This window comes from Cupressus sempervirens, chromosome 6, assembly GCF_028749045.1.
Source record: "Cupressus sempervirens isolate cs-2001-9-10 chromosome 6, ASM2874904v1, whole genome shotgun sequence".
NCBI classification, from domain to species: Eukaryota; Viridiplantae; Streptophyta; class Pinopsida; order Cupressales; family Cupressaceae; genus Cupressus; species Cupressus sempervirens.
Window position 1 is genome coordinate 708,371,568 of NC_143123.1, and position 144,179 is coordinate 708,515,746.

Consider the following 144,179-nt stretch of genomic DNA (forward strand, 5'->3'; position numbering starts at 1 on the left):
AGTGAGCTCGGCTCCAACTAAAGTTTATAACTTAGAAAATTCCAACGTGAATGCTTTGACCATTAAAACCAGAGAGCCAAAGCTTTAATCTTTCAAACAATTTTTTCAAATGCAACATACAAGGGAAGATCAATAGATTCAAGTATGCTTGCTTGCTTTCTATTCAATCTTTAATTAAACTATTACAAAATTTGGGAGCATTTGGCTTCAACTAGAAAAATCCTAAAATAACCCTAAACTAATAATACTTCAAACTTCAATAAACTTATAAACCTACAACTCTAATGGCTGCATACAATGGTGCCTAGAGCAATCACTGCTTCAATAGGACAAAACCAAATAACAACAAACTCATAGAATGAACAGAGGAGACACGTGCAATTGTAGGCACAAACTTCCTTCCTCTTCATTCTCAGCTCAGCTCTACAACTTCTCTCTGATCTGCTTGATCTGCAAACTCTTTGAATGAATGAATAAAGAAACATTCCATTTTCCCTCTCAACATTCAAATTTCAAAACTTACCTACCAAAATTAAATGCCTGCTGACCATGGATGCCTGCGGTGCTGGGAGGTTAGATGGGTGTGGGGCTCGAGGAAAACTTGCAGGCTCTTGACGTTTAAATTTCCAACATCTCTTCCATAAACATATGCATTGATAAAATACGGTTTACATTTTTAACATTGAAAAAACTTTATAAAAAAATTGTAAAAGCAATGGCAAGTGAGATGACACTAGAAATCTCTCACTATAAATAGCACAGAAACCATGAGGGCAACACTGAGTTTCCTCACCCAACTTAGTTTCATTGCAAATTAGCGAGGGACCTTGCTAGAAAGTTCATTAAGAAAAATCAAAAGAATAAAATCTATCTGCAAAAGAAGATTACACAAAATACGAAGATGTTAAAAAGAACCGTGAACATATGCAATGGGCATAGTCCCAAGAACTAGATTGATTGTCAGTCTGTCTCTCTCACATTTCATGTCTCTCTCACATTTTATATCAGCTCTAATGATAAATGTAACTCTCACATTTCATATGCGCTCCGATGATATCCAATTTCTTCAAGCATTTCCCACCTTTTGACAATTCCCATTCTTGTGCTCAATCTAGAAATTATTCCAGAGCTGTAGAGGCTTCTTAAGAATAATTTAATGTCATGACTTCTACCCAAAAAATGGTCCATATTGTTAAGAATATAAGAAATCTAATCAACTCACAACCCTAACCCTAAAAAACTATACTCAGCACTCACAATTGCTGAGTGCTAGTTTTGCTTGGCACATGAATGTGTTGAGTGGCAGGTTGCTCGGCACTTGAAGAAAAGTGCTCGGCACAGGAAGGTGCCGAGTGTCAGAAATTACTCGGAACTTGCTCAACACTTGAAGGTTCCGAGTGATAGGCAATAGGTGCTGAGTGAACTCGGCACAAAGAGGAGCTCGGTAGTAAATGTCGAGTATGCCTAGCTCACAAAGGAAATGCTCGACAACAATAGATGCTGAGTGAGCTTAGCTCCAACAAAGGAATTACAACTTAAGATTTCAACATGAATGCTTTCACCATTAAAACTAGAGAGTCAAAGCTTTAAGCTTTCAACCAAACTTCTCAAATGCAACATACAAGGAAATATCAATAGATTCAAGTATGCTTACTTGCTTTCTATTCAACTGAGATTTAAATTATTACAAAATCTGGGAGCATTTGGCTTCAACCAAAAAAAATCCTAAAATAACCCTAAACTAATTAAGCTTCAAAAACTTTAAACCTGTAACTCTAATGCCTGCATACAAAGGTGCCTGGAGCAATCACTGCTTCAATAGGACAAATCAAACAATAAAAAAATTACAAGGTAACCAAAAATCAATCATGTGCAACTGCAAGCATGAAACAAACAAACTTTCTTCTTCTTCTTCCAACGACTGATCTACTGATCTTCTCTACTCTATTTGCAACTTCTATCTGATCTGCTTGATTTGCAAAATCTATAGAATGAATGAATAATCATTCCTTTTGTTTCATACCATTTTCCCCCTCGTTTTTTATTTCAAAAATTTCACCCACCGTATTTATGTTTATGTCTGTTCTGGATGTAAGAGGTGGTAGGTGAGCATTTGGCTCAAGGGGCAAACGTATACTGCCATAATAAATATTCCAACACTCCCCCTTTGTCCCGAGCCAAACAAAAAAAATAGATCACAACTGATCCACATCAACCACACCAAGACTCTCTCTTAGGTGTATAAAAGATCCAATGCCTAAAGGCTTGGTGAAAATGTCTGCTAGCTGTTGCTCTGACTTACAAAAATTCATTTTGATATCCCCATTCTCCACCAACTCTTTGATGAAGTGATATTTGATTTTTATGTGTTTTCTTCTCCCATGGAAGATTGGATTCTTGGACAATGCAATTGATGAGATGTTGTCACAATAAATTGTGGTTCCATCCTCTTGCCTTTTATTCAAATCTGTCAAGATCCTCCTTAGCCAAATTGCTTGACATGCTGCTGCATTTTCTGCAATGTATTCAGCCTCTACTCTAGATTGAGCAACAATAGGTTGCTTCTTGGATGGTCATGAAATTGCACCTGATCCCATATGAAACATGTATCTAGAAGTGCTCTTCCTATCATCTAAACTTCTAGCCCAATCACTATCAGTATAACCTACCAACTTGAATTCATTTGATGTAGTATACAAAATTTCAAATCCCTTGGTACCTTTCACATACCTTAGGATCATTTTTTCTACTTGCCAATGGAAATCCTTTGGTGTTTCCATAAATTTGGAAATCAAACTTACTGCATGCATTAGGTCTGGCTGAGTTGCAGTCAAATACATTAGACTTCCAACCATACTCTTGTATAATGTTAGATCCACTCTCTTGCTAGAGTTTTCCTTGCTCAACTTCAGACCTACTACTGTTGGTGTGGGGGCTGCCTTAGTATTCTGCATTTTGAATCTCTCCAAGATCTGCCCTTCATACTTTTCTTGAGAGATGAAGATGCCATCATGCATTTGTTTTACTTCTATGCCTAGAAAGTATTTCAAGAGACCTAGGTCCGTCATTTAAAATTCACTTTTCATGGCCTCTTTAAACTCACCAATTAGAGCCTTGTCATTACTAGTAAAAAGTAAATCATCTACATACAAGACAACAATCAATACATTACCATCTGCTGCCTTGATGTAAAGAGTGGGCTCACCATTGCTTTTGCTAAAGCCATTGCTCATCAAATATGAGTCAATCCTACTGTACCATGCCTGTGGAGCTTGCTTGAGCCCATAAAGAGCTCTCTTCAATCTATATACTTTATTCTCTTCACCTGAAACTTCATAACCAGGTGGCTGCTCCACATACACTTCTTCTTTAAATACACCATAATTTAAGAAGGCGGACTTCACATCCATTTGAAATACCTTCCACTTGTGCTGAGCTACAATTGCTATGATAGCACACACAGTTTCCATTCTTGCAACTGGAGCATAGGTCCCATCATAGTCTCTTCCATACTACTGTTTGTAGCCCTTGACTACTAGCCTTGCCTTATGCCTATCAATCTTGCCTTCAGCATTGCGTTGGTCTTGTAGACCCATTTCAATCCAATCACTTGCTTCTTTGGAGGCAATTCAATGAGCTCCCATGTCTCATTCCTTTCTATGGCATCTATTTTCTCATCCATGGCATTACACCATTTCTTCTCCTTAATAGCTTCCTCAAAATATACTGGATCACTATGAGAAAATAATGCAAAATTAACACTCTCATCATAATCTTCATACCTTTCATCTTGGTATAACTCCCTAAGACTCTTGGTCTTTCTTGGTAACAGGGAGGAGAGTGTGGGATTAGAATCTTCATTCCTACTGCATTGCCGACTAACTCGGTCTTCACTAGTATTCGACATTGACACTCGGTCATGCCTAGAGGAGCTCGGCAATGTCTGAACTTGCTTGCCTTTTCTTCTATCTACTCTTTCTTCTTACTGCTCATCAACATATTCTTCACTCATAATTGGCAATTTACTTGAAGTGCTTAGTGACTCATCAATTGAACCATACCAAGATTGATTTTCAGGAAATTCCACATCTCTTGAAAGCATCATCTTGTTGTTCAGTGGATCATACAATCTGTATGCCTTTAATTTTAGGCTGTACCCTGTGAAAATGCATTTCACACCTTTATCATCAAATTTTTGCCTTTTTTCTTTAGGCACATGTGCATATGCAACACATCCAAACACCCTTAGGTGTTCAACTGTCCATCTTATTTGTGACCAAGCTTCCATTGAAATTCTGTCACGAACTACCTTTGTAGGACGCCTATTAATTAGATAAATTGCTATTGCCACAGTCTCTCCCCAAAATTCAGTTGGGAGACCTTTCTCTTTCATCATGCTCCTTGCCATTTCAACAATGGTCCTGTTCTTTCTTTTAGCCACTCCATTCTGCTGTGGTGTATAGCTGGTTGTGAGCTCTTTCTTTCTGCCATGTTTCCTACAAAAATTTACAAAAGAATTGGAGGTATACTCCCCTCCTCTATCTAATCTTAGGAATTTTATATAATGTCCACATTCTCTTTTAGCCTCGGCTTTAAATTCTATAAATTTATCAAATTCTTCAGATTTATTCTTTAAGAAATACACCCATGTCCTACGATTGAAATCATCAATGAATGTCATAAAATAAGTACTCCCCCTAATGGAAGTAACTTGCATAGGACCAACTAGGTTGGTATGCAATAACTCTAATGGATATCTAGCCCTCCTAGAATTTTTAGAATTAAAGGGAAGCCTATGTTGCTTACCCAAAATACAAGCGTCACACTTGACACATGAATTTCTTATTCGTGGCAAACTTTCTACCATTCTTTTATTTGACAATAAATTTAAACCAGCATAGCCATGATGACCATACCTGAGGTGCCACAGCTGTGAGGGGTCTTCAATCACACTCCTTAGAGCTGATTGTGTGGGAGGTGCAGCACTAACTTGAGATGAGAAACATGTCTCAATCCTCAAGGGAAACATTCTGTTGTTTTTCATTTGAACTGCTGCAAGTAAGTTCTTGCTCCCATCTTTTTCATGGATGACACACATGTCATTCTCCATCAGCACTTTGTATCCATTTTGAATGAGCTGACCAATGCTCATCAAATTGTGCTTCATACCAGGGGTGAAATACACATTTTGTATTTCCCTTTTCTCACCTTTCTTGGCGCGGACCATAATAGATCCTTTGCCCACAACTGGTAGGGTTCCATTGTTACCCATCTTAATTTCTAATTTGAAACTCTTGTCAATGAATGAAAAAAAAGTTTCATTACCACTCATGTGGTTGCTACATCCACTATTGAGGTATCAAACCTCAGGGCTTCCTTCTTCACCAACATTACACATGATGAAAGCAGTGTTTTCACTTCCCATATTCACATCAGCCACATTTTCTTGTCCTGACTGATCTTTCTGCTTCTTCCAGCATTCATTTGAATAATGCTCATATTTATGACAGTAGTAGCATTCTACATTACTCTTATTTGAGTTGTAGTTTTTCTTACCTCCTTTTGAAGTATTTTGTGAGCTACTTGCTCCATCTGCTCTTCCTGAGCTTTCTGCTGCAGCATTTCTTTGTCCTCCATTACCTCGGCCTCTGCCTCTGGAGTTTTTGCCTGAGCCATTTCTTCCTCTCCCCCTTCCTCTTGGATTTGACTAAGCCTTGAATGCTTGGTCTTGGGTAGAAGAAGATGTGGATCTATTGATCCTATAATCATGGGTTTGAAGAGAACCCATCAACTCATCCATTGTCAAAGTAGTGAGGTCTTTTGCCTCTTCTATGGTCATGACCAAATGGTCATATTTATGAGGTAAACTCCTCAATATCTTCTCCACTATCCTCTGCTCTTGATAGTCTTCTCCATTTGACTTCAGTTGGTTAATCACATTGGAGGTCCTTGAACTGAAGTCTGCAACTGATTCATTCTCTTTCATTTGAAGGTTCTCAAACTCCCTCCTTATATTCTGTAGCTTTACTGTACGGACTTTATCTGTCCCCTTGAAGTTTGTCTCAAGGATATCCCACGCTTCTTTTGCATAATTTGCTGCTGCAGTCTTTGGGAATACTATCTCTGTCATTGCTGCTTCAATCAAACTTAATGCCTTAGCATCCTTCCTCCTTGACTCTTTTGAATGAGTCTTTTGTGCATTTGTGAGAGCAGCATATTGAGTTGGATCAGTCACATCATTGAATCCATTTACCACAAACTCCCACAAATCATTTGCAACCATTATGATCTTCATCTTCTTTGCAAATATATCATAATTTTGTCCATTAAATGATGATGGCTACTGCCATATCTTTCCTGCATCTCCTGCCATGTCAAAATATCCCAAGAAAAACAAATGCCCTAACTCACTTTAGATGTGGGGCTTCAAAGCTCTGATACAATGTTAAGAATATAAAAAATTTAATCAACTCACAACCCTAACCCTAAAAAACTATACTCGACACTAACAATTGTCGAGTGCCAATTTTGCTCGGCACGTGAATGTGCCAAGTGGCAGGTTGCTCGGCACTTGAAGAAAAGTGCTCGGCACAGGAAGGTGTTGAGTGCTAGAAATTATTCGACACTTGAAGGTGCCGAGTGACAGGCAACATGTGCCGAGTGAACTCAGCACAAAGAGGAGCTCGGCAGTAAATGTCGAGTATGCCCAGCTCACAAAGGAAATGCTCGGCAACTATAGATGCTGAGTGAGCTCGGCTCCAACAAAGAAATTACAACTTAAGATATTTCAATGTGAATGCTTTCACCATTAAAACCAGAGAGTCAAAGCTTTAAGCTTTCAACCAAACTTCTCAAATGCAACATACAACCTGAAAAATCAATAGATTCAAGTATGCTTGCTTGCTTTCTATTCAACTGAGATTTAAACTATTACAAAATCTGGGAGCATTCGGCTTCAACCAGAAAAAACTCAAAAATAACCCTAAACTGATTATGCTTCAAAAACTTTAAACCTGCAACTCTAATGGCTGCATACAAAGGTGCCTAGAGCAATCACTGCTTCAATAGGACGAATCAAACAATAACAAACTTACAAGGTAACCAGCAATCAATCACGTGCAACTGCAAGCACGAAACAAACAAACTTTCTTCTTCTTCTTCCAACGACTGATCTGCTGATCTTCTCTACTCTGTCTGCAACTTCTCTCTGATTTGCTTGATTTGAAAAATCTATAGAATGAATGAATAATCATTCCTTTTGTTTCATTCCATTTTCCCCCTCTTTTATGATTTCAAAAATTTCACCCACCATAATTATGTTTATGTCTGTTCTGGACGTCAGAGGTGGTAGGTGAGCATTTGGCTCAAGGGGCAAACGTATACTGCCCTAATAAATATTCTAACACACACACACACACACACACACACACACAGAGAGGCAATGATGCATCTAAACATTTGATTTCATAAACTTGCTTCAGTCAGCATCACCAGTACAAGAACATTCTCTGTGAATCAAACGATGAAATTGGTTTGCATCTCTTACACCAATTTCTCTTACAACAAGCTTGGAGATAAACTTGGTTGCATTGTCACAGTCAATACACACTCGAAGGTTCTTTAAAACTCTAATGACAGTACTTGGGAAGGTGTTTAACAACCCAATTGCAATTGTCAATTTCTCGCCATGTTGCCACATATGTAATTCCATCTCTTCCTCCACCACATCATTTGGTACATGTCTTGAATCAGGAAGATATCGTCCTGCCTTCTTTTGGGTATGTTAAGCCTAATGGCCACATGACCATTTACCTTTTGTCTTCTCCCAATTTGATGGTTGTATATGTTTCTACAGATGACTATCTACATGCCATGGATTGTGTTGTATTAGTTAAGCATTAATAAAGATGATCTCTACCTTGAGAGTGGACATCAACAAATTTTTCGAATCACTATAACTTACTATTGTATTCTGTCTATTTTTTATCACTGTCTTAGATAAGTTTATTTGTTTTATTTGCCCGATTAAAACTTACAATTGATACTAGACCTTGGTTGAAATCGAGCAGGTATAGATTACAGCGATGCTCTTAGTTTGACTACAACAAAATTTGCAGAAAATGTTTGGGTGTTCGATACAGGGGCCTCATTTCATACTATCCCACAAAGAGTTCTTCAAAACCTTTTGTAGTTGCAATTTTGGTAGGGTATTTGTAAATTTCTGCATATTGTTGGTAAATTAGATATTTTGTTAAAACTAGCCAATGAAAATAGTTGGCTGCTACAGGATGTTAATTATGTCTCTCAACTTAAAAATAATTCAATTTCAGTTGGGAATTGTTCTCTCAAGGTTGGAGTCTAGTAATGGAAGGCGACAAAAGGGTCATTAGTAATTGCAAAGGAAGTAAAATAGATACTTTATATTTGGTAGAGACTCTCAATAAAGTGAAAGCTATTCACAACAGTAGTTGGATGACTCTCAATAAGAATGGGAAAGAGAGTTACCTCCCTCTTATTCAAGTTGAGATAGATCACAGGGAATAGGAAAAACTCACTCTAATTTAAAAAATGGCTTCTTTTGGAGGACCTTCCAAGGCAACTAAGGTCGAGGATGTAGCTTGAATTAGGTAATATACTATTGGCGACTGAGTAAACGAGCTTGAGGATTTTCCCGAGATCGTAGTTTTGTTCATAAGCAACCAAATAAACTTTTCCTGTAGTCATAAAAAAGGTCTTTTGCCTAGAGCTTTGCAAAAATATTCCAAAAGTTCTATGGGTATCGGTGCGGCATTAGATTTCAAAGCGAGGAAAGATGTAGGAAATTCTGAGATGGAGACCATGCATGAGGTTTTAAGGCCACACTTTAAAACAGAGGTCCAAATTGTGGGATGGATTGCAAAGGAGGTCCAAAAAGACAGAGGTTAGAAGGTTGGATTAAAGAATTGAAGGGATCATGTTTTCAGCATGATAATACCAGCGATGGAATCTCAAAGGTCCTTGCTGTCAAGGATGATATATTTTTTATTGAAGTGTTTCTTAAAAAGCCACAAAGACAAGTTGTATAACTGAATGAACGAATGCATTTTGAATCTACACAAAGAGGTATTCTTGGTTGTGGACTTATGGGTTAGTTTGAGGTCATAAAAGTTGTAAGAGAAGATGTTCGGATGATATATTTTATTCAGTCTGATACAATTTAGGGAAGGCTAATTCACAGTGTGCTTGAACAGAGCTTAGTGAAGCTTAAGAATCTTCTATGGGCCTGATTGTAACATAATATTAAAAGTGGAAATGCAGGGAATGCCACTTTCCATTGCTGTGTCAGTTGAACTTCGACTGGGAGATTGTTTAGATTGTTGAATATGTGAAGTTCAATGGTCACATGACCCTTCACCTTCTCTTTTCTCCCGATTTGATGGTTGAGTATATTTCTATAAATGATTATTTACATGTCATGGATTGTGTTGTACAAGTTGAGAGTTAATAAAGATGTTCTCTGTCTTAGAGAGTGGATGTAGGGAAATTTGTCGAACCACTATAACTTGTGTTGTGTTTTGTATATTTTGTATTGATGTCGTAGATAAGTTTATTTATTTTATCTGCCCCTTCATCCCCACGGTCAGTCTTCCAATAATTTACAGATCTCATCTGTTTGTGGGTGTGATCTATCTCCAACACAAAAAAAACCATGTACTGTTTTATGAACTTCGACCCAACTGCAACTGGGATCTTTTTAATTCCCAACTTATAAGCAGGAGCTGGAAAAGGAAAAGATTTTAATTTATCCTTTTCAGCTAAATCTTTAAATGGGAACAACAGGCTCCTTGTGCAGAATTACATTTGGTTGAGCCATTTCTTTGAAAAATTCTGCACAAGGAGCCTGTTGTTCCCATTTAAAGATTTAGCTGAAAAGGATAAATTAAAATCTTTTCCTTTTCCAGCTCCTGCTTATAAGCTGGGAATGAAAAGGGCCCTGAATCAGACTTGACACTACAAATTGACTTCCCTATTTTTTTTTTCCTTCTGTTTAAATTTTATTTTGAATTTTATTATAAATAATTTTATTGAACAGTGGACAATTAGCTTCAAAATTTGTTTCTAAATTTTTTGAACAACTGCTACTTAAAATAAGCTTACCAGACCTGCTCTTAGAGCCTAGTCATGAATACCGTTTTGAGCATAACCCGCAATCATCGAATTCCATGAGATTGCATCTGGTTTAGATATTTTGTCAAACAGTTCGTATGCTTTCTGCATGCTTCCACATTATGCATACACGTCTATTAGGGTACTTGCAATTACAACATTAGACAGCAATCCCCTTCAATTATTCTATAATGGATGCTAATGCCCTGTTCGTAAGTAGCTCTTTTTGTGCATGCTGGCAGAATCCTAACGAAGGTGAATTGATCGGCTTCCACACCACTTCGTTTATTTTGGTGAAAAATAATGTAATGCCTCTTCGGAAACCCATATTTTCTGTATGCTAAAACAATCAAATTTCATGAAAAGATGTCTCGTTCAGTCATACGGTTGAAAAGTTTTTGAGCATCCATCAGATTTCCATACTTCGCATAACATAATTTTGAAAAAATGGGTTCCATACTCATCTCAAGGATAAAACAATGGATACGCCATGAAATTTCAGATTAGCTTTCACTCTGATTCAATCAAACCCGTTTATTTGTTTGTGATATTCCATCGCTGAAACACCTCCTGTACCGATGAGGCTTTGAACTTAAAACAATTAAAGAGTATGCTCTGTAATTCGATTCAATGTAGTCAATATACCACTGTTGAAACATTTCGTGAATAATCATCTCTCGTATGGCATTTCATTGACACTCAGCTCAACCCAGATCTGAAATTTTGCATCATAAATTAAAGAAAAGCATTTTAGAATGTTAGCGTCAATTAAAAGCCCAGGATTAAAAAACACGTGTAATAATAGATAGAAGCAATGCCTTTCCTTATTTAGGTTAGGATATTCATAGTGACATAAGACATTTTCGCTATGTTCGCTATGGAACAGTGTATGGGACACCCATCAAAATATAAATAAGGGGGATTATTGTTGGATTTACCTTCAGAAATACTTTGGTTGACAGTTGAGCGTATTTTGGAACCATATTCTGGGCAGATGAACTGTTTGAGAACCGATTTAGAACCGAGTGCGGATATACTACAATTATAAAAGTAATGATCTTTAAGGCATGCATCCAATAATAATCTATGATATTGCACAGTGGAAGAATATTGCCAACAAAAAAAAAAAAAAAAGCAAAGTCTTCAGATCAATAAAATTAAAAAATTAGCCTTCATTTATATTTGTATTTGTATTCAGATCAATAAAATTTGTGTTGTATATTCTTCTGTTATTTTATTGAATTTTGGGTTGAATTCATGAAATCTAACTAATAAATTTTGGATAAATTTTGAGGTTATTAGTTTGTGTCTATGAGCCGACCTTACTGTTTGAAAAAATCTTGTTTCTGAGGAATGACAGAAGTGGTGAAAGTTTTCCTAACATGTTCCATCCGAAGGCAGATCATTTTTTCAGCCCATGTTTATCTAGCAAATCTCAAAATTGATTTTTTAATTAGTTACTACAAAAGACAATAGTTTCCAACATTTATACATGAATATCTAATAGTAATGTCTAGCAGCTTGGTGGATATATTATGGGTGTATGTAAAGATATAAATTTTCAATACATTTATTCTATGTCTAGTTTTTTTTAGTGGAATTATCTAATTTCTTATATGTAATCTATGTAATTCATAAGAGAGGTGATTCAAAAAATGTATGTTAATTAGTATTATAGGGATAAGTATAATATTATTTTGTGGAAATAGCATACGAGAGAAGGATCAAATGTTGTTTAGTACCATAACATTGGGATAGGGTTCCTAACAAAAACACTAAAAAGTAAAGAAATCATTATTGATTGGCATTAAAAGTATTTTTTTATAGAAGAGATCTACCAACTTCAACATCAATTTGCAATATGTAGAGTTCGTAAGTTATGCTAGTGAGAAAGGTGAGTTGAAAGAAATACCATACCTGAATGAATTTTTAGTGGCATGTACTAGTAAATGTCTCTCAAAAGGTAATTATAACTAAGAAGTAACTTGGGATGCCTTTTAGGCAAGATGTTGGCTAGAGCATTAACATGGTTAGAGGCATTGTTATACACTCCATGTTTCATTAGTGCATGGATTCACCATTGAATGTGACTCAAGTGTTGAGGAAAAACTTTTGTTAGTGCATGTGGATATAGATTTGGTGTTCTAAGGTTTGGAGAAATATAGAGAGGTCATATGCATACACAAAAAAAGAGGGAATAACCATTTATATTGAGAATTAAGAAGAAAAATTGATGAAATAATATTGGAATTAGTATTCAAAATAAATATCACACTACATGGTGCCAAATTATGCAACACAAGTATCTAGATAATAGTGAGCCATCTAGGATATTTTTCATGCTTGATCCTCCAAAGGGGTTTGTTGTTTGGGATTTTATGGTCTCTTCTAGAGACATTGTACTAAAATATGTGACATGGGAAATTAATAAAGGAAAAAAGATTAGTTTTTGGAGAGACTCATGGAATTTCTAGCCTCCATTAACAATATTGTCTACTATTCATAATATTATATTAGTTACAGAGCCAATGTTGGCAAAGGAGGTCATGCATTACATATATATGATTTTCTTATTTTCAAGAAGAATTATATGGAAGGATTCGAACCCCTTACCATTAATCGATCAAGCCAAATTTCTCTTTCAGGCCATTCTTCATGACAGACAAGCCTTCTTTTCTGATTATGAAGACAAGTTGAGGTGGGCACTAGCAAAGAATGACAATTACTCAATTAAAGAGGGGTATAAGCTCATTCAGAGAATTGCATCAGATAAGGCTCCTACACGAGCATATCTGTTCGATTGGAAAAATGTTGTACTACCAAAAGCTGGTTGTTTTGCATGGCTTGGAATTAAGAAAAGGATTCTAACTAGTGATAGGTTAGAGTGGCTAAACATTGCCCCAGTCTTCAATTGTGTGCTTTACAAAGAGGAAGTGGAGATAGGAGATTATCTCTTTGCAAGATGTCTAATGACATTCCAATATTGGATGTTTGTGCTAAAACAAATTAAGTTTTTACACTACATTTCCAAATAACGTAAGGGACATTTTTCAAGCTTGGCCACTTTTGCATCATAGGGCCTTGTTCTCAGGACTATGGAAATGTACCTTGATAATAGTCTTATGGGCTATTTGGTGGAAAATAAATAAGAGGATTTTAATAAAAGAATTAGTCTCTTTACAAAAGATGTTGGAAGTCATTAAAAGATCAATCGCAGATGTTACAAATGCAAGCCTTAACCAATGTAAGGTAAATCCTATTATCACTCCTTGGGATAGTAAGATGCTTAGGGAATGGAAAACATTAGTCATCCCAATAGGTTGGGGATCAACAAATACAATATAACCCAAACTAGATCGAGCTTCTGTTCATTGGCATACACCTATCTCAAGGCATGTGAAGCTCAATTTTGACAGTGCTTCCAGAGGCAACCTCGAAAAAATTATGGATAGGTTCTTGTATTAGAGATTGCAATGGATATGTCTTAACAATCATGGTGAGCAATCATAATGGCCCCAATTCCAGATGGAACAAACAACATTGTAGAAGCTCAAGCTCTACTTAGAGGTCTAGCCCTTGTCAAAAAGGGAAATTTTATAGAGTTCATATTGAAGGTGATTCATAGGTAATCATAAACGTGTGTATTCAGAGAGAAATTTTCAATTGGTAGCTCAACTATGTTATGCCAAAAATTTGGAATCTCATGGATCAATGTCAAGAGGAATTAAAATTTCAACATTATAGTTGAGTTCTTTCATTGCAAAATCTCAGGAGCTACAAATATTAATCAAGACTGAAATTGACAAATGTAAGTGCTAAAATAAATTGCACTTTAGCACATATCACATTAAAGCGGTTGATTCATCAACATTATGAGTTTATGAGTATGATTTATTAGTTTCTACTGTCTCGAGGTCGTCATCTCTATACTTCGCGCATTTGAAGTATGTGAACATCATGTCAATAAATGAGATTTGGGTATGGTGACAATTCCCTCAAATATCATTCACATGATAGTTGGAACTGCATCTCTTCCGAGCACATTATGGGAGATTGGTTTTTTATTCCTATTAGAATTGTCATTCATGACAAGGATCCTTATTTATGGTCTAGCATTCCCCTTTTTTTTGTGTTCACCATAACATTTTCTTTTAGGATGTCACTCCTATCTGATGTTTGTGTCAAATGTGACTCTTGTTATTAGTATCACAAATCAATCCCCCACAAAAATTAAAGAATCTGGATCCAACCAATGTTGGACAAAGACAATCTTCCTCATCCTTTCGATGATATTTCTTTAGATACTATGTTTTTTGTTCACTCTACTTCCACTTGTTGAGTGATACGAAATGTAATTGGGGAGGAGATTATCTCTTCTTCCTCAAGGAAACTTCTATTCCTATCAAACTTGGTATCAATATTCTTTTCCAATGCAATGGACTTACTTCAATCAACTTCATTACTAGAAATAACTGCAACAAAAGTGGTTTATCCAAAATTCTAGTCAAAAAATAAACTGAAAGTGGCAATGCAGTGATATGATTTGTGGGCTAGAAATGCTTTAGTGAGTGGATTTTAAAAAATATAAAAAATAATATTAACAACAAGAAGTTAAAAATGTTGAAAACTTGATTGTTTTTCCAAAGAATAAGATAATCTCCATTATTTTCATCCTTTTTTAAAAATAGTGCCCCCAAGAAAGGTAGGATTTCATTTTTTTATTGTTTAAAAAAAAAAAATTAAAGTAAGGATTTTAATTAATTTTTATATATTTTAATTTGTTTGTATCAAATGATATAAACAATTCAAAAAAAATGAAAAAAGAGATGAAAGACCAACTCCTCCAAAAACAACATAATCAAACCATGAAAATACTTCACATGAACAAGCACAAAACCCTCAAATCATTAAGAGAGTGTCAAAAAATCCTTGGTGCACAATTACAAAATCCCCAAAATGTTTCCCCTTAATAACTACTTCCAAGAGTAAACCCTTTGCATCTTCGATTAGATCATGTTAACACTACACAATAGGACATCATCAACCACCTTACACAAAATAGCTCACAAAGTTCACAATTGGTCAATAGATTGAGGTCGTCTAGGCTTGTTTATCACTCAACCCTTGCCAAAATACTAGAAAAAATGGCCAATCGTATAAATGATGTGGTTAGGGAGGTTACAAATTGGAGTTCATAGAGGGATTAAGTGTCATGGATTTTATGTGGATTAGTTTCCATATGAAAAACTAAAAGCTAAGGGCATACTTAAGAATGGAATATGACATATTTTTAGTGAACCAGCTCCTAGCAACTCCTTAGAGGAAACTACAAAAACCTTTACTATATATTGGCATATTCACAACAGGATGAAATGAATTTTTAGGATAGGTGGTATATAGTATTTTACCCACCACCATGTAATAATTATGGGGTATCTTTATACTTTTTGAGAAATCCATAATATGTCAGTTCATCCTTGACGAGAAGCTAAATTACTTTGAAATGTGCTAGTTCAAGAGTAGAGGGAAAGGCTCTGGGCAAGATAGATGTCAGGCTCATAGGGTGGTAAAACTATAAGATAAGAGGCATACAATAAGAAAAAAGATGGCTCATGTTGTGTCCCTAACAATCATTAATGAGTCCATTGATTTACATATGCTTCATATAGCTAAATCATTGAGTGGTATCCTAATTGAACATGGCACATAATTAGTTGGATGAGAAGACAGATCACCATCATATGTTTAGGCCCCTTCAATATTATTTGGAAGGATTGGTAATTAATACCATTCTAGCTATCTTGTTTGATTAGTCTCTTAGCCATGGCCTTAATTTTATGACATGTTCTTTATAGTGAAATAAGATAATCAAACTTCAATAAAAATATGTAAGTATCATTGCAAAATTAAAAAATAATTTAATGTTTCAAAAGATATCAAATATTTTGAAACTTATTAAATGATACAAATTCTAATTAGATATTATGAAAATAACTTGTTTTCTTTATTTCAACTAATCATACAAACTTAAATTACTAATTCTTAAACTCCAACATCCTCTCTATCACTATATTTTAATCTTATTTTTATTTCACATTCAGATTAATAATGATTTAATAGATGCAACATTTAATCTTTTTCCCTTCCATCCACATGAACTCTTACTTTTTTTATATCTATCAGTGCCATCTAAATTTGTAAACTTAATTGAAGTAAATAGAACAAAATCAACCTATGTTAATTCAAAGTTAATTTAGAAGATCAACTCAGTTAAACTAAATAGAACAAAATCAAACTTTGTTAGTTCAAAATTAATTCAAAAGATCAACTCACTTTATTGAAGCTTCTCTATTTTAAGCTTCCCATTTTCAAGACTATGAAAGAAAAGCCAGTAAGAGAAATTAGAGCATAGTAGAAATAAAGAACCAAGAATGAGGTTATTACTTCTATTATATTGAAATCAAACTTCTTGTGTATATTTGTACTAAGAATTGTAGGTTGTTTCTCTAAACAAGAAAAGAAGAAGCCTATTTTACTTTCTAGAGGAAAACTTCTTCCATTTATTTATGTGCAAACTCTTTGGTCTTTATGTAAACACGTAAATAACATTTGTAATGGGTTGTACAAGACTATTAAATGGTAGAGTGTAATAAATACATTGAATGTTGAAGTGCTACCATACGAAGTCACTAATTGTGGGATTATTAATTGTAGTAGTAAATGAACAAATTAATAAGTCATTTGTAAATTTCAAATCATTATCATGTATATACAATTAAAATATCCCTTTTTATTATTTATCTTGGTATATATATTTTAGATTACTTATTTTATTGAAAGTGGGAGATATTTTACTGCAAATTAAATTGTAATATAATTAATATAGTTTAGTTCAGAAAATTTTAAGTCAAATTTATTAACAAATGTTTTATGAATGGTGGTTCACAAGATTTCATTTCTCATTAGAATAAATAGAACATGACATCTAGATGAAGTTCATAGAGCTGAAGCAAGACTTCCCAAGATGTTGCCCATTGCATCTAAGGGCCCTCCATTAAAAAATATATAAAATAATAGTAATAATTGGGACTAGTAGCCTCCTGCTAAGTCAAAATGCTTCATCTCTCTCAGCATCAACTAGCAGAAATGAATGTTTAAGTGTTCCATACATTAGCAGAAATGAATGTTTAAGTATTCCATACATTTTCATGATAAATGAGTTCTCTTGAACCACTACTTGTGAAATATGGATCAATGAGTTTGTCTCAAAAACTACACACTTGAATCTTGATAACAATATCAAAATCATTTCTATTGAATTTTAGATTAGAATTTTTCGTTGTTTATTTAACATGTAGTTTTCATGTGAAAGGGCGAGCATGTCCTACTTGATAAAGATATCACTTATAGATTTAAGAAATTTATCTTTATAGATCATTAAAGTTCTTTGCAAGAACACCATGTTGTTGGTGGTACAATGGAAGAGACAGCAAATAGAGTGCGAGCCTCGACCAAGGCAGAAGCCCTGACGACGGCCTTGATCCCCTGCGCATTAGTAGGGTTTGAAACTTGTGAACCCCCTAGAAGAGGGACTATCAAAGCCACCTGTGTCTCAATCCTCGCACCATGATGCTAGCAGAGGTGGTGTAGTTACTCTCCTGTCACCTCACCTTCATTCTACTATTATTTCGCACGGTTCTGACCCTGTGCATAGAATTGTTTGGCTTTTACTTTCCATTAACAATCACTCTTTTGGCATCATTAATGTTTATGCTTCCAATGATGCTGTTGAAAGAGCCTAGTTGTGGGCCTAGCTGGTTGACAATTTGCCTCCACCTACTTGGGTTGTGTGGGGACTTCAATATGGTTGAAGTGGCATCTAACAAAGAAGGCATTCTGCCTTTTCATTGGATAGCTGGGGAAAGAGAAGCCTGGTAGCACATGCGTAGTAAATTGGGCTTGTTTGATCCCAATACTAACTGCTGCCAGAGTAGTGGGGTCTGGCACACTTGGTCCAACTTTTGAGCTGGCCCAGATCATATTTTAAAACATCTTGATCATGCCATGATCTTTGCGCAATCTTTTTTCTCCTTTTTTGGGGATCGAGATCTGCTTGTCATTCCTCTGTTAGATGTCACTTTATTTGACCAATATCCTATTTATTTTGGCATTACTTGGCAAACAACTATCCCCAAGGTGGCTACATCTCAATTTTACCTCAACACGTCAGTTTTGATGCATGCTTCCACCATCTCACATATCCTACGTGTCTGGAATTTAGAGCCATGTCCGCACTCTCATAGGGGATGGATTTAATGGTGGAATGATGTCATTGCCAAAACTGTGTGATTGCTATGCATCTATGGGCGTCAAGTCGCCATTTCAGAAAAAGGACTTATGCAGCTAACAACCTTGCCCTCAAGAAAGCTTATGAGGCTTTCACTCTTAACCCCTTTGATAAGGATCTGCAAGTTCATCTTGTCAAGATTCGTCATAAAAAGCATGTTGCTGACAACTATGCTACCCATGGAGCTCAACTTAAGGCTCGTCTCCACTAGTTGAAGGTTGGAGACAAAGCCTCAAAGGAATTTTTTCAAGCTCTCCGAGCCTGTCATACCAAATTTGGGATTCAGATGCTCAAATAGGGTGTGACTATTCTATCTAGTCTCCTCGACATCCTACAAGTGTTCGTTCATCATTATGAGAAAGTCTTTGATTCACAGGGAAATTTAGTTTCCTGGGAAGATGCTCTCCGAAAATGCATCTCTGTTACTCCCAACTGCCTTGTGGGGGAACATCATACTTTCTATGAGCAACTTCTTTCCCTCAACGATCTTAAAGAGGCTACCTTTTCTATGGTAGATGACAAGTCCCTTGGGTGTGATGGATTTCCCTATGAGTTTTACAAGCACCTTTGGGAGAAAATTGGCCCTAATCTGCACAGAGTCTATCTTGAAGCATATCATTCTAAAAGCTTAGGAGCCATTATAAATAAAAGAAAAATTAAATTCATACCTAAGGCTAGTGATCTGAAGGACATGAAATTGGAGGCCCATCACCCTTCTAAATGTGGCTTATAAGATAATTGCCAAGGGGCTCTCTCTCAAAATTAGGCATATGCTGCCTCTAATTGTGCGGCCTGAGAAAAATGGCTTCATCGAGTCTAGATACATTCTTGATAACATTATTGGTGTCTAGGAAGGGATAGAATGGGCTCGCAAGTCCAAACAGAAGGCTATGTTTCTGAAGATAGATTTTGCCAAAGCTTATGACTGCATTGAATGGCCCTTCATCCTAACTATGCTCTAGGCCCTGGGATTTGGTCCTAACTTTTTTCAATCCATGGAGATGCTTTTTGGTGATGCTAATGCTTGCATTACCATTCATAATTCATAGTCTGAGGCCTTTGGGATCTTTGGCTCCATCATGCAATGTTGCCCCTTAGCTCTAGTGCTTTACGTTCTTGCTGCTGAAGGGTTTGGGTACCTACTTGCTCATTCTATTTCCTCAGGATTGGTTCATGGCATTACCTTGCCTAATTCTACTTTCTAGGTTTTCAATGGGCATTTTCTTGATGATTCCTTCCTTACTCTCCTTGAGGAGGAGGAAAGCATCAACAATGCGCTTTCTTGTTTGCAGACTTTTTGTCAAGCCTCTGGCTCTGCCATTTAATGGCATAAAATGCCTTGCTACTGCTAGTCTTTCTCGCCAACACCACACTGGCTCAGCCAATTTGAGTGGAAATGGGTCACTCACGGTGAATTTTTTCATTTTCTTGGCATCCCTTTTGCCTTTTAGGCTTCCCCTCTGGAGCTTTGGAATGTTGTCCTTGCTAAGATTGCAAAAAAGCTTTATTACTAGATTACCAAGCCACTCTCTCTTGCTGGTAAATTCTAGATTTGTTCTAAGATTCTAGCGATCAGCCATGTTTATTATTCATCCTGTTGGGCTCCTTCCAAAGCTTCCTATGTTAAGTTGGAATGCCTGCTCAGAGATTTCCTCTGGGCTTCTGGTTTTGATCAGCATGGATTTCATAGAATTGCCTAGGAATTTTGTTGCCTCCCTAAAGAATCTGGTGGCCTTGGTCTGCTTTCCACTGAAAAACAAGGCCTTGCACTTTGTGCCAAGTGGATCATTCAAGCTATTACTAGAGATGAAGCTTGGAAGATTGTGGTTTGCCATTGCATTTCTTCTGGCTTCCCTGTTAACAGACTTTCTTGGAAGGGGATTGGTTTTCAAACCCTTCTCATCATGCGTGATCCTGTTGTCATATAAGGCTCATTTGTTATCAAGAGCATCTGGAAAGCCTGGTAGGCTATCAAGCCATGGCTTCATTGGGTTGGGGATGACTTTCATAATGGTCTCTCCTTGAATCAATAGAATATTTGGTGGTCTCCCCTATTTGCCATTCAGGGTAACCCTCTTGCTAAGACCCAAGGGGCAAGTGCTCTTTGTTTTTTCAAACATGGCATCAGAACTGTCAAAGATCTCTTTTTTAGGGTCACTATGAGTTTTAGGACCTAGGAAGACATGCAGGTTCAGTACCTTCTTGTCCGTGCTGATTGGCAGACTTTTGACCTAGTGCTTTCCTCCATCCCTGTACATCTGATGCACAAGGTTGGAATTCAGTCTGGTCATCCTTGGTGGCATGACTAGAAGTGGTATCTTGACACTCTTTTTGCCAACTACAAGCCCAATAAGGGATACCGATGGGTTTCACCATCTTCCGATGGTAGACACACTCAACAAGAGATGGCATTTACAATCTTCTCTTTCTCAATGGCGAAAATGCTTCGATACCATCTGGTGCACTATTACTGAGCCCAAGATCGCACACTTTTCTTGGCGCCTTGCTTTCCAAGGTCTTCCCCTAGGGCCTCGGCTCAAGCACATAGGGGTTCGTGATCCCAAATGCCCCTTTTATGGCTAGCCTGAGTCCTTTCTGCATATTTTCTAATTTTGTAAACGTGCACAGAATTATTGGCACTGGATTCATGAATTTTTCAAGCCCTTTAGGCCTAAACCATTTTTATGGCACATGATCCTACTGAGTGATTGCCCCAAAATTCCTAGAAAGTAATCCTAGATCTGGCATACATTTAGGATGGAAATGTTTTTTTACTCTGTGGAAAGATAGAAATGTTGTTTTATTCACAAAAAACTTTTTGGATGTTAACATTGCAATGTACACTAAAGGTTGTATTTGTAACAATGTTATTATGTAGATAGAACTGCAAGCTAACAAAGTTGCCCTGGAAGTTGCTCACCTACAAGAGCTACTCAACCACTAGGGCAATGCCCCTTGCACTATGGCTCGAGTACCTCCAGATGCCTTGGTAGACACCTCGATGCCTCGTGGCCTTCGGTAGCAGCGCCACTCCTCAGGATGCCGCTCACACACTCTGCACTCGTAGGCCTCCCGCCACCGCTCTCCCAGTGGTGGGGCTAGTAGCTAGTGGCGTTGCTCTGCCTCTCCACCTCGTGGTGGCTTTGGCTGGTCCCCGCCTCCTCCTCCTGGCACTCGGCGAGATACTGCTGGCAAATGGCCCCGCCTAGCGCTTGCGATTTCCCCTCCGCAGCCTGAGGTCAAAGATGTGGAGGCTACCACCGATCCCCCTACTATTGTAGCTCCTGATGACGGTTGGTCTGTGCCCAGCCCACCCCCCAATCCCAAAAATGATTGAGGTTTCAATGACAAAGATGATCCTCCCCCCTCGGTTGCCACTACTTTGGTAGCCTGAGGTTGCTTTATATGTTTTTTTTTTAATGAATAGTTGCTTCTTCCGACTGATGCCATGTATTTAGTTTTGGCTTTGGCCGCTTGAACTCTCTCGCAGGGTGATCGTGTATCCCCCGATCCCTTTTTTGTGAATTGTATTCTAAATATATTTTTTAATAAAACAAGACTATTCATCAAAAAAAGTTCTTTGCAAAAAGATGATAGTCATTGTAGGTTATACTTTTCTATTGCCCTATGCTCAACATACTAGATTGTTATTTATTTTTCTAGTTTCACCCATACTAATTCTTCTATGAGTTCAAATCTTTGCTAAATAAAAACTTTCTACTTAGTAGATTATACAAATTGTAATCTATCGATTCCTCACTATATCAATCAAAAATCCCAATTCAAAGGGTACAATTGTTAGAAACGATAGTCTGGTTTCATATGAGAGAAGACCCGAAAGAGAGGGTGTCTGCACCAGCAACAAACGAATTGCAACCGCACTGGAGAAACGAACTGCTACGTGATTCGACAGGGACGGCTCCATCTTTCTTCGGGCTATTATTTTTTCTTTCGAGAAATGTATCTGGTACAGAAAGCTGGGATTGTTGAGAGCTTTGAATAAGATATTAAGGCGACAACGAAACATGTTATTGACTGGAGAAGAGGACCCGTTTGAATCAGTCGATAGAATTTTGCTTCCCCCGACCCCACTGCTAATTGACGAGCTTAGCAGTTCAAGGTCATAAATCCACGTTTATGACTAGGCAGTGATGCGAGTCATGACCTTGAAAATCTAGAACAAAAGGGGGATTTCAATACATATGCCATGATGTCATCTTGATACACGTTCCATGACTCGAAGCTTAATTTGTGGAGTTCATTTTATGTTTTGAAAAAATTATAGAAGCTAAATATGAACCTATAATTCTAATCAATATTGAACAAAGAAAAAAGATATGTCAATTGGTTCTTGGTCTATTGGTGAAGTTGAATGGTTCTCAATGAGCTCACGGTGGATCAAGTCTTGTGAGCGCAAGACTTTGATATCATCAAGTATGAAGGCAGACTTTGTGATTATTTCAAAGTCATAAGCAACTCTTGTGAGTGCAAGACTTTGACATTATTAATATGAGTGCAGACTTTGTGATTAATTTATAATTTACTTAAATGTAAACGAGTTTCATAATATCACTTAAGAATGTAATATATATTTTAGTGTAAAATTTGTATTTTAAACTTATTTCTGATATTACAAATATTTTAAAAGAAATTTATAAATTTATAATATATCTATAATTAAAGGTAGAAAAGTATGTCCTAATTAATTCGTCCAAACTATTAAGATGATCTAATCAAAATGATTTTGATATTTCATGTGAGATCTCAAATATTTTATTAAAAAAATTTAAAAATCATTTTAATATTTGCCAGTTATTATGGTTCAATTATGTAATCTTTGAATCAATTTCATTGACCCATGTTTCTATCAAATTAAATTATGGTATATCCATAGTTGAATGTATAAAAGTGTATCCCAAATTTATGAAGGAAAGAGTTCATAAAAAAATTGAAGATGATTTAAGTAGTTAGTCCTTCCATACGAATTTGAGCTCCACTTGAAAAGAGTGAACTCTTTGATAGATTGCATTTTCTTTTCCATTGCCATGATTCGATGACATGAAGAAAATATTTGGATTTCAAAATTGAAAATGACTCAAATTAGTGTAAAAGATCATAGAATGAGGGAAAAAACCTCATGGGACTCTCAGGTTTCTGCATTAGAGTTTTTTCCTATTAAATCAATATCCTAATTGATCAAAAGAGTGATTAATAAAATATTTTTCTTAGGCACCGAAAAGGAACAACTCCTCAAGTGAACATAAAATTCATTTCCAATGGACAAATAAAACATATAGGCAAATGTGAGTCAACATATAAGACAAACAATTCATGCACTTACTCAACAATTGATAAACTATATATTCTCTTGGGTGTCTAGAATTAAGGAAGGAAGATAGACAACCTAAGAAGGACAAGAATCATCAAGATTTAGTGTTATTACAAGAAAGGCTTCCAATGGATACACATATATGATTACTATGAGAAGATTATCTTAGTAATAAAGGAGGGGAATTAAATCAAAATTAAGGCAAACTCCATCCATGTCAAAACATTATTCCAAATTTATCTACTAGTAGTGATTTAGGTAGAGAGTCACTCTTTGAATAAGGAAGCAATCCTTCTTTAGGTTGGTAGTAGGTTTATCACTCCCTGCAACACTTGCAAGACCAAAATAAGGCAAGAAAACTATTTTCAAAAATGATAGTTCTAGACAAGATACAATCTTTGAGATAGATCATGTATTTGCATACCAATGTTCAAGATTCAACAATTGAGTTACATATAACTCATCTCTTCTTCTCAATACAAAGACTTTCTTTTTATTTTATTTATATCTAGTTAATAAATAAATTTAAATATTATTTGTATATACTTCAAGTGGTCAATTTATAGTTACATATCAAAAAATTGGTAATCAAATACACCTAGGGTAAAAATTAATTTAAAATTAGTGAACTTCTATAGCCTCTAGATTCAAAATCTATAGAAAATAAATTAAAGCAAGTTCCTAGTAGTATTGTCTTAAAATGGAAGCACTTCCATGTTGGGAGTGTTTAGCCCTCTAAGTAAGTGGTCTAGGGTCATGTCAAGCACCTTGAGTGGATCTTTACATAGTCCTGGCTTTTTTCCCTCTATTCTGCTTCTCTCTCTCTCTCTCTCTCTCTCTCTCTCTCTCTCTCTCTCTCTCTCTCTCTCTCTCTATTTCCAACCTATTTCTGACAAACTACTCTACAAAACTGAGGACTTTGACCTCTAGGTTAAGGATGACCTAGTGGGTCAAGGTCAACCTTGACCTTGACCTAGGGCAGTGTTGGCCTTGTCCATGATCTCAGGTTCATTTTTTAGTTTTTGGAAGTTTTGGGATCTTGGGCTTCAAAAATTTTCTTTTCCCACTTTTGGGTCAGCAATTTGGGGTTTCAGAATGGTAGACTCTTAAATTACATTTATCTAGGTCTATTCTTGGGGGTTAAGGTTAAATTAGATTGAATGCTCCTATGTCGACCTTATCTAGGAGTTAGTGCCCTAGATCTTTATATAAGGAAGCCTTCTTTCCTCATTTTGACATATACTTTCCATCCATAATTTAATGAGAGCACCCACCTACATGAAGTGAAGATCTATTATCTATCAAGAATTCAAGTGTTCAAGTGTTTAAGCATTCAAGATTCATCAAGGAGATCCATTATTAGCCATTGTAGGATTCAATCTCTATGGAACCCTCTTGTTAAAGATTTCTCCATCCATATTCATCCAAGCCTTTTCCTATGCAAAGATACATTCAAGATTGGTGTTCAAGATCTATTGCCATTGATTTGAGACATCATCCATAGATTTCTACATACATTTGGAGCATCTATACTAGTGGATTCAAGGATTTGAATCCTCCACAAGGATTTCAATATATGCAAGGTGAATTGTTTTATTTACTTTGTTTACATATATTGCAATTTTAATTACATTTCAAGGTTGACTTCTAACTAGGATTTGACCAAGGCAAACCCCCAATCAAAAAAACAAACCATTTTTCTTGTACATACAGGTGTAGAACAAAGAGTTGAAGAGAAAATTCAAATACCCTTTCGTTGAACTTGCAAGATCTTCGGACATAAATTTCGTCAGAGCAATACATGTCAAGGTCAACTTTTTAGGATACAATTGTGCCCTAGGGTAAGATTTAGCCCACTTTAAGGATCAAGGTCAACCTCTTTTCAAAAAGATTTTTTTTTTTTTTTGATTTCTCCTTCTCAACATTTACAGTCATAAACAGGTTGCAAAATTCCTCAAAACTATACAAACATAAGAAAAGATCATTTTCTAGATTTAAGGTTATTTGTCTTTTATCTATTTCATGATTTAACCACATAATCCTCATAATAGAAATACCATTAAACCTCTTTTCTCTATATACTCCATCACATGATCCATTTCTGCATTGATCACTTTCTTGTGCTTAATTAATTTGGATCATTCCTTTTGGAAATTAGGGTTAAGAGAGGAAACCTTATTTTCTTTCTATTCCCTAGTTGACCCTAACAAGGCCAATCATAATTTCATCCAATTAAATCAAAGGTGATTGTATTAATATTAGGTAGTGATCTTCTATAGAAAATTCTATAGTGATCCAGTGTTGATAACAAATACAATATACTATAAGGAAAAATATAAAAATGAATCATGTGAACTTTGTGTTTTGTTCTATCTATGTAAACTAGAAGGCTAGGAAAAAATTTGACAAATAATGTTTTATCTTTTAGGGAACAAAATATGCCCTTGCCCTTTATAGAAAATTAATCTAGACTTGGTTCCTTAGAATCTTTCTGCACTAGCAAAGAATGAATCTAATGATGAAAGTTGGATTATTGTAAAAATCTAAATGATCCAAAGGATAAGAAGCTACATTTAATCCCCCTAAAACTTTATTTCCTTCCCACATTTATCCTAAGAACTCACATAGGTCAAAAATACCCTCTACAAGAAGATCAAGATTGATTCAATCCATACATTTTATGGATTCTAATCCTTGCATTCCCCTAAGAGATCTAGTTTTAAGATCACCCTTTTCAAAATTAAATATTGATCTCATGACCAAGCCAACTAGGAATGATGCCCCAACAAGCGAATAGAAATATTTGCCCCTAATCCATTAGCAATTGACAATAAGGAAATCCTCACTTGATATCTTCAAGGTTATGAAGTGGAATATATCCAATGATGATGTCAAAAGTATAGACCCTATGCCAGATGGACATGAACATGTGTAGAGGCAGAATATATTGTGAGATGATTGAAAAAAAATTATAGGAATAAATTAGAAGTAACCATCTTGGAAAATGATTTTATCTATATTGATTTTTGCAAGTCCAATTTGAAAACAAATTTATTTAAAAACACCCTAGTGTTCAAAGGAAAATCTTTTAGAGTCATTGATTGGAAAACCTTTCTTAAAACCAAACAACTTAGGTTCCTTCATAGTATATTGTGTTGTTAATCTACCTAATCTCTAAATCGAACTACTAACAAAAGAGACTCTTCAATTGATAGGTAATAAGTTAGGGAAATATGTAGGTTTTGTAGAATTTAAATTGAGGTTCTCTAATGAAATTATCATATTCAATATAGATGCCAACATTATTCAACCCAATCTTCTAAAGATATGTATTAACGGAAGGTGACTCATAATAGAACTGATATTCATGGAAGGATCTTTCATAGATGACCATGCATCATTTTCATTGATCCGGAATTAGAGCCCTTCTTTTCTATGTCCTCCTTCAGACACACACATTATCCTTAATAAGAAAAAGGGAGACTTTGAGTTTATGGAATCCTATGTAGGATATGATTTGGAAGAGGGGAAATAAGAGAAGTAGTTCCCCCACTCCTCTTTATTATAGGTAGAACTATTATCATTGTAGATCATGAAGGTGAGACTTTAGGATTCATCATAAATGTTCTCTTGTTCTCTTAGTTAGTGATAGAGATAGTTTTCCAAAAAAAAGAGGGACGAGGGAAGTTCCAAAGAAGATCTCAGCTAAAATACAAGGGTAGAAACCATAGAGGTAGGAGGGAGGGACTCCAAATGACATAACTTGTAGAAAGATATACCAATTACTCTTATTGAGAAATAAGGTCTAAGAAGTGAAATAGATCAATAGAGAGAGGAAAATATTTATGGAGGGGATCACCTAGATAATGACATAGATATCGTAGAGGAAAAATTATGTCCATCAAGCCCTCCAAATGAGGAACCTGATAGACAAGATAGAGTGGAGAAAGAGGATAGCATCATGTGTTTGAGAATTTATGTGAATTTGTATTTAATGACTAGATGAACAAATTAATGGATGAAATTTGTGACGAGGAGGAACTTTTGAGACATAAGAAATTGTTGATTAGAAATTTGAAAGATGAGGATTTTTTGGCAAAGGAAGAAGTAGTAGTAGAATATTTGATAGCAATTGGAGATCACCATGATTGAACCACATTAAAATGCTCGTGGTTGTGCAAAAATAAATAAGAAGAGAGAAATAAAATCCTTACAAGAACTAAGAACGAGGGATCGATATTCTCATGGTGAATTAAAATTAACTAACATCCTTAATAAAAGGAAGGGTAAGATCCTTCCAAAGTCCCCATGAATGTCCCCACTTGGAATATTTGTGGTTTAAATGCCCCTAGTAGGCAGTAGATCCTAAAATGTTGCATATAGAAAACAAAGGGAGAAGTCATTTTATTACAGGCAATGGAACAAGATAGGAATGATCTAGATGTTTAAAAATGAAGTTAGGATTTAGGGAGATATGGGGATCTCCCTCTAGGGGAGCCTCAAGAGGTTTATATTTCATATGCGACCCAAGGTTTCTAACTATAACACTTTTGAAAATCATGGAAATTTGAGTTGTGGCTTAGTAAGAATCTCCAAAATGAAGTTGAGTTTTAGGATTTCTAATGTGTATAAACTTGTTTAGGTGAAAAGTAATAAAAAATACCAAATACCACAATAATAGGTGGAGGTCTCCCCTCTCAAAGATGGATGAAATTTGTAAATTAATAGTGATCATTTATAGTCTCTTCAACTGCTTGCACAATTGTTATTGTTCATAGGGTGAATAGTGCGAACTTTAAGATAAGTTCAAGATAAGTTCACAGTGAAAAATGTATTTACTAGCATAACTCAAGTCATTACAAGAGGTATGTTTGAAATCACCTATTTCTCTTGTATTTGAGTTGCTTAGAGTGAAGATTCTTAACTAATGAATTCAATTCTTATAGTTTACATTAACATATTCATGATTTCTATTTGCCCCCTAAATAGTAATGTACTTAATTTATTGAAAATAATATAATAACTAGTTCCTTAATATAACTTACATTTATATCTAAGAAAATAAAAATACCTTGATAAAAAATTAAATAGTACAAAACATAATATCAATAGTTCAATTTTTGTTACAAATATTTTTTAAAAATTAAAATTTAAGGACATATCTACAAGTTCACTTTAAGAATTGTACCTCAACTCCTAAATATATGTGGTGGAAAACATTAGCAAGTTTATATAGGTACCTTTTCTTTTAATATTATTTTCTTCACCAAAGTTTCTTTCCATTTTCAATTATCAAAGAATGTTATATTTAAAAAAATGAACGATTACATATATAATTGAAGAAATATGAAAAAAATATAAAATAAATATTAATTTTGAAAACTATGAATTGAAATATAATGCATTAAGAAAAATAAAACTGTTGATATGTTTTTCTCAAAATGATTTAGAAAAGGTACTCGAGACGACAATATAACCCTTTCAATAGACACAATATCTACCAAAAAAAAAAAAGAATGATGGCACAGAACCAAAATATAACCCTTTCAAGACTACTTATCCTACATGCATTAAAAATATTTTTGTACCAACTTAAACTGTTACACTTTCATATCATTAAATCGATAAATAGATTTAACATCATAGTTCAAACTTATATGATCTTCACATCAAATTTTAATCTTATTGTTCCTTAATATATTGAGTACCAAAGTAAATATTTAGATTATATCGAATTGAAACATCAAATAGTTAACATGAAATAAACATACAACTAAATAAGGATTTGAACATTTTGACACAAATAGTTAATGTGGAAACCCTATAAAGGGAAAACCACCTAGGAACCAACAACCCAAATGTTTTCACTCTTCTAAAGTGAGCTTTGTTAGGATCCAACCTTGTTAAAGGTTATGTACACATGCTTAAAGTGACCTTACTAGTGGATTTATAAAAATGATAATATAAAACTTATCACTCCTTGACATTTCTAAAGAGTGGCCTTCTATAAAGGATTTACAAGCATTACTATTGAATGTTACCATATAGGATTTCAAAAGAATGTTAGATCCACTTGGTTAGGAAATTTTTTTGCTATAATGGTCAGCAATTAATAGTGAAATATTCTATTAGGTTTTAGTACTAAATCTTGCTTGTTTAGATCTCTTCTTTGCTCAATCTCTTTCTTTTTCTCCCTTTTTAGCTGATTCATACACTTCACACATCAACGTAGCACTTCCATTTCTTGATCTTGTTAATACTCTTATGCTTAGTTCACCTTATCTTTTATTCTCCCACTTTAATAACCAATTCCATCAAGAACAATCAACAATCAATAATAAAAAACATATTTTTCATCCTTTCACTTAGAAAACTTTTCCCATTCTAGAAAATTTTAGATTTTAATGCTTAATCACAATTGTAGATCTCCATTAACTTCAAATTCATTAAATCTAGATACTCAAAAAATAGGTTTCCTTCTGGAACTTTTTTCTCCATTTCAAATTGATGAATCTTCTCCATTAGATCTTCTTTGAATTTATCTAGTCATTTATCTCATAACTAACTTTGTCCTTATCCTTGAAACTTATTGAACATTTTTAATTTTCATCAAATGGAGGCCTCGGATTAGTATCCCCTAAATTTGTTCTTCATGTTTCTGATCAATGAACATTACAACTCAGTCAATACCTGACTTGGTTGACACCAAAGTTTCTCGGTTAACACTAAAATTCTCAACTTATTTACCAAGTTCTTGATAAAAACTATAGTAGCTCAGTTAATACTATGTTCCCTCATTCACAAACTTTAAACTATCTTGCATATACATATTGCTTAAGATAATGTAAAGAGATCAAGCCAGTATTATACTATTAGAGCCTAACTCATTGAAGTGCCCAAAAAGTACTATACACTTATCAATACTTACCTCATCATACTTTCTTCAAATTCTCTTCATCAATCAAATTCCCTGCATCAATTAAATGATATTGAACTCTACTAAACTATCACAATGTCTAACCAGTTAAGGCTTGAGATGGAGACAACATAAGAAATGATATGACTCTTAAACATACATTAACAACAAATGTATCAGTTGGGGCTAATAACTCTATATTATGAAAATTTAAGAAAAGTTGCATTATTATAGGGTAAAACCACAAACCTATGTCACCCTTTTATAAATGAAAAGGCTAAAAAAAGTATAATTGTCTACCATAATTGATATAAATTTGGTATTATTATTTAGAATTTGAAAAATGATGTAAACTGATGAAATGTGTAAAAATTGATCAAGTTTAGGATTATAATTTTTAACAATTATCTAGAATAAGAATTGATATATTTTCATAATTTTTATAGAGAATTTTTTAGCTTCTAAAAAATGCTAAAAATTAGTGGTGTAGTTCCCACCACAAAACTATATGGAAATAAACTTATTTCCCTTTGATCTCTAAGTATGTTATAGATAACATGTATATATCTAGAACATTTAATAATAAAAATTGACTTTAGACCTATATTTTCTCTTTTATAATGATTCAAATTTCAACTTATCTAAAATTGATAATTTTCATCTCCCACCACATCTTTCAAAACAAATACATTTTGACCAAAATAAAAATTATAGATTCTAGAAGAGGACTCTCTTTCTGTTAAAACGTCATAATTTTGAATTTTTTTGATAAAATTTAATTTTTTTTTTCTTTCTCAAAATTGACATCTTTTCAAGCATTAAAATACATGCTTGTAGAATTTTTAATTAGAATAAACTATATCTAATTAAAACACTGAAATCTCTATATGATAATATTCTTGAATTTGAGCTCTATAAAATGGTATTTATAAGTTATTATAAAAATATCATAAAAAAATAGCAAGAGTTATTTAAATGTCAGTTATCTAAAATACTTATATTTCTTTAGTAATTGGACATAAACTAGTATAAAACATGCATTTAATAGACATTTCCAATTGGAAAAGTGTGAGACCATATATAACTTATTTGGACTGAATTTATCTATGGATCATATCTTTGAACAAAATTGATTTTCAGATATAAATAGTCAAATTCAATAATTCTAATCAGTCAACCTGAAAGGTGACACAAATTTGTAGTCAATTATGGTTTTTATATATTTAAACACCAGCTATTTAAAAAAAAATTCTAATACAGGCAAGTCAAAATTCTTTAAAAAGGGGACTCAAAACCAAAATCTAATCTTCACTCGAAATGTGTCAAAATACTTTAAAGAATGATCCCATACTAATATTGTAGATATTAAAATATAAATAAATTATATAGCCATAAATACTTCTAATATTAAGAACATAAACTAAAGGATTAGAAATGTTGTCTTTTAAATCACCAGAAGTACAAATATGAGTTTTATTGTAGACATAAAAAAGGACCTTGTGTAATTTAGTGTAATACACATATACTCATCTTTCATATATATATTTTCAGGTGTCAATTCAACATTCATATATATATATATTTTAAAAATAATAATAATTATATAAAAAAGAAGTAAACAATAATTTTAGATGCTCTATCATATATTGCTTCACTGGCTAAAATCTATCCCAAAACTATGTGCTCATGTAAAATGTTATTTATAGGTTCATTCGCCAAGTTAAAAATCAATCGTTTCTCTTTCCTTGATCTCTTCTCTATAATTTTATCCGCCAATTTTATGTCCTTGTACTTGAGTCACTCATATACCTTATTCAATGTCCCTAAATTAATAAATGTATTTAAGACATCTCTCTTCCTAGTAATGCTAAGGCAAAATTAACTGACACTTAATTAATGGTATATTTTTTTTCTCAAAATTATGTTAAATCAAGGAACTGCAAAAACAACCTTGTTCTATCTTAGGCTATCATTAGTTATGCATTATATAGATTTTTTTAATGATTTATTCCAACCTCCACTTACCATGGATCCTAAAGGATCAAAAAGAGATAAAGTGTGAGACTATTACTAGATAGCTTATCATTGCATTTGGTCTTGACATTACTATTGAAGAAATATGAAATTCATATTAAGAAAAATGAAATTATTGGCAAAGATATTATTGGGAAGCCATGCATATAATTAGCTAACATAATTTATTATAAGGCTCTTAGGGGTCATTTGAGAAAACTAGAAAGACATGGCCACTACCTCTTGATTGCATTAGATTAGATTCTCTCACAAAATAAAGGGAGTATAAGTACTCAACTTATATGCTTGGAGAATTTTCTTGATAGCTAAATGAATTGTGAGGGATATCTAAGTGAATGGACAATAGAAAGACTTAGTTATCTTATATATATAGTCTTCTATAAAAGATAACCCATGGTACATGGTGTATTATAATGATAATGCTATTTATGCTCCATTCATCAAGACCAAATGTTTATCTCCCTTGAATATTATTGTAGAAAGATTGGTAGTTTATATTCTTTAAGTTACTTTATTGACAAGTTTATTAGCCATGGCCTCATTTTTAACTCATTTTCTATTTTGTGGAATTAGATGTCAAACTACAAGAGAAACCTCTAATGTAATGACCCTTACTATAAAGGCCATTGAAACCCTCAAACTGGACTTAGGAATTTTGTCAAACAGTTGGCATGTAACCGAATAAGGCTGCAATATTGCTAATTTTTGTACAACGAAACCTCAATATATGATGCCAATAATGTATGAACAACAATTCCAGATTATAACACTACCAATCTAAGAGATATATGACAATATGAAACTCAAATATGAAGTCCAATGCAATTCTGATTTTATGACAACAAATAGAACTGATTACAATGAGAGACTGTCACAACTATGCACTTCTAATACATCAAGCTCTTGACAATGCAATGTTATGACATGAACAATAACCCTGTTCAAATTTGGAATGCAAATGACGAAACTTTTACAACAGTTATTAATGACTGGAAATAACTATTTATGCAATGACAGTGCTGACTGTTCCAATCCATAACATGCAATATTTTGGCAATCAAAACTTTAGTTTATGCACCTGGAATAGCTCCAATTTTTTTAGATATGAATGCTGAATTAATGCCACACGAAGACCTCACAATTTGCCCCAAACTGACTCACAAAATTGTTGCTGCTACCCAACTGACAGGGCCGTACAGGTATGGCCTGGTACGGCTGCTAGATAAAAATACTGCAGCATTTTTTTGTCACTCCAAAAGTAATAAATCTAGGCACCTAGGGTTGCTGAATAACCCCCTAAAATATGAAATTCATCCGTCAAGCCAATTAGGAGTTATGAGCAAAAACGTAGGTCCAAACCCTGGACTGGCAGTCTGAAAATAATGCACAACTGTGTCTTCAAACCCTGTTAATCAATCCACAAATGCTAGGGCACAACTGAAACCCTTATTCCAACCAAAGTAAACCCTTATAACTGAATCTCAATGAAGTCCAAATGAGATGGCTGAATTACCAACTCCTCAAATGCAACAATTCAGGTGATATTTCACACCCTCAAAGTCGCCAATCCAAGGGAGTGATTCGTTCTCAAAGATCAAATAATAATTTGTAGACCCAGGAGACTACAAATTTGCTCCACACTAGAAGAAGTAGAAGAAATCTCAAATCCAAGCATGTCCAAAATGAGAGGCCCAGTCCTCTATTTATTCACTTTTCTAAGAAGTTTCTAGAACTTCTAGAAACATCCTTTATAAAATCTCATTATAATGCACTTTTTATAATAAAGTAATTTTATAAAATAAAAAGTGCAACTCAACTTAAAATTATAACATGAAGGCCCCAATAGCACATAATAATAAAATATAACCTCTTAACACTTCTTCAAGAGCAAGATATGACCATCTGATCCGCAGAATTGACTCTCTCTCCACACCATTTGCCTACAAGAGTCTGGAATAGGCAAAATCCATGATCAATGTCATGTTGAACTAAAGAGGGGACATTACAGTCCGCCCCTCATGAAATTGCTTGGCCTCAAGAAATCTCAACGCCGGGTGCTGCAAAATAGCTTCCCCCTCCCAAGTAGCATCCTCAACAGGTAGATCTTTCCACTTAACCAAGTATTCTCTGATCACTCTTCTGCGAAGCTGCTTTTCTCTGCTCTCCAGGATGGATTCTGGCACTAAAATCAATTTTCCCTCATCGTCTAAAGGAGGTAATATTGCGGAAGGTACCACATTCTGACCCAACGCCTTCTTGAGGCAGGACACATGAAACACATTGTGCACCCTGCTATCTGCTGGAAGCTCCAACTCATAAGCCACCTCACCAACTCGCCTGATAACCCTGAATGGTCCGTAATAGCATGGCTTGATTTTCTCTGCACCACTCTTCTTAAGAGTAGATTGCTTGTATGGCTGCAAAATGAGGTAAACCATATCATCCACCTCAAAACTATGCTTAGTCCTCTTCTGGTCGACATACTGCTTCTGCTGGTTCTGAGCTCTTGCAATATTATCTTTGAGAGTAACAACTATATCCTTACTCTCTCGTAATAATTCTCCTGCACTGGGTACCCAGCTGTCGCCCAACAACAAATCCAAGAAACTAGGTGCTTCATAACCATAAAGTGCCATGAAGGGTGTCATCTGTATAGTGATGTGATATGTAGTATTGTAATAATACTCGTAGAGATATATCCATCTGACCCAAGCTCACTGCTGAGCTGCCACATAATTCCTTAAATACCCTTCCACCCATTTGTTCACAATCTCCATCTGACCATCGGTTTGTGGGTGATAGCTAGTGCTGGGTGTAAGCTCCGTGCCACATCACCAGAATACCTCCTACCAAAAATGACTCATGAAATGGCTATCCCTGTCACTCACAATGTTCTGAGGCAATCCGTGCAATCTGAAAACCTCCCGAAAGAAAACCTCTGCCACCTGAGCTACTGAGTGGGTAGTGGTGATAGGAAAGAAATGAGCATATTTTGTTAATCTATCTACCACCACATAAATACAATCTTGTCCTTGTACCTTGGGCAAACCTGTGATAAAGTCCATGGAGATGCACTCCCACTTCCTGTCAAGGATCAAAAGTGGCTGTAGGAACCCTGCCGGATAGGTGTGTTCTTGTTTGTTTTGCTGGCAAACAAGACACTCTCGAACGTACTACAAAACATCAGCTTTCAACCCCTTCCAAGTGAATCGCTCTCGAACTGACTTGTAAGTCTTGAAGTACCCGAGATGGCCTGCTATCGGTGAGTCATCAAATGCTCTCAAAATCAGTTGCTTAACCTTCGATCCTAGGACTAGGTAAATCCTATTCTTGTAAATGATTAAATCATCTACAAGTGTGTATCTGGTATCAATCACTATTCCCTCCACTATATCGGAGGCCCATGTATCCTTGGCATACTCTGCTATAGTCAAGTGTCGCCAATCCTCTGATATTTGAACCATAAGAGTGAGGTGTGGCCTTCGAGAAAGAGCATCTGCAACAACATTCTGAGTTCGCTTGACATATGAGATGTCAAAATCATATGCTTGCAACTTACTTACCCACTTTTGCTAGCGATCATTCAGGTCCCGCTATCCCAAGAAATGCCTCAAACTGTTATGATTAGTTTTAATACAAAACTTGCTACCCACAAGATATTGTCTGAATTTGGCCAAAGCATGCATGATGGCCAACATCTCCTTATCATATATACTGAATGAATGCTTGGGGCCTCTGAGCTTCCTGCTCTCATAAGCTATGGGGTGCTTATTCTGCATAAGTATAGCACCTACTCCCTCTCCAGATGCATCACATTGAAGCTCAAATGGCTTCGTGAAATCAGGTAATGCTAGAATTGGGCACGTAGTCATTATCTTCTTAAATCTCATAAAACAGACCTGTGCCTTCTGAGTCCACACAAATTCCCCTTTTTTCAGTAGATCTATCATGGGAGCTGCATGTCGTGAGTAACCACTGACAAACCTGCGATAGAAACCACATAAACCAAGTAACCCCCTCAGCTGTGTAAGGTTCTCTGGTGGAGGCCAATCAACAATAGCACGAATCTTTTTAGGATCCATCCACACTCCATCTGCACTAATAATGTGTCCCAAATATAATAGCTCGGTCATCCCTAAGTCACATTTGGACTCTTTTGCACACAAGGACTCCTTTTGTAAAATGCTCAACACTATCTCCAAATGCTCTAGATGCTCCTGCCATGATCGGCTATAGATCAAAATGTCATCAAAAAACACCAGCATGAATTTCCTCAACTGATGGTGGAAAACTCTGTTCATAGTGGACTGGAAAGTGGCAGGTGCATTGGTCAGACCGAAAGGCATAACTACAAACTCAAAGTGCCCACAATGACATCTGAAAGCAATTTTCTCAATATCCCGGTCACGGACTCTGATCTGGTGATATCCTGATCTCAAATCAATTTTCATGAAATAACAAGCCCCATGCAATTCATCTATCAACTCATCAATGCGAGGAATGGGATACCTGTTCTTAATGGTTCTCTTATTTAATTCCCTGTAATCAACACACATCCGAAGAGTTCCATCCTTCTTTTTTACCAAAACAACAAAAGATGCAAAAGGTGACTTACTTGGTCGGATGTGCCCCATAGCTAGCAACTCCTCGATGGTCCTTTCGATCTCATCTTTGAGTCGCTTTGGGTGTCGATATGGTGTCATCATGATAGGCTTAGCATGTTCCTCCAGCTCAATAATATGCTCAATGCCTCTGTCTAGTGGCCTGCCTGGTGGAATCTCACTGAATACCTTTTCGTACTTAATCCTCAATTTCTAAATATCAGGATGATATTCTGTCTTATGTTGCTCCTCCTGTGTAGGTGTCAAAGTACAAACTGCTGCCCACTCTATATCATTATGCCTAGTTAATCTCTCCAGCCGCCTAAATGAGATAGTCCTAATGTCTCCATTATGGATAGCCTTAAGCACATGAGTCCTACCATTCACTTTGAATTGTATCTCCATTTCCTCTAGTCTCAGGGTAACCACCTTCAATGAATGTAGCCACTGCATTCCAAGTACTATATCCATGTCACCCATGTTGACCACATGATAGTCTGCCTTAAACTCATAGTTATTCAGGCGCAAACGTAGGTCTCGTACCATCCTATCACAACGAAGAGTGTATCCATCAGCTACCTTGACTCTTAGTCCCACGAACTCCTCAGTAATGAGTCCACGCTTCTCCATGAATCGTGCATCAATGAAATTATGTGTGGCACCTGTGTCCAATAATGTAATAACCTTCTACCCAGCCAAAACTCCCCGAAGTCTGAAAGATCCTTCTCTTTGGATAATAGATAGTCGTGCTTCCTGTAAATGTAGCTCTATTCCCTACTGTTGCCCTGCACTGTCTATCTCCTGCTCTCCCTCTCCTTCATCAGGATCCTCATCATGATGTTCTGAACTATCTGAATCTGAGCCTTCGTAATAAGCCCACATTGCTCGGTTGGTCTTCCCTTTTGGCCTCATAGGACAGTCATGGAAATACTCATACAGGCCTTTGCAATAGAATCATAGCTTATTCCTACGCAAGTCATTAAGTGTCTCCTTGTCCAACCTCTTACTTTCCTCCTTAGGTAGTTTTGCCTCTCTATGAAAGGGTTTCCTGTCCCTATCTTTTCCTGAAGGGAAACTCTTTGCCTGGAATTTATTTTTAGAAGCTGAAGAGGAATCCATGTCACGAGCTTTCTTAATGGCTTCCTGCAAAGTGGGAGGGTTGAGAGCTTTAATCCACCCTCCCAACGGATCAACTAGCCCATCCATAAATAAAACCATTAGCCTTCGTTCAGATACATCTGTTACTAACACTGCAACTTTCTGAAATTTTGAAATGTATGTTTCCAATGATCCCCATTGTTTAAGCTGAGCTAACTCCTTGAAATGGAGTTCTGGATCCTTCTTATCAAAATGTTCAATCAGTCTCTCCGTAAACTCCACATATGAGGTAATGTGTGCATGACCCATAGTGATCATACCATGATGCCACCACTCGTGTGCTAACCCATCCAGGTGAATTGCTGCATACTTAATAGCTTCTTCCTTAGACATAGGGTTTAATTGAAAGTATGTGTCAAGTTTTTGAACCCAAGCTCTTGCTGTAGAATTCTCCGAGCCATCATAATATGGTAACTGAATTTTCCCTACTTTCTTTCATAGCTCATAGCTCTGAGTCCTGTCATGTCCACGAGGCATATGCTTCATCCGCACATCCATATACTCTCTAAAGTTGATTGCAGCTGTAAAATTTGGACCTCTTTCTTCCCAATCTCTCCTCAGCTGATCCTGTATGTCAGTGATCTGGGGTTCTGGTATTGGCTGCTCTGGAGCTCTAGGAAGGAACGTGGGAATCATAGGTCTCGAACTCACTATCCTAGCTTGCTGGGGTGCATGACCGAAATTGTTCCCAATTTGTTCGCCTCCATTTTGTATCCCATCCTAATTATTCCCATTCTGATTGTTACCATTCTGATTATTTCCTCCACCTATGTTAGTGTTCAACCCCATTTGATGAGCCATCATCTACATCATAAGCTCCATTATCTGATTCTGTTCCTGTGCTCTTTGTTCGGCTAATCGCTATCCCTGTGCCAAGGTGTCTAATAACTGTAAAAATCTTTCCTCTTGCTGATCTGGACTGGCATTCCTGCCTCTATCCCTATTGTAGTCATAGTCTTGATCAAAGAATACCTCTCTTGTGTCTGTATGACTGGATTCTATGTCCACCTGTACAGATGAGCTAGACTGTTCGCTCTGCAGGTCTGAAATCCTATCTTGTCTTGCTTTGGTATTGCGGAAATTATAAAGCCTCTATTGCATGCTCAAACATAAATGTTCTAATTTTAGTGTTTTTACATTTCGTCAAACACTTTCCCTTCTATCTAGCTATTCCAAATTCCCTATAAGACCTCCACAGGATGGCAGGACTTATGGCTCTGATACCACTGTAATGACCCTTACTATAAAGGCCACTGAAACCCTCAAACTAGACTTCGGAATTTTGTCAAACAGTTGGCATGTAACCGAATAAGGCTGCAATATTACTAATTGTTGTACAACAAAACCTCAATATATGATGCCAATAATGTATGAACAACAATTCCAGATTATAACACTACCAATCTAAGAGATAGATGACAATATGAAACTCAAATATGAAGTCCAATGCAATTCTGATTTTATGACAGCAAATAGAACTGATTACAATGAGAGATGTCACAACTATGCACTTCTAATACATCAAGCTCTTGACAATGCAATGTTATGAAATGAACAATAACCCAATTCAGATTTGGAATGCAAATGACAAAACTTTTACAACAGTTATTAATGACTAGAAATAACTATTTATGCAATGACAGTGCTGACTGTTCTAATCCATAACATGCAATATTTTGGCAATCAAAACTTCAGTTTGTGCACCTAGAATAGCTCCAATTTTTCCGGATATGAATGCTGAATTTATTCCACACGAAGACCTCACAATCTACCCCAAACTGACTCACAAAATTGCTGCTGCTGCCCAACTCATAGGGTCGTACAGGTACAGCCTGGTACGACTGCTAGATAAAAATACTGCAGCATTTTTTTGTCACTCCAAAAGTAATAAATCTGGGCACCTAGGGTTGCTAAATAACCCCCTAAAATATGAAATTCATCCGTCGAGCCAATTAGGAGTTATGAGCAAAAACGTGGGTCCAAACCCTAGACTGGTAGTCTGAAAATAATGCACAACTGTGTCTTCAAACCCTGTTAATCAATCCACAAATGCTAGGGCACAATTGAAACCCTTATTCCAACCAAAATAAACCCTTATAACTGAATCTCAATGAAGTCCAAATGAGATGGCTGAATTACCAACTCCTCAAATGCAACAATTCAGGTGATATTTCACACCCTCAAAGTCACCAATCCAAGGGAGTGATTCGTTCCCAAAGATCAAATAATAATTTGCAGACCCAAGAGACTACAAATTTGCTCCACAATGGAAGAAGTAGAAGAAATCTCAAATCCAAGCATGTCCAAAATGAGAGGCCCAGCCCTCTATTTATTCACTTTTCTAAGAAGTTTCTAGAACTTCTAGAAACATCCTTTATAAAATCTCATTATAATGAACTTTTTATAATAAAGTAATTTTATAAAATAAAAAGTGCAACTCAACTTAAAATTATAACATGTAGGCCCCAATAACACATAATAATAAAATATAACCTCTTAACACTTCTTCAAGAGCAAGATATGACCATCTGATCCGCAGAATTGACTCTCTCTCCACACCATTTGCCTACGAGAGTCTGGAATAGGCAAAATTCATGATCAATGTCATGTCGAACTAAAGAGGGGACATTACATCTAAATATCAGTCCTAAAGTACAAGGTTTCATGCTTCAAAAAGATATCAAATATTTTGAAACTTATTACATGTAAAAGTCTTTGAATATAAATTATAGTAATAACTTTATTGCTCTATTCGAATCAATTATACGAACTTAAATTATCAATTCTTAAACTTTAGGATCCTATCTATCCCTCTATTTTAATATTACTTCCACTTCACATTCTAATTTTCTTTAAAATTGACAATTGTCAAATAAATACAATATTTAATCTTTTCCCCTTAAATCTATCTACATAAAATTTAGATTCTTTACCTCTAAATAACATCTAAAATTTTGTATTTAAAATGAACTAAATAGAACAAAATCAACAATTTTAGTTTAAAGTTACTTCATAAGATCAACTCACTCCATATTAAACTTCCCATTTTATAGATTGTGAAGGAAAAGCCAAAGAGAGAAAAGGAGTAGAACAAATTGAGCATAGCAAAAACAAAGAACATAGAAAGAAATAAAGAATAGAGAAAGATGTTGTTGCTTCTACTAAGATGAAATAAAAAAATTTACAAAGGAAAAAATTCTATAAACAATATCTATGTCCAATTATAGTCCCTACCTAATGTAATGAAATAAGACAAAGTATTAATAATGCATCAAGAAAAGAAATTGTGCAAGTTAGTAAAGATAACTAAGAAAATAAGCAAAGAAGGATAGGGGGACAAAACTGATTAAGTGAGAAGAATCAATAACATATTTTCGTATGTTTTGGTCTATGCTTAAGCCTTCACTTGAAATTTGGAAATATCAATAGAGAATGAATTTACAACACTACTTGGCAAAAATTCCTTATCTCACAAAATTACAAGTGTGTTGTTAGTGCTGATATAAATATCTTGCATGGCATCTCTTTTCATGTTAGATACTATATGTTATACAAAATGTGCAATAAAATTTACACCAAAAATATTTAAAGAAAGAGATGTTATATTGAGAGTAAGATACTGTATGTTATACACAATGTGTGATAAAATTTACACAAACAAATTTTAAAGATTGAGATATAAAGAGAGATTATATGATATAAGTAATGTTTATAAAAATAAAAATGAATTAAAATTTTATGCTTTTTTCACTTTGTGCATAAACTTTAAATACAAGAAACTAATAATAGAATTTTCAGACCACGAGGTAATAACTATTTTCATACTTAGACATCATGTGGATGGTACAAGAAATTAAATGGTTTACATGCAATAGAAAGATATTAGCATTGCACCTAGAGTGCATGGATCATGTCATATTTCCTATGCATCAATTTACTTAGCCTTTAATACTTTTTCATGAGCATTGCAGGATGTGAACATTTTTTAGTGCTTCTTGTTTTTCCTTGTTTTTATGTTCTTTCATATATATTGTTCATTGGACACATCCCTATTTCCTAATTTTATCTAAAATTTAGAAAACCTTATCTAGGTATAGGGTATTGACAAAAATGAAAATGGGGAAGAGAAGTCAATTAAATGAAGAGTCTATTAAAGCATAGGATAAAAGTAGTAGCACAAGTTTCCTAAATTCCAAAGTTAGGATTAATTGGAAGTAGGTGACTGAAAACATTTATTTTAGTCCATTTGAAAGAAGAAGATTGTAAATGCAAAAGTGTCTTATTGATTTAAACACTAGTTTGAGAAAAGCTGAGGATACATTTGTTAGTTCATAGGACACATAAGGATGTCTGATAACATCAATTATATTTTCCATATTTTTTTTATGGGTTTCAATTTAAATCCTTGCAAAAAAAAGAAACCTAAGTATAGGAAAAGTACCATCCATGGCCACAACACAAAAGCACAAAATCTCATCATTGTGTGTTGAGATTATCTCATAATGTATACATTGAAGAATTCAAAAGATGACCACATCCATGATTGTAACATAAAAGCACCAAATTAATTATTATATGTTGAGATTATCCTATAATCTATACATTGCAGAATTTAAAAGCTAGCCGAAATACATAATAAATAGAAAATATATCAATGTAATGAAGCAAAAGTCAAATTTTTATAGAAATTCCAAGTTCAAAATGAATAACACCTAAACTACAGCCTAATATAAATGTATATCTACAGACATTGAAAATTTCAAATGGCATTAATATTAAGCGCAATCCAAATTTTTAAGAGTCTCAAAGCACAATAATCAAATTTCACTATGGTTAACATGTACATGATCTCTTGATCACAACTATGTTGCAATAGTGAAATCCATAGACTGCGTGGCCTCGATAACCACTATGGGAACCAAATCCACCTTTCCACCAAATGAAATATCAAAAAGTTAGCAACCAAGAATATTATACCCTCATAGTCCTTTTTCCTAATTTCGGGGACACTCAAATGAATGACAATGTTATTTCATAGCATAGTCTCATAATTGAATTAGGAACCTTTTCTGGTGCTTTGATACCCTCAGCCACCTCAACTATGTTGGACAGGCTGATCAACACTTGTCAATCATTGTAGAATACACTTACCATCTAAAGTAGTCCTCCTCTAATCACAAACATGCCACCATGCTCCCAAACAATGACTTGGCAATTGCTATGTTCCCCTTGCGCTTAATGATCTATGATTGTCTAGGTATGCATATTAGGTAGGATCGTATAATTGAAATGACAAAAATATTTCAAACTAAGCTTCCCTGAAAGTTTTCATTTCTATTTTAAAAGACATTGTTTATAACCAAGGACATGGCTCAATCTAGAATTTGACAGGTATCTTGTTTCCTGCCATACAAGTACCAAAGGTGGAAACAGAAATTTGATCATCTTATAGGTCTAAAACTATCTAATTAGGTGATTTCCATGATTCACCCATAACCACGAGTAAAAAAAATAGGAAGCATAAGTCTCGATAGCTATGCACCATGAACACCATCACTGTCATAGCTTGTGGACTAGTTGTAAAAATGAAAAAAAATGTACGTGCATTTTAGTTTCTAAAGATAAATGCTATATTAGGATGCATTGGTCATAGAATAATCACAATTATGGTTCATAATATTTGAATAAGGTATATAACTTCTAACAATATTTACAAATTCTTGCAGCACTAAATCTTAAAGAGAAGATGAGCAATACTTCTAGAAGTTTTATGAACTTGTTATTGAACAGATTGTCCTATAAAGAAATAAATACAAATTAACCCCAAAATAAAAATATGGATACTTTTTAGCAGAAAGCACAAAAGGTTTACAAACATCTATCTGTAAACATAAAATATATGTGGAAAATGAACATAAATAATTGTAGTGCTAAATTAACAAATTAATAAGTCATTTGTAAATGTCAAAAATTATATATATATATATATATATATATATATATATATATATATATATATATATATATATATATATATATATATATATATATATATATAGAAATATCCCTTTTTATTATTATGTTGGATATATATTTTAGATTAGTTATTTTATTAAAAGTGGGAGATATTTTACTACAAATTAAATTGTAATATAATTATTATAGTTTAGTTCATAATTTTTTTTGTCAAATTTATTAACAATTGTTTTATGAATCGTGGTTCACAAGATTTCATTTCTCATTATAATAAAGATAACATTACATTTAGATGAAGTTCATAAAGGTGAAGCAAGACTTCCCAAGGTGTCACCCATTGCATCAAAGGGCCTTGCATAAATAAAATAAAATAAAATAAAATAAAATAGGGACTGGTGACCTATTAAGTCAAAGTGCTTCATCTCTATGAGCATCAACTAGTTGAAATGAATTTTTAAGTGTTACATTCATTTTCATGATAGATGAGTTCTCTTGAACCACTACTTGTGAAATATGGATCAATAAGTTTATCTCAAAAACTACACATTTGAATCTTGATAACAATATCACAATCACTTCTATTGAATTTTATATTAGAATTTTTCATTGTTCATTTAACATGGAGTTTTCATGTGCAAGGGAAAGCATGTCCTACTTGATAAAGATATCACTTATAGATTTATGAAAATTATCTTTACAGATCATTAAAGTTGGTAGCAAGAAGATGATAGTCATTGTAAGTTATACTTTTCTATTGCCCCATGCTCAACATGCTAGGTTGTTATTTATTTTTCTAGTTTCACCCCATACTAATTCTTCTATGAGTTGTGATCTTTGCTAAATAAAAACTTTCTACTTACTAGATTATACAAATTGTAAGCTATCGATTCTATTGTGACCACCAGTCACACCACACCCATGCCTGGGACCCCCCCTTCTTTGTTTAGATTTTACCAGCTTTTTCCTTTTTCTGTGGAGGGCAAGTAAGAAGGAGCCATGAAATATTGCGTTAAAAATGAAATCCTTCATTCCATCAAAAGCCCAATCTCAAAAAGTTTGGAGCGCAAGCCTAAAGGAGTCATGGAAAAGAAAATTTCCTTCCCTCCATCAAAATTCTGCTTTCATAAAAGTGTGGAGCGCAGCTTTCAATTAGTGAGGGAAAAAGATGAAATCTTTCATTACATGAAAACCTTGACTTCTCAAAGCATGGAGTGCAATTTTTAGAAGGAAATATCATAAAGGAAAAATCCTCCATTCTGAGAAAAGTCCGATCTTGCAAATCATGGAGTGTTTATGCACTGATTGAGGAAAGTTTATTTTTGAAGAGAAAGTAGATGTCAAGTGTGTCTCAGAAAGCTGAAGAAAATATTTTCCAATGCATTTTCAAGAAACATTAAATGTCTGCCATCACTCCCAATTAAATTTGAGGAGTTAGAAACCTAACGCATTTAGATCTACCATGGTGTGCAAATTTGGAAGAGTTGCCCAATTCATTTACTTAATTATTGCAACTTCAATTGCGAGATTGCAAGAAGCTTGTTCTTAAAGATCTAGGAGAAATCTCCACCCTGGAGTCCTTAGACCTGCAAAGATGGATTTTGTTGAGTGAATTGCCAAGTGGAACCACACATCAGGGATCATTGAAATACTTAAATATACTCCATACCACTATGGGACAGCTGTCTAAAAACCTTGAAAAGAAAAAGCATGCTCCTTAAAATTCAGAGCGCAATTTTAAGGAAATGAAGGAATGTTTTGATGAAGGATTTTATCCTTCATTCCTTCAAAATATCGCTTTCATAAAGCGAAGAGTGTAGTTTTAAGATAGTGAGGGAAATATTTTGCAAAGGATAGAATCTTCTATTTGATAAAAAGGCTGCTCCCTAAAATTTTATAGCATAGTTTTCAGGAAATGGAGGAATGTTTTGATGAAGGATTTATCCTTCATTCCTTGAAAATCCTACTTTCATAAAGTGAACAGCGCAATTTTTAATTAGTCGGGGAAAAAGATTAAATCTTTCATTCCATGAAAACTCTGACCTCCTAAGCATGGAATGCAATTTTTTTAAAGGAATTATTGTGAAGGAAAAATCCTCCATTTTGGGAAATATTCGATCCCGTGAATCATGGAGCACAATTTTAGTGTGGCATGGAAATATTATAATTGAAGCAATGGACATCCAATGAAAAGCTAGAATAGTGGAAAATTTTGAGGAAAAATCGAAAAATTTTGAGGAAAAGAATGAAATTTCTTATGAAGGGAAAGTTGGATTCAGAGAAGAAAAGCGAAAAAATAGATTTTCCTTCAAAAGTTCTTTTGGATTTACATTAAAATTAAATATTTGTAAAACTAATATTTAATTTGATCTTTTGAATAATAATCCAAAAAATAAGAATGAGAATAGAAAAAGTATAAATTTGATTTTTTTCATTTAAAAATGGAAGTTAACTAAATATTGATTTTTAAAAATTGATATTTAATTAATAAAACTAAAAAAAAATTCAAAATAGAAGAATACTTAGCTTCATCATGAAGCTAGGAGTATCAAAAATAGCAACTTTTTGAATCAAACAACAAAAAAGTGACAAGTGGCACAAAAGATGGAAACCTTGATGGTCAAGTAAAGAAATTGCCTAATTTTAGTCTATAGGTTTAAATGCATCTTTTTGAAGAATGATTTATATAAGATACCGTCTCACTCATTCAGGCTCACATAGAAATCTGAAGAGCAAATCAAGAATAGGAGTAAGATTCGAGGAGTTCAAGGAAATGGATTTTTTGAGAATTTTTTTGAAATTGTTGAGGAGTTTTCTAGGAATTCACGACAGAAGATTTTAAATCCTATTAGAAAAGAATTTTCCTTCCAGTGAGTTGTGAAATTTCATATTTTTTGCAAAAGTGTTGAAAAGTGAATCTTGAAAGGAGTATGGAAATTTTGGCAAAAATCCAAAATCTTTGTCTTATGGACAAGTTGTATCTATTGTTAATACTTTCCTTGCATATTTGTATGTGTGTACATTTCTATTTTGCAGGAAAGAAAAATGGTAGAGCCCGGAGGAACAGGAGAAACACGAGGACAACTGAAAAAGAATGAAACGAGAGGAATCTATCCTAAATCCAAAATTATGTCAAAGTGGGCAGAAATTGGAGATACAAGTCTTGGAAGCCTTGATTTGAAAGATTTTAACCAGAGAATGCTCAGATATAATGACTATCACCCAACACACCTGGCTACAAAAATTGTGAGAAGTGGAATTTTTGTTGCAGCTGGTTTCCCTCCTTTTCAACATCCAGAGTTAATCGTGGAATGTACCAAGCACTACAGTCCTAGAGACAAAACCATTCGAGATTTTGAATGAACTATTCTGGCAAACGTTTGTCCGACATCCATTTCTAAAGCATTTGGAATTCCTTCAAATCCAAGGATGGTCACAAAAACACAAGAACAAGCACTGAGAATCTATACATCCGAAATCAATTTTTGTGAAGAAATAATCAACAAAAGATGGTTGAAAAAGAATAGACCGCATCATTCCTAGATTCCTAAAGAAATAGTATGACAGGACTTACAGAGGGAATATAGTGATTTGGTCATGATGTTGAGTTTCATATTTGGCATGCCTTATTCTTATAGTTTTGAATCTTGGATGTGGTATTTTGTTGAGTAGGTAATGGAGGAAGGTGACGGAATAGATTGGGTTGGGCTCATAAGTGATAATCTAAATTAACATTTGATGAATCTAGAGCATACAAGGAAATTTTACATGAGTTCCTATGTCATCTACTTGCTAGCATGGAGGAAAAATTATGATGGACTGCAATGAAAATGATCGATTGGAAGTGGAACCCAACACCTCAAAGTCCATGAATGTTACCCACAGTTGCATTTGTCTCCAAAGGATGATTACATGCCAGTTAATGATATATTTTCCATGTGCATAGTAGGAACACTACAAAAGAGGCCACATATAAGAATGGCAATGGGTGCAATGAAGTTGGTGAAGGAAAATGGTACCTTGTTCATTCAGTTTCTTACCTTTTCATACATCTGAGTTCAAGGATTCTCCATGGAAGCATACAAACTTCCTAGGTATCTAACGGACAAGATGTTCTTGTTAGAGCTTACTTGACAACTTATAGCCTATGATAAGATTCAGAAAGGAAAGAAGAAGTTGGGATTGCAGTTTCCAATTTCCATAGGAGAAGGGAAAACTGTGGTATGCCCATGTCTAAAAGCTGCAGATAAATCATCAGATGAGCTCCACTTCTTCCACCTTCCACTTTAACCAAAGAAGAATGATTTTGATCCTTACAACAAGATCTCATTAGTAGGAGGATCAAAGTACCAACATAAGGTTCACCTTGAGTACTACCATTGAACATTGTCAGAACATGCAACATATTCAAGGTTCCTGATCAAATGGAGGAGGACCCAAATGTGATGTGAAAGGGATTCAATCCTGAAATGATAGCTCAACCATTTGATTGGAAGAAGAAAGAAATTATAGATCTTGAATCTCTTTCAAAACCATTCTTAGATTTTACAAAGTGGTGGCTTGTGCATAATCTTGAAAAATTAGTTGCACCAGCTAATGGATTCACATATAGGTTGCTTGGCCATAGACCACTTAGGGATGAAAGATCAAGACAAATATCTGAAGGGACTGTTGAAGAAAGGGAAACTCCATCAAAAGATGTAGGAACCAAGAAAAGGAAGGAGGTACATCAAGAAAAGCGTCCTAGGATTGAGGAAGTCATCCAGGAACCTAAAAATAAGAAGTAAAAACATGGAGATGCTCCCTCTTCTCCGAGTTGAACTCCAAGTGTCCAAGAGATAGAAAATTTTGAAAGGACGGATGTAGGGACAAGTATAAGGAGATTTGAGCAAGAAGAGAATTTGGATAGGCCAATTCATGATAGGTTGAGTATAAATGCCTATGAAAAGTCCATGCAAGAAAGAGGGAGAGATCAAGATATTGCTACAGAAGAAAGTCTTGCTATGATCTTAGAGCAAGAAATGATTAATGATGGAGATGGTCTACTAGAGGAAGAAACTCTAGGAGTAGCAATACATCTTCCAAGTATTGAAGCCATAGTTCCTAAGGTTACGATGGATAGTCCAGGAGGTGAAGAGGAGATTGACATTTGAGCAGTCCAAAGGAAAGAAGAATTGGTAATTCCAGGGGACCAAAGTACACCTATTCTAGAATGGTTGAGGCAACAAATTTAATTATGTCAACAAAGGGAGGTTGATCCAACAATTGAATTACATGAAATTTTAGACCAATCAAACTACTCAGAAGAACAAGGGAAAGCAAAAAGATATACTAAATTCATCAGAGGAGAATTAGGATCTAGAATCTTGCAGATTGTGACTCCCATAGTCGACAAAGAAAACAATCAAATTGCTCCATATGAATATCATGTTATGGAAGTAAATCTTGGTTGTGCCTCTCAAGAGCAAATATTGGAAGAATTTGATGACTCCACACAGGCTTTGAAAGATAGGATGAAGAAAGTAGAAGAAGGGGTATAAAATGTAGAAAAGAGAAATTCGGGCCTTATGTTAGTACATCAATAACTTGCCTCATCCACTAAGAGAGGAAGGTCCATCATTTGTCCCTCCAACAGGTGTTTCTAGTGAAGTGGTACATGATATTGACAGAATCAAGTAGATTGCTTAGGGTGCAAAGATTTGGATCGAAGGAATTTAGGAGGTAGCCTTCAAACATGCAAAAGAATTAGTGCAAGTGCACAAGAGGCCATTGACTACAATCTCTAGGATCCAGTGCATGGAGGAATCATGGGTGAATGAACATATTTACCAAGAAGAGGTGATTGCTGACATTCAGAATCTAATGTATACCCCAAAGCAAGAATTGATTGATGGTCAAGTTATCAGTGAGGGATATGTCTATGATTTTATTCAATGGTATAGTGCAGTGATCATGGATAAGGAAATGTTTGAGAGCATCACCAGGGAATCTAGTCGATGGAAAAAGATTGTTGATAACATCAACCAAGGAATATCAAATGCAATTTAATCCTTGTTATCACAAAGATTGGCGAAAGAAGAAATTAAAACTAATAATTTGAAAGTCAAGTTAGAGGAATTCTTTTAGCTAAATGTATATGGAAGAGATGATTTTGGGAACTCCTCCATCTTCTCAAATACAATGCACACTACTAAGGACTTACTGCCAGATTGGGATAAAAGCTTTGGAAAAGCAAAAAGAGCAATTGCAGTTCTAGAATTCAAGCAAGAATCTGCACCAAGCATTAGTATAGAGGAGTTGGAAATAATGTTAGATTGATTTCAATCTTTCAAGCGAATAAATCAAGGATATATGCATTAAATGCATAGTGGGTGTGCATAGGGATCATTTATTACACCCCACTCCTTCTTAAATGAGCATGCATAGTGGGCATTTATTACCCGCTATAGTAGTGTATTCGTTATGGCATTAATGTAGATTCCTTTCCATTACCCTAACCCTAATTAGGGCTGATGTGGCACAATCTTGGCAACTAGTTATTGTGATCATCTAGGCCACCTATTGTAATCGAGGGCCTATATAAAGGCCTCATTTCTCATTTGTAAAGGAAGATTTTTATGAGATTGTTGCTATGAGCTGCTAAGATAATAAAGTTTTCATTGGAGTTTGGTGAATACTTGACGTGTCTTAGTGCTTACTTGTTTTCCTAAATTTCTTCAATTAGATTAAGTTTAGCATAGTCAATGTGTGGTGATTACAATGGAGAATATGATGGTGTATTGATGAATTCCTTTGGTTCATACTTTTGACGTTTTAGTGATTCTAATTTGTTGTGTAGAGTTAGCCTGAACCCCTTTCATGAATATGCCCAACTTCTATCATTCATATACATTGTTCTTTATGATGGTGTATATGGTGATATGCAAATCTTTGGCATAACCCTTGAAGATTGCACGAGTTCATGCATAGTTGTAATATAACTTGGAAAAGTAGAATTTGGTAAATTGAGGAATTTGTCCACTAGAATACTATTTTTTGTTGTCACTACCCTTAAGATTAAAATAGAATTCCAGAACCCTACCTTATTGAACTTTTGCATATTTTGTGAAAATTCCAAAAAGCACTTCATTGCAAAACCTTAAGTTAGCTCCCACATCCAGCATGGCTTGAAATGAATACGAATAAATATGTAAGGCCCTTTGTGATCATTAGCAAATCACATCAACCACCGATCTTATCCACAGTCAAGACTTGGCATTAAAGAAACCTTAAAGTCATTGTATGATCTTCTAGCAATCTTAGCATATACAAGACTTTATTCAAGAGAGGATAAGATATTTTGGTATTTTCTTCTATTGTTCGGTGAGTCATAAAACACACATCAACAAAATCTGGTGCTAGAAGGAGGGCCTTGACTAAAAGATTTTATAGCAGTTTCACATACTCGAGCACATTAATTCATCCTCGCCTGAGGTACATTGAAGATCCTTGAGATTCACCCTGAGAGTGGACGAATTGCAAGAGTTGAGTTTTGATCCAAAGCCTAGGTGAAGAAATAAAGAAGCATCTACGAGCCATAATTCACCAAATGTAGCTAATCTCACAAGAATATTCCAAAATCAACCACCTCAACATCAAGCATAAGGATCAATTCAATGAGGAATTCCACTAGGAGCTACACAAATTCAACATTTATTTGTAGAAATACCTATACAAGTTGTTCCACCTACAACTATCCAACAACAAGTTCCAGCAATGGCCTAGCAATGGCGTCCGTAGAATGCATCACCCATTGCAACATTTTGATCTGCATACAATAATATGCCAAAGAATCCTGAACACTTTTGTTCTAAATTCTTTGTGAATGATGTGACCCACACTATTGATGAACACATTAAAATTTTTGAGGATGTCCTCCAAAATAGAAATGTGCAAGATGAGGATGTTTCATGTAGACTATTCCCTTATTCATTTGATGAGGAAGCATTTTATTGGTATATCAACCTACCTTCAAATTCAATACAAACTTGGCAACAATTGAAGGATGCATTCCTTGGGAATTTCAGATTGCTTATCACCCCTGCAAAATTGTATAGGCAGTTTATCGAGATAAGGAGACAAGAACGTGAATCAATTGGTGCTTTCAATAACCAATTTCAAAGAGCTTATTCAAGATTGCACGATCCATATCACATAGCAGATGATGCAACACGACCTATCTACTATGCAGCCCTAGACTGTTTCAATCTATGTTTGTTCAAAAAACTCATCCAACTCTTACAAGTTTCATCCAAGCATATGCTGAGGTGGATAAAGTTAGTTTACAATCACCAGCAACTATGAATGGAGCACCTAGCTATTTTGGAAATGCAAATGCATTGAATCAAGGAGCTTTGAATTTTGCTCCAACCATCCATCCAGTTCTTGCCCCTCCGAGCCAGTTGGTGTTGCACCTTGGAGCAACTATGTCACAGGAAATGCCCACATAGCCAATTTATCTCTAGAACATGAAAAATTCTACAAGGACCCAGGAGGAAAAGGATTAGATGATAGATTTGATTGAACAAGTGAAAAAGTTGTCCACTGAGGTCACTTACCTTAGAAATCAAAATAATCAGTTCCAAAATGCATAGAGGAATTATTAGTCATATCAAGGTAGCAACCAAGGTTATCAAGGGAATACCCCTTCACATCATGATAGTAATCAAGGACACAATCAAGGATTCAATGAAGGTAATCAAGGATATCATAATAATAACCAAGATCATCAAAGAAGATCATGGAACACTAATCCAAATAATGGGGGCATACCATCACCATTGGATAATCCTCCATCTGAGAATTGCACAGCTGATAAAGTTTTCTTAGCAGAAGCTACACTATCTGGATGGTGTAGATTACATGAGACTAGTCAACATTCTGAATTATAGTGTTATGAATTTCAAGGAGCAGTAGATATTTTCAAGGGAGAAGTGAGGAACACTACCACATCTTAGAATCCTCCTCCTATGGGATATTAGATGGTAGCCTCACCAAGATATGACCAAGCATTGGTTTTTGATGATTTTAAGTTTCCTCCTCCTAATTCTCAAGACTACATGCCAATACAAGCTAATCAAAAATTCCCACCAACTTCAACAAATGGTCCTATAGAGATGCCACGTTATCAAGTCCCACTAGAAAATCAACCTCCACTATTATCCCTGAATGAATCATTACATAAGGATGGATTTTTATTCCCTCCTCTATATAATAGTGTCTTGGTGGAAGGGACAAGTGAAGTGCAAGCCTTTCAACAAACATTAGGTAATACTCCAATAAAGACATATCAAAGAAATTATAGGAACCATGAGCCATTAACATCATCAGTTCCTCCAAATAACCTTTCAACTCCCTCGCATCCAAATGCCAACAATAATCCTGAGCCTCTCAGAGACTCCCCTAAATATCGACAACTCATGAGCTCTCAAGGAGATAGAGGTCAATCTCCCATGACAAATTCTTCACAAAGTGGTAAAGAAAAGAATAATCTTCAATCCTCTTCTCAACAAGGAGGAAAAAGGCATTATGAAAATCCAGGACAAAAACAGAAAGGAAGTCCTTTGAGAGAGGAATTGAAGAGGTTGAGTTCTTATGTATTAGAGCAATTCAAGAAAATTAAAGTGAGTCTTCCACTATATGAATTGATGAAAATTTCAAAAATTAGAGATACATTATTGGAAAGCTTCAATGACACCCCCATGAAGATTGTTTCTACAAATGTATCACATCCTCTAAGAGGGGTATCCAATGTCCAACAATACAATTTTGCACAAAACACCAACATTGCAAATGATGTACCACCATATGCATCTAAGCTTGCTCAGAATCCTTCAAGTTTCATTGAAATGGTTCAAAACTCTAAAGATGATCAAATATTCTTAGAAAATCCACAACCAGAAATGATCAAAGATAATTCTCCTATAGTAGAAAATTCCATGACAACACAAAATGGGAGAAATTCTATACATAACAATGAGACATGTGATTCAAAAGTGCAAAAGCCAGTGGTTTTTTATCAAGGGAAGGATGAACTTGCACCTTTCCTAGTATTTGTTAGAATTTTCAAGAAAATGTTACATAATTGTTTAGTTGACTGTAGTGCATCAACTAATGTAATGCCATTGGACATATGTAGAAAGTTGGGATTGATTCCACTTATGACTGACAAGAAGGTCACACAATTGGATAAAACTGAAGTCCCAGTCATGGGAGAGTTGAATAATATTCAAATGCAATTAGCCTCTGATCCACGTGTTTAAAGTTGTATTGACATATCTACTGTGGATATTCCTAAAGGGTATGGCATGCTTCTTAGTAGAGATTGGGCAAGGAAATTGAATGGTTATATTGCAATGGACTTTTCACACATGTGGCTCCCATGGAAGGGAATTCCTAATCAGATAAGGATAGAGAGAACTCCAAGGCTCCAATTGTTGATCACTGAGTATGGCGAACATAATGAGATCCTATTTATGGAATCCACTTTGGGATCATATATTCCCAAAATTGGAGAGGTTTTAATGTTGCAAGGTTACAATCAAGGGGGATGTCCTGATGTGACTCCAAATTTCACTAAGGTACTAGTTATGGATGATTCAGAACCATCACTGAATGAAGGAATGTTTGAGAATTTTGTCCTAAAAAGCATTAAGCAAGAAGTTGAACTAGGAAAAGATGCATCCATTCAAAATTTGTAGTTACCCAACTAGTGTAGAATACATAATGCTTTTCATTCTAGGATATCATGCACTATGTGTAAAGAAGCAATTGCAAAAATATCCAAAATGGTTCCACAAGCATGGATAGCAGAAAATGTGGTCACAATGAACTCATCCTGTATGAAAATTTTAGACACATAGTAAGAAAGAATTTGACAAGGTGAAATAGGACAAGAAGAACATCAAAAAGAATCCAAGGATTCAAAGATAAAATCACCCATGGAATATGAAAATGATCAAGTATGGACTGTATCCTTTGTTGGATCCAAATCAAAGAAAGGTAGTGGAGCTGGTGTCAAACTCATCAAGCTAACTGGAGAAACATATTTGGCATCACATAGGTTGCAATTCCCTTGTACTAATAATGTGGCTAAGTATGAATCATTGGTCATTGGATTGCTCCTCACTATCGAAAAGGGTGCCAAAATCCTACATGTATGTGGAGATTCAGACATAGTCATTAGACAAGTAAGCAAGAAATATACATGCCATGATAAAAGATTGGGTCAGTATCGCAATAGAGTTTGGGACCTAATTGAAAGCTTTGATGCTTTCAATATTAAAAGGATAAGTTGAACAAGAAATCTAGTAGAAAACTCTTTGGCTCAATCTTCAAGTTCATTAGAACCATTAGCCATGGATTGTGTGAAGAAATTTACAGTTGAGTTGACTTCAATACCATCAGTTCCTGACAACATTACAATTTTTCAAGTGTTTGAAGATGACAAGCATATTCTTGATTTTCTGACAAGCTCGAGGGTATTTGAAGCACAAGTCATAGATGAAGGAGAACACGAAAAATCTCAATTTGAAATTGATGAGATTATGAATTTAAGGAAAAATACCATTCCAAAATGAATGATTGAACTAGAGAGAATTTTTGATGCAGATAGACTGAGTTCCCTCAAGTACCAAAGTACTAAAGGAGGGGAATGTGAAAAGGTGAACTTGGGAACAAGAGAAAATGTCAAGAATGTATTTATTGGGAAAGTTTTTACCCCCACAGAAAAGGAGGAAATATTGAACCTTATGAAGGAATTCCCTAACGTGATTTCCTAGGGATATGAAGATCTAAAGTCATATGATACGTCTCTCATTACACATACTATTCCATTAAAGCCAAATAGTAAGCCATTTAGACAAAGGTAGAGACCAATAAATCCATTGTTAGAACCACTAATACATCAAGAAGTGAAGAAGTTATTGTCAGCAAGAATTGTATTCCCAGTTTGACACTCAACATGGGTTGCCAACCTTGTCCCTTTCAAAAAGAAGAATGGAGAGATAAGGTTGTGCGTGGATTTTAGAAATCTTAATAAAGCTTTAGAGAAGGATAATTATCTAGTACCATCATTAGATGAAGTGATACAAGTTGTTAACGGTTCTCAAATGATGTCATTTTTAGATGGTTATTCTGGATATAACCAAGTGATGGTAGAAGAAGAAGATAGACTAAAGACCACATTCACAACTAAATGGGGCACATTTACTTATAGAAGAATGCATTTTGGTTTGATCAATGCAGGAGCCACTTTTCAAAGGGCCATGGATTATGCTTTTAGGGACTTGGTAAAGAAGTCTATCATCATATACATGGATGATCTAACAATATTCTCTCGACATAGGGAAGATCACATCAGTGATTTGAGGAGAATCTTCCAAAGATGTAGAAGATATGGGATTTCCTTGAATCCAAATAAATGCATGTCTACTATCACTAAAGGGAAATTGATAGGACATGTAATATTAGAAGGAGGAATCTCAGTTGATCCTGAGCACATTGAGGCAATATTAAAGATAGGATTGCCAGCTAGTCAGAAAGAATTAAATTCATTCTTTGGGAAAATTAACTTTGTAAGGAAGTTCATAACTAGATTTGCAGAGATAGTAAGGCCATTAAATGACATGTTAAAGAAAGGAGCAAGGATAGATTGGACACTTACAGCAAGAAAGGCATTCAAAGAAATCATGGATGCTCCTATTTTGTTGAGTCCTGACTACACCAAGCCTTTTTATATGTATTCTTTTGCCTTAGAACACACTTGCACAGCTATGCTCACCCAGAAGGTAGATGATCAGGATGAACATCCAATTGCAATCATGAGTTCACCTTTGAAAGATGCAGAATTGAGATATCCAAATGTTGAAAAACAAGCTTATGCTTTGGTGAAAGCAATAAAGAAATTCTGACATTACATCCTAAGAAGCAAGGTTTATGCAATAGTTCCTGATGTAATAGTAAAGACTTTTCTAATGCAGAATGAATTGGGAGAAAGAAGAGGAAAGTGGATGGCAATTATTCAAGAATATGACATGGAGATATAGCCAATGAAGTTGGTACGAGGACAAGCTCTAGCTCAAACCCTATCTACAACTAGTCCCAGGTTAGTACAACAAGTATATGTGTTAGAAGAAATATCCCCGAATGAATGGTATGATGATATTGTTCATTATGTGCTAAATCGTAAGTCTCCATCACACTTGAATTCTGTTCAAAAGTGATCATTGAGAATAAAGAGTCAAAATTTTATGCTTCACGGATCTGTGCTATATAGAAAGAATCATGATGGGGTTTATTTGAGATGTGTTGGAAAGGAAGAGGCTTGACACATCATCGAGAATTTTCATAGTAAATATGGAACCAGTCATGGAAGTAGTTTAGCTATGGCTCATCAAATATCAAGAGCAGGGTATTATTGGCCAACCTTGTTTAAAAACACTTATGAACACATGAAGACTTGTCACACATGTCAGATAGCTGTGACACGTGAAATAAATCTTGCTATGCCATTACAACCTGTTATTGAAGTAAAACCATTCACAAAATAGGGATTGGATTTCATTGGTCCCATCAATCTGCCATGATAAGGACACCACCAGTATATCCTGACTGCTATAGACTATTGCACTAGATAGATTGTGGCTCAAATGCTAAAAAATTGCACAACAGAGGTTATTATCAAATTTCTTGAAGAAAATATCATTACTAGGTTTGGATGTCCCCATGCATTTGTATGTGATAATGAGCCAATAATGAGCTAGCATTTAGATCATTGAAGTTCTCAAACCAGGCATTTGACTATGGGATTACACTAAACTTTTCATCAAACCGCTATCCAAAAGGGATTGGATTGGCAGAATCAACAAACACAAATCTGTTGAGTGCAATGAAGAAGTTATTGGACAATAATCTTAGAGATTGACATACACAACTGAGATTTGCACTTTGGGCAAATAGGATTAGAATAAAGATTTCTTTGGGGACATCTCCATATCATTTGGCCTACGAACAAGATCCAGTTTTTCCTATCCAATTGAGGATTCCAACACTACTATTTATGGAAGGAGAAGATAGAGTGCAGATACGTTTGACTCAATTATTGCACTTGGAAGAAAAGAGGGATGAAGCATTGGAAAATTTTGCTAAACATCAAGGAGTTGTTAAGAGATGGTTTGACAAAATGGCAAAGGCTAAAGAATTTTGAATTTAGATCTGGTACTTTGCTGGGATAAGGCACATGAAAAGAAAGGTGGACATGACAAGTTTGATAATCTGTGGAAAGGTCCTTATCAAATTTCTTAAATTTTGGGAGATAATGCATTCAAGCTTAAGAATCTAATAGGAAAGGAAGTCCAATTGCCCGTCAATAGGCAATTCCTCAAGCATTATTTCTGCCCTTAGGTTTCCTTTGTGAAGCCTAACTTGTACATAGTTGGTTTAGGTTTTCCTTTGTAGTGTGTTTTTTTTTTCTTCCTCCCTTTAGTTTGGTGGGGGTTTTGGTTTGTCTCCCCTTCTCCTGGTCCAATTTTTTGGCTTTTCGTAGTTTAGGTTTCTTTCCGTTGTTTGTTTTGTTTTGTTTTATTTTTTTTTTCTGAGTTTTTTTCCTCAGGTGGTTTGGTTTTCTCTCTTCTTTTGGTTTGGCTTCTATTTTGGTTTTTGCTAGGTGGCTCATAGCTTTGAGAACCTCTTTTTGCAAGTGGAGTGGTGTAGTGATTTGGTTACTTCATCTGAAGATTTCACTAAGTTTTGTTTATTTCATTTCTTGGATAATTTTTATGAAGAGCATTAGAATCTTGGCTATAATTCATTTATTTTTAGTGGGTTAGAAAACATACTTGACTCGAAAGGTTAATCATACATTATGTCTTGACACGTGAACTCTAAGGTTGCCACATATTTCACACTCTTAACTATTGCTCTAAGTCCATTTATGTGTCTTTAGGAAAGGTCATTACTTGTGAAAATTTTAAAATCTTGCTTCAACACCACTGTAACTCCTAAACCCATGGTAAGCTTCGTTGCTTACAAGCCAAGAGAAAAGAAAGAATTGAAATACCAATTCAAAAGGAATAAAAAATAAAATGATGAAATAATAAGATTGGCTTTGGGGGTATGTGGAAATCTCCATAGGTTTTCAAAAGAATAATTCTCTAGAAGTGGAGCAATCTCCATTGGTTTTATAGCGACAACTCCATTGGGGCTATGGATGCCTGACTGGTAGTGGGGCAATGTCGAAGATGCTTTCGAAGTCAAGAGAAACCAATAACTTGTCATGATCAATCCTAGGATTTTTGAGTGGCCTTGTCGAGTTGGAATTAATACATTTGCACACACTTAGGTTGTCACAGAGTAAATGTGTTTTGATCCAATATATGATTATTCTCCCCTTCTGAGCTTGTTTTTTCTCTTATTGATGATGTAAGATTGAGATACCAGAGATTCTGAGTTTAGATTAAGTTTTATCCTTGAAATGTTTGTAATATTTCACCTGTGAAGTTGCCAGATGTTGTGACCACCAGTCACACCACGGCCATGCCTGGGACCCCCCTTTCTTTGTTTGGATTTTGCCAGTTTTTTCCTTTTTCTGTGGAGTGCAAGTAAGAAGGAGCCAGGAAATATTATGTTAAAAAAGAAATCCTTCATTCCATCAAAAGCCTAATCCCGAAAAGTGTGGAGCGCAAGTCTAATGGAGTCACGAAAAAGAAAAATTCCTTCCCTCCATCAAAATTCTGCTTTCATAAAAGCATGGAGTGCAGTTTTCAATTAGTGAGGGAAAAAGATGAAATCTTTCATTCCATGAAAACCTTGACTTCTTAAAGCATCGAGTGCAATTTTTTTAAGGAAATATCATAAAGGAAAAATCCTCCATTCTGGGAAAAGTCCGATCTCGTGAATCATGGAGCATTTATGCACTGACTGAGGAAAGTTTATTTTGGAAGAGAAAGTAGATGTCAAGTGTGGTTCAGAAAGCTAAAGAAAACATTTTCTAATCTATTTTCCAGAAACATTAAATGTCTACCATCACTCCCAGTTAAATTTGAGGAGTTAGAAACCTAACGCATTTAGATCTACCATGGTGCACAAATTTGGAAGAGTTGCCCAATTCATTTACTTAATTATTGCAACTTCAATTGCAAGACTACAAGAAGCTTGTTCTTAGAGATTTGGGAGAAATCTCCACCCTGGAGTACTTAGACCTACAAAGATGAATTTTGTTGAGTTAATTGCCAAGTGGAACCACACATTAGGGATCATTGAAATACTTAAATATACTCCATACCACTATGGGACAACTGTCTAAAAACCTTCAAAATATAAAGCAAGCTCCCTAAAATTCTAGAGAAAAGTTTTCAAGAAATGGAGGAATATTTTGATGAAGGATTTTATCCTTCATTCCTTGAAAATCCCTCTTTCATAAAGCAAAGAGTGCAGTTTAAAGATAGTGAGGGAAATATTTTGCAAAGGATAGAATCTTCTGTTTGATAAAAAGCCTGCTCCCTGAAATTCTGAAGCATAGTTTTCAGGAAATGGAGGAATGTTTTGATGAAGGATTTTATCCTTCATTCCTTGAAAATCCTGCTTTCATAAAGTGAAGAGCACGGTTTTAAATCAGTGGGGGAAAAAGATTAAATCTTTCATTCCATGTAAACCCTGATATCCTAAGCATGGAACACAATTTTTTTAAAGGAAATATCGTGAAGGAAAAATCCTCCATTTTGGGAAAAGTCCGATCCCACAAATTGTGGAGCACAATTTTAGTGTGGCATGGAAATATTATCATTGAAGCAATGGACATCGAATGAAAAGCTAGAATAGCAGAAAATTTTGAGGAAAAATCTGAAAATTTAGAGGAAAAGAATGAAATTTCTTATGAAGTGAAAGTTGGATTCAGAGATGAAAAGAGGAAAAATGATTTTCTTTCAAAAGTTTTTTTGGATTTACATTAAAATTAAATATTGGTAAAAATAATATTTAATTTGATCTTTTGAATAATAATCCAAAAAATAAGAATGAGATTAGAAAAAGTTGCAAATAAATTCGATTTATTTTCATTTAAAAATGGAAGTTAATTAAATATTGATTTTTTTAATTGATATTTAATTAATAAAACTAAAAAAAAAAAAAAAATAGAAGAATACTTAGCTTCATCATGAAGCTAAGAGCATCAACAATAGCAACTTTTTAAATCAAACAACAAAAAAGTGACAAGTGGCACAAAAGCTGGAAACCTTGATGGTGAACTAAAGCAACTACCTAATTTTAGTCTGTAGCTTTAAAGGCATCTTTTTGAAGAATGATTTATATAAGATACCCTCTCACTCATTCAGTCTCACATAGAAATTTGAAGAGCAAATCAAGAATAGGAGTAAGATTCGATGAGTTCAAGGAAGCGATCTTTTAGAGAATTTTTTTGAAATTGTTAAGGAGTTTTCTGGGAATTCATGACAGAAGATTTTGAATCCTATCAAAAAGGAAATTTCTTTGCAGTGAGTTGTGAAATTTCATATTTTTCACAGAAGTGTTGAAAAGTGAATCTTGAAAGGAGTACGGAAATTTTGGAGAAAATCCAAAATATTTGTCTTATGGACAAGTTGTATCTATTGTTAATACTTTCCTTGCATAGTTTTATGTGTGTATATTTTCTATTTTGCAGGAAAGGAAAATGGCAGAGCCGAGGGGAATAGGAGAAACGCGAGGACAACTGATAAAGACTGAAAGGAGAGGATTCTATCTTGAATCCAAAATTGTGTCAAAGTGGGTAGAAATTGGAGATACATGTCTTGGCGGCCTTGATTTGAAAGATTTTAACTAGAGAATGCTCAGATATAATGACTATCTCCCAACATACCTAGCTATAAAAATTATGAGAAGTGGAATTTTTGCTGCAGCTGGTTTCCCTCCTTCTTTTCAACATCCAGAGTTAATTGTGGAATGTACCAAGCACTACAGTCCTAGAGACAGAACCATTTGAGATTCTGAATGAAATATTCTAGTAGATTTTTCTTCAGCATCCATTTCTTAAGCATTTGGAATTCCTTCAAATCCAAGGATGGTCACAAAAAAACAAGAGCAAGCACTAAGAATCTATACATCTGGAATCAATTTTTGTGAACAAATAATCAACAAAAGATGGTTGAAAAAGAATAGACCATATCATTCCAAGATTCCTAAAGAAATAGTATGGTTGGACTTGCAGAGGGAATATAGTGATATGGTCATGATGTTGAGTCACATATTTGGCATGCCTTATTCTTATAGGTTTGAATCTTGGATGTGGTATTATTTTGAGTTGGTAATGGAGGAAGGTGACATAATAGATTGGGATGGGCTCATAAGTGATAATCTAAATGAATAGTTGATGAATCTAGAGCATACAAGGAAATTTTACATGAGTTCCTATGTCATCTATATGCTAGCATGGAGGAAACATTATGATGGATTGTGATGCAAAGGACCGATTGGAAGCAGAACCCAATACCTCAAAGTCCATGAATGTTACCTACAGTTGCATTTGTATTCAAAGGATGATTACATGAGGGTTAGTGATATATTTTCCATGCGCACAGTAAGAACACTACAAAAGAGGCCACATATAAGAATTTCAATGGGTGCAATAAAGTTGGTTGTGGAATATGGTGCCTGGTTCATTCAGTTTCCTACCTTTTCATACATTCGAGTTCAAGGATTCTCAATGGAACCATACAACCTTCCCAAGTATCCAACGGACAAGATGGTCTTGTTAGAGCTTACTTGACAACTTACAACCTATGACAAGATTTAGAAAGGCAAGAAGAAGTTGAGATTGTAGTTTCCAATTTTCGTAGGAGAAGGGAAAACTGTGGTATGCCCATGTCCAAAAGCTACAGAGAAATCATCAGATGAGCTCCACTTCTTCCGTCTTCTGCTTTATCCAAAGAGGAATGATTTTGATCCTTACAACAAGATCTCGTCAGTAGAAGGATCAAAGTGCCAACACAAGGTTCACCTTGAGGACTTTTCAGAAAATGTAACAAACAAGAATGAGATTAGAAAAAGGTTGCATTCAAGACTACAGTTGAACATTATCAGAACATGTAGCATATTCAATGTTCCTGATGAAATGGAGGAGGACGCAAACATGATGTGAAAGGGATTCAATCCCAAAATGATAGCTCAACCATTTGATTGGAAGAAGAAAGAAATTACAGATCTCAAAGCTCTTTCAAAGCTAGTCTTAGATTTTACAAAGTGGTGGCTCAAGCACAAGCTTGAAAAATTAGTTACACCAGCTAATGTATTCACATATAGGTTGCTTGGCCATAGACCACTTAGGGATGAAAGATCAAGACAAATATCTGAAGGGACTGTTGAAGAAAGAAGAACTCCATCTGAAGATGTAGGAAACAAGAAAGGGAAGGAGGTACCTCGAGAAAAGCATCCTAGGATTGAGGAAGTCATCCAGGAATCTCAAAACAAGAAGCAAAAATATGGAGATGCTCCCTCTTCTCCAAGTAGAACTCCAAGTGTCCAAGAGATAGAAACTTTTGAAATGTAGGATGTAGGGACAAGTATAAGGATATTTGAGCAAGAAGAGAATTTGGATAGGCCAATTCATGATAGGCTGAGTATAAATGCCTATGAAAAGTCCATGCAAGAAAAAAGGAGAGATCAAGCTATTGCTATAGAAGAAAGTCTTGCTACAATCTTAGACCGAAAAATAATTAATGACACTAGAGGAAGAAACTCCAGGAGTAGCAATACATCTTCCAAGTATTGAGGCCATAGTTCCTGAGGTTATGATGGATAGTATAGGAGGTGAAGAGGAGATTGACATTCAAGCAGACCATAGAAAAGAAAAATTTGTAATTCCAGGGGACCAAAGTATACCCATTCTAGAATGGTTGAGGCAACGAATTCAATTGCATCAACAAAGGGAGCTTGATCTAGCAATTGAATTACAAGAAATTTTGGACCGATCAAACCAATCAGAAGAACAAGAGAAATCAAAAAGATATACTAAATTCATCACAGGAGAATCAAGATCTAGAATCTTGCAGATTGTGACTGCCACAGTTGACAAAGAAAAAAATCAGATTGCTCTAGATGAATATCATGTTATGGAAGTAAATCTTGGTCAGGCCTCCTGAGAGCAAATATTGGAAGAATTTGATGACTCCACACAAGCTTTGAAGGATAGGCTGAAGAAAGTAGAAGAAGGGTATAGAAAGCAGAAAAGAGAAATTCAGGCCTTATGTCAGTACATCAATAACTTGCCTCATCCAGAAAGAGAGGAAGGTCCATCATTTGTCCCTCCAATAGGTTTTTCCAGTGAAGTGGTAGGTGATATTGATAGAATAAAGTAGATTACTCAGGGTGCAAAGATCTGGATCAATGGAATTCAGGTGGTAGCCTTCAAACATGTAGAAGAATTAGTGCAAGTGCATAATAGGGCATTGACTACAACCTCTAGGATCCCGTGCATGGAGGAATCATGGGTGGATGAGGATATTTACTAAGAAGAGGTGATTGCTAACATTTAGAATCTGATGGATACCCGAAAGCAATAATTGATTGATGGTCAAGTTATCAGTGAGGGGGATGTCTATGATTTTATTCAATGGTATGATGCAGTGATAATGGCTAAGGAAATGTTTGAGAGCTTTACCAGGGAATTTAGTCGATGGAAAAAGATCGTTGATAACATCAAGTAAGGAATATCAAATGTAGTTGCATCCTTATTATGACAGAGATTGAAGGAAGAAGAAATGACAACTGATAATTTGAAAGTCAAGTTAGAGGAATTCTTTTACCTAAATGTATATGGAAGAGATGATTTCACGAACTTCTCCATCTTCTCAAATACAATGCACACTACTAAGGACTTACTACCAAATTGGGATGAAAGCTTGGGAAAAGCAGAAAGAGCAATTGCAATTTTAGAATTCAAGCAAGAATTTGCACCAAGCATCGGTATAGAGGAGTTGGAAATAGTGTTAGATCGATTTTGATCTTTCAAGTGAAGAAATCAAGGATATATGAATTAAATGCATAGTGGGTGTGCATAGGGATTATTTATTACACCCCACTCCTCCTTAAATGAGCATGCATAGTGGGCATTTATTACCCACTATAGTAGTAGATTCCTTTCCATTACCCTAACCCTAATTAGGGCTAATGTGGCACAACCTTGGTCATCAGTTATTGTGATCATCCGGGCCACCTATTGTAATCGAGGGCCTATATAAAGGCCTCATTTCTCATTTGGAAAGGGAGATTTTTATGAGATTGTTGCTATGAGCTGCTGAGATAATAAAGTTTTCATTGGAGTTTGGTGAATATTTGATGTGTCTTAGTGCTTGCTTGTTCTCATAAATTTTTTCAATTAGATTAAGTTTAGCATAGTCAATGTGTGTTGATTACAATGGAGAATATGATAGTGTATTGATGAATTCCTTTGGTTCGTACTTTTGACATTTTAGTGATTCTAATTTGTTGTGTAAAGTTAGCCTGAACCTCTTTCATGCATATGCTCAACTTCTATCATTCATATACATTGTTCTTTATGATGGTGTATACGGTGATATGAAAATCTTTGGCATAACCGTTGAAGATTGCACCAGTTCATGCATAGTTGTAGTATAACTTGGTGAAGCGAAATTTGGTAAATTGAGAAATTTGTCCACTAGAACACTATTTGTTGTTGTCACTACCCTTAAGATTAGAATAGAATTCCAAAACCCTACCTTATAGAATTTCTGCATATTTTGTGAAAATTTCAAAAAGTACTTCATTGCAAAACCTTAAGATAGCTCTCACATCTAGTATGGCTTGAAATGAATATGAATAAATACGTAAGGCCCCTTGTGATCATCAGCAAATCACATCAACCACCGATCTCATCCACAGTCAAGACTTGGCATTAAAGAAACCTTGAATGATCTTCTAGCAATCTTAGCATACACAAGACTTTATTCAAGAGAGGATAAGATATTTCGATATTTTGTTCTACTGTTCGGTGAGTCATAAAACACACATCAACAGATTACTCACTATATCAAACAAAAATCCCAATTCAAAGGGTACCATTGTTAGAAACGATGGTCTGGTTTCATATGAGAGAAGACCCGACAGAGAGGGTGTCTGCACCAGCAACAAACGAATTGCAACCGGACTGGAGAAACGAATTGCTACGTGATTCGACAGGGACGGCTCCATCTTTCTTCGGGCTATTATTTTTTCTTTCGAGAAATGTATCTGGTACAGGAAACTGGGATTGTTGACAGCTTTGAATAAGATATTAGGGCGACAAAGAAACATGTTATTGACTGGAGAAGAGGACCCCTTTGAATCAGTCGATAGAATTTTGCTTCCCCCGACCCCACTGCTAATTGCCGAGCTTAGCAGTTCAAGGTCATAAATCCACGTTTATGACTAGGCAGTGATGCGAGTCGTGACCTTGAAAATCTAATAAAACAAAAGGGGGATTTCAATACATATGCCATGATGTCATCTTAATACACGCTCCATGACTGGAAGCTTAATTTGTGGAGTTCATTTTACGCTTTTAAAAAATTATAGAAGCTAAATATGAACCTATAATTGTGATCAATATTCAACACAAAATAGATGTGTCAGTTTGTTCTTGGTCTATTGGTGAAGTTGAATGGTTCTCAAAGAGCTCACAGTGGATCAGGTCTTGTGAGTGCAAGACTTTGATATCATCAAGTATGAATGCAAGACTTTGATATCATCAAGTATGAATGCAGGCTTTGTGATTATTTCAAAGTCATAAGCAAGTCTTGTGAGTGCAAGACTTTGACATTATCAGATATGAGTGCTGAGTTTGTGATTAATCTATAATTTACTTAAATGTAAACGAGTTTCATAATATCACTTTAGAATGTAATATATATTTTTTAGTGTAAAATTTATATTTTAAACTTATTTTTGATATTACAAATATTTTAAAAGAAATTTATAAATTTATGATATATCTATAATTAAATGTAGAAAAGTATGTCTTAATTAATTCGTCAAAAAAATTAAGATGACTTAAGAAAAATGATTTTGATATTTAATGTGAGATCTTAAATATTTTTTTAAAAAATAAAAAAAATCATTTTAATATTTGCTTATTATGGTTCAATTATGTAATTTTTGAATGAAGTTCACTGACCCATGTTTCTATCAGATTAACTCATGATATATTAATATTTGAAAGTATAAAAGTGTCCCAATTTTATGGAACAAAGAGTTCATAAAAAAATTGAAGATGATTTAAGTAGTTAATCCTTATGAATGAATTTGAGCTCCATTTGAAAAGAGTTAACTCTTTGACAGATTGCATTTTCTTTTCCATTGACATGATTTGATCATGTGAAGAAAATATTTGGATTTCAAAACTGAAAATGACTCAAATTAGTGCAAAAGAGTAGAGAATAAGGAAAAAATACTTGTGGAACTCTCAGGTTCCTCCATTAGAGTTTGTTCCTATTAAATCAACATCTTAATTGATCAAACAAGTGATTAATAAAATATTTTTCATAGGCACCTAAAAGGAAAAACTCCTCAAGTGAACATAAAATTCATTTCCAGTGGACAAATAAAACATATAGGCAACTGTAAGTCAACATATAAGACAAACAATTCATGCACTTACTCAACAATTGATAAACTATTTATTCTCTTGGGTGTTGACAATTAAGGAAGGAAGATAGACAACCTAAGAAGGATAAGAATCATCAAGATTTAGTGTTATTAAAGGAAAGGCTTCCAATGGATACACATATATGATTACTATGAGAAGACAATCTTAGTAATAGAGGAGAGGAATTAAATCAAAATTAAGGCGAACTCCATCAATGTCAAAACATTATTCTAAATTTATCTACTAGTAGTGATTCACGTGGAGATTTGTACTCTTTGAACAAGGAAGTGATCGTTCTTCAGGTTGGTAGTGGGTTTATCACTTCCTACAATAGTAGCATTACCAAAATAAGGTAAGAAAAATATTTTCAAAAATGATAATTCTAGGCAAAATACAATCTTGGAAATAGATCATGTATCTGCATACCAACATTCAAGCTTCAACAATTGAGTTACATATAACTCAACTCTTCTCCTCCATACAAAGTCTTTCTTTCTATCTTATTTATATTTAGTTAATAAATTAATTTAAATATTATTTGTAAATACTAGAAGTGGTCAATTTATAGTTACATATTAAAAAAATTGGTAATCAAATATACCTAGGGTAAAAATCAATTTAAAATTAGTAAACTTCTATAGCTTCTAGATTCAAAATCTATAGAAAATCAATTAAGACAAGTTCCTAATTATATTGTCTTAAAATGGAAGCACTTGTATGGTGAGAGTGTTTAGCCCTCTAAGTAAGTGGTCTGGGGTCATGTGAAGAACCTTGAATGGGACTTTACATAGATCTGGCTATTTTTCCTCTCTCTCTCTCTCTCTCTCTCTCTCTCTCTCTCTCTCTCTCTCTCTCTCTCTCTCTCTATCCATTTCTAGCCTATTTTTGGCAACTTGCTCTATAAAACTAAGGATTTTGACTTCTGGATCAAGGATGATGTGGTGGGTCAAGGTCGACCTCGACCCTAACCTAGGTCAAGGATGACCTTAATGATGACCTAGGGTATGGTTGATCTCATCCATGATCTTAGGTTCATTTTTTAACTTTTGGAAGTTCTGGGATCTTAGGCTTTGAAAAGTTTCTTTTCCCACTTTTGGGTTGAATATTTTGGGTTTCATAATGGTAGAATATTAAATTACATTTATCTAGGTCTATTCCTAGGGTTTAATGTTAAATTAGATTTAATGCTCCCATGCCAATCTTCTCTAGGAGTTAGTGCCCTAGATCTCTATATAAGGAAGCTTTCTTCCCTCATTTTGACATATACTTTCCATCCATAATTTAATGAGTGCATCCACCTACATGAAGTGAAGATCTACTATCTATCAATAATTCAAGTGTTCAAGTGTTCAAGCATTCAAGATTCATCAAGGAGATCCATTGTTAGCCATTGAAGGATTCAATATTTATGGTGCCCTCTTGTTGAAGATTTGTCCATCCATATTCATCCAAGCCTTTTCCTATGCAAAGATACATTCAAGACTGGTGTCGAAGACCTAATTATATTGATTTGAGACATCATACATAGATTTCTCCATAAATTTGGAGTAGCTGTACTGGTAGATTCAACGATTTGAATCCTCCACAAGGATTTCAATATATGCAAGGTGAATTGTTTCATTTACTTTGTTTACATATATTGCAATTTTAATTATGTTTCAATGTTGATTTACAACTGGGATTTGACCAAGGCAAACCCCCAATCAAACAAACAAACCATTCTTCTTGTACATATAGGTGTTGAACAATGAGTTGAAGAGAAAATTCAAATATAATTTTCCTTGAACTTGGGAGATCTATGAACATAAATTTCGTCGGAGCAATGCATGTCAAGGTCAATTTTTTGGGATACAATAGTGCCCTAGGGTAAGATTGTGCTCCACTTGCAGGATCAAGGTCAACCTCTCTTCAAGAAGACAAAATTTTTTATGGTTTTCTCCATCTCAACATTTTGCAAAATTCCTCAAAACTATACACAGACATCAGAAAAGGTCATTTTCTAGATTTAAGGTTAGTATTTATCTTTTATTTATTTCATGATTTAAGTGCATAATCCTCATAATAGAAATACCATTAAACCTCCTTTCTTCCTATTCTCCATCACATGATTCATTTCTTCATTTATCACTTTCTTGTGTTTAATTAATTTGGATAATTCCTTTTGGAAATTAGGGTTAAGAAAGGAAATCTTATTGTCTTTCTATTCAGTAGTAGACCCTAACAAAGCCAATCATAATTTAATCCAATTAAATCAAAGGTGATTGCATTAATATTAGGTAGTGATCTTCTATAGAAAATTCTATAGTGATCCGGTGTTGATACCAAATACTATCTACTATAAGGAGATACAAAAACGAATCATGTGAACTTTGTGTTTTATTCTATCTATGTAAACTAGAAGGCAAGAAAAAAATTTGAAAAATAATATTTGATCTTTTAGAGAACAAAATATGCCCGACCGTTTTACGAAAAATTAATCTAGACTTGGTACCTTGGAATCTTTTTGCACCAACAAAGAATGAATCTAATGATGAAGGTTGAATTATTTTAAAATCTAAAAGATCTAAAGGATAAGAAGCTACATTTAATCCTCCTAAAACTTTAATTCCTTCCCAAATTTATCCTAAGAACTCACATAGGTCAAAAATAAGCTCTACAAGAAGATCAAGATTGACTCAATCCATACATTTTATGGATTCTAATCCTTTCATTCCTCTGAGAGATCTAGTTTTGAGATCACCCTTTTCCAAATTAAATTTTGATCTCATGACCACACCAGCTAGGAAGGAAGCCCCAACAAGCGAATAAAAATAGTTGCCCCTAATCCATTAGCAATTGACAAGGAGAAAATCCTCACTTGAGATCTTCAAGGTTATGAAGTGGAATATAACCAATGATGATGGAAAAAGTATAGACCCTATGCGAGATGGACATAAGCATGTGTAGAGGTAGAATATATTCTAAGATGGTCAAAAAAAGCTTATAGGAATAAATTAGAAGTAAGTATCTTGGAAATTGATTTTCTCTATATTAATTGTTGTAACTCCAATTTGAAATTTTTTTAATTTAAAAACACCCTAGTTTTCAAAGGAAAATATTTTAGAATTGTTGACTGGCAACCTTTCTTAAAACCAAACTACTCAGGTTCCTTCATAATAGACTCAAGACCAGAATATAACCCTTTCAATAGACACAATAGCTACCAAAAAATGAAATGGATGATGGGACTGAACCAAAATATAACCCTTTCACGACTCGTTATCCTACAAGCATTAAAAACATTTTTGTACTAACTTAAATTGATAAACTTTCATATTGTTAACTCGATAAATAGATTTAACATCATAATTCAAACTTATATGATCTTCACATCAAATTTTCATCTTACTGTTCCTTAATATATTGAGTACTAGAGTAAACATTTAGATTGTTTCAAATTGCAACATTAAATAGATAAAATGAAATAAACATGTAACACAATAAGGATTCACACATTTTGACACAAGTAGTTAATGTGGTAACCCTATAAAGGGAAAACCACCTAAGAACCAACAACCCAAATGTTTTCACTCTTATAGAGTGAGCTTTGTTTGGAGCAAACCTTGTTAAATGTTATGTACACATGTTTAAAGTCACCTTGTTAGAAGATTTATACAAATGATGATATAAAACTTATCATTCCTTGAAATTTATAAAGAGCAGCCTATTCTAAAGGATGTATAAGCATTAATATTGAATGTTACCATATAGGATTTCAAAAGGCTATTAGATCCACTTGGTTAAGAAATTTTTCTACTGTAGGTAAGAAAGTAAAAGTAAAATATTTTGTTAGGTTTTACTACTAAATCTTGCTTATTTAGATCTCTTCTTTGCTCAATCTCTTTCATTTTCTCCCTTTCTAATTAATTCAAACACTTCACACATCAACTTAGCACTTCCATTACTTGATCTTCTAAATATTCATATGCTCAGTTCACCTTATCTTTTCTTCTTCCAGTTCAATAGGTAAAATTTCCATCAAGAACAATAAAAAATCAACAATCATAAACATCTTTTTCATCCTTTTACATAGAAAATGTTTCCCATTCTAGAAAATTCTAGATTTTAATGCTTAATCACAATTGTAGATCCCTATTAACTTCAAATTCATTAAATCTAGACACTTAGAAAATAGGATTCCTCCTTGAACTTTTTTCTCCCTTTCTGATCGAAAAATATTCTCCATTAGATCTTCTTTGAATTTCTCTAGTCATTTATCTCATAACTAACTTTGTCCTTATCCTTGAAACTTATCGAACGTTCTTAATTTTCATCAACTGGAGGCCTCAAATTAATATTTTCTAAACTTATTCTTCATGTTCATGATCAGTGAACATTACAACTTTCTCGGTCAATAGTTGACTTGGTTGACACTGAACTTTCTTAGTTAACACAAAAATTCTCAAGTTATTTATCAAGTTCTTGATGACAACTATAGTAGCTCAGTTAATATTGTATTCTCTCATTCACAAACTTTAAACTATCGTGCATATATATTTTGCTTAGGATCATGTAAAGCGATCAAACCAATATTATACTATCAGAGTCTAACTCATTCAAGTGCTGACTAAATAGTACTGTACACTTATTAATACTTACCTCATCATACTTTCTTCAAATTCTCTTCATCAATCAAATCCTTTGCATCAATCAAATGATATGAAACACTACTGAATTAGCACAATGTCTAACCAGTTAAGGCTTGACACAAAGACAAAATAAGAAATGATATGACTCTTACACATACATTAACAACAAATGTATCAATTGGGGCTAACAACTCTAGATTATGAAAATTTAATAAAAGTTGCATTATTATAGGGTAAAAGCCCAAACCTGTGTCACCCTTTTGCAAAGGAAAAGGCTAAAAAAAGTATAATTGTACACCTTCATGGATACAAAGTTGGTATTATTATTTAGAATTTGAAAATGATGTAAACTAATGAAATTTGTAGAAATTGATCAAGTTTAAGATTACAATTTTTAAAAATTATCTGGAATAAGAATTGATATATTTTCATAATTTTTATAGAGAATTTTTTTGTTGCTAAAAAATGCTGAAAATTTGTGGTCTAGTTCCCACCAAAAAACTATATGGAAATAAACTTATTTCCCTTTGATCTCTAACTATGTTATAGATAACATGTATATATCTAGACCATTTAAAAATAAAAATAGAGTTTAGACCTATATTTTCTCTTTTATAATGATTCAAATTCTAGCTCACCTAAAATTGATAGTTTTCATCTCCCACCACATTTTTCAAAACAAATATATTTTGACCAAAATAAAAATTATGTATTCTAGAAGAGGACTCTCTCTGTGCTAGAACATCATATAAGTTTCAATTTTTTTGATATGATTTAATATTTTTTTCTTTCTTAGAATTGACATTGTTTCGAGTGTTAAAATACATGCTTGTAGATTTTATAATTATAACATATCATATCTAATTAAAACACTAAAACCTCTATATGATAATATTCTTGAATTTGAGCTCTATAAAATGGTGTTTATAAGTTATTAGCAAAATATCATTAAAAAAATAGCAAGAGTTATTGAAATGTCAATTTTCTAAAATAATTACATTTCTTTAGTAATTTGACATAAACTATTATAAAGCATGCATTTAATAGACATTTCCAATTGAAAAAGTGTGAGACCATATATAACTTATTTGGAATGAATTTATCTATAGATCATATGTTTGAACAAAATTGATTTTTAGATATAAATACTCAAATTTAGTCGCTCTGACCAGCCAACCTAAAAGGTGACAGAAATTTGTGCTTTTACCCTATCATATAATCATTGACCTCTCAATTATGGTTTTTATATATTTGAACACCTTATACTTTTAAAAAAAAATTAGTACATGGATGCCAAAATTCTTTAAAAGGGGGGCTCAAAACCAAAATCAAATCTTCACTCAAAATGTGTCAAAATACTTCAAAGAATTATCTCATACTAACATTGTAGATATTAAAAAATAAATTTTATATTGCTATAAATATTTCTAATATTAAGAACAAAAATTAACAGATTATAAATGTTGTCATTTTAATCACCAGTAGTATAAATATGAATTTTATTGTAAACATAAAAAATGACCTTCTGTAATACACATATACTCATCTTTTACACACACACACACACACACACACACATTTGGCATCAATTCAACATTCATATATGTCTATTTAAAAATAAGTACTAATTATAAAAAATTGAAGTAAACGATAATTTTAGATGCTCTATCACATAATGCTTCATTGGCTAAAATCTATCCCAAAAATATGTGCTCATGCGATATGTTATTTATAGATACATTTGCCAAGTTAAAAATCAATTGTTTCTCTTTCCTTTACGTCTTCTCTAAAATTTTATCTACCAATCTTATGTCCTTGTACTTGAGGCACTCATATACCTTATTCAATATTCCAAAATTAATAACTATATTTGAGACATCTCTCTTCCTAGTAACGCTAAGGCAAAATCAAGTCACACTTAGTTAATGACATATTTTTCTATAAATTGTGTTAAATAAAGGAACTGTAAAACTAGCCTTGTTCTATCTTAGGCTATGATTAGTTATGCATAATATAGATTGTTTAAAGAGTTTTTCTAACCTCCACTTACCATGAATCCTAAAGGATCAAAAATAGGTAAAGTGTGAGACTATTACTAGATAGCTTATCATTGTATTTGGTATTGACATTACTATTGAAGAACTATGAAATTCATATGAAGAAAAATGAAATTATTGACAAAGATATTCTTGGGAAGCCATGCATATAATTAGCTAACATAATTTATTATAAGGCTCTTAGGGGTCATTTGGGAAAACCAAAAAGACATGGCCACTACCTCTTGATTGCATTAGATTCTCTCACAAAATAAAGGAAGTATAGGTATTTAATTTATATGTTTCAAGAATTTTCTCTATAGCTAAATGAATTGTGTGGGATATTTAAGTAAATGGACAATAGAAACAATTACTTATCTTTTATATATAGTCTTCTATTAAAGATAACCTGTGGTACATAATGCATTATAATGATAATGTTATTTATCTTATATTCTTCAAGACCAAATTTTTATTTCCCTTGAATAATATTGTAGAAAGATTGGTAGATTATATTATTCAAGTGTTTACAAGTTTATTAGCCATGGCCTCACTTTAACACATGTTCTATTTTGTGGAATTGGATGATCAAACTACAAGAGAATCTTCTAAATATCAGTCCCAAAGTACAAGGTTTCATGCTTCAAAAAGATATCAAATATTTTGAAATTTATTACATGTAACAAACTCTTAATATAAATTATAGTAATAACTTTATCACTCCATTTGAAACAATTATACAAACTTAAATTATCAATTCTTAAACTTTAGCATCCTATCTATCCTTATATTTTAATCTTACTTCCACTTCACATTTTATTTTTCTTTAAAATTGACAATTTGTTAAATAAATAAAATATTTAATCTTTTCCCCATAAATCTATCTACATAAAATTTAGTTTCTTTACCTCAATATAGCATCTAAAATTTTGAAATTAAAATGAACTAAATAGAACAAAATCAACCATTTTTATTTTAAAGTTACTTGAGAAGACCAACTCACTCCATGTTAAACTTCCCATTTTGTAAATTGTGAAGGAAAAGCCAAAGACAGAAAAGGAGTAGAACATATTGAGAATAGTAGGAACAAAGAAAAAAGAAAGAAATAAAGAATAGAGAAGGAGGCTATTGCTTCTACTAAGATTCAATAAAACTTTTTACATATATTTTTAGAGGAAAAAAATTCTATAAACAATAGTTGTGTGCAATTAGAGTCCATACCTTATGTAATGAAATAAGAAAAAGTATTAATAGTGCATCAAGTAAAGAAATTGTGCCAGTTAGTAAAGATAACTGAGAAAGAAACCAAAGAAGGACAAGGGAACAAAAGTGATTAAGTCAGAAGAATCAATAGCATATTTTCTTATGTTTTGGCCTATACTTAAGCCTTCACTTGGAATTTGGAAACATCAATAGAGAATAAATTTGCAACACTACTTGGCAAAAATTCCTTATCTCAAAAAATTACAAGTGTGTTGTTAGTGCTGATATAAATAGCCTACATGGCATCTCTTTTCATGTTAGATAGTATATGTTATACAAAATGTGCGATAAAATTTACACAAACAAATTTTAAAGAAAGAGATTTTATACTAAGAGTAAGATACTATATGTTATGCACGATGTATTATAAAAGTTGCACAAATTTTTTTAAAAGAAAGAGATATAATGAGAGTAAATTTTATAATATATGATATAAGTAATGTTTATAAAAAGAAAAATGAATTAAAATTTTATGGTTTTTTCACTATGTGTATAAACTTTAAATACAAGAAAATAATAACATAATTTTTAGACCATGAGGTAGTAAATATTTTCATACTTAGACATGTGGATAGTACAAGAAATGAAATGGTGTACATGGAATAGATAGATATTAGCATTGCAACTATCATGATAGGCATATATGCCAATTATGGAAGAAGGCACCTAGAGTGCATGGATCATGCCATATTTCCTATGCATCTTATTATTTAGCCTTTAAAATATTTTCATGAGTGTTGCAGGATATAAACATTTTTGAATGCTTCTTTTTTTCCCTTTTCTCCTTTTTTCTTTCATCTATATTGTTCATTGGTTACATCCCTATTTCCTAATTTTATCCAAAATTTAGGAAATCTTAACTAGGTATAGGGTATCAATAAAAATTAAAATGGGGAAGAGATGTCAATTTAATGAAGAATCTCTTAAGCCATAGGATAAAATACTGGCAATTTTTTCCTAAATTTCAAAGTATGGATTAATTGGAAGTAGGTGACTAAAAACATTTATCTTAGTCCATTTGAAAGAAGAAGATTGTAGATGCAAAAGTATCTTATTGACTTAAACACTACTTTGAGAAAAGATGAGGATACCTTTGTTAGTCCATAGGACTCATAAGGATGTCTGATAACATCAATTATATTTTTTATTATTTTCATGTGGGTTTCAACTTAAATCCCTGCAAAAAATGAAATCTAGGTAGAGGAAAAGTATCATCCATTGCTACAACCCAAAAGTACAAAATCTCATCACTCTGTGTTTAGATTATCTTATAATGTATACATTTAAGAATTCAAAAGATGACCACATCCATGACGGCAACATAAAAGCACAAAAGGCACTACTATATCCTGAGATTATCTCATAACGTATACATTGCAGAATTCAAAAGCTAACCAAAATATATAAAAAAATAAAAAATATATCAGTGTAGAAATGCAAAATTTAACTTGCTATAGAAATTTCAATTTCAAAATGACTAACACCTGAACTATAGCCTAATATAAATGTATATCTGCATACATTACAAATTTCAAATCACATTAAATATTAGGAAGAATTCAAGCTTTTATGAGTCTAAAAGCACAATACTCAAATTTCATTATGCTTAACATGTACATGATCTCTTGATTATAGTTGTGTTGTAGTAGTGAAATCGATAGAGTGTGGACTCGATAACCACTATGGGAAAAAACATGCACCATCCCACCAAATGAAACATCAAAATGTTAGCAACCAAGAATATTATAGCCTCATAGTCCTTTTTTTCTGATTTGGGGGACACTCAAATGAACGACAATGTTATTTCATAGCATAGTCTCATAGTTGAATTAGGAACCTTTGTTGGTGCTTTGATACCCTTGGCCACCTCAACTACATTGGATAGGCTGATCAACACTTGTTAATCACTTTAGAGTGCACTAACCATCTAAAGCAGTCCATGATGTGAATACTTCCTCCTCCTCAAATCACAAATATGCCACCATGCTCCCAAACAATGACTTGGCAATTGCCATGTTTCCCTTGCACTTAATGTTCTATGATTGTACAGGCATGCATATTAGGCAAGATCATATAATTGAAATGACAAAAATATTTCAAACTAAGCTTCCCTGATAGTTTTCATTTCTATTTTAATAGACATTGTTTATAACCAAGGCTATGGCTCAATCTAGAATTTCACACATATCTTGTTTCCTTCCATACAAGCACCAAAGGTGGAAACACAAATCTGATCATCTTATAGGTTTAAAACTATCTATTTAGGTGGTTTCCATGACTCGCCCATAACCAAGAGTAGAAAAAATAGGAAGCATAAGTCTCGATAGCTATGCACCACGAAATCCATCATTTTCATAGTTTGTGGACTAATTGTAAAAATGAAAAAAAGGTACATGCATTTCAGTTTCTAAAGATAAATGCTATATTAGGATGCATGGTTCATAGAATAGTCATAATTATGGTTCATAATATTTGAATAAGGTATATAATTGTTAATAATATTTACAAATTTTTGCAGCACCACATCTTAAAGAGAATATGAGAAACACTTCTAGAAGTTTCATGAATTTCTTACTAAAAAAATTGTCCTCCAAAGAAGTAAATACAAATTAACCCCAAAATCCCAACTAGGAAGATTGAATATGCACTAATAGTTGGGTCAATTTGCTATTGGAAAGCATAAGCATCCTCTAAATTTATCTAGGTACAACTCCCCTTGTATGGTTTACAATGAAATCAAAAAAATAAAAGTACGGATGCTTTTAACCAAAAAGCATAAAAGGTTTAAGAACATCTATCTGTAAATATAAAATATATGCAGAAAAACTAACTAGCTAAAAGGAAATGAACAACAAATAACACAAAGTTCGTTTTCCCAAATGTTTCATTACAAAGAGAATGAAAACTTGAGAAAGTGAACAATCAAAGCTTTAAAGACATCTTCAAATTAAACATGTTAAGAAAATAATGACTCTAAAACACATTTAGAGAAACCTAAAAGTTATACAAAGATCACAATTAGTGGAAGGAAAACTTCCTGAACTCAAAGTTTTGAAGTGCAATTATCTCCCAAATCTCCCTTCTCTAAAGAATAAAAAGATTAAAAAGATGTTATTACACATATGCATTACAATCACTAATTAGAAGAAAACGGAAGTTTCCCTCCGCTACATTATGCTTAAAAAAAAAATCTCCCCTTTTCTAATACAAAGTTTAGAAAAGAAAAATAGCTCTACTCTTCCATAGCTCACAATTTTCTATCTTTCCCCTGCAAAGAAGTGGAAAAAATGGAACCCCTGACGAATTTGAGTCTTTGTAATAAATAACATCTTTGATCAGATATGCTAACTATTTCTTAGAATAACTCTCTCACCATGCCTTTGAATTAACTCTTTTTTGAATTCCATGATATGTCTTCTTTTTTCACCCATTGAGATTCTAATTAGCCATATAATGTTTAACTTATATGGCTTAAACATTATTAAAACATGAAGTAGATATTAATTAACTACCAAACACCCATAATCTATCTCATGAGACTTTATTATATTGAAGTAAGTCTCCTTCATGGCTCTAGCTAAAATATTTACCAAATTTCCCCTCTCATTGAATTGGGTCTAACAAAGCCATTTTTATTCCCAACATCATCTAGATATTGGCATCTACTCAAGCCTCCATACTTAGTTAGCATTATATTCACCATCAACCTATTTGGTACTTTGTGATTCTTCTAGTTAATACATCACTATCTATGAGGTTCTCCATTAAGATCAGGCCCGAGACCTTTCAATTTTTTCTCCCACTCACTTATTGTAATAGATTTTGATTACATGAACACTATTTTCTAACATCTCTACTTTTAATACCGACTCGGAGACATCATAACTAATCTGTGACCCTTCTTGAAAGTATTATTTTTTCTAATTATTACACACTGGTGTCAAACTCAAAATAATCCACTCACTTCAAATTCAGTGTCATTTACCAAGAAAACCTGAGCTCATTCATTCTCTTTTTTAACACCATGTTTGATGTCTTCCAACCATGGGAGTTGGGTTCCTCTAGCAATTACAATATATGCATGGTTTATCTCTACTAATATCGTGTTAGTATGAAGTTGCATTTTGATCATGGGTTGTCTATGCTCTTAAGCTGCGACTTTCTTCCCAAAATTGTGCACAATAAACTTTGTTGGCTTTTGACAATAATTTGAGCTTCTTGATGTCACTATAGTATGTGAAAGTTGGCCATTGATTGTTGAGATTGTAACATGTTACTCTAAGGATTGAATAAATTGTTGATGATGATAAGTGCGTCTTCATCCCTAATCATTAACTGTCACTGGGAGCCTTTGTGCTTCATTTGATGGGTAACAATGATTTTTTTTGAGGTTTACATCCCTTCTTCCTAGAATTAACTTTGGCATCAATGAGCACATTGACATTAAGTTAAATTGTTTGGATACCTCCTTGGTATCTCTGCAATGATTGATGGGACATAAAATTGGGCCAGGGAATCCATACTAGGGCCATCAACACTCTTCCCCTAAATTTTGAACAATGTCAATACATGCTAATTAATTAGTTATTCACTATACATACAAAATATGATCAAATTATTTTATTATAATTATAATTTACCTATGTGTCAATGCCAAATGTGTCACTCAAGAGCTCATTAGTGACTAGCCCATAATCCATACTATCTCCAACATGACTACCAAATGTGCATAAGGATCCACACGATGTGCACATGTGACAGTGACACAAAGAAGGCTTCTCCTCAACTAATGGACTGGCACACTCAATGAGGGTCTGCGTCAAAGCACTGATAGTCCCTAGAGTGCTAGTCTATACATGTTCCTTCACAATAGAAGAAATAATCACATGCTTACCATATGGCTTAACAACAGGCACCCTAACTACATTACGGTCATAATGTGGCCCCTACTTGTCAAATGATGACCCCCACCTTTACCCTGAGATTATAATATATCAAAATAATTGGGGATCTCCCCAAGGAAAAATTTTCAATACAATTTCTTTAATAAATACATTGGAACCTTGTGATTATTGTAGGGAGGGGCATCCAAGACCATCCACCATCTATACCAAAAGTTATTTCTAATATCACCATGTATGCACCAATCGATGGAGAACTTTTTAGTTGTATGTTTGACAATGTCTTGTTCTCCAATCTTTTTAAAAAATGCAAAAATGCTACCTTTTTTTTTTTTTTGCATCTTTATAGGATAATTTATTTTCATAACTTTTTTTTTTTTCATCCCTCTTAAAATGCCAAATATCCAACTAGCCACTAATAGAAGCTACATGGGTCATAATGGAATTAAGGGAGGATGCCAATTGTGCTCTTGTAAGATTAGCTTTTTCACAAGCTTTCAACTAACCAATGAGTGCTTCTAATTCATTTTCCTATCTTTCTATTTCATTGATTATGTTATCTTGGGTGCTAGGAGGAGGTTTTTCAATTAGTGGAGGTTGCGGATTTTCTTGCACTTCTTGTGGAGGGTTTTGATTTGTATCTTGTGGAGGGTTCTCATTTTACTTTTGTTGATGTGACTAGGGATTTAGAAGTTCATTATTCACATACCCATACTATTTGTAATTAAGAAACTTAAATCATGTCATTGTTGTAGTTAATGAAGATGTAGATACATTTATTTTTCTTAAATTGTTCTTATATATGAATGTAAACAACAAAAAATTAAAGAAACTATTAATTGAGTGCCATGAATGTCTAATTATTGAGCTAAATAATATATAAAGATAATTTGAAGTAGGTCTCACCATGTAGTGTGTTGGTTAAGTGATGATGTTGGTGGTGTCCCCACCTAGGATCAAACTTCCATTGGGCCATTGTGATTATGGACTTATTGGACTTCACTAATCTAATGTGTTCATAGATTTGGGAACTGACTTCATAATAAGGGGATACATTTCCTTTTTTAAGGCCTCATTGGCTTATAAATTTATGTCAAGAGTGTTTCATGTTGAGCCAAAGGGCATTTTATGCTAATGTTATTAGTCACATTAAAAAGTTTACCATGCAAATTATGGTTTTTAAAAACAAAAATGAAAATTCTTACTATGTACATATTTTTATTAAGTATATATAAATTAATCAAATTTTAAAATTATAATTATTTTTTAGATTTATTTTAATACATTTTCTATAGTAGAAGCTCAAAATAAACCCATATTATCGTACAAACAAGGAAAAAACACTACATAGAGTATGCTATTGATTTTTCTAAACCATCATAGAGAAATGTTCTCATGTAAATCATATTATATTTTCCTTGTCCCACTAAAATTCAATCACCATAAAAATGTATTCCTTCTTTTAAGAAAATGGAGGTGTTTCCTCCTAGTGACTAGAACTAAAATAATAGAATTACAATCATTCAATGATAATATAATAGTTTTGTGTTTCTATCCATGTTCCAATTTTCAAGATTTCTTAGTATTAAGGATATGAAATTTGTTGGAGGGGATTAATCATATCTAAAATGTAAACAAATAGATGAGTTTAGAAGCAAATTATCATTAGAAAATTCAAGATTTGATCTTTAATTAATACATGATTTATCTATAGAGAAAGGCTACTTCCTAATTGTAATAATAGCTATGAAATAAGACAAGTAGGCTAGGTTAATAATGGAAGAAGAGTTAAATGGTACAAGGAAGTTCAAAATAGATGAACAACTGGCAAAATTGACTATAGAAGCATCAAAAGTGCTCTGATAAGATAAACCATTGACATCTAATAATTAAACTAAAGATTAGAATGCAATTATATCCTTTTTTAAAATTTAAATATTAAGTATAAATAAATGATTTTGTCAAAATACGTATGATGCCTATATAGAAATTTCTAATAGTAAAGTCATCTACCTACATCACTATATAAGGATTGATGTCAATCTCAAACGGACATAAAATATCAATCTCAAATTAAGATAAAAATAATAGGTTATTATTTTCCCTCATATTTAATATTTTTTAAAGAGAAAAGGAAAAATAAAGATAACCCACACAATAAAATAAAATAAAATAGTTGGCCACCTTCCCTATTCACCACATCCTATGCAAAGTCTAATGTTTCTTTCATCTTCTCTTGCAAACCCGTATTATCTAAAATAAAATCTAAGCTAATTGTTTTCCTTTATTTGCTTTAGACCATGAATGGCCAAAAGATTCTATTCCAACATGGCTTATACTATATTACAAAATAATTAGCAAATTTTGCATTTTTCTACTTCACTCCCTTCCCATGCTTCAAGTGAAAAGATGTTCTTCTCACGATTCACCTTTGCTAAACCTGCATATATAGAATATCTAAAAATTTGATATTTTGCACCATGTACTATATAAATATATGTATTAGTTCAATGGATAGACAAATTTAAATTACCCATCATAATATTTTCCAAATCATATAAAAAAATCTATGTATGCATATGAGGATGGTTCTGAATAATGGAAAATGGTGATCAATGCTAAAAAGGTAGATCACTCACCAAGGAATATGTTATACATTGTGTTACACTTATATTGTTCTTCAGCCTTAACATCAAACATTTAAGTCATGGGAGTGCCCAAGTTGAAGTTTAAGTTGAACGTTCAGGTCAGTTCAACTTCAAGTTCAGTGATTTCATAATATATTTTCGAGTGTCGAAGTCAAAGTTGAATCTTCTAGCCAGCTCAAGTTCAACTTCAAGTTCTGTCATTAGCACAAAAATGTTAAAATCAGGCCATTCATTGTCTTATTCATCAACATTCCTATTCACATATGGGGAGGTTGAAGTTGAAGTTGAAGTTTTGTGTCAGTTCAACTTCTACTTCAAGTTAATGTTGGAGTTGGTGCAAAGTGCAGTGTTAGTTCAAAGTTTCAATTTCAGCCTTGGCAGTCAGAAGTTCGAGAATCATTATGATTCAATCAAGATTGGGAGCTTCAAAATTGTATTTGAAATGGTGAAGCCTGAAAAGAATCCACCATTCTTAAGTGCAAAGCTCATGGACAGTTTCAAGTATGCAGTTCACAGATCAAAGGCTCAGATTCATCAGTTCGAATTTGTGGCTCAAGTTTAAAATCAAGCTCAGATCTTGATTCAAAGTTTAAAGTCCAAGATCCAAGCTTAGAAGGTGGTGGTGGATAATGAGATGCACAGTAAGTAAATTCCAACATGAGATTCAGGTGCAGGTATTGGTGTATATATTGTTGTCAGTTTTAATACAGCCTATAACTACAGATTTCTGTCTACATTAAAATAACAGTCACAATTCGGGGAGCATAAATTTTTATCCCACTGTCAAATTTGTCTCAATTCTTGATATGTTGTAGAAAATCAAGTTTTCTAAATTTTCACTAAAGCGATTTTCAAAATATGGTCAAAGTCAAAAGTTATGATGGACTGTATGTGGGTCTGTCAACATACCAGCAAATGCAAAATGTTCTGCAGTCATAAAATAGTCATGTTGCAGGGCCCACATATTTTAATGCAAGATTTGGATTGAGCTGAATTTCGGATATGTTTGAGGAAACCTAGTTATCTAAATTCTCTCCAAGCCGTTTTGAAAAATCCACAACGGATCAAAAGTTATGACTGTTACAAAATCATGACAGTAACCTGTAACCAGCATACGCCACTTGTCCAACATGCACATGCAATTCATTTTTGTAGTGACATGTGTCCATAAGAGGAGTTTGGAAAAATGTAAGCAATATCATAATGTTTATTAAACATTATGTTTATCTTTTTTTTGATACATCACTCTTACTCAATAATGGATAGCGGAATATGAAAGGTTGGGAGCAATTTCAAGAAACAGTTATTCAAACTGAAAAAGAATGGACATAAGGAGAAGATAAATAGTACAGAGAATAATAAGAGAAGGGTTCTTCTTTTTCTAGAGGAGGAGTTCTATAGCTGCTGCTACAAGGAGAAGAGATTTCTATTTTTTAATAGAGGAAGTAGTTTCATTTTATGCAGATTGACTGTGATAAGGGGATTGAACAGTACTATTATTGTTTTATCATGTCTCTGAAATAAAGAGGGACATAAGTGTGTTAGATTTTACAATCATATACATTTGTGTTTCTGATCTGAAAGGATTTTGGAGTCCTTTTATTTCTATTTTAGATGTAGTTAATTATTATTATGTCAGATGTGATATATGTAATCTTATGGTTATGTATTCACACTTTTGCATAAAGATGTTTACAGCTTTCTCTCTCCCAATTTTCTCTGCAATGTGAAAGACTTGGTAGATAGTCCTATGGCTATTTGCTGATTTTTCTCTCATTATCAACTTATTAACCTTATAATCACATTCATCTCATGTTGATGAGTGGATGTTAGAAAGCCTTGGTGTCTTTTGGTAAAAGGCATAACCAGCTATTAAAGTTGTTTGAATATCTTTCTAAGAGGGAGTTGTACCTCTCAATTCAGAGGAAAGCTATCAATCTTATGATAGTATTTCCAACCATTAGTGGCAGTTGTTCTTCTATTTGGGCATTTGGAGTCATTCTTTGTATTTAATTTTGGAAGGACAAAACTGTTTACTAATAGTTTTTGGCGACTCTGCTGGGAAAGAAAGTGAAGTTTTAGTGCTTTCTTTCCTTGGATATCTGAAGGTTACCTCCCCGAGGATGGAGGTTGGCGACTCTGATCTTTTTGGTAAAAGAAACCTAGTATAATTATGGCCTTGGCTACAACTCAATCATGGCAGCCACATTTTGGTCCTTTTGGTCTATCTCATTTCACACTCATGCCTATCGGGTCAAAGAAATATTTTCCTTAGTATGCCGGAAGAAGCGATCAAGATTTGGACAGCCACATTCGAGCATTCAAAATAGCCTATGGGATTCTCGATGTTTTGGAAGAAGATGTGTATGTGCGTCTATTTGTTAAATCTCTTGTTGATGATGCTACTGTTTGGTTTTAGCATTTGGAAGATGGGTGCATAACTAGTTGGCATGTGCTGGAAAATAAATTTCTTGCGAGATTTAAATTATTAGTTAATGTGGGTGATTTATTATGCCAACTCTTCAAGATTCAGAAAGGAGAAAATGAAGAAATAAGAAGCATTGTGGATCAATTCACACGAACCTTGGCAAAAATCTCACAAGTTGACCAGCCCAACCAAGATAACCTATTGTCAATATTTATTGCAGCATTACATCCAGAAGTCCGATTTCATCTCAAAAGAAGTAAGGTATGTGACTTTGAAATTGCTAAGAAGGAAGCTGTAAGAATTGAAGATGATTTATTTTTATCTGGTTGGTTTCAACAAGACAATATTGCAAAAGTCTCTGGTTCAGATTTGAAATTAAAAAATGAGCATGCAAGCGATAAACTTTTACAGAAAAGAGTTTGCCTATATGAACAACAATATCATCTAGAGGCAAAACCCAAGATGAGAAGGCTTGTTTTAAAAAAATTAAAACCAACACCTTCTATTTTTGACTATCAAATTATATCAATTTTTCATGTAGAGGATTTGGTAATACCTCATTTATCTGAAAACAATTCTCACCATACAATGGGATCATATCACCTGGATGTCGAATATGATGATGGAGATTCTCAAGAAGTCACACATGAAGAAAATAGTCCTTCTAATATAATAGGGTGCTTCTGTTCACAAAATGAGAATAATAGCAAACATATTTCCCAATTAGATAATTCTATGAAGCATCTAAGTCTGCCTACTATAGAGGAAGAGCCGGCTAAAAATGAGTTAAATACAAGCTTGCCAATGGATACCTCTCAGCCAATCTTTGAATCTTCTTCTATTGAATTTTCTAATGTTGTTTTAGCAATCAACATTAATTAGGAAAGCATGTCAAATTAGTATGACAAAGGAAAGATTCATGAGGAAGGAATGAAAGGCATCTTTCAAGGTGATGGAGAGGTAGAATACGAAGCCTTTTTATTTCATTTCCCTTCTTCCCAAGAAGAATGGTCATAGCAAGAGGACTTCTACATTCCTATGAGGTGTTCAAATGCTGATTTGTAGCCTAAGGTTAAACCCCAGCTAGATAGTCTTCATGAATCAGAGGAAATCACACTTACTTGTGACAAAAAAGGTCCCCAAATGGAAGAACCTCTCACATGATTGGGTAAAAGAGACTCTCCTCAAGCAATGGATGGATCAACAAGTAATACAAAAACAAAGTTTGAAGAGCTAGATGATAAGTGGGCATGGAATGAACTTAACCCGCTATATGTACCAACGGGGTTTCATGAAGATGACATTGTTGGAGAAAGCCCTCTATTTAGAATGCAAGAATCACCTCCATGTGGGAAAGAATATTTATTTCTTTTTGGCATGGAGAATGCTGAAGCAAGTATGCTGCAAGGAAAGTCCCAAGGACCATTAAAAGTTTTAGCAAACACATTATCTCACAATGAAGAAATTTTGTCCTACTTTCTATTAGCATGCAAGGAAGGAATAACTCTCATGAAAATTCTAGGTATAAGCCTTTCAAATTCCTCTGCTTTAGATAAAGAATTTTCAAACTTGCTTTCAACAAAAGATGATGGATTTGTCCGGACTTTGACCATATGTTTGAAAAGACTCACTTTTATCTTGAGGGTGTTTTGAATTCTGAAAAGCCTCTTTTGTGTGCTGATCCCAAGGGTATGTGTGCTGAAAATGACATAATCCTTGCTTTGAAAATTCTTGAACAAGCTCTATTTCAGTGTATTGTTGGAAAAGGACTTGAAAATTCTTTGCAGAGTGACCACGAAAACTTAGAATTTTATGATGAGATGTGGCTCTTTGGGCCTGATGATTGGTGGACAAGGTTCCTACATATGATCAGCTTGAAATACCAAGAAGACGAGTTTTCCAAATGGAAGTTTTGGGTTGCACCATGCCAACACAACTCACTGTTCAGAATGGGATCTTTCTTCTCACAGCCAATGAATGGCTTTGTGTAATTTTTTCCTTAGCTTTGGTCTAGTGGTGAGTTCTTCTCACCTATGTACATTTGTAAATATTTTCACTCTCTTGGTGGTATTTAGTGTAGCTGTTTCGTGGTTGTATTGTTAGTTTGCTTTGGTTTGCTAGTTTTTGGCTTGCTGTTAGGTTTGTGTTTTGGTGTTGTCCTGTATTCCCTTTCTTTGCAAACATTCTCCTTTCTTTTTTCGCATGACTCTATTGCCCAATTGCTAGAAACTGGTCTCAACCAAAGATTGTTGGATTCTCTATGTCCCTCACGGCCCACATCCCCAGTCAGAGCCAATTGTTAAACTTATATTTTTCTTCAGCATTAATGTCAAACATTTAAGTCACGGGAGTGCCCAAGTTGAAGTTGAAGTTGAACCTTTGGGTTAGTTCAACTTCAAGTTCAGTGATTTCATAGTATATTTTCGAGTGTTGAAGTCAAAGTTGAATCTTCTAGCCAGTTCAAGTTCAACTTCAAGTTCTGTCATTAGCACAAAAATGTTAAAATCAGGCTAGTCATTCTCCTATTCATCAGCATTCCTATTCACATATGGGGAGGTTGAAGTTGAAGTTGAAGTTTCATGTCAGTTCAACTTCGACTTCAAGTTCATTTGGAGTCGATGCAAAGTGCAGTGTTAGTTCAAAGTTTTAATTTCAGCCTTGGCAGTCAGAAGTTCGAGAATCATTATGATTCAATCAAGATTGGGAGCTTCAAAATTGTATTTGAAATAGTGAAGCCTGAAAGGAATCCACCATTCTTAAGTGCAAAGCTCATGGACAGTTTCAAGTATGCAGTTCACAGATCAAAGGCTCAGATTCATCAGTTTGAATTTGTGGCTCAAGTTTAAAATCAAGCTCAAATCCTGCTTCAAAGTTTGAAGTCCAAGATCCAAGGTTAGAAGGTGGTGGTGGATAATGATTCAGGTGCAGGTATTGGTGTATGTATTGTTGTCAGTTTTAATACAGCTTGTAACTACAGATTTTTGTCTGCATTAAAATAATGGTCAGAATCTGGGGAGCATAACTTTTTATCCCACTGTTGGATTTTGCTCAATTTTTGATATATTGTAGAAAATCAAGTTTTCTAAATTTTCACCGAAGCAATTTTCAAAATTTGGTCAAAGTCAAAAGTTATGATGGACTGTATGCGGGTCTGTCAACATACCAGCAAATGCAAAATGTTTTGCATTCAGAAAAATAGTCATGTTGTGGGGCCCACAGATTTTAATCCAACAATTGGATTGAGCTGAATTTTCGTATATGTTTGAGGAAACCTAGTTATCTAAATTTCCTTTGAGCCGTTTTCAAAAATTCACAACATATCAAAAGTTATGACTGTTACAAGATCATGACAGTAACCTATAACCAGCATATGCCACCTGTCCAACATGCACATGCAATTCATTTTTGTAGTGACAGGTGTCCATAAGAGGAGTTTGGATGATTGTAAGCAATATCATAATGTTTATTAAACATTATGTTTATCTTTTTTTTGATACATCACTCTTACTCAATAATGGATAGTGGAATATGAAAGGTTGGGAGCAATTTCAAGAAATAGTTATTCAAACCGAAAAAGAATGGATATAAGGAGAAGATAAATAGTACAGAGAATAATAAGAGAAGGGTTCTTCTTTTTTTGGAGGAGGAGTTCTATAGCTACTGCTATAGGGAGAAGAGATTTCTATTTTGTAATAGAGGAAGTAGTTTCATTTTATGCAAATTGACTGTGATAAGGGGATTGAACAGTACTATTATTGTTTTATCATGTCTCTGAAATAAAGAGGGACATAAGTGTGTTAGATTTTACAATCATATACATTTGTGTTTCTGATCTGAAAGGATTTTGGAGTCCTTTTATTTCTGTTGAAGATGCAGTTTTTAATTATTATGTCAGATGTGATATATGTAATCTTATGGTTATGTATTCACTCTTTTGCATAAAGATGTTTACAGCTTTCTCTCTCCCAATTTTCTCTGCAATGTGAAAGACTTAGTAGATAGTCCTATGGCTATTTGCTGGTTTTTCTCTCATTATCAACTTATTAACCTTATAATCACATTCATCTCATGTTGATGAGTGGATGTTAGAAAGCCTTGGTGTCTTCTGGTAAAAGGCATAACCAGCTATTAAAATTCTTTGAATATCTTTCTAAGAGAGAGCTATACCTCTCAATTCAGAGGAAAGCTATCAATCTTATGATAGTATTTCCAACCGTTAGTGGCAGTTGTTCTTCTATTTGGGCATTTGGAGTCATTCTTTGTATTTAATTTTGGAAGGACAAAACTGTTTACTAACACATTGTAAATTTATGTACCTCACCCACAAGATAGATTCAATTTGCATAACCAATGTGACAAAAGATGCCAACACAAGATCTAAAGTTTGTAGGGCTTGGTTTGTGAATTCCAAATAGAAATTGATAATGATATGTAAAACAAGAAAATAGAGAGAAGAATGAGTGCACATGGGAAATGAGGTAGACAATTTTACTTTTAAGTCTAAATTCCATAGTTTTCTAAGTCCAATAATCAACAACAATTTTAGAGTTGTAAATCAAAGTCTTGTACCTTCCTATCCTAGAATTTTCACTAATTTTATATAGGACCAGGTTAAGATTACACCCTATTCCTAGGACCATGTTGAGTTCTCTCTGGTCAAAAAAATTTCTACTCAAAATTGCAACTGATGCAGGAGCAGCCAGAGGTATAAGGGCAATCCTGTGTCACCCAAAAAAAAATGTACTTAGACTTAGTTTCTATTTTATGTCTTTGCATTTTTGGATACCCATTTGGCTCAAATAAAGGTTCCAACTCTCATAGTTCAACTATCAGTGCATTTGAAAATCCCGAAAAAATAGGAGCATGCAATTTGACCATCATTTTGGTGACCTAGAAGGTGTGACTTGGCCAGATGAATGTAATCGAGATTTAGAGCATTCCAAAAAAAGAATCAGGTCAAAAGGCCCCACGGTTTGAAAGTTATTGCAATTTTTCGGGTTTTGGAGACCCCCTAAGAATGCTTCAGAGTCAGGTTTGGGGCATTAAATGACCTCGAAAAGGGTCGAAAAATGGGGAACGAGCAAAGCTTGTCCATAGGGCTATTGAGCGCTTCGAGAGCTTTCCGAAAATGTAAACGGTTCGTCAATCGGAGTTATGGTTCAAAAGTTATGCCTCCCAGAAGTTCGGCTACCGTTTCTGGATTCTTCTAGAATTGCACCGACTTCTAACGCAGCTTCCGGAACCTTCTATTTTGTCGGTGGATGCCTACTAGCACTTTCTAGAATGTACTCCTAGTCCTTAACCCTCCGGGGTCTATTTAAGGAGATTTCTGGCATTGTAAAAGGCAGTTCGGATTGGAGCTTGAGAGGAGGTGCTAAAAGGAGAAATATTCTCCAGATTTATGCTATTGTAAGCCCGCAGGGCATGTTTTGAGTTTATTTTCTCTGCACTGTTTGTACCAACTTATTTTCTCAGTTAATATAATTTCCTTTTTCTATTGTGTCTATTCTGGTTGTTGGGTTGTACCCCATCAAGTGGTATCAGAGCAGGTTTTCCTGAGTGTGTAGACAGAGCGCCGACTGTGAGGCAGTTTGCACCAGGACTGTGTGGTTGTGGGTTCGAGTTAGAAGATGCCTCCACGAAGAGAGCGTGGTGGAAGAGCCAGAGCTATTGATCCTGAGGAGGTTAGAGCCCTCCAGAGACAGGTACAAGCATTGCAAGAGGAGCTTCGTAGAGGAGCAAATATTGCCGCAGATGATAATAGTGAGGATGACAATGAAGAGGAAGTAATGGAAGTTGACGGGGAAGTTCTGAATCCTGTAGAGGAAAGGCTTTTTAGGGCCATTTCTAGGTTTGGGAAAAGACCTACAATTGAAGTGGGTATATTTTCGAGAAATTTGAAACCAGATGAGTTGATCGATTGGATCAATGAACTGGACGAATACTTTGAATATGAGGATATAAGGGACCCAGATAGGGTTAAGTTTGCAAAGGCCAAACTAAAAGGCCATGCCAAAATCTGGTGGCAAGAGGTTCAACTGGAAAGACTTAGAAGAGGAAAGGAGAAGATCACAAGATGGGATCGCATGGTGGACAAATTGAAGAAGCAGTTCATTCCTGTGGACTACGAGCTTGATCTGTTTTAAAAGATGCATGGGTTAAAGCAAGCAGGAAGATCAGTCCAAGAATATACAGAGGAGTTTTACCGACTCCTGATTAGAGCGGGGCATGCAGAAGCAAATAAGGAGAAGGTTTCTCGTTATATCAGTGGGTTACGACCTAGCATCCAGGAAGAACTAAGTCTGGTAAGAATGACCAGCGTTGAAGAAGCATACCAGTTTGCCCTACGAGTTGAAGAGAAGCTGAGTAAAAGGTTTGAAGGAAGACAAAGAGGGCGCGGTCAAGGAGGAAGGGGAAGCGGTAGATCATCTGGAGGCCGCAATGAAACTCAAAAGAAAAATGAAGATGAGGGTACTAGCAGGAACCAGAGGAATGAGGGTTTCAACCGCTCCCGTGATCAAGACTTTGGAAATCAAAGAGGAAGAGGTAGAGGACGTGGGCAAGGAAGAGGAGGCTTCCGTGGTACCTGTTTCCATTGCAATGAAGAAGGTCATCATGCCTTTGAATGCCCGCAGCGACAAGGAAGGACAGATAGGAGAACTGAGGGCCAAGCTAGGGTTGCTCATGTGGATGAGGATGTACAATCATCACATTCAGAGGATGCAGAAAGAGGAGAGACCTTGGTAAATGAAAGAGTCCTACTAAGTGGTGAAAATAAACCAGGACAACGGAGGAGCTTGTTCCGTACCAGATGCAAGTGTGAGGATAAATGTTGTGATGTGATCATTGATGGTGGTAGCACTGATAACTTGGTATCCGAAGAGATGGTCTCTAAGCTGAAGCTCAAGAGGGAGAAACATCCCCAGCCCTATCGAATTTCTTGGGTAAAAGATGATCATAAGGTCCTGGTAAGTGAACAATGTTTAGTAAAATTCAAAATTGGTAGTTACCATGATGAAGTCCTCTGTGATGTTATTTCGATGGATGTTTGCCATCTATTGTTGGGTAGACCATGGCAGTTTGATAGACATGCAATACATGATGGACATGCAAACACATACTCTCTGACAAAGGATGGAGTTCGCCACAAATTGAAGCCCATGAAAAAGGAAGGTGAAAAGGTATGTAGCAGTGCTAGGATTTGTCTTGTTGATGGAAGGAAGTTTTTAGATGGCATGAAACATCAGCGCATGTGCTATGCTTTGATTCCTAGAAAAGATAAAGAAGGTAGTAGTGAAATACCATTTGAAGTTTCAAATTTACTAGGAGAATTTGGAGATATTATCTCTGATAATGTTCCAGATGGATTACCACCAGTAAGGCAAATCAGTCATCAAATAGATCTGATTCCAGGAGCTAGTTTGCCTAACAAGGCTGCTCACAGGATGACTCCTACTGAAACAGAGGAGCTGAATAGACAAGTTCAGGAGCTATTGAGGAAGGGCTTGATTCGAGAGAGCCTGAGTCCATGTGCAGTACCTGCAGTACTTGCACCAAAGAAGGATGGAGAGTGGAGAATGTGTACAGATTCTCGAGCTATAAATAGGATAACCATCAAGTACAGATTTCCTTTACCAAGGATGGATGATCTTATGGACTGCTTGAGTGGAGCTCAGTACTTCACAAAGATAGATCTGAAGAGTGGCTATCATCAGATACGGATTCGAGAAGGAGATGAGTGGAAAATAGCCTTCAAGACCAAGGAAGGTCTTTATGAGTGGTTAGTCATGCCCTTTGGATTGACGAATGCCCCAAGCACCTTCATGCGGCTCATGAATGAGGTACTTAAGAAGTTCTTGGGAAAATTTGTTATTGTCTATTTGGATGATATTTTAATTTTCAGCAAGACTTTGGAAGAACATTTACTGCATATTCGTAGTGTCTTTGAAAGGCTAAGGGAAGAGAAATTGTTAATTAATCTAAAGAAGTGTGTCTTTGCAAAAAGGGAGTTAGTCTATTTGGGATTTGTTATATCACCTGAAGGTCTCAAAATGGATCCAGAGAAGGTAAAAGCCATCTTGGAATGGCCTACTCCAAGTTCTGCTACTGAGGTAAGATCATTTCATGGTCTGGTTAGTTTTTACAGGAAGTTTATTAAGAATTTCAGTGGCATATGTGCACCCCTAACTGATACAATAAGAGGGGATAGAAAAGAGTTCAAATGGACTGCAGCAGCTGCGAGAAGTTTTGAATTGCTGAAGAAGAAGGTGACTGAACAGCCTGTGTTGGCACTTCCAGATTTTAGAAAAGTATTCCAGGTGGATTGTGATGCCAGTGGTAGCGCTATTGGGGCCGTACTAAGCCAAGAAGGTAATCCTATTGCATATTTTAGTGAAAAATTGAATGATGCAAAGAAGAAGTATTCTGTTTATGATCAAGAGTTCTATGCAATAGTTCAGGCCTTAAAGAAATGGAGGCATTATTTATTGCCAAAGGAATTTGTTTTGTATACTGATCATCAGGCATTACAGTACCTAAATAGCCAAGGTAAATTGAATCAGAGGCATATGAAGTGGGTAGAATTCTTGCAGAGTTATACATTTGTGTTAAAGCATAGAAGTGGAAAATCTAATAGGGTTGCAGATGCATTAAGTAGGAGACAGTTGTTGCTTACAACAATGCAGGTTGAAGTAGTTGGGTTTGATGAACTCAAGAATTTGTACCCTGAGGATCTTGATTTTGCTGAAGCATGGAAAGCTTGTAAAGAACCTGTTGCTGTAGATAGAACCAAGTGGTTAGACTATTTGATTCAGGATGGCATGTTGTTCAAAGGTAGTCAATTGTGCATTCCAAGGAGTTCCATGAGGGAAAATCTGATTAAGGAGAAACACAGTGGAGGGATGGCAGGACATTTTGGTTGGGATAAGACCATTGCCATTCTTAGAGAACATTATTTTTGGCCTCAAATTACACAGGATGTGAAGAAGTTTGTACAGAGTTGCCAGGTTTGTCAAGTTGCCAAGGGGTTTAGTCAAAATACTGGCCTATATCAGCCATTGCCTGTTCCATCAAGGCCATGGGAGGACATAAGTATGGATTTTGTTCTTGGATTGCCAAGGACACAAAGGGGTAATGACTCAGTATTCGTGGTGGTTGATAGGTTCTCCAAAATGGCACATTTCATTCCATGCCACAAAACTCATGATGCTGTCCATATTGCAGACTTGTTTTTCAAAGAGGTGGTAAGACTACATGGTCTTCCAAGAAGTATAGTTTCTGACCGAGATACTAAATTTGTGGGGTATTTCTGGAGGACATTGTGGAAGAAGTTGAGAACAGACTTGAAATTCAGTTCCACGCATCACCCACAGACTGATGGCCAAACATAAGTGGTAAATAGAAGTCTGGGCAATTTGCTGAGATGTTTAGTTGGAGATAAGCCCAAGGGATGGGATTTGATTCTACCACAGGCAGAGTTTGCTTATAATAACTCTGTAAATAGGAGTACTGGAAAATCACCATTTCAAATTGTATATGGGAATAGCCCAAGGACTGCACCAGAATTGAGGAAGATAGAACAAGGGGAGAGAACAAGTGCTGAAGCTGAGGAATTTGCTGAACACATCAAGCGTCTACATGAGGAGGTCCAAGCACACATTATCAAGATGAATCAAGAGTATAAAGCTAGGGCTGATGCAAGGAGAAGACATAAGGAATTCCAAGTAGGGGATCTTGTCATGGTGCACTTACGAAAAGAAAGATTTCCAGTTGGTACTTACAACAAGCTGAAAATGAAGAAATTTGGACCCTGCAAAATTTTGAAGAAACATAACTCAGGAAATGCATATGAGGTGGAGTTGCCAGATGGTATTCACATTTCCCCCATTTTCAACATTGCAGATTTGACAGAGTATCATGATGATGGTGCAGATGAGGAGCTGGTTTTAGAGCCGTGTCCAATTCCTGCTTCTAAGAAGGAGGAGATAGAAGACATTCTAGATCATCGTGTGGGTAGGAGTACCAGAAACAGGCAGTATGAAGAGTATTTGGTCAAATGGAAAGGACGACCGATCGAAGACTCAACTTGGATTTCAGCAGTTGAGGTTTCCCATTTGGGATTTCCTCTGCCATCCATAAAGTGACAGGGTCACTTTTCAATCTACCCTGGGTGTCTGATGCAGGAGCATCCAGAGGTATAAGGGCAATCCTGTGTCACCCAAAAAAAATGTACTTAGACTTAGTTTCTATTTTATGTCTTTGCATTTTTGGATACCCATTTGGCTCAAATAAAGGTTCCAACTCTCATAGTTCAACTATCAGTGCATTTGAAAATCCCGAAAAAATAGGAGCATGCAATTTGACCATCATTTTGGTGACCTAGAAGGTGTGACTTGGCCAGATGAATGTAATCGAGATTTAGAGCATTCCAAAAAAAGAATCAGGTCAAAAGGCCCCACGGTTTGAAAGTTATTGCAATTTTTCGGGTTTTGGAGACCCCCTAAGAATGCTTCAGAGTCAGGTTTGGGGCATTAAATGACCTCAAAAAGGGTCAAAAAATGGGGGACGAGCAAAGCTTGTCCATAGGGCTATAGAGCGCTTCGAGAGCTTTCCGAAAATGTAAACGGTTCGTCAATCGGAGTTATGGTTCAAAAGTTATGCCTCCCGGAAGTTCGGCTACCGTTTCTGGATTCTTCTAGAATTGCACCGACTTCTAACGCAGCTTCCGGAACCTTCTATTTTGTCGGTGGATGCCTACTAGCACTTTCTAGAATGTACTCGTAGTCCTTAACCCTCCGGGGTCTATTTAAGGAGATTTCTGGCATTGTAAAAGGCAGTTCGGATTGGAGCTTGAGAGGAGGTGCTAAAAGGAGAAATATTCTCCAGATTTATGCTATTGTAAGCCCGCAGGGCATGTTTTGAGTTTATTTTCTCTGCACTATTTGTACCAACTTATTTTCTCAGTTAATATAATTTCCTTTTTCTATTGTGTCTATTCTGGTTGTTGGGTTGTACCCCATCAGCAACGTAGTAATGTTGCAACTTCTAGACATTGTCTTTAAACCTTTAGCTCAATTTTGGCTTCTGAAACTATAAATTTAAGATATATGGGGATTTTCCTTAGTCAGCCCCTAATTTTGGTGATTCCCACCTTTGCAAGATAGTCATTATGATATGTAAAATGTGATATTTGCATGAATCTATAGTATGTCTTAGTTGCAAATGTGTTAAAATGCATAAAAAAATGCATAGATCTAACCTTGTATGTGAAAGAGTAAAACTCGAGCATGTAATTACAAAAAATGTTTGATTAGATCCAAAATCTAAGTTTAATGAAAATATAGAGTAGGTAAGTGCACCAAGATGATACACAAAAAAATGGACACACACACACACACACACACACATATATTAAAAAAGGATTCTCTAAATAATCTAATATGGGACTAGGCTTGATAAGCAAGCGTCGCCAAAAATAATAAACAAACAAAATCTATTTGGGTTCTAAAGAATTAAAGATTTTTTAAGATACTATCAAGTTCTAAATAATAATTTTTATTCCAAAACTCAGTTGATTTTTGAAGAGCTTATTTATTTTCTGGATGGCCATAGTTTTGGCCATTTCCAACATCGAGAACTAAGGACCAACAAGAACAAGAAGTTAAAAATATTGAAAACTTGATTATGTTTTAAAAGAATATATATACAAATTAATAAGTTGTTTGTAAAGGTCAAATCATTATCATATATATACAATTAAAATATCCCTTTTTATTATTTATGTTGGATATGTATTTTAGATTAGTTATTTTATTAAAAGTGGGAGATATTTTACTGCAAATTAAATTGTAATATAATTATTATAGTTTAGTTCATAAAATTTTAAGTCAAATTTATTAACAAATGTTTTCTTAATGGTGGTTCACAAGATTTCATTTCTCATTATAATAAATAGAACATTACATCTAGATGAAGTTCATAAAGGTGAAGCAAGACTTCCCAAGGTCTCACTCATTGCATCAAAGGGCCTTGCATAAATAAAATAAAATAAAATAAATTTGGAACTGGTGACCTCCTATTAAGTCAAAGTGCTTCATCTCTGTAAGTATCAACTAGCTGAAATGAATGTTGAGTGTTCCATTCATTTTCATTAGATATGAGTTCTTGAACCACTACTTGTGAAACATGGATCAATGAGTTTGTCTCAAAAACTACACATTAGAATCTTGATAACATATCACAATCACTTCTATTCCATTTTACATCAGAATTTTTCATTGTTCATTTAACATAGAGTTTTCATGTGAAAGGGCAAGCATGTCCTACTTGATAAAGATATCACTTATAGATTTAGAAAAATTATCTTTACATATCATTAAAGTTGGTAGCATGAAGATGATAGTCATTGTAAGTTATACTTTTCTATTGCCCCATGCTCAACATGCTAGGTTGTTATTTATTTTTCTAGTTTCACCCCATACTAATTCTTCTATGAGTTGTGATCTTTGCTAAATAAAAACTTTCTACTTATTAGATTATACAAATTGTAAGCTATCGATTCCTCACTATATCAAACAAAAATCCCAATTCAAAGGGTGTCTGCAGCAGCAAGAAACGAATTGCAACGGCACTGGAGAAACGAATTGCTATCTTTCTTCGGGCTATCATTTTTTCTTTCGAGAAATGTATCTGGTACAGCAAGCTGGGATTGTTGAGAGCTTTGAATCAGTCGATAGAATTTTGCTTCCCCCGACCCCACGTTCAAGGTCATAAATCCACGTTTATGACTAGGCAGTGATGCGAGTCGTGACCTTGAAAATCTAATAAAACAAAAGGGGGATTTCAATACATATGCCATGATGTCATCTTAATACACGTTCCATGACTGGAAGCTTAATTTGTGGAGTTCATTTTATGCTTTTAAAAAATTATAGAAGCTAAATATGAACCTATAATTGTGATCAATATTCAACATAAAAAAGATGTGTCAGTTCGTTCTTTGTCTATTGGTGAAGTTTGACTTGTTCTCATTGAGCTCATGGTGGATCAGGTCTTGTGAGTGCAAGATTTTGATATCATCAAGTATAAATGCAGACTTTGTGATATTATCAGATATTGAGTGATGAGTTTGTGATTAATTTATAATTTACTTAAATGTAAACGAGTTTCATAATATCACTTAAGAATGTAATATATATTTTAGTGTAAAATTTGTATTTTAAACTTATTTTTGATATTACAAATATTTCAAAAGAAATTTATAAATTTATGATATATCTCTAATTAAATGTAGCAAAGTATGTCTTAATTAATTCGTCAAAAATATTAAGATGATCTACGCAAAATGATTTTGATATTTCATGTGAGATCTTAAATATTTTTTTAAAAAAATAAAAAAATCATTTTAATATTTTTTTATTATGGTTCAATTATGTAATTTTTGAATCAAGTTCATTGATCCATGTTTCTATCAGATTAACTCATGGTATATTCATAGTTGAATGTATAAAAGTGTGTCCCAATTTTATGGAGCAAAGAGTTCATAAAAAAATTGGAGATGATTTAAGTAGTGAACTCTTTTACATATTGCATTTTCTTTTCCATTGCCATTATTTGATGACGTGAAGAAAATATTTGAATTTAAAAACTGAAAATGACTCAAATTAGTGGAAAAGAGTAGAGAATGAGGAAAAAATACTTGTGGAAGTCTCAGATTTCTCTATTAGAGTTTGTTCCTGTTAAATCGACATCCTAATTGATCAAAAAAGTGATTAATAAAATATTTTTCTTAGGCACCGAAAAGGAGCAACTCCTCAAGTGAACATAAAATTCATTTCCAGTGGAAAAATAAAACATATAGGCAACTGTAAGTCAACATATAAGGCAAACAATTCATGCGCTTATTCAACAATTGATAAACTATTTATTCTCTTGGGCGTTGACAATTAAGGAAGGAAGATAGACAACCTAAGAAGGATAAGAATCATCAAGATTTAGAGTTATTAAAGGAAAGGCTTCCAATGGATAGACATATATGATTACTGTGAGAAGACGATCTTAGTAATAAAGGAGGGGAATTAAATCAGAATTAAGGCTAACTCCATCAATGTCAAAACATTATTCCAAATTTATCTACTAGTAGTGATTTAGGTAGAGGTTTACTCTTTGAACAAGGAAACGATCCTTCTTCAGGTTGGTAGCGGGTTTATGACTTCCTACAACACCAGCAAGACCAAAACAAGGTAAGAAAAATATTTTCAAAAATGATAATTCTAGACAAAATACAATCTTGGCAATAGATCATGTATCTGCATACCAACGTTCAAGCTTCAATAATTGAGTTACATATAACTCAAATCTTCTCCTCAATACAAAGACTTTCTTTCTATCTTATTTATATCTAGTTAATAAATTAATTTAAATATTATTTGTAAATACTACAAGTGGTCAATTTATAGTTACATATTAAAAAATTTGGTAAGCAAATATACCTAGGGTAAAAATACATTTAAAATTAGTGAACTTCTATAGCCTTTAGATTCAAAATCTATAGAAAATCAATTAAGGCAAGTTCCTAATTGTATTGTCTTAAAATTGAAGCACTTCTATGTTGAGAGTGTTTAGCCCTCCGAGTAAGTGGTCTGGGGTCATGTCAAGAACCTTGAATGGGTCTTTACATAGATCTGGCTATTTTCCTTCTATACTTCTTCTCTCTCTCTCTCTCTCCAACCTATTTCTAACAACCTGCTCTATAAAACTGAGGATTTTGACTTCTGGGTCAAGAATGATGCGGTGGGTCAGCTCGACCTCGACCCTAACCTAGGTCAAAGATGACCTCAACCTTGACCTAGGGTAGGGTTGACCTCATCTGTGATCTTAGTTTCATTTTTTAACTTTTTGAAGTTTTGGGATCTCAGTCTTTGAAAAGTTTCTTTTTACACTTTTGGGTCAGATATTTTGGGTTTCAGAATGGTAGACTCTTAAATTACATTTATCTAGGTCTATTTCTAGGGTTGAAGGTTAAATTAGATTTAATGCTCCTATAGCAACCTTCTCTAGGAGTTTATGCCCTAGATCTCTATATAAGGAAGCCTTCTTCCCTCATTTTGACATATACTTTCCATCCATAATTTAATGAGCACATCCAGCTACATGAAGTGAAGATCTACTATCTATCAAGAATTCAAGTGTTCAAGTGTTCAAGCATTAAAGATTCATCAAGGAGATCCATTATTAGCCATTGAAGTATTCAATCTTTATGGAGCCCTCTTGTTGAATATTTATCCATCCATATTCATCCAAGCCTTTTCCTATGCAAAGATACATGCAAGACTGGTGTTAAAGATCTAATTCCATTGATTTGAGACATCATACATAGATTTCTCCATAAATTTGGAGTATTTTTACTAGTAGATTCAAGGATTCGAATCCTCCATAAGGATTTAAAGATATGCAAGGTGAATTGTTTCATTTACTTTTTTTACATATATTGCAATTTTAATTACATTTCAAGGTTGATTTACAACTAGGATTAGACCAAGGAAAACCTACAATCAAATTAAAAAAATATTTTTCTTGTACATATAAGTGTGGAATAATGAGTTGAAGAGAAAATTTAGATATCCTTTTCCTTGAACTTGTGAGGTGTATGGACATAAATTTCATTAGAACAATGCATGTCAAGGTCAATTTTTTGGGATACAATTGTGCCTTGGGGTAAGATTGTGCTCCGCTTTAAGCATCAAGGTCAACCTCTCTTCAAAAAGGAAAAAGATTTTTAGGTTTTCACCATCTCGACATTTTGTAGAATTCTTCAAAACTGTACACAAACATAAAAAAAGATCATTTTCCATATTTAAGGTTAGTATTTATCTTTTATCTATTTCATGATTTAAGCACATAATCCTTAGAATAGAAATACCATTAAACCTCCTTTCTCCCTATTCTCCATCACATGATCCATTTCCTCATTGATCACTTTCTTGTGCTTAATTAATTTGGATCATTCCTTTTAGAAATTAGGGTTAAGAGAGGAAACATTATTTTCTTTCTATTCACTAGTAGACCCTAACAAGGCCAATCATAATTTCATCCAATTAAATCAACGGTGATTGTATTAATATTAGGTAGTGATCTTCTATAGAAAATTCTATAGTGATCGGGTGTTGATAACAAATACTATCTACTATAAGGAGATACAAAAATGAATCATGTGAACTTTGTGTTTTGTTCTATCTATGTAAACTAGAAGGCTAAGACTAAATTTGATAAATAATGTTTTATCTTTTATGAAAAAAAATATGCCCTCCCCTTTTATAGAAAATTAATCTAGACTTGGTTCCTTGGAATCTTTCTGCACCAACAAAGAATGAATCTAGTGATGAAATTTGGATTATTGTAAAATTTAAATGATCTAGAGGATAAGAAGCTACATTTAATCCCCCTAAAACTTTAATTCCTTCCCACATTTATCCTAAGAACTCACATAGGTCACAAATAACCTCTACAAGAAGATCAAGATTGACTTAGTCCGTACATTTTATGGATTCTAATCATTTCATTCCTCTGAGAGATCTAGTTTTGAGATCACCCTTTTGCAAATTAAATTTTGATCTTATAACCAAACTAGTTAGGAAGGAAGTCCCAACAAGTGAATAGAAATAGTTGCTCCTAATCCATTAGGAATTGACAAGGAGGAAATCCTCACTTGAGATCTTCAAGGTTATGAAGTGGAATATAACCAATGATGATGGAAAATGTATAGACCCTATGTCAGATGGACATGAACATGTGTAGAGGTAGAATATATTGTGAGATGGTCAAAAAAAGGTTATAGGAATAAATTAGAAGTAATCATCTTGGAAAATGATTTTCTCTATTGATTTTTGCGGCTCCGAATTGAAATTTTTATTATTTGAAAACACCCTTATTTTCAAAGGAAAATCTTATAGAGCTATTGACTGGCAACCTTTCTTAAAAGCAAACAACTTAGGTTCCTACATAATAAATTGTGTTGTTAATCTACCTAATCTGTAAATTGAACTACTAAAAAAAGAGACTTTTCAATTGATAGGTAATAAGTTAGGGAAATATGTAGCTTTTGTAGATGTTAAATTGATGTTCTCCAATGCAATTATCATACACAATATAGATGCCCACATTATTCAACCCAATCCTTTAAAGATATGTATTAAGGGAAGGTCACTCACAATAGAACTGATATTCATGGAAGGATCTTTCATAGAGGACCATGCATTAGTTTCACCGATTATGAATTAGAGCCCTTATTTTCCATGTCCTCCTTTGGACATGCACATTATCCTTAATCAGAAAAAGGGAGACTTTGAGTTTATGGAATCCTATGTAGGAGATGATTTGGAAGAGGGGAAATAAGAGATGTAGTTTTCTCCACTCCTCTTGATTATAGTTAGAACTATTATCTTTATAGATCATGAAGGTGAGACTTTAGGATTCACCATAAATGTTCTCCTTTTGTTTTAGTCAGTGATAGAGATAGTTGTCTAAAAAAAAGAGGGGTGAGGGAAGTCTTATAGAAGATCTCAACTAAAATACAATGATAGAAACCATAGAGGTAGGAGGGAGGGACTCCAAAAGATATAAGTTGCACAAAGATATACCAATTATTCTTATTGAGAAATAAGGCCTGAGAAGTGAAACAGGTCAACATAGAGAGGAAAATATTTATGAAGGAGGGGATCACCTAGATAATGACATAGATATCCTAGAGGAAAAATTATATCCATCAAGCCCTCCAAATGAGGAACCTGATAGACAAGATAGAGTGGAGAAAGAGGTTAGCATCATGTTTTTGAGAATTTATGTGAATTCATAGTTAATGACTTGATGAACAAATTTATGGCTGAAATTTGTGACAAGGAGGAACTTTTGAGATGGAAGAAATTGTTGATTAAAAATTTGAAATATGAAGATTTATTGGCAAAGGAAGAAGTGGTAGTAGAATATTTGATAACAATTGGAGATCACCATGACTGAACCACATAATAATGCTCATGGTTGTACAAGAATAAAAAAGAGAGAAGGAAAACCCCTAAAAGAACTAAGAATGAGGGATGGATATTCTCATGGTGAATTCAAATTAACTAACATCCTTAATACAGGGAAGGGAAAGATCCTTCCCAAGTTCCCATGCATGTCCTCACTTGGAATATTAGGGATTTAAATGCCCTTAATAGGCAGTAGGTCCTAAAATGTTGCATATAAAAAATGAAGGAAGAAGTTATTTTATTATAGGCAATGGAACTAGATAGGAATGATCTAGATGTTTAAAGAAGTTAGGATTTAGGGAGATATGGGGATCTCCCTCTAGGAGAGCCTCAAGATGTTTATATTTCATATGGGACCCAAGGTTTTCAACTATAACACCTTTAGAAGATCATGAAAATTTGAGTTGTAGCTTAGTAAGAATCTCCCAAATAAAGTTGAGCTTTAGGATTTCTAATGTTTATGAACTTTTTAAGGTGAAAACTAATAAAAAATTCCAAATAACCCAATCATAGGTCAGAGTCATCCCTCTTAAATATGGATGAAAATTGTAAATTAATAGTGATCATTTATAGTCTCTTCAATTGCTTGCACAATTATCATTGTTCATAGGGTGAATAGTATCAATTTTAGAGATAAGTTCATAGTGAAAAATTTGTTTACTAGAATAACTCGAGTCATTACAAGAGGTATGTTTGAAACCACCTATTTCTCTTGTATTTGAGTGGCTTAGAGTGAAGATTCCTAACAAATGAATTCATTTCTTGTAGTTTACATTAACAAATTCATGACTTCCATTTCCCCCCTAAATAATAATATACTTAATTTATTGCAAATAATATAATAACTAGTTCCTTAATATAACTTACATTTATATCTAAGAAAATAAAAGTACCTTGATAAAAAATTAAACAATAGAAAACATAATATGAGTACTTCAATTTTTGTTACAAATATTTTTTTAAAAATTCAAATTTAAAGGACGTATCTAATAGTTTACTTTAAGAATTTTATCTCAACTCCTAAATATATGGTGGAAAACATTAGCAAGTTTACATAGGTACCTCTTCTTTTAATATTTTTTTCTTTTCCAAAGTTTCATTCCATTTTCAATTATCAAAGAATGTTATATTTACAAAATGAATGGTTACACATCTAATTCGAGAGATATCAAAAAACCATAAAATGCATATTAATTTTGATAATTATGAATTGAAATATAATGCATTAAGAAAAATAGAACTCTTGATATATTTTTCTCAAAATGATTTAGAAAAGGGACTCACGACCAAAATATAACCCTTTCAATAGACACAATATCTAACAAAAAATAAAATGAATGATGGCATGGGACCAAAATATAATCTTTTCAAGACAAGTTATTATACATGCATTAATTTTTTTTTTGTACCAACTTAAAATGAGAAGCTTTCATATCGTTAACTTGATAAATAGATTTAACATCATAATTCAAACTTGTATAATCTTCACATCAAATTTTCATCTGACTGTTCCTTAATATACTGAGTACCAGAGTAAACATTTAGATTGTATTGAATTGCAATATTAAATAGTTAACATGAAATAAACATGCAACACAATAAGGATTCGCACATTTTGATACAAGTAGTTAATGTGGAAACCCTATAAAGGGAAAACCACCTAGGAATTGACAACCCAAATATTTTGACTCTTATAAAGTGAGCCTTTTTAGGAGCCAACTTTGTTAAAGGTTATGTACACATGTTTAAAGTGACCTTGTTAGAGGATTTATACAAATGATGATATAGAACTTATCAATCCTTGACATTTCTAAACAGTGGCCTACTCTAAAGGATGTATAAGCATTGCTATTGAATGTTACCATATAGGATTTCAAAAGACTATTAGATCCACTCGGTTAAGAAATTTTTCTACTATGATGTTAAGAAATTAATAGTGAAATATTCTGTTAGGTTTTAGTACTAAATCTTGCTTGTTTAGATCTCTTCTTTGCTCAATCTCTTTCTTTTTATCCTTTTCTAATTAATTCATACACTTCACACATCAACTTAGCACTTCCATTGCTTGATCTTCTTAATACTCTTATGCTTAGTTCACCTTATCTTTTCTTCTTCCACTTTAATAGGCAACATTTCCATCAAGAACAATCAACAATCAACAATCATAAACATCTTTTTCATCCTTTTACTTAGAAAATGTTTTCCATTCTTGAAACTTCTAGATTTTAATGCTTAACCACAATTTTAGATCTTCATTAACTTCAAATTCATTAAATCTAGACACTTAGAAAATAGGATTCCTCCTTGAACTTTTTTCTCCATTTGAGATTGATAAATCTTCTCCATTAGTATCTTCTTTGAATTTCTTTGGTCATTTATCTCATAACTAACTTTGTCATTATCCTTGAAACTTATCAAAAATTCGTAATTTTCATCAAATGGAGGCCTAAAATTAATATTTTCTAAACTTATTATTCATGTGTTTATTAGTGAACATTACACTTTCTTGGTCAATACTTTACTCGGTTGAAACTGAACTTTTTTAGTTAATATATAAATTCTTAAGTTATTTATCAAGTTCTTGATGAAAACTATAGTAGCTCAGTTAATACTGTATTCCCTTATTCACAAACTTCAAACTAGCTTGCATATAAATCTTGCTTAAGATCGTGTAAAGTGATCAAACTAGTAGTATACTATCAGAGTCTAACTTATTCAAGTGCCCAATAAATACGATACACTTTTCAATACTTACCTCATCATACTTTCTTCAAATTCTCTTCATCAATCAAATCCTCCACATCAATCAAATGATATGGAACTCTACTGAATTAGCATAAATGTCTAACTAGTTAAGGCTTGACATGAAGACAACATAAGAAATAATATGACTCTTACACATATATTAACAACAAATGTATTAGTTGTGGCCAACAACTCTAAACTATGAAAATTTAAGAAAAGTTGCATTATTATTGGGTAAAAGCCCAGACCTGTGTCACCCTTTTATAAAGGAAAAGGCTAACAAAAGTATAATTATATGCCTTCACTAATATAAAATTGGTATTATTATTTAGAATTTGAAAATGATGTAAACTAATGAAATGTGTAGAAATTGATCAAGTTTAGGATTATAATTTTTAAAAATTATTTGGAATAAGAGTTGATATATTTTCATAATTTTTATAGAGGATTTTTTAGGTACTAAAAAATGTTGAAAAGTAGGGGTCTAGTTCCCACCACAAAACTATATGGAAATAAACTTATTGTTGATAAAATGAATAATCTTGAAAAATGTCTTTCAACACACTTAAACCATTTTCACCATAAATTTTGGGTACACAATGTATGTCGAGTCAAAATTTCAATAGTTTCCACGCCAGAGTTAGTGCTAACCAAGTTATAGTGTAGTATGTGCTGAGAAACTTAGAAAACTTCATGTGCCGAGTGACAGGTAATATAATAGGTGCTAAGTAATTCAAGAATAACATATGCTGAGAAATATAGAATATAATAGGTTCCTATCAAATTAGGAAATGTATTCGATGCCAAGCAATTTAGAAATAGTATGTGTCAACCATCAATTATACTATTTGTGCTGAGTAACATAGGATCAACATAAGAGTTTGTGCCATCACAAAGTATGATATAAGATGGTTATGCATGACTTACAAAAGGATAAGAAGATTAGATCGAATCCTTTCATTTACCTATGAAATCAACATGCAACCAGTCATAAAATTGGAGACAACATACAACCAATAGGTGAAAACAAAGGATTTGAGTGGGAACATTCTAATCGTGAATGCAAAACAAACCACTAGTCTTTATAAGGAGATCACGAAACCATTGTAATGAGGTTGAAGAAGTTGAGGTTATTACTAAGGTTTTTTTAGAATAGAGAAATTAACAAAGGTGTTAAAGAGTTAGTGTAAAGAACTACATCTATATATCCAGCTGATTAGAATAGAACAGGGGATACATTCAGAGATTAGAAGAAGAAGAGCATATCAAGTACTTGAGCCAAGAAATTAGAGATTGTATTCAATCAGGTTAAATGTTATAATACCCTCTCAAAATTTTATTAGAAGTTGAAATCCTATATTGATAGGTTAGCTTAATAGCTAGGTAGGAGAACCTTTGGAGAAGGTCATGAAAGTCCTATTAAGTTAGGTGGGTTTAATAACCTATATGTAAATCCTTTAATAGGGTGACACTTCATGTAAAGTGTTTGTAAATCCTTTCAATAGGTCACTATTGACACAATGTAAAGCCTTTAATAGGGCAAGCCTTGAATAGGGAAAACCATTAGATGTGATTGAACTCATTCTTGTAGTGATTTTTGTGGGTGTCATCCTCACCCCAGTTTTTCCTTCTTATTTCTGGAGGGTTTCTAGGTTACCAAATCTCATGTATTATGTGGTGATGCATGATTTCATTTCATGTTTGCTTAAATATTTACTTGCATACATGTTTCTTTCAGTTATATATTATTAAGGGTTTGAAAAGGATAAAAAGCTATTACTTCTAATTCACTCGCTCCCCTCTCAGAAGTACTCTTCCCATTTAGACATTCCAACAATTGGTATTAGAGCCTAGTTCTCTCAAGGAGAAGCTTAACAGCTTGGAGATAAAGATTAGAAGATGGAAGTCTTTAAACTTGCGAAGATCATTGATAATCAAGTGATTGATGTGCACCTCGCTCTACACAAGGTACATGAAGCCAGAGAGGAACTGAGAAAATCCTTAAAAAGAAGGACATAGATATAGTTGAGAATGATATACACTACAAGGAAATTGACACCACACAAGTATTTGCCAATGTAGATTCCAAGGAGTTTGATGTAGCAATAGTAGAACTAATGGAGAAAAATAGAGGTCAAGTAGAAGAGATAAGATCTCTCAAAATGGAACAAGAATCACAAGCCATGATGCTATGTGAAATCACTAAAAAAAAGAAAAGAGTAGTTAAGTATAGAGCCATGCTTGAATATGACAAGAGAAAATTTGCAAACAGACTTGAGGAGAAGTCCATAGAACTCACAAAGATATCAAACATGCAGTTGGACACACTTAGCCAAATCATGAGTGCTCATCATGAACTCAATATGAAAGACATTGAGATCTCTACTCTAAGAATGTAGAATGAAAAATTGCAAAATGAGTTGAAAAAAGAGAAAGAGATAACAAAGAACTTCAACAAGTCAAGTGAAGCCATCAAGTACTTTGAGCAATTGCTGAAATCACCTAGATCAAACAATGATACATCAAGACTAGGATTTACCAGTAATCAAGAAGGTGAAACATTAAAGAGTCCTAAGCAAAGGAGTAAAAAAGGTAAGAACTCAAAACCCACTTTTTATTTCTACAATAAGAAGGGGCATACTAGTAATGTCTACAGGAGTAGAAAGATCAATCAATATAACACACCTAAAGCAAAGAGTATTGTCACAAGTGCAACATGCAAAGACATCTAACACAAGATTGCAGGACAAAAGTTATGAGGACACAAAGATTTGATGGTCACTACTACAATTGTAAGAAATATGAAGATAGAGTTTTTGAGTGTAGATCTAAGCCTATGTGGGCACCAAATCAACATACAAGGAGAAACAACTATGCACACTACTATAATTGGAACTACAATACAAGGAAAAGCTATCACAATTGTCAAGAATATGGTCATGTACCTTAGAACTGCATAACAACACACTTCAAGGGGAACTACAATAGATGGTTGAATCAAACCACTTGTTTTAGATGCTTGAAGATTGGACATGTTAGCAGGAATTGTCCAACATAAGCCAAGGCACCCAAGACTGAAGTTGACAAGGGCAAAGAAAAAGTTGATGTTGAACATATTAGGGAAGACATGAAGAAAAGATGGCAGAGAAGAGATGAACCAATCACATCCAATAGAGAGGTAACTTCACCAAGAGGCTAAGTGATCACACCTCATCCAATTAAGCACTAGAAAGGCACATGGGGCTGATACATATAAAGATGTATCATACATCAGCCCAAAAGAACATAGAAGCACTCCAAAGAAGAAATTTGCATGAGATAAGATGCCAAGTCAAAAGTTGGAAGATGATGTCAAGTTACCTTTGGTTTCTGATTAAAACTCCTATACGTGCCAAGTTGAGTGGATTAGTGACTACCGAGTAAGACATGATAGTGGTTGCCGAGCAATTGACAAGATTAGTAGAGGTCGAGTGAAATAAGATAGTAGCTACCAAGTGAATGAAAAAGAGTTGATGTTGAGTTAAAAGATCATTTGGAAGCTAAGTGAAAAATGTAAGCACAAATGCAATAAATGCTTGGTTTTGATTTTAATAAAAGTGAAAATCATTCATTTTTTTTGTCATTCGAATACAAAGAAAACATGAGTAGAGTGATTAAGTGATTCCATAGAAAATCAGCAACCCAACTCTAGTTCATCAATTTGCTAGGTATTTCATTGAAGTGCTGAGCTATGTAGTTTGAAAAGAAAATTTAAATAGTAAACCCTAGTAAGACATAAGACATGATAGTGGCTGCCAACCAATTGACAAGATTAGTATAGGCTGAGTGAAATAAGATAGTAGCTATCGAGTGAATAAAAAGGTTGATGTTGAGTCAAAAATTCCTTTGGAAGCTAAGTGACAAATGCAAGAAAAAATGCAATAAGTTCTTGGTTTTGAGCTTAATAAAAGTGAAAGTCATTCAAATACAAAGAAAACATGAGCAGAGTGATTAAGTGATTCCATAGCAAATCAGCAACCCAACTCTAGATCATCAATTTGCTAAGTATTTCATTGAAGTGTTGAGCTACATAGTTTGAAAAGAACATTTAAATAGTAAACCCTAGATCGACCTAAGACCCTAAGAGGTGAAAAAAGTTAGGTCATTGAAAGTATACTAGTGCAAAGTGGAATAATAGGGGCATGACAATTGATACCATCAAAGAGCCCCTACTAGACTTTTTTGTGAGGGTTATATCCCACAAATTCTACCAATCTTGTAGGTTAAATAGTGCACCCTCTATAGTAGTTGATGTAGCATACAAGCTAGTGAAAAAGGATCATACTTATGATCTTGTAGAGCTAATGATGAAAAAAATCAATGAGAATTTGGGAGCCATAAGGAAATCAAAAGGGGCTCAATGCAAATTTGGTTCAGTATTAGTTTGCATTTTTTTCTATGTAATGAAATAATTCCCTTCAGTTGGCAAGGTGAATTGGGACCAAAATAGGACAATAATTGAATAGATCAATGGGTTTATTGCACAAATGGGTGAAAACTTTGAAGCCCAAATGACTAGTTATTTTGAGGACTTCAAAAATTCCATGAAATGGAGAATTAGAATACTAGTCTCATTGGTGGAGCAAAATGTGAAGGATATTTTCTTTCTAGTGGATGTAGACTATACATTCATACAAGTGGTCATCCCTAGAGTCAAATGGCTTAGACCACTAGGTTATGAACTTGATGTAGATCAAGCTTTTGCAGCAATTACATCCCTACTTGTAGAGGAAATTGATAAAATTGCAAAGCATTTTCGGACATATGATGTTTTCAAATCCAAGCTGGTTATAGACCTCAAGATAGAAACATTAGTAAAAGAGAAGGACAAGCTTATAAAGAAGCTTAAGAAAAGGTTTGGAGGTAACATTGGTAAAACAAGGACTATAGAAGGAGAGGAAGTAGGTGATGATGAAGAAGAGGATGAAAATGAAAAAGATGAAGATGAGCCAAACGAAGGGCTACTTTAGTTAACCCAAGGCCTAGGTGAAGACAAGGATGAAGGCGTCGAGGAAGAAGAAGTTAAGGAAGCACCCATCAAAACCAAGGTCACCAAAAGAAAGGAAAAAGCACCACTTGCTTCTAAACCTAAGACGAATAAAGTGGCAAAGCCTACACTAAATAAGCCTACTACTGGAGCCACTACTAGGGCCACTACACAAAAGGAAAAATAAGAGGCAGCAAAGAGGAAGAAATCCACCAAGAAGATTAAAGAAGAGGGAAGGAAGAGAAGAAAATATGTAGCTCAACCTAATTCAGATGAGCAAAAATAAGAATTAGATGACAACAATCAGTTCAAAGTGGTAAATCATCCACCTAAGTCTTCAATTGATAAATTATGTGCAAAGATTAGGAATGGAGACTTGAATGATTTGAAATTGGATTTTATTAAGCTCACAAAGGATGAGCAAAATAAAATAGAGGAATTTGTCTATGTAGTGATGGCAAAATATAAGCATACCCCTCTTAAGTTGGATGGCTCATTTCCTAATGAATTCTATAAGATTGTAGAAGATAAATGACATTTTTTCTTGAAAAATGAGAAGCAAATAAGGGAGTCTACCTTAGCAAGATTGTTTCCTAATTTGGCTAAAAGTCAAATTGTAAATGCAAATAAAAGGCGCAACAGTAGATTTACTCCCAAACATAGAGCATTTTCTATTTTGCAAAATAAGATTGAAGGGGTTGTGAGAAAATCCACAAAATTGTGGAAGATAATTGATAAGAAAATTGATGATTTGTTTGATGAAGAATACAAGGTAGAAGGAAGTGCCAAAATAAAGGAAACAAAAGAAACAAGAAGGAAAGTAGAGGAGAAGAAGTTAGAAGAGAAGAAAGTGGAAGAAGAAAAGAAAGATAAAGAAGAAAATGAAGAGGAAATGAGCAAAGGAGAGGAATAGATTAAAGACGGTTAGCAAGAATGGAGTATGCAAGACACACAATTACCACCTCCTAGTCCTCCTCATTCTACCATTACACCTAAAGAGACAATCAAGATAAAGGATGTTGTTGACACTTCTTTTCAAAACATTAACCCTTTGAGTGAAGATGATACAAAAAAGATCCTTGATGAATCAACTCAAGCAGCAAGATTATGCTCAAGTCTTATATTGGTCAGTGTTGATGAGTTGCAAAAGTTAGTAGATGAGTCAAAGTAAGTCAAGGTGCAAACACAAAAACCACCTAGGACCACTCAAACTATTAGACTTATATTTCTTCCACCTCCATCTCCACCAAAAGTAATCAGAGATACACTTTGGGAGCTGAGTGCAGTATCAGGGGAAGATAAAGGAAAATTAGTACAATCAACTGGTACACGCTCAACTAGAGTGACAAAAGAAGAAAAATAATAAGAAGAGAAGGAAGAGTCAAAAGATGAGGAGGAATTCAAAATATAAACTTTTTTTGAACTACCAAAAATAGGTACTCCTACAAAAAATATTCAGCAGCCAAGCACTAACATTTTAGCTTTGCAAGTCAAAACACTAGGCTTGAGCTCAACCAAGGTAGCCAGGATGATTCATTATGGAATTCCTGAGCTTGATAAAGAAATAAAGATACCCTATTATGAAGCTAGAACTCTCATAGAAGAAAATATGAATGAGATACAAAGTGCATTGGATAGAAGAAGGAGACAAGAGGCACTAAGAAAGGACTATAAATACAAGAAAGCATTGAATGAAATAAAGGATAGATTCATGGATGCCTTCAGCCTACAATCTCTAGATGAGTCAAGACCAATCATAGAGAAGCTATCTAACATAGTTGATTAGATGACAAATGAGGACCATGACACTAATGCCAAATTAATGGAATGGTCAAAAAGAAAGTTTCAAGGAGAAGTTTATCAAAAGATATTTAATGACATAGTATTGGGACAAGTAGACCTAGCTAAGAAATTGGATAGAGTCAAAGTTGTACTTGGGAATATATTCTCCTTCTACAACAAATTGTGTGATTTTTCCAACTTCACACAAGAGACTAGCCAAAAGATATTGAGCTTGGAAAGAAATCTAAAGATTTCTAATATGCAACTCCCCACAAATCTAGCTCAAAGTGAGAAGCATTTTGCTCAGACGCTTCACGCTCAAAGGGAATTAGTTGTATTAACAGTAGAGAAGGCTAACATAAAAGCAAAGCTAATGCAAATTTAGTCCTTTATAACCCCTCACCTAGAAGTACTCCATAGCACCCTTTGACATCAGTTTCAAAAAAGGGTAGATATATTATAGGGGGAGAAATAAGCAAAGAAGGAGATATGTAGATACTGTGGGTAAACACCAAATTTTGACAAATTTTGGCAATTTTAATCATTTTGATTACATTCTTTCATTCCATTCTTTCATTCATTTTGAGAATAAAGTGAAGGAGAGATGCAAAATTTTGGTAATCACATGGAAAATAGGGACTTAACATAGATCAAATATAGCTTACAGGCTTAGATTGTAGAAACAGGATAGAGGATAGAGAGGATCAGGCATATTAGCATAGAATTTCAATTTCAAGAATGGACAAGGCATAATAATAACCAAAAGGGGGAGAAAAGAAATAAAGGAGTGAAGGAGAGATGCAAAATTTTGGTAATCACATGGAAAATAGGGACTTAACATAGATCAAATATAGCTTACAGGCTTAGATTGTAGAAACAGGATAGAGGATAGAGAGGATCAGGCATATTAGCATAGAATTTCAATTTCAAGAATGGACAAGGCATAATAAACTTAGGGAGATTCATAAGGTATATTTCTACTCACAAACTTTTGAATTTTTGCATGTGAGCCGAGCAGTTAGAGAATGTACTCAATAAGGTTAAGTTCACCAATGCTTAGTTAAGTGTTTTTGACAATCATGTCAAAGAGGGAGATTGTTAATCAAATGAATAATCTTGAAAAATGAGTTTCAACACACTTAACCATTTTCACTATGAATGTTGAGTACACAATGTACGTTGAGTCAGAATTTTAGTAGGTTACAATATAGTCTGTGTTGAGCAACTTAGAAAAATTCATGTGCCCAGTGAAAGGTAATATAATAGCTGCCAAGTAATTTAGGAATAACATATGCTGAGAAATATAGGATATAAAAAGTGCTGAGAGAATCAGGAAATGTGGTTGATGCAAAGTAATTCAAAAACAATATGTGTTGACCATCAGTAATGCTATATGTGCCGAGTAACACATGATGAACATAAGAGTTTGTGCCATCACAAACCAAGATGTAAAATGGTTATGCATGACTCATGAAAGGATAAGAAGATAAGATCAAATCCTTCCATTTACCTATGAAATCAACATGTAGCCAATCAAAAAATTGGAGACAACATGCAACCAATAGGTGAAAACAAAGGATTTGAGTGAGAACATTTTAATCATGAATGCAAAATAAACCACAAGTCTTTATAAGGAGATCATGACACCATTGAAATGAGGTTGAAGAAGTTGAGGTTATTACTAAGGTTGTTGTAGAATAGAGGAATTAATAGAGGTGTCACAGACTTAGTGTCAAGAGTTGCATCTATACATCCAATTGATTAGAATAGAATAGGGGATACATTAAGAGATCAGATCTAGTAGAGATTAGAAGAAGAAGAGAAAATCAAGTACCTGGGCCAAGCAATTAGAAATTTCATTCAATTAGGTTAAATATTCTAATACTATCTCACAATTGTATTAGAATTTGAAATCCTATATTGATAGGTTAGCTTAATAGATAGGTAGGAGAACCTTCGGAGAAGGTCACGAAAGTCCTATTAAGTTAGGTGGGTTTAATAGCATATATGTAAATCCTTTAATAGGGTGACATTTCATGTAAAGTGTTTGTAAATCCTTTCAATAGGTCACTATTGACATAGTCTAAAACCTTTAATAGGGTAGGCCTTTAACAGGGTAAACCATCAAAAGTGGTTGAACTCATTGTTGTAGTAATTTTTGTGGGTGACATCCCCACCCCAATTTTACCTTCTTATTCCTAGAAGGTTTCTAGGTTACCAAATATCATGTGTTATGTGGTGATGCATTTTTTCATTTCATGTTTTCTTAAATGTTTACTTGCATGCATGTTTCTTTTAGCTAGATATTATTAAGGGTTTGAAAAGGATTAAAAGTTATTACTTCTAATCCCCCCCCACCAACTTAGAAACACTCCTCCCATTTGGACATTCCAACACTTATTTCCTTTTGATCTCTAACTATGTTATAAATAACATGTATATATCTAAAACATTTTTAAAAAAAAAAGTGTTTAGACCTATATTTTTTCTTTGATAATGATTCAAATTCCAACTCACCTGAAATTGATAGTTTTAATGTCCCACCACATTTTTCAAAAAAAATATATTTTAACCAAAATAAAAATTATACATTGTAGAAGAGGGCTCTCTCTGTGCTAGAATGGCATATAAGTTTCAATTTTTTTGATATGATTTAATATTTTTTTCTTTCTTAGAATTGAGATCTTTTCGAGTGTTAAAATACATGCTTGTAGATTTTTTAATTATAATGTACTATATCTAATTAAAACACTAAAAAATATATGTGATAATATTCTTGAATTTGAGCTCTATAAAATGGTGTTTATAGGCTATTACAAAAATGTCATAAAAAGGGAAGGTATGGAATAGGGAAGTGTTCAAGAATAATTTTGCTGAAAAATTATGTTTGGAGGATCAATTGGAAGATATTAATAAAGTAGTGATGCAAGGAGGGATGGATGAACACTTGTTTCTTAAAGAACAACAACTAAAGAAGGATTATGAGGAAGTGCTATATAAAGAAGAAGTTTATTGGAGACAAAAATCTCGTGAAGTTTGGTTAAAAGAAGGTGACCGCAATTCTAAATATTTTCACAACTCTATTAAGGAACAAAGATCTTCCAATAAAATATTCTCTATTAAGAATGAGGAAGGTGTAACTCTGATAGATCAGTCATAGATTAATGAGGAAGCAATTAGTTTCTTCCAGAAGTTTATTGGCTCTCCCCATATTTTGACAGTAGAGGAAGATTGTGAAAGATTTTTGGAAGGGTTACCTAAGTTAGTGTCAGAGGACCAAAACTTGATGCTTTTTAGATTGGTCTCTATGAAGTTAAATCCGCCCTATTCAGTCTTGGAAAGGATAAATCCCCAGGAGCGGATGGATTTCCAACTTTCTTTTTTCATGCATCTTGGGACTTCATTCGACATGAGCTTTGGGAGGTGGTAGAGGAATCCATAAAGACTCAATTTGTTTTAAAAGATCTGAACAATACTTTATTAGCGCTTATACCTAAGAAAGGAGAAAGAGAGACTTTCAATGATTTCAAGCCAATTGCTTTATGTATACAAAGTGATTGCAAAGGTTATAGCTAATAGACTGAAGCTGGTGTTTTCAACAATCATTTCCCCAGAACAGAGTGGTTTTTCTCCAGACAAATCTATTTATGAAGGTATCATTATAGCTCATGAAGCTATTCATTCTTTGAAAATGAACAAGGCTCCAAGTATGCTGTTAAAATTGGATATTTGTAAAGCTTATGATAATGGGAATAGATATGTTTTAATGAGAATCTTGGAGAAATTTGGCTTTGGTGATCATTGGTGTAAATGGATCTCTTCTTGCATTGATTCTCCCCACATTTCCATCTTGGTTAATGGTAGCCCTTAGGGTTTTTTTGATATGAAAAGAGTTATTTGTCAAGGTGATCCTCTCTCCCCTTTTCTTTTTATTATTCTTGCAGAGGTTCTAGGAAGATCTATAGTTAAGTCAATTTTAGATGTCAGATGGAAAGGTTTGAAGGTAGCAAGGGGTGTGGATGTTGTTACACACTTATAATTTGTTGATGAAAATTTTCTTATGGGAGAAGCTAGTATAAAGGAAGCTGATAACATTAAAATAGTGCTGGAGGACTATAGTAAAGTAATGGGTCGTAAATTTGAGATCTTTTTCTTTAATACAACAAGTAAAGTTAAAACTAAGATTTTTTGACTATTGGGAATGAAAAAAGGTGTGTTTCTAAACAAATATTTAAGAATTCCCCTATTTTAGGGTAGAAGTAGTGCAACTCTTTGGAAGGATTTAATTGATAGTTGTGTTAAAAGAATGGATGGGTGGAAAGGGCAATGGTTATCCTTTGCAGGAAGGATTCTACTTCTTCAAATAATTATTTTAGAAATTCCCATATACTCAATGAATTTCTTGAAAATCTTGATAGATGTACTGAAATACATTGAGCAGCATATGAGGAAGTTCTTATGGAATGGACCTTTGAATGAAGAGAAGATCCCTCTTATTGCATAGGACTCTTTGTACAAGTCAAAGAAATTAGGGGGTCTTGGTTTAAGAAGGTGGAGAGACGTAAATAAGGCTTTAGGAGCAAAACTAATTTGGGAAATGTATGACAACCCAGATCAATTGTGGGTAAAAATCTTACAAGCTAAGTACTTAGACTCTCCGGATCCCCTGCGTATTTTAACAGTGATCAACCCTCCCAAAGGTTTGGCCATCTAGAATTTCATGCTTGAACACAGATCGATTGTCACTAATTGTCTATCTTAGCAGATATGAAATGGAGAAAGTTCTTCCTTTTGGCATGATTCATGGAATGAGTTAAGTAAACTAGATTAGTAGGAAGGATTGGTTAATCTAATTTCAACCATGGAGGAGTTGTGGGGTTCAACTTTAGACAATTATGTTGAGGAAAAACCCACTGAGCTGGGCACATGTTGGTTTTGGAAAGATCCCTCAAATTTAGAGATTCTAGATGAGATGAAAACTAAATTGAGAAGTATATTTTAGGAGAGGAAGATTTGTTTATACAATAGGGAGGACAAGGTGATTTGGTGTGCCTCCAAAAGTGGTAAGTATTATGCAAAATTGGGGTATCAATTAAGTGAAAGGGAACAAAATATGGAAAGATGGCCCCATCAACTATGCTGGAATAAATTATGCATGCCAAATGCTGGTGCCTTTGCTTGGCTAGCTTTCAAGGGTAGAATTCTTACTGATGATAGAAGAGATAGATATAGTTTTGTTGGTCCTTCAAGGTGCTCTCTTTGTATGCAAGAAGTCAAATTAGCCAACCATTTACTAGCTCAATGCAAATTTGCACAACATTGTTGGGCTCTATTGAAGCAACATGTATGTTCGTTTGCTCCCTTGCCTGGATCATTTAAAGGAATTTTTCAATGTTGACCCAATCACTCTCATAAATCTATATATTCATATATATGGAAAGTTAGCTTGGCTCAACTTATTTGGGAGATTTGGAAATAGAGGAATCGACGTATCTTTCAAGGGAAAATGGAGAATGCTGATAGTGTATGGAATAGAAATCACCACTCTATTGTGGACTGCATTAATACAAATGGTGTTCTTTATCATTCAAGATCAAGTTTCAATTTTTGGGATAGTAGCGTTCAAAATTTTTGGACAAACATTAAAATCAAATGGAGTAATGATGGAGAACTAAATAGAATCGTGAAGATAGATAGAAAGGAAATTAGATGACAAAGACATAATAAGGATTGGGTCAAAATAAATTTCAATGGAGCATCCAAAGGAAATAAGGTGCTGTCAGGGGTAGGAGCTATAGCAAAAATGATAGAGGGGAAATTATAGGTTTGGTAGCAAAGAGGTTGGCGGATGGTTCTAGTAATATGGCTGAAGCTAAAGCAATATTGTTGGCACTATACCTTGGTAAAAAATTAGATGTAAAATATCTATATTTGAAAGGTGATTCAAAAATTATTGTAGATGCAATTATTAAAGGAAGTATAAATTCATGGTATATATAAAATATAGTTCAACTAATAAGAGAAATGTTGAATTCATTTTTAGGCTTCAAAATAAGTCATACGTACAAGGAGGAAAATGATGATGCAGACAAACTGGCTAATTGGGAAACTTCTTTCACCTGTATAAATAAGTTAGACGTGGATGATTTAAGGATGATGGGAAATGATTTTGAGTCGGCAGTGATAGGTATGTAAGATGGCACATTAGCCATAAGGTTGGAAGATGATTTAAGGATGTTGGAAAATAATTTATAGCTGGCGGCAAAGACAAGTAAGATGGCATGTCAACCATAATGAAGGATATGGGAATGTATAGGAATGTGACCATTGGTAGTTGGTACTCGATCTTGGCAGAGATTTTGTGTTATTTCTCAATGTTTTCTTCCAGGTTTTGTAAGGTGCTTAGTGGAAGGATTCCACATGTGTGAAAAATACATCAAAACTCAATTCAAGGGCGATCTTCTTCAAAGTTTCTTTGTTATTTCTTGTTGGGTTTGGTAGTTTTCCAAAAAGGATTTATGTAGCCATCTAAAGGCATTCAAAGGGCCCATGACAAAAGAACAAATGAGAGTGCTTCTCAAGATTAAATCAGAAGCTCTGGTGGAAGTGATGCTACTAGTGTTGGGGTTGCAGTTTCAAGAGAGGGAGGTAAAATGACGCTCAAATCTTGATATCATCTCGATGATGATAGCTATTTATACTGGTTTATTAGATTTTGTCGGGTAGATGGAGTATGACCTTTGGATATATAGAAAGGTCACTGGTAGGGTTAACTATTTTTTGGTTAGTTTTTGGGTTTGAACTTGGAAGAACTTTGTATATTTTTTATCTTTTAATATATTACCTATTACTGACCAAAAAAAAACTATCATAAAAAAATAGAAAGGGTTATTGAAATGTCAATTTTCTAAAATAATTATATTTCTTTAGTAATTGGATATAAAATAGTATAAAACATGCATTTAATAGACATTTCCAATTGGAAAAGTGTGAGACCATATATAACTTATCTAGAATAAATTTATCTATAGATCAGATGTTTGAAAAAAAATGATTTTTAGATATAAATACTCCAATTCAGTCATTCTGACCAGTCAACCTAAAAGGTGACACAACTTTGTACTTTTACCTTATCATATAAACATTGACCTCTCGATTATGGTTTTTATACATTTGAACACCTTCTATTTTTTAATAAATTTTAATACATGCATGTCAAAATTCTTTTAAAAGGGGGCTGAAAACTAAAATCTAATATTCACTCAAAATGTGACAAAATACTTTAAAAATTGATCTCATACTAACATCGTAGATATTAAAAAATAAATTTTATATTTCCATAAATACTTATAATATTAAGAACATAAATTAAAGGATTAGAAATGTTGTCATTTTAATCACCAGTAGTATAAATATGAGTTTTATCATAGGCATAAAAAAGGACCTCATGTAACTTAGTGTAATACACATGGGTAAGTGCACCGAGTTGTGGTGCCAAAAAGGTGACATCTGTTTTTTTTTTTTTTTTCACTTTTCAATAGTTCATACGTGCTTTTAAAAAAGAAAATATTGTAAATGGGCTACATACCCATAGCAACGTGTACGCGAATTGGAGGAAATCAGGTTTTCCACCACCTGCCTTGCCAATATGCCTCCTCATCGATGAAATTCAAGAGGACGAGCATGCCGTATGTGATCTAAATTTTATTTTATGTTGTTAGATATGTTTTTTTATATTTGTTTGTAGGTTTTTTATATTGTTTTGTAGGGTTTTTACAAATTTTCTTTAGATTTGTTTATTTATTTAGATTTCAATTGATTTTATTAGGAAATGTCAATAATCATTTGGAAAATCCCCAAGAATCTCAAAACCCTCAAGAAAATAAAAACCAAAACTTTCTCCAAGAAGAACGACAAATTCTATAGCCTCAACCAATTAGAAGACCTCTGCCTAGCACACAAGAAAATATAATAAATGAAATAGAAGGAGGCAAAACTAATTTAGAAGGACTCATTGGTCAGTTGAAAGAATCTAGACAAACCAATCCAATAAGGGCTCAATTGGCATCATCCCTTTAATCCACTAACACCTAGATAGCCTCAGTTAGTGGTCAATTAGATGTTTTGTAGGTTAAGAGGGAAGAACAAAAAAGATTTTATGCAAATAAATTGTCATATCAAGATGTTAGACAAAAAAAAACCAAAAGGTACAATATGTGCATTATTTAGAAAAATCAGTGAGCAAAATACTTTTAGAGAGGGTACTAAATGGTTCCCCATTCATTGGTGCATACACAAGTCTATTAGAAATAATTTTTGGGATAGATGGTGGATGGTTTTTGATGCCCCTCCTTGCAACAATCAGAAAGTTCCCATGTGTTTTTTAAAGAAATTGTATTGTGAGTTTATCCTTGGGGAGATTCCCAATTATTTTGATATATTAGACTCCTAGGGTTAGAGGTGGGGGGTTATCATTTGAGAGGCTAGGAGCATGTCATGACCCTAATGTAGTTAGGGCACCTATGGTCAAGCCATAGGGAGAGCATGCGACTATTCCTTTAGTTGTGAAGGAACATATAGAGGTTAGTGCTCTAGGGACCATTAATGCTTTGACACAAACCCTCATCCATTGCATGAGCCCATTAGTTGAGGGGGAGATTTCTATGCATTGTAGTCACATGTGCACATCATGTGGATCCTTATGGACATTTGACACTCATGCTGGAGATGATGCAGATGATGGGCTCATCACTGATCAGTTTTTGAATGACACATTTGGCATTAAGATATAGGTAAATTACAATTATAATTTACTAATTTGATCACATTTCATATTTATAGTGAATGATTAATTAATTAGCATGTATTGACATTGCTCAAAATTTAGGGTTAGAGTGTTGGTGAGCCTAGTAGCAATCCCTCGGCCCCATTTTTTGTCTCGTCGACAAGTCCAGAGGTATGTATTGATTTAATCATCTAAATTAATACATATATTAATTAAGTAATCATATTAAGGATTGAAAAAAAAAATTATGCATGTGCATCAATTTTCTAAAGGACCATCAACATTTACTATAGACTCAGAGCATAGACATCATATGAGCTACGTAGAGGTACATTTTTTTCATGTTAATATAATTCATTTGATTATATTTGTTTCATGTTTCATGTTACATGTAACATGTATTATATGACATGTAGCTCATAACATTAAACACTCCTCCTCATCTCTAATTGTTCGTCGATCATGGATTTGCTGCAGCTATGGCTAGCTCACAGCCATTGACTGAGGTATGAAAGAATTTTCCTAGTTTTAGTTGTTGTTTATAATAGCTAGTATCAAAATTTCTAATGCTATTTACAAGTGATTATATTGATTGAACTTTTGTAGGGTCTCATTACGCCTAATCATCCATAAGCCTTTGAGGTGGACTTGCAGAGTGACTAGTTGATGACGGTAAGAAAATAATTAATTTTGTGTGTACATATATTTGATTTCAATGTATAATAATTATTGATTCATATCTACTTTGTTTGTATCAGCTCTATTTAGAGAAGAGCCTCAACAAGAGGATGAGTGAGTGTGTCAGGAGGACCCCATCATCACCACCGTCTCCCTCCACATGATGATAGAAGACCTCAAGAGATTTGTTTCCTTGCCCTCATAGGAAGGAAAATATATAGTTGATAGAAATGTATATATATAGGCATCAATGGACATATTTGATAAACATTTGATGTATATATGACATTTTATATTTGATGTATGACATTTTTTTGATGCATGACATTATTCAACTTATGACATTATTGGTTAATATATGATATGTTTTTTTATGTATGACATTAATGGTTATCATAATATATTACATGTTTATTAATGTACATGAAATTATTGGTTATGATTTTATATTATATGTTTTCTCATGTATGACATAAAATTAGATATGTTCATGTATGACATTAAATTCAATACCTAATTAGTTCAAAACTTTGATAGAATATTGTTTAACAATAAAATTTATCACTGTTTAAGCGTAAGTTTATCATTTCCAATATTTCATTGTGATATGATTTATGATCTTGCTTATGTTTAAATTTTTCCTTCTCTGTCATTTTTTTATCAAGTTTAATTCACTACGTAATCAGTTTGAATTTTTGATACAATATTGATCAACAATAAACTTTATCATTCAAGATTAAACGAGCACAAAGTTTAAGAGGCGTTGGTTGATAGCTCGACTTGTTTCGGAGGCAATGACAAAAGGATCAAATGCCCCGGAAAGAAATCCATTACTCTAATATACCTAACACTTCCGTTAACAAAAATAATATCTGCTACCAGTTTATTCCCAATCCAAGCAATCAAATTCAAAATAGACTAAGCATTAGATAAAACAACTGATAATATAATGTAGGCCCCAATAAGAAGAGTAACAATGCAAGATCTATAATGGTATTACCTACAAATCAACATTGCACCAATCCTACCTTATGTGGTATTAGCCCAATGCACAAAGTGATATTATAACTATGCTTCTACCCTCTATTTCACCCATATATTTTATGTCATAAGTTTTTTGTGAGGATTGGTGGTATGGAAAATACCTTGGGAGGGATCACAAGAGTTGTGTTATCTTGTGTTACCCAAGGTCAAATTCTTGAACTACACCAACTTTGTATTCATACAAAAAATAATCAACCATGCAGGTGTCCTAGATTAATGTGTAGATTAGATTCATTTTAGTAAAATGCAATGGTCATAAATGATTCTTTCTACGTAAAAAATTGTAACTTTAATTATTCAGGTCAATCTTAAAAATTATCAAATTAATATATTGTATTACCAAGATATAACAAATTATTGCACAAACATGCATTGCGTCAACTCTAAAATTGCTATGAGAGAAGAGTGTTAAACAACAATTTAAATATTTAAAAAAGTTAGAATTGGACTATGTAAGATTTCCCTTGCATGTCATAGAAAGGATTCAAGATGGGGGAAATGAGGACTTGTGATCAAGAATTAAGGGCTAGAAGTATGGGATGATTTTATGAAAATGGTTTATCAATAATGCAAAGGCATAGCCAATGTATGAACATTTATGAAGGTAGTGGTCATAAAAGGATTGGATAGGGATCAAAGGAGGAGACAAATCTAGAAAAAAGTGTGTTGCATGTTTATGTGAAATTGTGTTAAGATATCATATCCCTCTCTCTCCCTCTCCCACCACCTATTCTTTCTCTCCCATATGCCACCCCCCCACCCTCTCTCTCTCCCCCCCCATCTCCTAAACTATCTCTTTTATAGATACACACTCCCATACCCCTCTCTCTCCTCTCCCATCACCTACTCTCTAGATCTCTCACACACACTCCCTCCCCCTCTCTCAATCCCTCTCCCACCACCTACTGTACCTCACTCAAGTTCTTTCTCTCCCTCTCTACTCTCTCTCTCTCTCTCTCTCTCTCTCTCTCACACACACACACACACACACACACACTCTCTCTCTCCCATCCTTTCAGTCACGTGCAATGTTATTTATAGATAAATGTGCTCATGTGAAATGTTATTTATAGATAAATGTGCTCATGTGAAATGTTATTTATAGATACATTTTCCAAGTTAAAAATCAATTGTTTCTCTTTCCTTGATCTCTTCTCTAAAATTTTATCCACCAATTTTATGTCATTGTACTTGAGGCACTCATACACCTTATTCAATATTCCTAAACTAATAATCATATTTAAGACATCTCTCTTTCTGGTAATGTTAAGGCAAAATCAACTCACACTTAGCTAATGGCATTTTTTTCTCAAAATTGTGTTAAATAAAGGAACTGTAAAACTAGACTTGTTCTATCTTAGGCTATCATTAGTTATGCATAATATAGATTTTTTAATGATTTTCTCTAACTACCACTTACCATGGATCCTAAAGGATCAAAAAGAGGTAAAGTGTGAGACTATTACTAGATAGCTTATCATCGTGTTTGGTATTGAGATTACTAGTGAAGAAATATGAAATTCATATTAAGAAAAATGAAATTATAGAAAAAGATATTCTTGGGAAGCCATGCATATAATTAGCTAACATAATTTATTATTTGGCTCTTAGGGGTCATTTGGGAAAACCAAAAAGACATGGCCACTACCTCTTGATTGCATTAGATTCTCTCACAAAATAAAGGGAGTATAGGTACTCAATTTATCTGTTTCAAGAATTTTCTTGATAGCTAAATGAATTGTGAGGGATACTTAAGTAATTGGACAATAGAAAGACTTAGTTATCCTCTATATATAGTCTTCTATTAAAGATAACCCATGGTACATGGTGTATTATAATGATAATGATATTTATGCTCTATTCTTCAAGAGAAAATGTTTATCTCCATTAAATATTATTGTAGAAAGATTGGTAGTTTATATTATTCAAGTTATTTTCTTGAAAATTTTATTAGCCATGGTTTCACTTTTAACACATGTTCTATTTTATGGAATTGGATGATCAAACTATAAGAGAATTCTCTAAATATCAGTCCCAAAATACAAGGTTTCATGTTTCAGAAAGATATCAAATATTTTGAAACTTATTACATGTAACAAACTTTGAATATAAATTATAGTAATGAATTTATTGCTCTATTTGAATCAATTATAGAAACTTAAATTATCAATTCTTAAACTTTAGCATCCTATCTATCCCTATATTTTAATCTTACTTTCACTTCACATTCTATTTTTTTTAAAAATTGATAATTGTTAAATAAATACAATATTTAATCTTTTCCCCATAAATCTATCTACATAAAATTTAGTTTCTATACCTCCAAATAACATTGTAAAATTTTGAACTCAAAATGAACTAGATAGAACAAAATTAACCATTTTTAGTTTAAATTTACTTGGGAAGACGAATTCACTCCATATTAAACTTCACATTTTGTAGATTATGAAGGAAAAGCCAAAGATAGAAAAGGAGTAGAACATATTGAGAATAGTAGAAACAAAGAACAAAGAAATAAATAAAGAATAGAGAAAGAGGCTATTGCTTCTACTAAGATTAAGTAAAACTTTTTACAAATATTTTTACAGAAAAAAATTCTATAAACAATAGTTGTATGCAATTAGAGTCCCTACCTAATGTAATGAAATAAGAGAAAGTATTAATAATGCATCAAGCAAAGAAATTGTGCAAGTTAGTAAAGACAACTAAGAAAACAAGCAAAGGACTAGGAAACAAAAGCAATTAAGTAAGAAGAATCAAAAGAATATTTTTGTATGGTTTGGCCTATGCTTAAGCCTTCACTTGGAGTTTGGAAACATCAATAGAGAATAAATTTACAACACTACTTGGCAAATATTCCTTATCTCAAACAATTACAAGTGTGTTGTTAGTGCTGATATAAATAGGCTACATGGCATCTCTTTTCATGTTAGATACTATATGTTATACAAAATGTGCAATAATTTTTACACAAACAAATTTTAACGAAAGAGATTTTATACTAAGAGTAAGATACTATATGGTATGCATAATGTATGATAAAATTTACACAAATTTTTTTTAAAGAAAAAGATATAACAGGAGTAAATTTTATATTATATGATATAAGTAATGTTTATAAAAAGAAAAATGAATTAGAATTTTATGTTTTTTTCACTTTGTCCGTAAACTTTAAAAACAAGAAACTAATAACAAAATTTTCAGACCATGAGGTAATAACTATTTTCATACTTAGACATGTGGATAGTACAAGAAATGAAATGTTGTACATGAAATAGAGAGATATTAGCATTGCAATTGTCTTGATAGGCATGTATGCCAATTATGGAAGAAGGCACCTAGAGTACATGGATCATGTCATATTTCCTATGCATCATATTATTTAGCCTTTATAACCTTTTTGTGAGCATTGCAGGATGAAAACATTTTTGAACAATTCTTGTTTTTTTCTTTTTTTTTTTGTTCTTTCATATATCTTGTTCATTGGACACATCCCTGTTTCCTAATTTTATCTAAAATTTAGAAAACCATAGCTAGGTATAGGGTATCGATAAAAATTATAATGGGGAAGAGAAGTCAATTTAATGAAGAATCTCTTAAACCATAGGATAAAATTACTGGCACAATTTTCCAAAATTTCAAAGCATGGATTAATTGGAAGTAGGTGACTAAAAACATTTATCATAGTCCATTTGAAAGAAGAAGATTGCAAATGCAAAAGTGTCTTATTGACATAAACACCAGTTTGAGAAAAGCTGAGGATACCTTTGTTAGTCCATAGGACCCATAAAGACGTCTAATAAAATCAATTATATTTTCCATAGTTTTTATATTGGTTTCAATTTAAATCCTTGCAAAAAATGAAATCTACGTAGAGGAAAAGTATCATCCATGGTTACAACACAAAAGCACAAAATCTCATTAGTCTGTATTGAGATTATCTCATAATGTATAAATTTAAGAGTTCAAAAGATGACCACATCCATGACTGTAACATAAAAGCACAAAATTCAGTACTATGTGCTGAGATTATCTCATAATGTATACATTGCAGAATTCAAAAGCTCACCAAAATGCACAATAAATAAAAAATATATCAATGTAGAAATGAAAAATTTAACTTGCTATAGAAATTCTAAGTTCAAAATGACTAACACCTAAACTAAAGCCTAATATAAGTGTTTATTTGTAGAGACTAAAAATTTCAAGTGGCATTAATATTAAGCACAATGCAAATTTTTATGAATCTCAAAGCACAATAATCAAATTTCACTATGCTTAGCATATACATGATCTCTTGATCACAGTTGTGTTGTCGTAGTGAAATCCATAGACTATGTGGAGTTGATAACCACTACGGGAAAAAAATCCACCATTCCACTAAATGAGACATCAAAATGTTAGAAACCAAGAATATTATAGCCTCATAGTCCTTTTTCTAATTTGGGGGACACTCAAATGAATGAAAATGTTATTTGATGGCATAGTCTCATAGTTGAATTAGGAACCTTTTTTGGTTCTTTGATACCCTTGGCCGACTCAACTATGTTGGATAGGCTAATCAAAACTTGTCGATCACTGTAGAGTGCACTAACCATCTAAAGCATTCCACGATGTAGATACTTCCTCCTCCAATTGCAAACATGCAACCATGCTCCCAAAAAATGACTTGGTAATTGCCATGTTTCCCTTGTGCTTAATTATCTATGATTGTCTAGGCATTCATATTAGGCACGATCATATAATTGAAATAACAAAAATATTTCAAACTAAGCTTCCCTAATAGTTTTCATATCTATTTTAATAGACATTGTTTATAACCAAGGACATGGCTCAATCTAGAATTTCACATGTATAAGGTTTCTTTCCATGCAAGCACCAAAGGTGGAAACACAAATTTGATCATCTTATAAGTTTAAAACTATCTATTTAGGTGGTTTCCATGACTCACCCATAACCAAGAGTAGACAAAATAGGAAGCATAAGTCTTGATAGCTATGGACCATGAACACCATCATTTTCATAGTTTGTGGACTAATTGTAAAAATTAAAAAAGGTACATGCATTTTAGTTTCTAAAGATAAAAGCTATATTAGAATGCATGGTTCATAGAATAATCATAGTTATGGTTCACAATGTTTGAATAAGGTATATAATTGCTAATAATATTTACAAATTCTTGCAGCACCAAATCTTAAAGAGAAGATGAGCAATACTTCTAGAATTTTTATGAACTTCTTAGTGAACAGATTGTCCTCCAAAGAAATAAATACAAATTAAGCCCAACATCCCAAGTAGGAGGACTAAATATACAGTAATATTTGGGTTACTTTCCTATTGAAAAGTGTAAGTATCCTTTGAATTTCTTCTGAGTACAACTCCCGTTTTATGGTTTACAATGAAATCACAAAATTAAAAATACATATGCTTTTAACTAGAAAGCTCAAAAGGTTTACAAACATCTATTTGTAAACATAAAATATGTGCAAAAAAACTAAGTAACTAAAAGGAAATGAACAACAAATGACAGAAGGTTCATTTCAAGGAGAATGAAAACCTAAGAAGGTGAAGAATCAAAGCTTCAAAAACATCTTCTAATTGAACATGTTTAGAAAATAATGACACTAAAATGCATTTAGAGAAAGTTGAGAGATATACAAAGATCACAATTAGTGGAAAGAAAACTACCCAAACTCAAAGTTTTGATGTGCAATTATCTCCCCAATCTCCCTTCTCTAAATCATAAGAAGATCTTATTACACATATGCATTAAAATCACTAATTAGAAGAAAAAAAAAGTTTCCCACCCTTACATTATGCTTAAAAAGAAAAAATCTCCCCCTTTTGTAACACAAAGTTTAGAAAAGGAAAATAGCTCTGCTCTTCCATAGCTCACAATTTTCTATCTTTCCCCTCCCAAGAAGTGGAAAAATTGAAACCCCTAACGAATCTAAGTGTTTGCAATAAATAACATCTCTGGTCAGTTATCGTAACTATTTCTTAGAATAACTCCCTCACTATGTCTTTGAATTAACTCTTTTTTGAATTCCATGATATGTCTCCTTTTGTTACCCATCGAGTTTTTAATTAGCCATATAATGTTTAGCTTATATGACTTAAAAATTATTAAAACATGAAACAGATATTAATTAACTACTAAACACCTATAATTTATCTCATGAGACTTTATTATATTGAAGCAAGTCTCCTTCGCCTCAAACATTTACCAAATTTTCCCTCATTGAATTGAGTTTAATAGAGCCACTTTTATTCCCAACATCATTTTTATAGTGGCATCTACTCAAGCCTCCATGCTTAGTTAGCATTATATTCACCATCAACCTATTTGGCACTTTATGATTCTTCTAGTTAATACATCACTATCTATGAGGTTCTCCATAAAGATTGGGCTTGAGACCTTTAAATATTTTCAATCTGTAGCCTTTCTTCAAAGTGTTATTTTTTACTAATTATCAGACATTGGCATCAAACTCAAAAAATATCCACTTGCTCCAAATTCTGTGTCTTCTACCAAAAAAACCCAAGCTCATTCACTCTCTTTTCAAATACCATGGTTGATGTCTTTCAACCATGGGAGTTAGGTTCCTCTAGCAATTACAATATATGCATGGTTCATCTCTACTAATATTGTGTTAATATGAAGCTTCATTTTATCATGTGTTGTCTATGCTCTTAAGCGATGTTACTCTTCCCAAAACTATTCACAATAAACTCTATTGGCTTTTGACAATAATTTGCACTTCTTGATGTCACTATAGTATGTGGAAGTCATCGATTGATTTTTTTAATTGTATTGTGTTTCTCTAAGGATTGAATCAACGGTTGATGATGATAATAGTTCCTTCATTGCTAATCATTAATTGATACTGCAAACCTCTGTGCTTCATTTGAGTAGTAACAATGATGTTTCTCAAAGTTTACATCCCTTCTTCCTAGAATTAACTTTTGTGTGAATGACCTCATTAACCTTTAGTCAAATAGTTTGGATACCTCTACAGTGATCATGTAATGTTTTGCCATGCCAAGACGAGACACTCAAAATTGCCATGGGATGATTATCAGGTTAGCCTTATTGTAATCATTACATTGAAATTGTATTATGAATAACCTCCTTTGTTGTTTGTAGGTTGAAGGCTCGGGCTGGCTTCAATTCCCATCATCAAGAAAGGCACTAGGTTGATGGTGACAATAAAAAATCACAACCATGTGATGAAGAATTATACCCTTTGGTGACTTTGGGTTCTTTAATGTCATAGTCAACACTTAAAATTTTTAAATGTATTCTATCTTGGTTTAAGGACATCACTCACCACAAGGTTTTGTATTAAGGAGAGTCACGATATCATGGCATATGAATATTCTAATTTTAGAATTCAAGAATAGTTTCACCGATTTTGAAGCCACCTCACCATAATGTATATGTTCTTTTTTTTGCAATCAGAACACCTAAACTCTGTGACTAGATGACTTCAAATCTAGGTTACTTAGATTAGTATGATTCAAAATGCATTTGCATGTACCCAAAAGCATTCATATGAGCCAATCTAAGCCATATCATCTAGGTATGAGAATTTTTAATGAATTTGATCTCAACCATCTACAATACTGGTTTGAACTAGCTTTGAGCTTTTCAATTCACTAAACCTCATTGATGAAGATAGATTCTGAACTGGAACTTTTAAATATTCAAGGAGGACTACCTCAAACTACCTTGAAAATTTTTGAACTACTTTGAACCTTGGTTCAAAGAGATTCAAGACTATAAAATGAAAATTTAAATATTGCATACATAGTGGGTACCAATAGGGGCTCTAATTATAGGATTGTCTTTGATGCAAAAATATAGAACTTCAATGATCTCTAGAAAAAGATAAGTGCCTTGTCCATTGAGAAATAGAGTCACCAATAAGAGAAAACTAGGAGCTACTTGCAGAGCGGGTGGGGGGAGCAGGGCAAAGCCAACTAGCCAAAAACTTCTAAAACTACTAGCAAGCATGAAGCTTGCATATTATTCAAACTAAAACCACACACCAAAGGTATATTTGCAAGATATATACAAAGGTAGGAAGAGAACCTACCACAAGAAACAGAAGAAAATAAAAGAATCATGTGAATCCATTTAATTGCTAGGTATGTCCAAGATCATGTTTAACCAAACTATGCTTTTAAGTGGCAATAAAAAATTAGAAAATTAGGGTTATGTCAACTTGATGTGCAACTTTCTACTTTTTATTACCTTTATATCAAAAAGTTGAGAGAAAAGAATCTCTAGAAAATTGAATCTAGTTTCTTAACTACTAGGACTTATCTCAAAAAAAAAAAATTTAATTGGTTAAAATTTTTAAGTTTAATGCAATATTACAAAAATTTCAAAACAAAAATAAGAAGTAAATGTATGTCTGACCACCTTAATCAAAATCAAATGATAATATTTTTTAATGATATTCTAGATATAAATAGTAGACTCATACTTGGATGTGGCACTTATTTTTGTGTATTTTTAATCTAAATTAATAATTAATAATTAATTTTTGACTTTACTATTTTTGGAATAAAAGATCTCTCATGTCTAACCACCTTAACTAATTCAAAACTCTGCAAAATTCATTTTTTCATTTTTTTTTCCCTTCTAGTAGAAGAAACATAGAATGTGATACATTTTTTGGATTTAAAAAATGTTGTACCATTTGAAAGTTATAGTTATTTTTAAAGTAGTGTGATAGTTAGCACTTTATACATAACCCCATTAAAAAATAAGTAATAATTACTTACTAAACTCATAATTTGACAAACCTTACATTTATGGAAAGATGAGAACATTCTTAAAAAACTATTTTCATTTCATCAGATTTTGGTTAAAAAAAAGTTATCAGCTACATGTATGAAGTAAAAATCACATAAAAATAGGCCAAAAGCACATTTTAAGGATGTTTTTAAAGTTGACAATATAGGTTTGGTATCAAAAGATATAGTAGACCTTATAAAGGTATTAATTTTTTTCATTTACTATTAGAGTGGGTGGGAAAAATGTTGGAATAGATTTTGAAATGGTTTGAGATATTTTAGGACTATAGATTTTTTAGATCACCACTTTTTGGCACACCGTGATCCTTTCTGCATCAACAAACCATGTTTTAATAGAGTAGCTCCAAACCATTTCTTATTGATGACTTCTTCAATGCCAAACCTCAAGCTAATAGAATATATTAATATTTTGAGCCAACACTTCTTCTTGAATAGCCATAACTCATCATATCACTCTTTTCCACTCGAGAATTGATCCTCCAAATTCATCAGATCAGATTTCATTTCAACCTAAAAAATTTGAAAAGAAGAAACCTCCTTAGGAAAGATGCACAAGATCTAAAAATGATGTCAAAAAGACTTACCATTTTCTTGGAAATATAGATGAAGTAACTGAGAGGGGAGGGGTGAATCAATTACCACAAAAATAAGTCCAAAAATCCCTTAGATGTCTAAAATGCTTATTTACTGCTGATACTCGATAAATAGTGTAGAAATACTTTAACTCGGTAAGTTAACTAGTTACTGTTCATCTAGCATTCAAAGTTAATAATATGCATGCAAAAATTAACTAAATGAACACAAGAGACACCAAATTTAACATGGAAACCCAATATGGGAAAAACCACCAAGTAACTAGTCACCAATTTTCACTCTTCTAAAGTGAGCCCTGTTAGGAGCCAACCATGTTAAAGGTTACAATACACACTGTTAGGTGTGACCTTGTTAGAGGATTTACAAAATGGCTGTTAAACCAACTCTATAAAGAGATTCTGAATTCACTGTTACAATGATAAGAAAGCAACAATGAAATGACCTGAATGATATGCAACTTATCTTTTACTGATTATAGATCCATGTTCTACTTTTCTGAATCCTTACTAATCAAATATGACTTTGCAGCACCTCTAGGATATCTAATCCTTCATCAAAATTTCCTTACTAATCAAATACGACTTTGCAGCACCTCTAGAATATCTAATCCTTCATCAAAATTCACTCTTCCATTCACTTTTTCACACACACACTGACTATTCCACCACTTGAATATCTATATATATGCCTTTCAGATTTATTAAGTCGGCTCAAATATAAGTTACAATAACAAAAAAAATATCAGTCAGCTACATTAATTCCATGAAACAATCAAAATAATAAAATCCTTCGCTGGCCGACTTAGCTCGGTAATCTAATGTTAACCAAGTGAACCTCGGTAAACACTGCTTCAGAATGTTTTCTAGTGTTAACCAAGTGAAACTCGATAAACATTGCAAAATCTTGCAAAAGTCCTTTGGAGACCGAGTGAACTCGGTGAGCACTAACTTTCCTTTGTTGTTGTAGTGAACTCGGTGGAAGTTAACTTCCCACCATATTTCCTTCAATGACCAAGTGAGCTTGGTAGAAACTAGCTTTCCTTTGCTGATCAAGTGAACTCAGTAGAAGCTAACTTTCCTTTGCTGACTGAGTGAGCTCAGTAGAAGCTAACTTTCCTTTGCTAGCCTTGTGAGCTTGGTAGAAGCCAACTGATGACTGATATGACATTTGTGTAACATCAAATACAACATTCAATTAAAAATTGTATCCAACACATTTTTAGATGACATTTGATATTATGATCAACTTACAATTCAATTCTCGAGTACATGCTCTCTCCATCCCTTTCAAGAATTAAACTATCATCAAGCATGCAAGGTATTCCATCCTTTCACTTTCCCAAAGTGTCATTACTTCCATAATTCAAACTAGAAAATTTGCACATAGATGAATGAAAAGAAAATTTATCATTGAATGCTTCATCATCAATTTGATTTGGATGACTACATGAGTCATCATTAAAGATGTGATCCAGTTTGAGTGATCATATAAATTCACATATGATTTCTTCATCTTCACTAAAAAGAGTATCTTTCAAAACTCTAATTGAGTCATCAAGCTTTTCAAAATAATTTTAGAAAAGAGAAAGACAAGTGTCTTATCCATTGGGAAATAGAGTCACCAATAAGAGAAAACTAGGTGCTACTTACAGAGAGGGTGGGGGGAGTAGGGCAAAGCCAATTAACCAAAAACTTCTAAAACTACTAGCAAGCATTAAGTTTTCATATTATTCAAACTAACACAACACACACCAAGGCATATTTACAAGATATATACAAAGGTAGGAAGAAAACCTACCATAAGAAATAGAAGAAAGGAAAAGAATCATGTGAATCCATTTGCTAGATAGGAGAAGTAGGAGCCTTTCCACATCAAAAAACCATGTCTTATTAGAGAAGCTCCAAACCATTTCTTATTGATGAATTCTTCAATGCCAAACCTCAAGCTAAAAGCACATGTGAATATGTTGACCCAGCACTTCTTTGTAAACAACCATAACTCATCATAGTACTCTTTTTCACTTGAGAATTGATCTTCCAAATTCATCAAGTTAGATTTCATTTCAACCTGAAAATTTTAAAAAGAAGAAACCTCCTCAAGAAAAGATGCACAAAATCTGAAAATGATGTCATAAAGACTCATCATTTGTACATGACAATTGATATCACAATCAACTTATAGGCCAAGAGATGTCTCATCCAACATAGGATCAATTCTCAAGTACATGCTCTCTCCATCCCTTTCAAGAATCAAATGGTCATCAAGCATGCAAGGTATGCTATCCTTTCTCTTTCCCAAAGTGTCATTACTTCCACAATTCAAACTAGCAAAGCCATACATAGATGAATGAAAAGAAAATTTATCATTGAATGCTTCATCATCAATCTGATTTGAATGACTACATGAGTCATCATTAAAGAGGTGGTCCAATTTGAATTAATTCATTTTTGAATTCCATGATATGCCTCTTTTTGTCACCCTCGAGTTTCGAATTAGCCATATAATGCTTGGCTTATATGGCTTAAACATTATTAAAAAATGAAGTAGATATCAATTAATTGACCAAACACTTGTAATTTATCTCATGAGACTTTAGTTATATTGAAGCAAGTCTCCTTCATGGCTCTAGCTCAAACATTTACCAAATTTTTGCTCTCATTAAATCAGCTCTAACAGAGCAATTTTTATTCCCAAAATCATCTACATACTGGCATCTACTCAAGCCTCCATCCTTAGTTAGCATTATACTCACCATCGATTTGTTTTTCACTTTGTGATTCCTCTATTAAATAAGTCACTATCTATGAGGTTCTCCATGAAGATCGGGCTTGATACCTTTCAATGTTTTGTCCCACTCATTTATTGTAATAGGTTTTGATGGCATGGACACTATTTTGTAACATATCTTCTTTTAATGCTGACTCTAAGACATCATAATGAGTTTGTGGCCCTTCTTGAAAGTGTTATCTTTCACTAATTATCACATAAGCATCAAACTTAGAAAATATCCACTGGCTTTGATTATGTTTCTTCTACCAAGAAAACCTCAGCTAATTCATTCTCTTTTTGGACACCATGTTTGATGTCTTTCAACAATGGGAGTTGGGTTCCTCTATTAATTACAATATATGCATGGTTTATCTCTACTAATGTCATGTCAGTATGAAGTTGCATTTGATCATGTCTTGTCTATGATCTTAAGCCATGACATTCTTCCCAAAACTATGCACAGTAAACTCCATTGGCTTTTGAAAAGAATTTGAGCTTCTTGATGTCACTATAGTATGTGGAAGTCATCCATTGATTACTAAGATTGAATTATGTTCCTCTAAGGATTGAATAAACTATTGATGATGATAACTGTTCCTTCATCCCTGATCATTAACTATAATTGCGAGCCTCTGTGCTTTATTTGACTACCAACAATGATGTTTCTCAACCTTTACATCCCTTCTTCCTACAATTAACTTTGGCATCAATGACTACATTGACATTTAGTCAAACAATTTGGATACTTCCATGGTAGGTCTACAGTGATCATGTAATTTTGTGCCATGCCAAGATGAGATCCTTAAGATTGTCATGGGACGATTATTGGGTCAGCCTTATTGTAATCATTACATTGAATTTGTATTATGAATAACCTCTTTCTTTGTTGTCTATAGGTTGAAAAATCAAGCCAGCTTCTCTTCCTATCATCAAGAAGGGCATGAGGTTGATGGCAACAGAAAAGAATCACAACCATGTGATGAATAATTATATCCATTGGTGACTTCAGGTTCTTCAATACAGACACTTGATACTTTCAAATATATTTGGTTTAAGGGCATTGATCACCACAAGGTTTTGTATTAAGGAGTCATGATGTCATGACATATGAATATTCTAATTTCAGAATTCATGCAAAGTTTCACCAATTATGAAGTTGCCTCACCATAATGTATATGTTCTTCCTTTTGCAATTGGATCATCCTAAATCTCTAACTAGATGACTTCAAATCTAGAGTACTTAGATTAGTATGATTCAAAATGCATTTTCATGTACCTAAAATAATTCATATGAGCCACTCTAAGTCATATCATCTGGGTATGAGAATCTATACTAAATTTGATCTCAACCATCTGCAATACTGGTTTGAATAAATATATGTCCAAGATTTGGCATCCATGGATACATACACATCAATACTATCAAAAGCTTGTCTCCTGGGAGAAATATAAAAATGGGCGATTTGGGTAAATGATTTTCACCTGGTTAGGTGCAAAATTGGGTTGATTGGACATAAGTTTTGATACAACCAATAAGTGTTTCCGTGAAGCTGCAACAACATCCAAACATTGTCAAAATGAGGAAGTCAATTAGTATTCAATGCTAGGATGATTTTGCAATGGTAGCCCATGTAGGCATCATATGAACTACAACATGGTTTGGCTATGTGTAAATGCCATAATTACAAGGCTCATTCCCTTATAGAAGTCTCCACTATAATGAAATTACCTCTAAACCATGCAAAGCATGTTGAAGTGGTTTCCAACCTTGAAACACTTTTGTAAGTTTTTGATACTTAGGATCATTGTAGGGAGACTGTGCCAATACTTGAAACACTCTTATAAGCATTTGATATTTGGACTATAAATTCTCAAATACACTTGAAAGTGATTCAAATATCATAGTACCTACCACAAAAATTCCTAGATTATATCTAGCACCTCCCATTATATCCTCAATATTGTCTAGATGTTGTTTCTTTCATGTAGTCTCTTTTGTAAGATGCTCGTTCTCCTTTTCTTTCAAATGCCACTCCTTATCCTTCACTCTCATGCCTTAAATTTTTATTATCAAACTTCTGAATATCTACCTCTACCTTATCTAAAATCAACTTCAAATTGTGTTGCAACTCTGGCATAGGTGTTTGATCATCGATAGCTTTCATTTCAGTAATCAAGTATTCAAGATTGGTCAACACCCTCATTTTTAGTTATCTCATTGCAAGCACTTTATGTACTATTTCAACAACATGTTCTTTCTTCTAAGAAAATAGTTCTTAAGGTACATTTTCTTGTAAAACATAATTTTTTTGAACAATTTTAAACTCTTAGAAATTGCATTTTTGTTTAAATATATGTATGCACATATAATAATGAATAATCATAATTTTTTTATGTATGTAAAAATAATAACTAACATTACCATTGGATCATATAATAATGAAGTAATCTTGATCTAGTTAATTAGCAACTGGAATAATTTAACTAGTGGCTCCAATGTCATAGTACCTAACCACAACACTTTCCTAGATTCTATCTAGTGGCTCTCATAATATCATCTACATTGTCTAGCTATTGATTATGTCATCTAGTCTCTTTCTAAAGTTTCTCCTTCTCCTCTTTCTAAAGTCATTCCTTCTCCTTTGCTCCTGTACCTTAAATTTTGGTTATGGAACTTTTGAATATTTTCCTAATGGGGAGCTTCTTCACTTTAGAGCTTTCTTTCTCTATAAAGGCTACTCCTAGCCTACTTAGTATTACTATTCCAAACCCCAACCTAGAGGACTCCTTCCCAATCCCCTTTCACCAAGAAACTCTCCCAACAATTCAAGTTGCTATCATCTTCCTTTAGTTCACCAACAATGAAACTTTTGACCCAATATGTCAAAACTCCACAAAGTGCACTCCAAGGGAAAAAATAAATCCTACACCATTCTTCCATGGTTTTTGATGCTTCTTGTGGCATTTTAAATCCTTTTGGTGAGTCTACCATACCCACAACTCTAAATTTCCCTATCTGCCCTTGTAGTCCTAAGAACCCCTATTAGCTCACCTATAAATAAGGGACTAGCTATAACCCCCAAAAAATCTTAACAAGAGAACTTGGTGTCTTAAGGACTTTAATTCCTAATGATCTAGGCTTGAATATTTTCTAGGTCTTATGAATCTTTGGTGATCGTACATTATAGTTCTAGGAAACCCTTATTGTAGGGGTTTCAAAGGCAATGATAATGACACTTTCACAAATGGTTCTAAACTCCATGTCCAACCTCCTCCTAGGGGTTATGGATCCCTAGTATCCTACTCCTTGTTGCCTACACAAAATTTTCATGTGCCAAGTCTTTATTCTCACCAAAAATCCATTACAAACTTTCATTGTACCTTGCCAAGCCTTTCTTGCTTGCCTAAGGCTTGCTTCTAAAATTAGCTATTTGATTGCCAAAAACTCCAAAATATTTACATAGTGTAAAAAGTTCACTTAGTGATTCCCAAAGGCCATGGATTCTCAACAATGGGTCCTCAAGCCTTAGCCATAATTATTGCTGATACACAAAACAAGACAGTGAGAATGTAAAACCTAATTAATTTTCAAAACCCTACAAAGTGAATTCTTGAAACCAAAACAAGTATGAACAGAATCAACACATGATCCAAAATCACTATACCTAGTTTCTAATTAGCTAGGTTGATTACAAATTCTTGTAGAACTATCATCAGATTAGGTATGATAAAATGAAAAAATAGTTGTTCCTAGCTAGTAGGATCAAATATAGTTTTCCAAGGTGATGAAATTGCATATGAAAATGTATCACTTAAATGTTATGCATGAAGTGCATTCCCCAATTTATAAATAATGCAAGAGAATCTTAGATGTAAGGGAAATCTCAAGTATCACCCAAAAATATTTTACTTTCAGTCTTTTCTATTTTAATAAGGACTAGTAGACAGGATGGTTACTATTTATGAGAGCTTGCTATTTTTAGTAAGTTTTTTATATGAGCTTAGAATGTTCTCATTTTCTATAGGAAGGTTCATTTTAGAGATATAAACATACCATAAAAATTTAATTGCTCCAACTTAACTATCAGAGAAGTTATTGAAGATTTTCAATGGAAAAATTTGTAGAAAAATATTCAAGCTCACTATTGGAGGCCTTAGAGTGCTTGGATGAGGTCCAAAAACTCGATGGTAGGGCATTATCCTAGTTCCAAGCCTATATATTAGGAGCTAGCATTTCCAAAAAGTGGTTATAATAGCCAATCTAAGTAACAGTTCATGAGTTATGGCCTTCTGAAGTTGAGCTGCCCAAATTTCTAAAATAATTGTCAAAGATTTATTTGGCTGACTCTATATGTTTTGTTAGAGTCTATTAGCCCTAGGTATTAAGTTTGAGCATCTAGAACCTTCCTGAGCAACATAAAACTATCTATTTAAGAAAGGCCTAAATATTGTCTAAAGCAACTTTGGGTGATAGTTCGCAACCTATTTTGCAAATTATTGTACTAAGGCACCCATGAGGGTTAGCATATTGTACTTATGAATTCTATAATTCAGCATTTGTGGCACAAATAAGAAGTCCATTTTTTTTCTCACATTTGTTATTGTTTCTCTATTTCTGTAATGAGTTTATGGCATTAAGGGGAGCACCTTGCATCAAGTGGTATTACAGCTAGAGTTCTTGAGTATGTGTATAGTCAGAAGAAATTCACACTAGGACTATGGTTTGGGCTGAGCATGTAGATAAATTTTTGATTGTGAGGTAGTTTGTACTAGGGTTTCAGCGAAAGCACAAAAATGACTCCACTAAGAGTGCATGGGGAAAGAGCTAGAGCTGTTACACCTGAGGGTTTTTGAGCCCTCCAAAATAAAATGCAAGCATTGAAAGAAAAAATGAAAGAGGAATAAATCTTCCTATAAGAGATGAAAGTGTGGATGAGGACACAGTTGAAGAAAATACTAGAGAAGAGGTAGTTCTAAACCCAGAAGAAGAGATACATTTTAGGGCCATCTCTAAGATTGGCAAAAAGACCTAAGTTTGAAGTTCCCTCATTTTTGAGAAATTTTAACCCAGAGGAGCTGATTGATTGGATCAATGAACTGGAGGAGTACTTTGAGTATGAAGATATTGATGATCCTGATAGGGTCAAGTTTGTGAAGGCAAAACTGAAGGAACATGTGAAGATCTGGTGGCTCGAGGTTCAATTGGAGTAAAATTGAAAGGAAAAGGAAAAAATCATCAAATGGGAATGGATGAAGGATAAACTAAAGTGAAAATCATTCCTATGGATTATGAGCTTGATTTTTTGAAGAAGATGCAAGGGTTAAAGCAAGTGAGAAAATATGTTCATGAGTATACCAAAGAGTTCTACTGAGTTCTCATTAGAACTGGTCATGCATAAGCTAATAAGGAGAAAGTCACCCGTTATCTTAATGGGTTAAGACCTAGGATTCAGGATGAACTAATTTTTCTTTGAATGAGCAATATTGATGAGGCATACTAGTTTTCCCTAAGAGTCGAGGATAAACTAAGCAGGAATTTTGACAATAAGAGCAGTGGAAGAGGTCATGGTGGAATATCTGGTGGATGATCTTATGGTGGTCATAATGATGATCAAAAGAACAAGGATGGGGCTAGAACTAGCAATCAAAACCAAAGGGGAAATAATTCTAATAATTTCCATGATCAAAACAATAGTGATCAAAGAGGACGAGGTAGAGGACAAGGATATAGAAGAGGAGGCTTCCATTGGAAATGTTATCACTGTAGAGAAGAAGGGCATAGAGAATTTGAACATACCCATGCCAAGGAAGGATAGATCAAAGAATAGATGGCCAAGATAGAGTTCAACATGTTGATGAAGATGTTAAATCCTTACATTCTGATGATGCTAAAAGAGGAGATGTCCTAGTTAACCAAATAGTCCTACTGAGTGGTGAGAATGAATCTTAACAAAGAAGGAGCTTGTTTTGCACAAGGTGCAGATGTAAGGATAAGTGTTGTGATGTGACCATTGATGGTAGAAGTATTGATAATCTCATGTCATAAATGATGGTCACCAAGTTGAAGCTAAAGAGGCAAAAATACCTACATCCATACCATATTTCTTGGGTGCAAGATGACCACAATGTCATGGTCAATGAGTAGTGCTCAATCAAGTTCAAGATTGGAAGCTACCAGGATGAAGTACTATGTGATATCATACCTATGGACATATGTCATATGTTGTGGGTAGGTCATGGAAACTTGATGGGCATGTTGTACATGATGGGTAAGAAAATACCTACACTCTAACTAAGGATGGAGTGAAACATAAGATGAAGTCGTTGAAGGATAAAGAATAAAAAGTATGTAGTGTTGCCATAATTTGTTTTGTTGATGGAAATGAGTTTTTCAATGGTATGAAGCATGAGCATATGTGTTTTCTTATAATTCCTAAAGATATTAAAGAAGAAGTAAAGGAGGTACTTGTAGAAGTTGTAGATATAATGGGAGAGTTTTCTGATATTGTATCAGATAATGTACTTGATGGGTTGCCGCTAATTAGGAAGATCAATTAGCAGATAGATTTGGTTCTAGAAGCTAGTTTTCCAAAGAAGGTAGTGTACAGAATGACACTAGTGGAAAGTGAAGAGTTGAATAGGAAATTTCATGAGTTGTTGTAGAAGGGGTTTATTCGAGAGAGTTTGAATCCATCTGTTGTACTAGCAATATTAGCACCAAAGAAGAATGGCGAATGGAGGATGTGCACATAATCTCATTCTATCTACAAGATCACCATCAAATATAGATTTCCTTTGCCAACGATGGATGATATTATGGACTATTTGAGTGGAGCTAAGTATTTCACAAGGATAGATCTGTAGAGCAGGTACCATTAGATTCATATCAGAGAAGGTGATGAGTGGAAGACTACTTTCAAGACAAGGGAATGACTATATGAGTGGTTAGTCATGCCTTTTGGGCTAACCAATGCACCAATCACTTTCATGAGGCTCATGAATGAGGTACTAAAGGAGTTTTTAGGTAAGTTTATCATTCACTAGTACATTTGGCCTCATTTTTTAACCTTTATTGGTCAAAATTTTGACCCAATTTTTGACCAAACTTCGACCAAATTCGACCTACACATTGGTCAAAATTTTGACCAACAAATAGGTTGGTCAAATTCTTGACCAATACGTTCGTCAAAAACTTTTGAAATTGCCAGCACATGTTCTGCCAAGCATTGGTCAAAATTTTGACCAATGCTTGGTAGAAAACTACAGGGCATTGGTCAAAATTATGACCAATGCTTGGTAGAAAATTGCAGGGCATTGGTTGAAATTTTGACCAATTCTTGGTAGAAAACTACTGGGCATTGGTCAAAATTTTGACCAGTGCTTGCTAGAAAACTGTTAGGAATTGGTCGAAATTACAACAAGGAAACTAAAAAGACCTTTCGTAATATCAAAATATTATACAAACAACTCTCCAATCCCATGATGTCCTATAAAAAACTTCACATTGAGCAATTGGCAAAATTGACATTCTTTCACGATTCTACAATAACTCCTTTATTGCAGCACCGACAACTTACTCATTGTGTTTTACGATCCCACGACAAACCTTTTCAGGGCATTGTAAGTCATAGTCATAAATCCTACGATCCCATGATCACAGTTGAACTCACTATCTCGTAGCATCATAGCCCATCATATTTTTTCCCACGATGTTATGGTTAAGATAAAAATATTACACCGTTACATCATGGTTGCACAAATTATCCATGTGATCCTATGACAAACACTAGTCGCATCATTGGGAAACCCTTCCTTAGAGTTCTGAGATCTT